We start from the raw sequence: 144,179 nt of genomic DNA, 5'->3' as shown, positions 1-144,179 counted from the left end.
AGAGATAGTGTGTGTGCGTGTGTACGTGTGTGAGTGGAAGTGAGTGAGAGCGTGAGAGATTGTGTGTGTGGGAGTGAGAGAGATTATGTGTGTGTGTGTGGGAGTGTGTCTGTGTGTGAGTGGAAGTGAGAGACATAGTGTGTGTGTGTGTGTGTGAGTGGGAGTAAGAGAGATTATGTGTGTGTATGTATGTGTGTTTGTGTGTGAGTTGACGTGAGAGACATATTGTATGTGTGTGTGTGAGTGGGTGTCAGAGAGATAGTGTGTGTGGGAGTGAGAGAGATTATGTGTGTGTGTATGTGTGTGTGTTTGTGTGTGAGTGGAAGTGAGAGAGATTATGTGTGTGTGTATGTGTGTGTGTGTGAGTGGGTGTGATAGAGTGTGTGTGTGAGTGGGAGTGAGAGAGATAGTGTGGGTGTGAGTTGGAGTGAGAGAGATAGTGTGTGTGTGTGTGTACATGTGTGGGTGGAAGTGAGTGGGAGTGAGAGAGATTGTGTGTGTGGGAGTGAGAGAGATTATGTGTGTGTGTGTGTGTGTGTCTGTGTGTGAGTGGAAGTGAGAGACATAGTGTGTGCGTGTGTTTGTGTGAGAGGGGAAGTGAGAGACATAGTGTGTGTGTGTGTGAGTGGGTGTGATAGTGTGCGTGTGTGTGAGTGGGAGTGAGAGAGATAGTGTGTGTGTGTGTGTGTGTGTGTGTGTGCACGAGTCAGATTGTGTGTGTTTGTGTGTGTGTGAGAGCGATAGTATGTGTGTGTGTGTGTGTATCTGTGGGTGAGTGGGAGTGCGTGTGTGTGTGTGTGAGAGTGGGAGTGAGAGAGATAGTGTGTGTGTTTGTGTGTGTGTGTGTGAGTGGGAGTGAGAGAGATATTGTATGTATGCGTGCATGTGTGTCTGAGGGTGAGTGATAGAGATAGTGTGTCTGTGTGAGTGGAAGTGAGATACATATTTGTATGTGTGTGTGTGAGTGGGAGCGAGATAGTGTGTGTGCGCGTGTGTGTGTGTGAGAGTGAGAATGAGATGATAGTGTGTGTGTGAGTGGGAGTGAGAGAGATAGTGTGTGTGTACATGTGTGAGTGGAAGCGAGTGGGAGTGAGAGAGATTGTGTGTGTGGGAGTGAGAGAGATTATGTGTGTGAATGTGTGTGTGTTTGTGTGAGAGTGGAAGTGAGAGACATAGTGTGTGTGTGTGAGTGGGTGTGATAGTGTGTGTGGGAGTGGGAGTGAGAGAGATAGTGTGTGTGCGTGTGTGTGTGTGTGTGCGAGTCAGATTGTGTGTATTTGTCTGTGTGTGAAAGAGAGATAGTATGTGTGTGTGTGTGTGTGTGTATGTCTGTGGGTGAATGGGAGTGTGTTTGTGTGAGTGGTAGTGAGAGACATATTGTGTGTGTGGGAGTGAAAGATATAGTATGTGTGCTTGCGTGTGTGTCTGTGACTGGGAGTGAGAGAGATTATTTGCGTGTGTGTGTGTGAGTAGAAGTGAGAGACATAGTGTGTGTGTGTGTGTGTGTGTGTGAGTGGGAGTGAGAGAGATTATGTGTGTGTGTATGTGTGTGTGTGTGTGAGTGGAAGTGAGGGACATAGTGTGTGTGTGTGTGTGTGTGAGTGGGTGTGATAGTGTGTGTGTGTGTGTGTGTGTGTGTGAGTGGGAGTGAGAGAGATAGTGTGTGTGTGTGCGAGTCAGATTGTGTGTGTTTGTGTGTGATCCAAGTAGTAACAATTGCATATATTGCAGGTAGAATTCAATGACAAGAATACTTCATGGTGCATAGTCAGCAACTGCTCATTACTTCTAGATTGCATTTACTCCTAGCAAAGGCACACTAAGCATCATTGATTGGTGTTTTGTTGGACAGCAACCCTAGCATTTTTAAAACCAAAACTCAAGTGAGTCATCTTACATTGAAGTTCCAGGTCATATATAATTGTGTGTGAGAGAGAGATAGTGTGTGTGTGGGCGAGTGGGAGTGAGAGAGATTTTGTGTGTGTGTATGTGTGTGTGTTTGTGTGTGAGTGGAAGTAAGAGACATAGTGTGTGTGTGTGTGTGTGTGTGTGTGTGTGAGTGGGAGTGAAAGAGATAGCATGTGTGTGTGTGTGTGTATGAGTGAGAGAGATAGTGTGTGTGTTTGTGTGTGTGTGAGTGTTAGTGAGAGCGATAGTGTGTGTGTTTGTGTGTGTGTGAGTGGGAGTGAGAGAGATAGTGTCTGTGTTTGTGTGTGTGTGAGTGGGAGTGAGAGAGATAGTATGTGTGTTTGTGTGTGTATGTGTGAGTGGGAGTGAGAGAGATAGTGTCTGTGTTTGTGTGTATGTTTGAGTGGGAGTGAGAGAGATAGTGTGTGTGTTTGTGTGTGTATGTGTGAGTGGGAGTGAGAGACAGTATGTGTGTTTGTTTGTGTATGTGTGAGTGGTAGTGAGAGAGATAGTGTCTGTGTTTGTGTGTGTGTGAGTGAGAGTGAGAGAGATAGGGTGTGTGTTTGTGTGTGTATGTGTGAGTGAGAGTGAGAGAGATAGTGTCTGAATGTGTGTGTGAGTGGGATTGAGAGAGATAGTATATGTGTTTGTGTGTGTGTGTGAGTGGGAGTGAGAGAGATAGTATGTGTGTTTGTGTTTGTGTGTGAGTGGGAGTGAGAGACATATTGTCTGTGAATGTGTGTGTGTGTGTGAGTGGGAGTGAGAGAGATAGTGTGTGTGTTTGTGTGTGTGTGTGTGCGTGGGAGTGAAAGAGATAGTGTCTGTGAATGTGTGTGTATGTGAGTGGGAGTGAGAGAGATAGTGTGTGTTTGTGTGTGTGTGTGAGTGGGAGTCAGAGAGATAGTGTGTGTGTTTGTGTGTGTGAGTGGGAGTGAGAGAGATAGTATGTGTGTTTGTGTGTGTGTGTGAGTGGGAGTGAGAGAGATAGTGTGTGTGTTTGTGTGTGTGTGTGTGTGAGTGGGAGTGAGAGAGATAGTATGTGTGTTTGTGTGTGTGTATGAGTGAGAGAGATAGTGTGTGTGTTTGTGTGTGTGTGTGAGTGTTAGTGAGAGAGATAGTGTGTGTGTTTGTGTGTGTGTGAGTGGGAGTGAGAGAGATAGTTTGTGTGTGTGAGTGGGAGTGAGAGAGATAGTGTCTGTGTTTGTGTGTGTGTGAGTGGGAGTGAGAGAGATAGTATGTGTGTTTGTGTGTGTATGTGTGAGTGGGAGTGAGAGAGATAGTGTCTGTGTTTGTGTGTGTGTGTGAGTGGGAGTGAGAGACATAGTATGTGTGTTTGTTTGTGTATGTGTGAGTGGTAGTGAGAGAGATAGTGTCTGTGTTTGTGTGTGTGTGAGTGGGAGTGAGAGAGATAGGGTGTGTGTTTGTGTGTGTATGTGTGAGTGAGAGTGAGAGAGATAGTGTCTGAATGTGTGTGTGAGTGGGATTGAGAGAGATAGTATGTGTGTGTGTGTGTGTGTGAGTGGGAGTGAGAGAGATAGTATGTGTGTTTGTGTGTGTGAGTGGGAGTGAGAGAGATAGTGTGTATGTTTGTGTATGTGTGCGAGTGGGAGTGAGAGAGATAGTATGTGTGTTTGTGTTTGTGTGTGAGTGGGAGTGAGAGACATATTGTCTGTGAATGTGTGTGTGTGTGAGTGGGAGTGAGAGAGATAGTGTCCGTGAATGTGTGTGTGTGCGTGCGAGTGAGAGAGATAGTGTGTGTGTTTGTGTGTGTATGTGAGTGGGAGTGAGAGAGATAGTGTGTGTGTTTGTGTGTGTATGTGAGTGGGAGTGAGAGAGATAGTATGTGTGTTTGTGTTTGTGTGTGAGTGGGAGTGAGAGAGATATTGTCTGTGAATGTGTGTGTGTGTGAGTGGGAGTGAGAGAGATAGTGTCTGTGAATGTGTGTGTGTGCGTGGGAGTGAGAGAGATAGTGTGTGTGTTTGTGTGTGTATGTGAGTGGGAGTGAGAGAGATAGTGTGTGTGTTTGTGTGTGTGTGTGTGTGCATGGGAGTGAAAGAGATAGTGTCTGTGAATGTGTGTGTATGTGAGTGGGAGTGAGAGAGATAGTGTGTGTTTGTGTGTGTGTGTGTGAGTGGGAGTCAGAGAGACTGTGTGTGTGTTTGTGTGTGTGAGTGGGAGTGAGAGAGATAGTATGTGTGTTTGTGTGTGTGTGTGAGTGGGAGTGAGAGAGATAGTGTGTGTGTTTGTGTGTGTGTGTGTGTGAGTGGGAGTGAGATAGTATGTGTGTTTGTGTGTTTGTGTGTGTGTGTGAGTGGGAGTGAGAGAGATAGTATGTGTGCTTGTGTGTGTGTGTGTGTGTGAGTGGGAGTGAAAGAGATAGTATGTGTGTGTGTGTGTGAGTGGGAGTGAGAGAGATAGTTTGTGTGTTTGTGTGTGTGTGTGTGAGTGGGAGTGAGAGAGATAGTATGTGTGTTTGTGTGTGTATGTGTGAGTGGGAGTGAGAGAGATAGTGTGTGTGTTTGTGTGTGTATGTGAGTGGGAGTGAGAGAGATAGTGTCTGTGAATGTGTGTGTGAGTGGGAGTGAGAGAGATAGTGTGTGTGTTTGTGTGTGTGTGTGAGTGGGAGTGAGAGAGATAGTGTGTGTTTGCGTGTGTGTGTGTGAGTGGGAGTGAGAGAAATTGTATTGTTGCTCAACCAGGTTGTCTATTTTCTTAATACCACAACTTCCTTATTCAGCTTAACGTTGGCCAAACCTTAACTTTCCGAAATTTTCTTATCAGCCCCTTGAGTGAGAAGAAAATGGAAATGTGCCCCCCCCTCCACCACACCCCCAGCCCCCCAAATCCCCAGAAGCAAGAAACCTTTAGGAAAACATTCCTTGTGTGCTCTGCCAAATGGCAAGAACTTTGGCTTCATTGTCTGCTCTTTGAGTCATAAAATGGTCACAGCACAGAAGGGAAAAATTAAGAGCAACACACCTACATAGGATTACACAGGATATACAACACAGAAACAGGCCATTCGACCCATCCAGTTCATGCTGGCGTTTATGCCCCACTCAAGCCTCCTCACATCTTTTCTCATCTAAATCTCCCATCGTAGCCCTCTGTTCCCTTCTCTCTCATAATCGTCTAGCTTCCCCTTAAATACATCCATATTATTCACTACAACCACTCCTTGTGGTAGGGATTTCCACATTCTCACCAATCTCTGGATAAAGAATGTTCTTCTGAATCCCCTATTGCATTTCTCGGTGACTATCTTATACTGACGGCCTCTAGTTCTGCTCTTCCCCACAAGAGGAAACATTCTCCCTGTATCCACTCGATCAAAACCTTAAAGAATTTTAAAGACCTCTATTAGGTCACCCCTCAGTCTTCTATTTGCAAGAGAAAAGAGACCCAGCCTGTCAATCCTTTTCCGATATCTAAACCCACACATTTCTGGTATCATCATTGTAAATCTTCTCTGGACCGTCTCCAGTGCCTCTGTATCCTTTTTATAATATGTTAACCGGAACAGCACACAGTACTTCTGTGTGGTCTAACCCAGGTTTGACACAAATTGGCCACACCTTTTGTGATCTTCAATTCTATTTAACACACACCTTTCAGTGATTGCTTTACGTATTTGCTTTATTCCTCTACCCAACCCAGACTTTCATCTTCCAAGTGATGTGACCTCCGTACAAAATGCCCAACCTCACATTTATCTGCATTGAACTGCATTTGCCAATTCTCTCAAAACAGTTTTAGCGTTTGGTTTGCTTTTTCTGGCTTTGTTAATCTGTGGCACACCTTTCAGTGATTGCTGTACTTGCTTTATTCCTCTACCCCACCCAGACTTTCATCTTCCAAGTGATAAGTGACCTCCGTACTTTTTCTACCAACATGCCTTACCTCACATTTATCTGCATTGAACTTCATTTGCCAATTGTTTGCTCACTCTGCGAATTTATTAATGTCTTCCTGCAGTTTGTTATGGTGCCCTCAATTTAAGAATTGTGGGCTGGATGATATGTTGGTGCCCCTGAGAGCAGCTTCTGCATCTGGGAGTCGGCAACCTCCCAACTCCTGGGCTCAATTCCAGGACTCACCCGATAAAACGACCACTGGGGTGTGTTAATTTCCAGGGCGGGTTTGAGGCCGTCATCCTGCCCAATCAGTGTTGGAGGATGGGATGTCCAGCCTCCGAGGTCATTGGCCCCGCCCTGGCACAAGGTCACGGCCAGTAGTTTAAAGAGGCTCCTGGTACAGGACAGTGTCTTCTGGGGACCCAGCAAGTGCAGGGTTGCTTCAAACTCCACAGGATAATTTGTCACTGAGCAGTTTGCAGGCTTTGAAAGTGGATGCATTTTATTTTGAGTTCTGCTGTCTCCAAGCCTTGACACTGATCAGAGGTGGCATTCTTCCTTAACCTGAACAAGTTAACCACTTATTCGTGTGGAGGAGTTGTCTGGTTGCTGCACGTTTCCCTCCAGAGATGTCTGAGCCATTGGAGCGAGGGAAGAGGCGGGGAAGAAGGGCTAAACCAGCCCATTGATGCCACGAGGACCCCGTCAGAGCTCTGCAATGTGTAGCCTCCGACCAACATGAGCAGCTACCCCTAGTAAGAGGAGAAAGTCAAGCCAGACATGTGCAGCCTGGGAGAGGGTGGCTGAAAAGGTCAGCAGTATTGGGCTGGTCAGGAGGAAATGGTTCCAATGCCAGAAAAGGCTCAATGACCTAATGAGGGTGGCCAGGGTGAATAAAGCCTCAGCATGCACCAGTGCTACAAGCTGCATTCACAAATGCAGGAGGACCGTCAGATAGGCTGGACCTCAAAGGCAGCATGATTCAACAAGGACACAGCTGTCTTTGATGATGTCATTGTGCATTCAAAGCTTTGGTCCAGTTGAAGGGTGGGTGGTTGGCAGAATGAGCATATGATGGATGAGCACAGCATCCAGGCTGGCACGCTCTCAGCTAATAATAGGTAGGCAGCATGCCATAAAATAATCTGAAACAGTTAATGAGTGCGCTGTTATAGATCTTCTCAGGAGAAGCAAGACCACAATGCCCATCTCTGTCAGGTACTTTATAGTCCTGGGAGATGGTCAGGATCAAATGTAGCACTCAGCAGACCACTCCGCAGCTGAGAAAAGGCCTCTGACTCATACGATTTTAAAATGGATAGTCTGCTCATTCAAATAAGCACTCCCAGCAGAAATAGATCTATTAACCACTAAGCTGAGACTCCGGGCTCACCTGTAGCTTTTAAACCCACCCTAACAAGCTGCCACGTAAAAAAAAGGAACAACACATGGCACGAATCTGACTCTAAAGATGTATAATAGCATTCACGCCATATCATGGCAGTCAGCTAGGTCGTTAGAGACCTTAAATACACTAATAACTGATATTTACATATCACAGGCAGGCTTAAAAGAATTTTTGAATGATACAAAACTGGTGTGATGACACCAGGAACATCACACCTGATAATACATCCCTGGATGCAGAGAACGCTCCCAATTTGGGAGCATATCATTCTGCCCTGTATCTTTGATTCCACAGTCCAAATCGCTAATGTAAATTGTGAACGACAGTGATCCCAGCACTGATCCTCGTGGAACACCATTTCTCAGCTTCTACCCCTCTGAATAATTACCCTTCATTCCCACTCTCTTGAAGCCAGCCAGCAATCCACTCTGCCACTTGTTCCCTGGCCCCATATTCTCTGACCTTATCCATTAGTCTATTATAGTGTGCCTTGCCAAAACCTGGTCCCATCCTTCCAATAATTATCCAGTTCTCTTTTGAAAGCTTCAATTGCATGTGCCAAGGTTAGATTAAATTAGAGAAGATTGCAAATAGATTTGACAGAGATATTAAAAATTATGAGGGGTCTAAACAGAGTAGATAGGGAGAAACTGTTGACAGAAGGGTCGACAACCAGAAGACTGATGATTGTACAATGTTCAGAACCATTTGCGACTCCTCAGATACTGAAGCAGTCCATGTCCAAATGCAGCAAGACCTGGACAATATCCAGGCTTGGGCTGACAAGTGGCAAGTAACATTTGCGCCACACAAGTGTCAGGCAATGAACATCTTCAACTAGAGAGAATCTAACCATCGCCCCATGATGTTCAGTGGCATTACCATCACTGAGTTTCCCACTGTTAACATCCTGGGGGTAACCATTGACCAGAAACTGAACTGGACCTGCCACATAAATACTGTGGCTACAAGAGCAGGTCAGAGGCTGGGAATTGTGTGGCGAGTAACTCACCTCCTGACTCCCAAAGCCTGTCCACCATCTACAAGGCACAAGTCAGGAGTGTGAGGAATACTCTCCACTTGCCTGGATGAGTGCAGCTCCCACAACACTCAAGAATTTTGACACTATCCGGGACAAAGCAGCCCCACTTGATTGGCACCACATCTACAAACATTCACTCCTTCTACCACTGACGCACAGTAGCAGCAGTGTGTACCATCTACAAGATACACTGCAGGAATTCACCAAGGTTCCTTAGACAGCACCTTCCAAACCCACGACCTCTGCCATCTAGAAGGACAAGGGCAGCAGACACATGAGAACACCACCACCTGGAAGTTCCCCTCCAAGTCACTCACCATCCTGATTTGGAAATATATCGCCATTCCTTCACTGTTGCTGGGTCAAAATCCTGGAACTCCCTCCCTAACAGCACTGTGGGTGTACCTACACCACATGGACTGCAGCGGTTCAAGAAGGCAGTTCACCACCACCTTCTCAAGGGATGGGCAATAAGTGCTGGTCAAGGAAGCGATGCCCTCATCCTGTGAATGAACTTAAAAAAAGACACTGGCAGTTGGTAAAAAAAACCTTCTGTGACATGAGAATTTTTTTTTTCTCACTGTGAGTGGTTAGGATCTGGACCACGATGCCTGAGAGTGTGGCAGAGACAGGTTCAATCGGGGTCTTCAAAAGGGAATTGGATCATTATCTGATGAGAAAATTTTGCAGGGCTACGGGGGAAAGGCTGGGGGAGCGGCACTCGGTGAATTGCTCTTGCCGTGATCCAGCACCGACACGACGGGCTGAATAGCCTCCTCCTGCGCTATAACCATTCTATGATTCCATGAGGGTTGAAGGGCCACTTGCAGTCTTATTTGAGGTCGCATCTTTCATAGGGGATGCTAAACGGAGGGGCATTTCCCCCAGGGTCCCGGCCAAACTCAGTCAACACATTTACATTCCTTGTTTGCGGGATCTTCCTGTGCGCCGCATTGGACCCTGACAGCGCTTTGAGAGGTCCCAGGCATGTGAAGGGTACCCACGTGAATGCGAGTCCGTTCAGGTCTCCCCATTATCACATAACCCCGGCTGCTGCTCACCCTCTAGGGACTAAGACCGAAACCAGTGTTTCGAATGCACAATCATATTCATTCCACACTCGAGGACTGACAAGTAAAGAGCCGGCAAACGGCAGCTTCCAGTTAAATAGAAAGATTGCCGGAGGGTCAGTTTTTGTTTTACAATGTCAATTGTAATGTATTGCGCCCCAATATTCAGACATTCGGGCTTTTGGTTCTGAATACTGACTGGCAAGCCTGTTAATCAATTCATCAGGAAATTAAACTGATGCATTAATATGGGCAGAAACGAGGCATGGTGGACACAATTACATTTGATAAGCATTGCTTTCGAAGCTAAAACAGCCTTAATCTCAGAGAGATTCTGTACCTGCTTGACTTGGGAGTGTTCGCCAGTCCTCTTGCTTTCCCAGGCACTGAACTCTGCTTCCGATCCTGTTCAGGCTCCCCCTCATGAATATCACTTTAATTGCATGTTCTGAATGTGATAGATGCCCAGAATGATTGTTTCACACAGAGTCAGTTCTGGGAGACACATCTTGCGCTGCAACTCAGACTAACGCACTGTTTGCCCGAAGCTTTAATTGACATAAAAACAAAAAAACTGCGGATGCTGGAAATCCAAAACAAAAACAGAATTACCTGGAAAAACTCAGCAGGTCTGGCAGCATCGGCGGAGAAGAAAAGAGTTGACGTTTCGAGTCCTCATGACCCTTCGACAGAACTTGCGTTCGAGTACGTCAACTCTTTTCTTCTCCGCCGATGCTGCCAGACCTGCTGAGTTTTTCCAGGTAATTCTGTTTTTGCTTTAATTGACATAGCCTGTTTCTCATCACTCAGAAGCAAATCTTAGTGCTTCACATTCAATGAATTGCGTTGCAGCGCATACACTGGCATGTTGTGACAGTAACGTTAAACGAAGCAGGATTCACAAGCAGCCAGGACATAGATGAGTGGAGTTTTTCTTTTTGCTTGAGGTGGGAGAACTCACTGTTTGTCTGTAAAGGTTAACGATTATGTTAATCAGTCAATGACGTTCATGATGATGTAGGCATGACATCAGGATTAGATACCAAGAGACTCTAAGGGAGCAAGATATAGAACAGATAAAAGCAAAACATTGCAGATGCTGGAAATTTGAAACAAAAACAAAAATACCTGGAAAAACTCAGCAGGTCTGACAGCATCTACGGAGAGGGACACAGTTAACGTTTCGAGTCTGTATTACTCTTCGTCACAACATAGACATATCGCACGATTCTGTAGACATAGAACAGTCTGTGTCCGGAGAAGAATGTACTTAACATGAGGTAAATCGTTCTAAATTTTCAGAAAACTTTACTACAGACTATCTCCAACTCACTCATACAGTAAGAGAAACCTCATCCAGCCAGAAGATAACACAAGTAAAGGGAAAGAAGGCAAACCATGGTGGCAGCACTGGAGGCCACAATTTAAGGAAACTGAAACCACAGGTTGCTAACCTACAGGTGAAGACCTAGGAACAACTCGACTTTGCAAATAAGAAGTTCAAAAATAAGGTGTACCTTGGTAGTGGACAGTGAGTGAACCACTTACAATGCCTACAGCCGCTGAACAGCCGCTGCTACTTCCACAGCCCTTCCGACGCATTGAGGGTCCACAGCAAGGAGAACGATGGGATCCCCGGAGGCACCAGTTTGAATGGTGCCAAACAGCTTCAGGCTTCTAAGAGAAAGCACAAAAACACCAGGTCAGTGCCCTTCTATATGCAATCGGGGACATGGCTGATGATGTCCTGGTGAGACAAGGAGTTGAGGAGACCTCAGCATCCTACAAGGAGGTTTTGAAGGCCATTGATAACTGTTTCAGCCCTAAGAAGAATCCAGTCATCCATCGGGTGAGAATCAACCAAAAGAGCCAGATGAATGTATCAATTAATTTAATAACGATGTAAACAGACTAGCCAGTATTTGTGGCTATGGAGCTTTAAAAAGTGCACTACTTCATGACTGCATTGTAGTCAATGTGCTTGATGAGGCACAATCAGACTTCCTGCAAATCAAGGAAGATTTAACATTCGAGAAGGCCAAACAGTTTACAAGGCAGGTGGAGCTGCGAAAGCAGAAGCAGGGTGCACCTCATAGAGAGGTCAAGCCTTGGGTAGGGTGATCAAGTATGTAGGTCCAAAGTCGGGAGCCTCACCCACCAAAAAGCCCACGAGAAAGCCCACCAAAACCACTGTAAGGGCTGGAAGAACCCTTCCAACTATTTTAAAATGTTCCAGATGTGGCACTGAAAAGCAGGGGGAGCAGAACGCTTTGTCTGTGGCAAGACCAGACATTTTAAACAATTCTGCAGATCTAAAGCACAATTTAAAGCAAGCTTCCAACCATTCTAAAGGACAGCAAATTGGAAATAAATACATGGAAGCTGAAGATTCCCTGGGAGAAATAAAATATCCCAAATAAGCTGGAAGCCAAGCGATACAGAACAGAATTTAAACTGGACACTGGGGCTGGGCTCACAGTCTGATTGCACAAGTTGGACTGGTTTAATGATGTGGAGATCCAGTCATCAAACATAAAGCCACAGGGGCCAGGATGCACAGACCTCAAAGTGAAGACTCGGATCACTACAACCCTTAAATATAAAGACAAAAAAATTAATGTAACCCCTTATATCTTACAGAGTCAGCAAATTTCTCTGTTCAGCAGGACAGAGTGTTCAGGACTTGGCTTTCAACAAATGATCGATGAGGTAACACTAGACAGCAGCAAAATATCCAGGAATGATTTTCCAAAGTTGTTCTGAGGAATGAAGAAAGCTCAAAAGTGAGTCTCACATCACTCTACTCCCAGACGCCAAAACTGTCTGCTTATTTACACCTAGGAGGGTACCACACCCACTGTGCTCCCATCATTGTCCTTGATTTTTTTTTCATTCATTCATGGGATGTGGGTGTCGCTGGCTGGGCCCAGCATTTATTGCCCATCCCTAATTGTCCTTGAGAAGGTGGTGGTGAGCTGCCTTCTTGAGCTGCTGCAGTCCATGTGGTGTAGGTACACCTGCAGTGCTGTTAGGGAGGGAGTTCCAGGATTTTGACCCAGCGACAGTGAAGGAACGGTAATTTATTTCCAAGTCAGGATGGTGAGTGACTTGGAGGGGAACTTCCAGGTGGTGGTGTTCCCATGTGTCTGCTGCCCTTGTCCTTCTAGATGGTAGTGGTTTTGTGTTTGGAAGGTGCTGCCAAAGGAGCCTTGGTGAGTTCCTGCAGTGCATCTTGTAGATGGTACACGCTGCTGCCACTGTGTGTCAGTGGTGGAAGGAGTGAATGTTTGTGGATGTGGTGTCAATCAAGCAGGGCTGCTTTGTCCTGGATGGTGTTGAGCTTCTCGAGTGTTGTGGGAGCTGCACTCATCCAGGCAAGTGGGAAGTATTCCACAAATTGGTTCCCTACACCCAGAGTACAGTCTGTGCCCTTGCTACCCTCAGTGCTCCCTCCAAGTGGTGTTCAACATGGAGGAGCACCGATTCATCAGCACAGGGAGGGCAGTATGTGGTAATCAGCAGGAGGTTTCCTTGCCCATGTTTGACCTGATGCCAGGGGAGGACTACCAGGGAAATTCCCTCCCAACTGTGTACCTCTGCTGGGTTTGTCCTGCCGGTGGGAGGGGACATACCCAGGGGTGGTGGTGTCTGGGACATTACCTGTAAGATATGATTCCGTCAGGATGACCAGTCTGTGAGACAGCTCCCCCAATGTTGACACTAGCCCCCAGGTGTTAGTAAGGATCGACTTTGCGGGGTTTGCCATTCCCGGTGCCTAGTTCGATGCCAGGTGGTCCGTCCGGTTTCATTCCTTTTTCAATGCAACTGAGGGCGTTTAAGAGTGGGTCTAGAGTCACACGTAGGCCAGACTGGGCACCAGGTTTCCTTCCCTAAAGGGCATTAGTGAACCAGATGGGTTTTTTCCGACAATCGACAATGGTTTTCATTAGACTTTTAATTCCAGATTTTTATTGAATTCAAGCATGCCAACGTCAACGCGATATTTTGCAAGGTGGGCATGCCTCTGTCTCCCTCGGGTGCCCGCCATTAATTAAGAGGCCAGTTAAAGGCCCTTGACACACCATTTACCACCAATTTCGGAGCAGGCGTGATGTTTTGGCCAACTCACGGGCAAAATGGGCAGGCGGGCAGGCCACAAGTATCAAAAGCTCATCCACGGGCTGGATAAGAAGGGTCAGTGGCATTTTCAATGTGAGTAGTGAGGAGTTTTGGAGATCGTGAGCTGCCGTTTGATTTTGCGACCTAGACAGCTTCATCTCTGTTCGGGGCTTCAGTCTTAGCATTTCCAGGCTTCATTTCAGGACTCATTGCTGTTTGCCAAGCCCCCGGAGGATTCAGACCGTGTGGACCCTTCCAGGTATCAGACAGCCTTCCCTTACCCTGGAAATGGGGATTGTGGTCTCCGCTGGAGGCACCTCCTCTGAGGAGGAAGAGAGGGGCAGAAGGGGGAGGAAGCCAAGGGTCCCAATGCAGCATCCAGGGGAGGGACCTGTGGGAGGAGAGATGCAGACACAAGGGGCGCAGGGCCAGCAGGAAGTCCAAGGTGGAAGGGGCTGTAGAAGACACCACTATCCTGCTGCCAGGGTTTACAGGCAGCGATGCAGCTACCTCAGTATGTCTGAGGTGCAGTGTCAAAGGAGGCTCTGTCTCTCCAGGGAGATAGTGACCTCCATCTGTCAGATGATTGGGCCTGAGATCAGCTCCGACTGTGGGGGTGGACACCCCATGTCAGTGGCTCTGAAGGTCACAGTGGCGCTCGTCTTCTATACCTCCAGCTCTCTCCAGGGCTCAGTGAGGGATCTGTGTGGAGTCTCCCAATCAGCTGTCCACAGTTGTGTTAAGCTGATGACAGATGTTCTGTTCAGGCAGGTACTGACCTTTATTCTTTATCATACAGACAAGGCCAGCCAGGCTGAGTGAGCCAGAGGCTTTGCAACGATTACTGGGTTCCCCCGTGTCCAGGGTGCTATAGACTGTACACATGTGGCCGTCAAGGTGCCAGCGGGTGAGCCCGGTGCCTTCATCAACAGGAAGGGCTTCCACTCCATGAACGTGCAGATACTGTGTGACCACAGGATGCTGATTCTACAAGTCTGTGCAAGGTACCCAGGCAGCTCCCACGATGCCTACATCCTGAGACACTCCCAGGTGCCGGGGCTCTTCAGTGCTCCAGCCCGGCTGGATGGATGGCTGCTGGGTGACAAGGGCTATCCCCTCAGAAGGTGGCTCATGATGCCTCTCCCCACCCAAGAACAGAAGCTGAACAGCGGTACAATAGGAGCCACAGCTCCACAAGGGCTGTGTTAGAGAGGACCATAGGTCTTCTGAAGATGCGCTTCCGATGCCTGGGCCGTTCAGGGGCAGCACTACAATACCCCCCAGAGTGGGTATCATTGATAGTGGTTACATGCTGAGCTCCCCACAATCTGGCACTGGCAAGGGGGGACCCACTGGAGGAAGAGGATCTTGAGGCAGCTCCACAGGCCCCAGAGGATGAACCCAGTAGTGAGTCCGAGGACGAGTACGGTCAGGAGAACACTGAGGGAGGTAGACGCTGACCTGGACAATCTCCAGGGAGGCAGGGACACCTAGAGCTTTGATCTAACGCTCCTTCAGCTAGCCTACCAATTAAGAACCACCACCACATGCCAGGGCTGCAGGCTCCACACTCGATACCTGACAGGACCAGTTCCTTGGTGAACAACATACGCTCTGTGCCTGTGCAATAAAGTTTCAGGAGACACATGTCCATCATTACAAATTGGTCTACCCCGCACCTACAGAAATGAAGCATACAGAGGCCAATAGCACAAAATCAAATCTCGCTTAATTGTAAATGTGAAACGTAGCAGAAATAAACATTAGCCAGTGTTTTTAATCACACCATGGAGAAATTTAAAGCAAAATGGGGGAACAAAATATCACTCATGATAAGTCCGTCTTTTGCTTAAGAAGCATTACATTTATGTTTCTGGGTGCTACGTCTAGGTGTTCCCCTCTCGCTGGCACCGACATTGGAGACAGCTGCTGACTGTGTCCTGTTGGCCTTGATGACCTTGGTGGTCGTCCTCTGGCCAGTGGAGTCTGTGCTGGCCCCACCTGGGAGGGAGCAGCCAGTGCCATGGCTCGCATCTCCCCAGTCGTCGCAGCCTCATCAGATGTCATGGTCACTGGCAGAGGGGCAGAGGAGCTGCTGCCCTCATCCAGAGCACCCTGAGAGGAGCCCACAGAGATGACAGGCAGCTCGTGCACCAATGTGAGGTCGCTCTGGACCTCCCTGCTCACCATTGATGGACGGGCACCGAGCTGGGATACTGGGTGCCTCATCCATCTCCCACACTGACACTGACCAGCTGATGTCAGTGTCTGTGTGAGGGCTGCAGGTCCGAGCGCAACCCCAGGAACCTCATTCTGTTCCTGGAGCTGTCTCTCCATGAGAGTCACCACTCCCTCAATGGAGGAGGCAGTGCGCTCGGCCATGAGGGTCATTGCATTGCTCATGCTCCACATGGACTCCTCCACAACGGAGACCATGGCACGCATTCCCTCATGTATCTCTGCCAGGTCCTCCTGCACACCCTGCTGGACTTCCAGCATCTGCTGCTTCAGGGACGACCCCACAGGCTCATCATCTGCCATCGACTGAGCATCATCCTGGTCCCCAGTAATCCTCTGACTGCCAGCGCCCTGGGCACTCTCTGCCCCTGCCTGCACCTCAAGTGAGTGTGAAGTGCCCTCACCAATGTGCACCGCGATACTAGACTCTGATCTAATGCCCACCGAGACGCTGGTATCTGCACTAGTGCCTGCTTGACAGAGAGGGTGTGACGCTGGTGCGTGCTCAGCATGGTGGTCCTCAGGGGTCAGGGGTGGGCCTTCAGGCTCCTCATTGCGGCCACCTGCTGATGATCCTAAAAAGGAGAACAAGGACATGTCATTAGTTAAAGTCATCACACTGTCACTGTGCATGCCAGGCACCCTGGTGAGACAATGGAGATCTGCATCATGGTGCCATCGTCTTTCCATTATCAATGGGGACTCCAGGTTTGAGGCTCACATCAATATAGAGACAACACTAGAATGGTTGCAATAGCTGACATTCTCACCTCAGTGCGCTGCACTCTTCCGTTCGTCTGACACCCCAGCCTCTCCGCAGCTGGTTGACTGAGGTGCATGGCGCCTCTCCAGCTCCAGTGCCTCCTGCTCACAGCGCACCAGGATTAGGAGGTGTGGGAGTCCCCTGCCAGTCCGCGACCTCTCAATATTGTTGTGGGATGTCTTCTCCTGAAAAGACAGAGGAGCATTGATGAGTCCCCTCTCTACCTGCAGCACCATTACAGCCTGGACAACCCCAGCTGAGGAACACCTCACAGGGCACATCCGAGTTGTGGCTCTCGAGCTGCAAGGCACTCAGTCCAAGCAGCCAGGGCTCACCCCCTTGGCCAGCTCCAGTGTCATTGACAGCTGGCACTCAGACTGTAGCACCCCTCAGGTACTTGGGGGTTGTGGGAGGTAGCCAGCTCTTAACTGCTCTGCATGCTGACCCATGCCAACACGGTACTCACCCTTTCCGATCGTAGCAGTTTGTTGAAGTGCTTCCAGGCACTGCACCCACATGTGCCGCACTCCTTGTCACGGCTGCTGACTCTGGATGCCACCTCCTCCCAGGCCTTTCTGGTGAGGTGTGGGGGCCTCCTCCTCCCGTCTCTGGGGACAGGGGTGTCCCTCCTGGCTGCCACCTCCTCCAGGAGGGCTGCGAGGCACTCATCGGGGAAACGCAGGGCCAATAGCCCCGCCGACCTGCCCTCCAACCGCAGTGGAATCCATCGAGACTTCAGGGTCCTTCCATGGCAACCCTCCAGGGGCCGCCGGGTCACCATTGGACCCAGCGGGCATCATGCCCGCGCCCCCGCCCGCCTATCGTGCTGGCTAGGCCTTAATTGGCCCGCCAGCGTGAAATAGCAGTGCCGTGCCAATCGCAGGTGGCGGTCAGCTTCCCGCCCATTCCCACTAAGCCTGCCCAGCAAGGACAAAGTTCTGCCCCTAGCTAACTTCGTACATTCTCACGTGTCTCACTTGTCGGTGCAGACTCGATGGGCCGAATGGCCTCTTCTGCACTGTGTGATTCCGTGATTCCAGACGACGTAATTGATCTTGATGAAACTGATCTACTACACCAGGAACAGACCCATTACTGCTACAAATAAATGCTGAGGAGAGGGCATACGTATACATGTGAATAAATGGTGGTGCTGGAGTTTTCAGATTAAAAAACATATCTGCTTCGCTAACATGGAATTACTGCGAGTGGCTTTTGGACCAGTTTTAAAACAGTCCAAGAAATGGCTGCTCCCTCTCCAGATTCACCAAAGATTATCCTTGGTGACATCAATCACTGTGACTTGGCTCCAATGGACACTCTGCAACTATGCCAGTTGTGTTGGCAAACCAACTCATGCAGACAAGACACTGGATCAATGTTTTTGCTCCATTCTGAACTCTTCCAATTCTTTGATTGGACCAGGAATTGGAGATTCAGATCATTATGCTCTACATCTCCTTCCTAAATAGCAACAAAAATTGAAAACAGTTAAACTTGGCAGGAAAGTGGTTAAAGATTGGGATAATGTGACCATTCGAAATAAGCAAATTTACTTTGATGACATGAATTGGGATTTTTTTTTACAGAAAAGAAAAATAAGAGCACAGATATTATAAATGATTATATCGTCTTCTGTGAATAATTTCATGCCCTAACTAAAATGATTAAGACCCATCCAAACAAGAAACTCTGGATCACAAAGGACTCAAAAGCAATAATGATGGAAAGTTGTGGACTTGTTTTCAGGCAAATAATCCCAGAGGTGAGTGGAAGTATATGTATAAAATGTCAGACTTCATATCGAGAAAGGGAAACGGCCCCTTTTTGTCTGCAAGTGATCCTCGAGATGTTGCGAATGAGTTGAACGGACTTTGTTCAGCCGTTTTGAAATGATGACTTTAAGGAACGTATGATTCTGCAGCAGGCCTCGCTTTGTGAAGGGTCTCATGTTACTGTCAACAAGTGCAGGGTACAGAAGCAATTCAAGCGCGTGTCCACGGAAATCATGTGGGCCCACATCAGACCAGTGGAAAAATTCGACAGGCATGTGATCGGCAGCTGGCAGTTTCTTTCTCTCCGGCCTTTCAGAAATCATTTGACATGCATGCTGTTCCTTGTAGCTGGAAATCAGCTGTCATTGTCTCTATTTGCTAATAAGTCATGGCCTGTCGAACTGAATAATTACTGACCCGCTGCATCGATAGTCATGAACTGTTTCGAGTGCATTGTGTCAAATTGTCTCTTAGATTTTCTTGTTCCACATATTGATCAGTTACAGTTTGTCTGTCAACCTCTCAAATTTTTGGATGATGCTGCTCTGACCTTGGTCCATTTGATCCAGCAGCACTTGGGTAGATTAAGGAGCAATGCTCGCTCTACCTCTGTTGACTTCCCTTCAGCTTTTAACACCATTCAAGCTCTTTGCAGAAAACGTGATGTCAATCCATAAGACCATAAGACATAGGACATAGGAGCAGAAATTAGGCCATTCGGCCCATCGAGTCTGCTCCGCCATTCAATCATGGCTGATAAGTTTCTCAACCCCATTCTCCCACCTTCTCCCCGTAACCTTTGATCCCCTTACCAATCAAGAACCTATCTATCTCGGTCTTAAATACACTCAATGACCTGGCCTCCACAGCCTTCTGTGGCAATGAATTCCATAGATTCACCACTCTCTGGCTAAAGAAGTTTCTCCTCATCTCTGTTCTAAAAGGTCTTCCCTTTACTCTGAGGCTGTGCCCTCGGGTCCTAGTCTCTCCTACTAATGGAAACATCTTCCCCACGTCCACTCTATCCAGGCCTTTCAGTATTCTGTAAGTTTCAATCAGATCCCCCCTCATCCTTCTAAACTCCATCGAGTATAGACCCAGAGTCCTCAAACGTTCCTCATATGTTAAGCCTTTCATTCCTGGGATCATTCTCGTGAACCTCCTCTGGACCCTCTCCAGGGCCAGCACAGCCTTCCTGAGAATTGTTCACAATCCTACTCTCCTACTTTGGATCAGTGATTTCCTTCCCAACAAGACCCAACGGGTGTTGTTTTCTGGGATTTACTCCGAGCCCATTTTAAGGAATACTGGATATCCTCAGGACTACGTACTGCTTTCATCTGCTATGTGGATGACTGCCAATCAGAGTATGGTAACTTGACCATCCTGAAGAGTGCTGATGATACGGTGCTTGTGAATCTCATAGGGAATAAAGAAGTAAACTCAATGGAGAGGTTTGTAAAGTGGTGCGAGGAAAATTCCTCTAAGTGCCAGGGAGCTCTGCTAAACCTACCTCCTCCTGCTGCAGACACGTTTCCATGCAGTAACCACCAGACTGTGAACCCAAGCCTGCTCTAGGTCTAGGTCCCACCGAAATGTGTCTCTGCGCTGGTGCAGGGTGGGGTTAAGCACTGTGATGGGTCTTCCAGGCTGCTTATTTCCAGCTCTTCAATGGAGGAGATGTCCTCTTGGCTGGAGGTGAGGATGTGGATGGAGCTGAGGGACTGACTGGCTGAGGGTGTCGGTCGCTTGGCAGAGCTCCCTGTGAACCAAAGTAGAGATAATTAGTGCACGGCAGCAGAGTCTAAAGCAGGAGAGGGAGCACTCACAGTTACATTGAGAGAGGGATGATGTGGTGCAGGATCCTCACGTGGGTGTTCACCACCGATCTCACCATCACCACAGGCACTGTCCACGTCCTCACCAGTCAGTGTGATGGCTCACTCCTCAAACTGAGTGGGGGGCCTAATGTGGGCCACTCTACCCCCTGGTCTGGAACCTCTCCCTGCTGTTGTGAACCAGCTTTTCCTGCATGAAAACAGATGGAGAGAGTGTGAGCAGGATGCGTGCCACAGCAGGTGATAAGGGTGCGTGGAATGTTTGTGTGGCAAGCGGAACCATGGACAGGATGAGGACATGAGCTCCAGAGGGTATGAGCCTGATGGGGTTGTGAGGGTGTGTGTGAGAGTTAGTGGTGTCTCTTGAAGTGTGAGATCCATGTGGATGTGTGATGGGTTTGTGAGTGCGTGAGTTGAGAGTGATGAGGTGGTTGACTTACCCTGGCGGGATGGATGAGATCACTCATCCTCTTCCTGCGCTGGATGGCTGACCTCCTCTGTGCTCCAGTGGCACTGGCCGCCAGTGCTACCACCTCCCAGGCTGGAGTGGTGACTCTGGTGGACCTCCTGCAGCCAGGGCAGGTGAAGAGAACATCACAATGACCTTCCACTGTGTCCAGCAGGCGCCCCAGAGAGGCGTCACTAAATCTGGGGGCTGCTGACTTCTTTACTTTCGGGGCCATTTGTCGCCTGGAGCAGTCCTGGTGTGAAGACATGAAGTAGGCTGTGCTCTGGTGCACTTTAAATATGGTGCCCGGAGTGAGAAAACGCTGAGGTCATGGCATGGCGGGTAAATCCGAGCCCACCCACCAGCGATCGAGCATGTTTCCAGTGAATGCATTATTATCCAGGTGGTTCAAGAAGGCAGCTCACCACCACCTTCTCAAGGGCAACTAGGGATGGGCAATAAATGCTGGCCCAGCCAGCGAAGCCCACATCCCATGAATGAATATAAGAAAACTATTTCACCATTCCACCCAGGTTGGGACAATATGGCATGAAAACCCGCCATTGCAGCCGAGGGTAAAACGACGTTTCTCCTGCCCTTTATACCAGCCTGGGGCAATCCCACCCTTGGTGTCAACGTGGATGGTAAGTTGAATTGGAGGGAACAATGTACAGATGTGGTAGCCAAGGGACATACATGATTATATTACCTCAGAAAATTAAAATCCTTTTGAGTAGATCCTACAACCATGAAACTCTCCTACACGGCTGTAGTTGAGGGTGCTATCCTTTCTGATGTCTCTCCTGGTACTGTTGTCATTGGAAAGCAGACTCTTTAAGGGTGCAGAGGTTATTGAACCAGGCAGGAAGGGTGTTTGATGGGCAGAGATTTCGTGATGAAATCTGCTCTCGAAGAATTTTGACGAAAGTAAAGTGTATCATGGGCAATGAGAATCACCCCCTGTCTCAGTATTACTGCTGGTTGCGTTCAGGGAAAAGGCTACAATGCCTCAGAAATCAGGCCAAATCAGTTCCTGAACTCACTGTGCCGCTCACTATAAGAACGTTTAAGCGGAGTTTGATGTAAGGATGAGGATATGTCCTCAGGGTGGGACTCGCTGACTGATTATTTTAATGCGTTGGTAGAGTTTTTAATACATATTTAATTCAAGTTAAATCTCTGTGATAGGACAGTTTTCTTTTCTTGTTATTATTCATTTATTTTTTTTTAACGTATGAGCGATGTACCTGAAATGAATTCCAATATGGATAATAACGTGAAATTGATTGATAGATCTTTGAAGGTGGCAGGGCATATTGAGAGAATAGTTTGCAAAGCAGATGGCATCAGGGGTTTTGTATTAGAGGTATTGAGTTTACAAGCTGTGAAAATATGTTGAACATTTCTAAAGCTCTGGTTAGACCATGACTAGAGTATTGCGTCACCTGGTCACCACACTAAGAAAGGTGTGAGGACCCTTGAGAGGGTGTAGAGGAGATTTGCCAGAATGGTTCCAGGGATGAGGGATTTGTTTTATTCCTACACAGGATGTGGGCGCCGCTGGCTGGGTCAGCATTTATTACCCATCCCTAGTTGCCCTTGAGAAGCTGGTGGCGAGCTGCCTTCTTGAACCGCTGCAGTCGTAGGCAGCGAGTTCCAGGTCCTTACCACTCTCTGTGTAAAGATAAGTTGCTCCTCACATTCCTCCTGCATCTCTTGCCCAAAACGTTAAATCTCTGTCCCCTAGTCCTTGAACCATCAGCTAATGGGAAACAGCTTTTCTTTATCTACCTTATCTAAACCTGTCATAATCTTGTACACCTCGATCAAATCTCCCCTCAATCTCCTTTGCTCCAAGGAGAACAACCCCAGCTTCTCCAGCCTAACTTTGGAGATAAAATACTCTCCACTTGCCTGGATGAGTGCAGCTCCAACAACACTCAAGAAGCTCGACACCATCCAGGACAAAGCAGCCTGCTTGATTGGCACCCCATCCACAAACATTCACTCCCTCCACCACCGATGCACAGTAGCAGTAGTGTGTACCATCAAGGAACTCACCAAGGCTCATTCAACAGCACCTTCCAAACCCATGACCTCTACCACCTAGAAGGACAAGGGCAGCAGACACATGGGAACACCACCACCTGGAAGTTCCCCTCCAAGTCACTCACCATCCTGACTTGGAAATATATCACCGTTCCTTCACTGTCGCTGAGTCAAAATCCTGGAACTCCCTCCCTAACAGCACTGTGGGTGTACCTACACCACATGGACTGCAGTGGTTCAAGAAGGCAGCTCACCACCACCTTCTCAAGGGGCAGTTAGGAATGGGCAATAAATGCTGGCCCAGCCAGCGAAACCCACAGCCCATGAATGAATAAAAACAATTTTTTTTCAATAAAAGGGGCAATATTCTTGTAGAACTAGTATCCTCCTCGGTTTCCAGCCTCCAATCCAGAGATCTACTGGGATTTGGAATTCCTAATTGGCATTTTGGGGCTTTTGAGTTTGTCTGGCGCATACTGATTGATGGGATCATTAATTGTGCATCGAACTGTTCATCATGTTTGTATAGAGGCTGGATGCTGGTCTCCCTCAGCAGCGAGTCTTTCCTTAAAGGTAAATCCCAATGGACACACTTTCCAACCCAACCAGTTTGGCCACAGGCAACAGGTCATGTTTCATTCGAGGGTCTCTAAGCAGAAAGGTTCTCTTGTTCTGTTGAAGGGTCATTCAGACTCGAAACATTAACTGTGTTCCTCTCCGCAGATGCTGCCAGACCTGCTGAGTTTTTCCAGGTATTTTTGTTTTTGTTTTGGATTTCCAGCATCCACAGGTTTTTGAGTTTACTCTTGTTGTTTGCTGGTCTGCTGCGATGATGCATCTTGGGTACTAAATGCAGTGCCTGGAATTTCCGCAGAGCTTCTCTTATTCTGTCATTACCTGTGCAAGGAATACAGTGGAAACAACAACTTACCTTTATATAGTGCCTTTAATGTAACAAAACAAGACGCTTCCCAGGAGCATTATAAAACAAATTATGACCCTGAGCCATGTAAGGAGAGATTAGGTCAGGTGACCAAAAGCTTGGTCAAAGAGGCAGGTTTTAAGGATTGTCTTAAAGGAGGGAAGTGAGGTAGAGAGGTGGAGAGGCGTAGGAACTTGGTGTGAGTTAAGACATGGGCAGCAGAGTTTTGGATGACCTCAAGCTTATGGAGGGTAGAGTGTGGGAGAGCAGCCAGGAGAGCATTGGAATGGTTGAGCCTAGTGGTAACAAAGGCATGGATGGGAGCTTCAACAGCAGATCACAGAATCACACAGTGCAGAAGGGGACCTTCGGCCCATCGAGTCTGCACCGACACGTGAGAAACACCTGACCTACCTACCTAATCCCATTTACCAGCACTTGGCCCATAGCCTTGAATGTTATGATGTGCCAAGTGCTCATCCAGGTACTTTTTAAAGGATGTGAGGCAACCCGCCTCCACCACCCTCCCAGGCAGCACATTCCAGACCGTCACCACCCTCTGGGTAAAAAAGCTTTTCCTCACATCCCCCCTAAACCTCCTGCCCCTCACCTTGAACTTATGTCCCCTCATGACTGACCCTTCAACTAAGGGGAACAGCTGCTCCCTATCCACCCTGTCCATGCCCCTCATAATCTTGTCCACCTCGATCAGGGTCACCCCTCAGTCTTCTCTGCTCCAATGAAAACAACCCAAGTCTATCCAACCTCTCTTCATAGCTTAAATGTTTCATCCCAGGCAACATCCTGGTGAATCTCCTCTGCACCCCCTCCAGTGCAATCACATCCTTCCTATAATGTGGCGACCAGAACAGCACACAGTACTCCAGCTGTGGCCTCACCAAGGGTCTATACAACTCCAATTTGACCTCCCTACTTTTGTAATCTATGCCTTGATTGATAAAGGCAAGTGTCCCATATGCCTTTTTCACCACCCCACTAACATGCCCCTCCACCTTCAGAGATCTATGGACACACACGCCAAGGTCCCTTTGTTCCTCAGAACTTCCTAGTATCATGCTGTTCATTGAATACTTCCTTGTAAAATTAGTCCTTTCAAAGTGTATCACCTCACACTTTTCAGGGTTAAATTCCATCTGCCACTTATCTGCCCATTTGACCATCCCGTCTATATCTTCCTGTAGCCCAAGACACTCAACCTCACTGTTAACCACCCGGACAATCTTTGTGTCATCCGCAAACTTACTAATCCTACCCCCCACATAGTCACCTATGTCGTTTATATAAATGACAAATAATAGGGGACCCAGCACAGATCCCTGTGGTACGCCACTGGACACAGGCTCCAGTCACTAAAGCATCCTTCTGTCATCACCCTCTGTCTCCTACAACTAAGCCAATTTTCAATCCACCTTATCAAATTACCCTGTATCCCATGTGCATTTGCCTTCTTTATAAGTCTCCCATGTGGGACCTTGTCAAAGGTTTTGCTGAAATCCATATAAACTACATCAACTGCACTACCCTCATCTACACACCTGGTCACCTCCTCAAAAAATTCAATCAAATTTGTTAGGCATGACCTCCCTCTGACAAAGCCATGCTGACTATCCCTGATCAAACCTTTCCTCTCCTTCAGAATTTTCTCCAATACTTTCCCTACCACTGACTGGCCTGTAGTTCCCTGGCTTCTCGTTACAACCCTTCTTAAATAGTGGAACCACATTAGCTGTTCTCCAGTCCTCTGGCACCTCTCCTGTCGCCAAAGAGAAATTAAAAATTTGGGTCAGAGCCCCTGCGATCTCCTCCCTTGCCTCCCTCAACAGTCTGGGACACAAATCATCCAGACCTGGAGATTTGTCCACTTTTAAGCCTGCCAACACCTCCAATACCTTGTCACTCCCTATATCAAATTGCTTAAGAACCTCGCAGTCTCTCTCCCCGAGTTTGGTACCTTCATCCTCATTCTCTTGGGTGAAGACAGATGTGAAGTATTCATTCAACACTCTAGCAATGTTATCTGGCTCCACCCATAGATTGCCCCCTTGGTCCCTTATGGGCCCTACTCTTTCCCTGGTTATCCTCTTCCCATTGATATACTTATAGAATATCTTGGGATTTTCCCCACTTTTACCAGCCAGAGCTTTCTCATATCCACTCTTTAAATAAAACATCCCACAAAAGCATTATAAAATAATTGACACTGAGACTGTCAGGACAATATATTAATTTCATAATGTTATTGGAATTTATTCTAAGGTAGGATAGTGTGGGTGTGTGGGGGGGGGGGGACTTATCTGAATTAAAGACAGCACATCTGAAGGCTTTGATGTATCAGAAAAGAAGCTAGGTTTGTAATGCTAAATAGGTAAACATGGTTGAAGTTTTACAATGTGGGGTGTAAAGGGAATACTTGCATTTCTAGATAATCCAGAGTAATTTGAATTTCAAAGGAGGTGGTGAAATGTTACACTCGGCCAGAAGAAGCCAAACAGTGTGTTTATTTTTCCCAAAGATTACTGCTAAAATTGATACTATGAAACATTTTTATTGTTAGAAAATCAGAGTTGAAAAGACCATAAGAAGTAGGAGCAGAAGTAGGCCATTCAGCCCATCAATACTGCTCTGCCATTCAAAGAGATGATGGCTGATCTGATAATCCTCAACTCCACTTTCCTGCCTTTTCCCCATAACCCTTGATTCCCTTACTGATTAAAAATCTGTCCATCTCAGCCTTGAATACACTCAACGACCCAGCCTCTACAGCCCTCTGCGTTAAAGAATTCCACAGATTCATTACCCTCTGAGAGAAGAAATTCCTCCTCATCTCTGTTTTAAATGGGCGACCCCTTACTCTGAGGTTATGCCCTCTGGTCTGAGATGGGACAATGGGATTTACATTAAAAACGGAGAAGCCAGTATAAAATAAATATATATATAAACCTGTATAATATATAAACCTATATATTATAAACCTGTATAATATAACCTATAATATGTGTAAGAGAAGGCATTCTATAATCTAACAAGTGTAAAAAGCCTCCAGCCTTTAAGCCTCAAGATGCTGTCTCCGCGAATTGAATTGAAGAAAACTCACTTTGAACTCAGCTGTTCAGGTATCGTGTTACTTTGCCTGGATCTTTTAAAATATATGTTTTATTGTTTCTTTAACAGAGGTCTAACTGGAAGATAGATTAACTATGGGAGCTAGGAGTTATCATAGTAGTAACTTGTAAACCTATGTGTGTGCTTAAAAACATTTTTTTTTATTAATAAATGTCTAATTTAGTTTTGTAAGAAACCAAAAGACTCGGTGTACTTATTACTACTGAATTTAATGCACGCATCTCAAAGTAAATACAAATTGTAAAACAATTGTGGGAGTTTCAAGTTTCCCTCTGGGATTTGAACAGCTCACCATTTACCATCTGCTGTTCCACAACAGAGACATACAAGGAGATACTAGGTCACCAAAAGCTTGGTGAAAGAAGTTGTTTTAATGAGTGCTCTAAAGGAGAAGAGAGATGTTAAGATTTGGAGAGGTTTAGGGAGGGAATCCCAGGGCTTGGGGCCCAGGCAGCTGAAGGCATGGTCGCCAATGGTGGGGTAATTAAAATCAGGGATGCTCAAGAGGCCAGAATTAGAGGAGCACAGAGATCTTGGAGGGTTGTGGAACTGGAGGAGATTATAGGGAGGAGTGAGGCCATGGAGAGATTTGAAAACAAGGATGAGAATTTCAAAATCAAGGTGTTACTTAACCAGGAGCCAATGTAGGTAAGTGAAATCAGGGGTGATCAGGGAATGGGACTTGGTGTGAGTTAAGAGACAGGCAGCAGAGTTTACTTCAAATTTACAGTGGGTAGAATGTGGGAGGTCGGCCAGAATGCGTTGGAATAGTCAATCTAGAGGTAATGAAGGCGTGAATGAGGGTTTCAGCAGCAGATGAGCTGAACCAGGAAACAAGTTGGGTGATGTTACGGAGGTCGAAATAGGCAGTCTTAGTGATGGTGTGGATATGTGGTTGGAAGCACACTGCATATAACACCAAGGTTGTGAACAGACTGGTTTAGTCTCAGGCTGTTGCCAGGAAGAGAGATGGAGTTTGGAGTGGGGACCAAAAACAATAGCTTCAGTCTTCACAATATTTAATTGGAGGAAATGTCTTCTCATCCAGAACTGGATTTTGGATAATTTAGAGACAGTTGAGGAAGTGAGAGAGAGATGGTGAGATAGAGCTGGGTGTCATCAGTGTACATGTGAAAACTAACACTGTGCTTTCGGATGGTGTCACTGAGGGGCAGCATGTAGATGAGAAATAGGAGGGGGCCAAGGATAGATCCATGGGGGGACACCAGAGGTAATGGTGCAGAAGCAGGAAGAGAAGACATTTCCAGTGATTCTCTGCCTCCGATTAGATCGATAAGAATGGAACCAGGTGAGAGCAGGTCCCACCCAGCTGGACGACAGTGGAGAGGTGTTGGGGGAGGATGGTGTGGTCAAACCGTGTCAAAGGCTGCAGACAGGTCGTGAAGGATGAGGAGGGAAAGTTTACCTGTGTCACAGTCACACAGGATGTCATTTGTGACTTTGATAAGAGACCCTTTCAGTATCAGGGGCAGAAACCTGATTGGAGGGATTCAAACATGGAGTTCTGGCAAAGATGGGAACAGATTTGGTAGGTGACAAGAACTTTGGAGAGGGAAGGGAGGTTGGAGATTTACAAAGATGGTGGGATCAAGGGTTGGCTTTTTGAAGGGAAGAGGGCAGATTTGAAGAGGAGGACGAGGTAGTACCTGAGGAGATTGAACCATTAGCATTATTATCTAAAATGGAGGCCAAGAAGAGAGGTTGGGTGACCAGCAGTTTGTTGGGAATAGGGTCAAAGGAGCAGGAGCTGAGTCTCATTGAAGGGGTGAGCTTGGAAAGGGCATGAAGGGAGACTGGAGAGAAACTAGAGAAAGAAACAAGTTCAGGGCTAGGGCAGTGGGGAGCTTTCAAGAAAGTTTGGCTAGGTGGGCTAGGGGAAGGGAGGGAAACAGCAGAGACAACTAGGAACATAGGAGCAGTAGGCCATTTGGCCCCTCGAGCCTGCTCCACCATTCATTAAGATCATGGCTGATCTGATTGTTGTCTCAACTCCACTTTCCTGTCTGTCCCCCATAACCCTTACCTCCATTGTCAGCAAAAATCTATCTAACTCAGCCTTGAATATATTCAATGACCCAGCCTCCACTGTTCTCCGGGGAAGAGAATTCCACAGACTCATGACCCTCTGAGAGAAAAACAACTCTCCTTAGTCTTAAACGGTAGACCTCTTATTCTTAAACTATGTCCCCTGATTCTAGTCTCTCCCACAAGGGGAAGCACCCTCTCAGCATCCACCCTGTCAAGTCCCCTCATGATCTTATGTTTCAATAAGATCACCTCTCAATCTTCTAAACTCCAATGGGTATAGGCCCAACCTGCTCAACTTTTCCTCACAGGACAAGCCCTTCATCCCAGCCATGAGCCAATTGAACCTTCTCTGGACTGCTTTGAACGCAATTATATCCTTTTTCAAATAAGGGTGGTGGAACACAAGAGGAAAGGAAGCAGCTGGAGGCAGGACTGGGAGGGGTGTTGGAACACGGGAGGGAAGGGGGAAGATGGAGGCAGGGCTAGGGACGGAGGGGGTGCTGGTCAGGATGCCCCAGGGCCATGAGGTAATGGCGGGGTGGACGAATCACTGGCCGGCCTGCTATGAGATTCAATGAGCTCTTCACTGATGCATAATTAATGAGCTGAAAAGTGGACTAAGTCTGCAGAACAAAAACATCCGCCCTGAGTCTTGTAGCGTAATCCAGACTAGCCCAGAGCAGAAGGGTAGATTTGATGTACAGTGAAGTCCAGGAGTTTGACACCCAATTTGAGAAAAGGTCCCGAGCTCACTGAGGAAGGCAGAGTGCAAGCATGGTCCCAAGTACGAGCAACAGCAGTTTAACGTAAGAAATAGGAACAAGCTAGCTTATAGCTGGTGCTAAAATACAGCCACTCTTTGAGCTGGGGAACTTAAAAAGTGGAAGAGAGGAGATTGTGTGAGAAAGGGTGAAGGATAGCAACCAATGACCAAGGATAGAGATGCACAGTGAGGAGCAGCCAGAGAGATGAAGGAGTCAAGGTTTCTTCCAATGTCCTTCCTTAACTAAGATAAAAGCAAAAAACTGCGGACTCAAAACGTTAACTGTGTTCCTCTCCGCAGATGCTGTCAGACCTGCTGAGTTTTTCCAGCTGTTTTTGTTTTTGTTTCCACCTCAACTATTTTGGTACCATCAGGCAATATGTGTGTAGTACATTCTCCTGCAAGTGTGCAATACTTTACAGTTTTCAGTATTAAATTTCACCTGCTACTGTTCTGCCTTCTTAATATATTGTCCAATTGTATTTCTTACTCAGCCAACTGGCTGTCTATGCCCAGAGTTTCTCTTGAATATTCACACCTCTGGTACTAAAATAATATCCTCCCAGAGGGAACTTTGTCAAGTGCCTTTTAGAAGCCTATGTCAGAAGACTTCCCGCAGCCCACATAGATTGTCACTCCCTCAAAGGAATTGAGAGAAGTTCTTCATTTTCAGAGTCCCCGGTTATTGGTATAACGCAATCATTATAGGTCATCACCAATTTCACTTCTCAATGGTTCCGTTATTTTATGCAGTGTCAAAGCAAGGTTAATGGGCCTCCTGTTGCCCATTTCTATAAACAGTCAGCACTTTAGCTTGTTTCCAATCCGCCTGAAACAGGCACTAGGCCCCTTGCCTGTTTTATGACCCCTGTGGGATGGGCAGAGTAGGAGCCAGGCCTGCCCCATGTGCAGGATAGTTCAGCAGCTGCTGCCTCGAGGGCAAGTTGCCAGTAAATCATTGCTGTGGAGTGCAGGAGCATCTCCCTCATCTTCACAGTCCCCAAAGTCCCCCCTATGTCCCCCTCCCACAGCCCCGAGATCTCTCAGCTCTTCCCACTTTGGCTTCTTGTGCACCTCTGATTTTAATTGCCCCACCATTGGCTGCTGTGCCTTCAGTTACCTGGGCTCCAAGCTCTGGAATTCCCTCCCTAAACCTCTCTACTTCTCCCTAATCCTTAAAATCTACCAAGTTTTGGACATCTGCCTAATATGAGGCACAGTGTCAAATCTTGTTTGATTAGTGCTCCTGCAGAGTGCCTTGGAACAATTTACTCTAAATGCACATTGTTTTTGTTGAATTACTTCATTGCTTTAAAATGTGTAAGCTACCTCTGGAGGCACAAAAGGCACCAGCAGGCCCTACAAGTAAGGCTAACAATTAAGGCCCGAGGCCAGCCCTCAGGCCTCCCAGCTGGGGGGCCTACTGTGGAGAACAGATCATAACTAATTTCGGCCCCTGCACCTCTGGATAGCGGGTGACAATAGTTTTGGGTTTAGTTGGAAAGCCAATGTGGCCAGTCCCTCAGCAAGAACACATGCAGCTTAAAAGGGAAGCCAACATTTAAAAATTTAAGTGATGGTATTGGGGGGAAAAACGGCCATTTGTCATGGACAATTGTCAGAAATTGGCCAAGTTTTGCCTGCCAGCATTCCATGGGTCTTTGGAACTGGACTTAAAAAAAATCCTTAAAATTAAACACAGTGAAGTAAATATACGAATCAAGAAGGCAGACAATCTGACCACACCATGGGTGTGATCTATCCAGTGAATGATTTGTCATAACCATTGAACTCCTGTGGCCAAACTATTGAAGTGCAAATAGTACTTACAAGCTAATGAGCTGTTGGCTCCAATATTGTCTGGGTGTGTACCCACATTCCTTGGAAATGCTAATCCCAAAAACGATTCATTGGAGCAAGACTCATTCACCAATCTGATGATCCAGGCTCTTCCCCAGCAAAACATCCTCGTATGTTCATGGACTATTTACGAGGACAGATGTGGGATTGTTGCAATATGTAAGAAGGTGCAATCAAAAGCATGAGGGCCGCGGGGAAATCATTGTCATGGTTGTAAGTTTCGCACCTTAAGGACCGTTTTTAGGAAAAGGGGGCAGGGCTCTTCATTGAATGGGAATGCATTCCTTTAAGTGATCGCAAGCGAGTGCAGTTCGGAAGTTAGGAAACAACATTTGAGAGTATTGACTTACCTCGATGGTGGAAGAGTACTGATGTTGATAAGTTACCGGTGGTACATTAACTGTTAAAAGAGCACCAGGGTGTACTAAGTTGTTAGTCTTGACCATTTTCTCTACCTGGACTGGCTCAGGTCAGACTATAGAGTTAAGAGTATTAGAGGAGAGCTTGCAGGTTCATCTACCTACACTACTCATGCCCAGCAACACTTAAGTGTTTGTGAAGAATGGTCACTTTGGCCAAGATAAGAGAAGGGGCTGTGCTCAGCAAATGCCAATCACAGGAGCTGTGAGGACAGGGGAAAAAACTAGTCGAGCAGAAAAACAAATTTGAAAAATGTAAACAGTTGACTTTTGACTACAAGTCTGCCTCTTTAATTTATTCTTCCATGGGATGTGGGCATTTATTGCCCATCCCTAATTGCCCTTGACAAGGTGGTGGTGAGCTGCCTTCTTGAACCACTGCAGTCCATGTGGTGTAGGTACACCCACAGTGCTGTTAGGGAGGGAGTTCCAGGATTTTGACCCAGCGACAGTGAAGGAACGGTGATATATTTCCAAGTCAGGATGGTGAGTGACTTGGAGGGGAACTTCCAGCTGGTGGTGTTCCCATGTGTCTGCTGCCCTTGTCCTTCTAGGTGGCTGTGGTGGGGAGTTTGATCTTTCCCACAAAAAAAGACAGGAGCCCAGCATAAAATGAGTTATCATTTATTCTCCAATACAAATAGTACTCTTATTTTATTGACACCACCAAAGATTTGTAAGAGCGCGGAAAGCAGTGCAGAAGTGAGCTCTGATGGATGGCATGACCTGGCGTAACCTTTACAGGCCCCAGTTTGTACATTCCACTCATACCTAGAACCAAATGTTACTCACAAATGATGTGGCAAGTCGAGTGGCTGCATTCAATTTCACTATCTCTTTGTGCTTTGTCAACATGGACATAAAGGCTTTTTGGACTCTGTGGAAATAGTCAACACAGAGATGGAGTTCAGCAACCATCTGTTAGTGAATCCAGTTCAACTTGGGTGAATGAAGCACAAACTGAACCACATATGGGGGTAGGGTTGCCAACCCTCCAGGATTGCTCTGGAGTCTTCAGGAATTGAAAATTAATCTCTTGGGAGTGACTCCAGTGGAAAAATAACGGGGCTTTGTAAAAGAATTACTTCTTGTCAGCGCTTTTGCGTATTTGTTATAAAAATATTGGTGACAGGGAAGAAAAGGCTGTTAACTTGACAATCATCCAATCAGATAGCGGAAAGTAACTTCCTGAGTGGCTGTGGTGGTGGTGCATCATGAGAATGGACGTGTTGGGCAGGGAATGTGGAGGGAGGAGGGCACGTGATGAAATTTCCAGGAATACGGCCAGCCAGAGTTGGCAACCCCGATGGAGGACAAAACCTTGGCCCTAATCCCAGACTTTAAAAACCACAAAAAAAAGAGTTCTTCCTCTGAGGAACTACAAGGCTTTAGCTTTTTTGGACGATGGTTGACTGGGGCCTGCAAGGAGGAAAATAAACGTTGGGGAGGGGGGCAGTCCCCACAATTTTCCATCCTGTGCCCAGTGCTCTGATGGCAGTTTAGGCCCAACTGGGACTGACAGAAATCTACCCTGGCATTTAACACCGGGAAAGGCCAGGGTATCTGGATCACCACTGAACTGTCCCTGAGGGTACCAAGCAGACAAGAGCCAGAGCCACGAGTTCTCTTGAACCGGAACAGATGTGCCAATGGAATGTTAGTGTGTGCTGAAGTGCGGACAGGAGTAACGTTGATACCACACAGTCAGTGAAATAGCCTACCTTAAAGTTTCTTTTTAAATTTGGGGGAAGAATTTTCACAGGGTCGTCCCTGGTCTCCAGCACTACTGAGACTGACATTCAACTCAGAAGTGGTTCTCCTGTCTCCAAAAGTGAAATTATGACAGGAGAGCACGGGATCCCTTGTGGAAATTGGACCCTTCTGTTCAAATTGCATACCCGCCACCTCTGTTGACCTGAAACGTCAACTCTCCACACATACTGCGTGACCTTTTAAGTTGGAATGCAACTGTTGACAGTGCCATTAGGGAAACCAAGAGTTAGGTTTCACAGAGGGACTGGTATTAATGCAGCAGACTTCGAAAATACGTTACCTCGGTCGGGTGTACATTAACTGCCCCGGAGGAAACCGCTCAGCTCATCAATATTTAAACAAGGTGAGTGAGGTACTGGAGCCTCATCAATATTTAAACAAGGTGAGTGAGGTACTGGAGCGACAAAAACATCAAAAAGTGGGACAACGTCAGAATCCAGTGCCATGGAGCACAAACAGATCCAGACTTGAGTCAGCTGTGCCCACTGTCAACAGGAATCCTCTCTGAGTCAGAAAGCTGCAGGTTCAAGCCCCACTGGAGACTTAGGGGAAATCTTTCCCCGTTTGGGCTCAGGCAGGCACGCCTCCAATCAGCGGTCCCAATTGGGGACGTGCCACCATTTTAAATAGGCGGGTCATTTAAGGCCCGCTCAGCGTGACATCCGCTAGTGCAGCCTCAGGGAGATCGGCACCAAAGTTAAAAACGTTAAAGAGGCGAAAACAAAATTTCCCTGACATGTGACACTGTCACTTGAGTTGGGACACGTCCATCACTTTTAGTGAAACCTTTATTAAATTTTTTAAAACCCTCATGAAACCTCATCCCACCCGTGGATGAGGTTTGATGCTTTTTCTGAAGCCCGCCAGGGCTCCCGGCCTGTCCACCAACCTTAAGGTTGGACGGACAGGTCCATTAATGAGGTTAATGACTTTTTCAATGGCCTCAGTAGGCCGTTGACAGGTCGGTGGGCGCACAGCTGATTCGGCTGCGCCCCCACCAACCTGAAAACGGAGATGACGTGGGGGGGAGGGCAGGAGGTCTGTCCGACATCATTCCATGTTGGCGAGAGGGCCCCGCCCCCCCCACTCGCCAACCGTAAGATTCTGCCCTTCATGCCAGCTTAGATTATATAAAGTGCAGCACTGTTGTCTGGCTGAGATGTTAAACCAAGGCTCCACGTGTCCTCTTGGATGGATGGCCTAGCAACTCTTCAAATCTAAAATTCTCATTGTCGTGTTCAAATCCCTCCACCTCACTCCTCCCCGTCTGTCACCTGCTCCAGCCCTCTAAGATCTCTGCATTTCTCAAATTCTGGCCATTTGCTTACCACCCCCCTTCCCCCTGCACCTGTTCCTTCCTCATGTTTCCATCCAGCTTCCCCTTAAATGACTGCAAAGCACTTTGGGATGCAATGAGGTTCTTTTTGAAATGCAGCCATTTGTTGTAATCTGTATGGGTTTTAAGAAAGCATTTGACAATGTGCCACATAAAAGGCTGGTTAACAAAATTGAGGCTCATGGAATAGGAGAGCAAGTGTCAGCTTGGATAAAAATTTAGCCTAAGGACAGAAAACAGCAAGTCTTGGTAAATGGTTATTCTCAGACTGGAGGATGGTAGGCAGTGATGTTCCTCAAGGATCAATGCTAGGACCACTACTTTGAAAAATCTTGTGTATTTGGAATATGGAGTAAGATTTCAAAAATTGCTGACGATACCAAACTTGGACGTGTGGCAAACAGTGAGGATGAGACCAAGAGGTCAGAGTCTAGCAGAATGGGAAGACAAGGGGCAGATGGAATTTAATACAGAGAAGTGAAAGTTAATGCATTTTGACAGAATAGGGAGAGACAATATAGACTGAATGGCACAATTCTAAAGAATATGCAGGGACAGAGGGACCTGGTGGATTCATAGATCCTTGAGGGTTGCAGGACATATTGAGAGAGTAGTCGCCACAGCATATGGGGTCTTGGGCCTCATAAATAGAGATATCGAGTACAGTTATGCTGGACCTTTTAAAGCTCTGGTTAGGCCACAACTAAAGCATTGTGTCCAGTTCTGGTCACCACACTTTAGGAAGGATGTGAGGGTCCTTGAGAGGGTGCAGAGGAGATTTACCAGAATGGTTCCAGGGATGGGGGATTTTAGCTACAAGGTTAGGCTGGAGAAGCTGGGGTTGTTCTCCTAGGAGTAAAGGAGATTGAGGGGAGATTTGATTGAGGTGGACAAGATAATGATAGGTTTGGATAAGGTAGATAAAGAAAAGCTGTTCCCATTGTCATACCCAGAAGACATGAAGGAAAATATATGTATATGTCTATATTGTCCTGACTGCTTTATAAAATTATTTTTAAAGAAAAACAAAGGCTTTACACTGACTAAAGCCTAACTACAGCGCACACAAAAAGAATTTCTAGTCTTCAGAAAACAGCAGGGACCTTGCTATCTCTAAAGAGGTGCCAATACCCCCTGTGACGCTGAAACCAAATTCTAAGGAAAAGCACAAAGACCCTTTACATTTCTAAGGCAGAGCTCTGGCCAACAGAAGTGATACGTCTGCGAGGACAAAGGAACCCTGAAATCTCTGTTAAACTTATTAATGGATGAAACATTAACCATCTCAAGAATCCACACCAGGAACATATATATTTATGTAAGGAAGGGGAAAGAGTTGGGAGTTATGTTACATGCCCCCCCCACACCCCCACCCCCCCCCACCACGCCGGCCCCCGAAAGCTACTAAAACCTGTAACATTGCCTTGTGGAGCTGAATGTAGGCAGTCTGCCATCCTTCAGCAACAGAACCAGAGCTCTGTCTAGGTTTAAATTGCCTGGCCCTCATTTACACTGTTTCTACTGGAACTGCTGAACTTCTGTACCAGTGCCCACTACAAACCTGATTCATCTCCACATGTTTCTCCCATTGTGGGAGTCAGCACTACTGGAAAAGTGGATTACACCACAACAGTTTCAGCCTGCTAGACTCTGTGAAGGAATACACCATTGGACTTTTGATTTTTTGATTCTATAACAATAATTCTTATTTTGTCTGTGGTCTTTGCCCTGTGCCTCTTTCCTTCCCTTATCCCTCCTTTATTGTGTGAATGTTTTTGAGTGTGTATAACATAAACTAATCCTCTGATTTTACCCTATCTCGAGTTTACTGTGAGGTTATTAATGGAGAATTGCATCACTCCAAAAAAAAACTGAAGGGTTGGGGAAAACACACCTCCACTTATAAAGGGAGAAATCAAAAATCAAAAACACCATTCTGTTTACGGACAGGTAGTGGGTGAAGAAATCAGGGTTGTTTAAATTAAACACCCTCCTGTCCATAACACCCTTAACTGATGGTAGAAGGTCTAGAGACCACAGATTTAAGGTTTTGGGCAAGAGATACAAGGGAGGGAGGGTGGGATGTGAGGAAGAATTTATTTTTTTTTTTTACACAGCGAGTGGTCGTGACCTGGAACTTGCTGCCCACAAGGCTGGTGGATGTGGAGACGATGAATGATTTCAAAAGGAAATTGGATGGACAGTTGAGAGAAATAAACTTGCAGGGCTAGGGGATAGAGTGGGGGAATGGGACTAACTGGGTTGCTCTATAGAGAGCTGGCATGGACTCTAAGGGCCAAATATTTTGTGCCATAATGACTGGCTCTATGACTCTAGGAAATCAGATAATCTGTTTTTAGTGATATTGGCCAGCACACTGACAAAAACTCCCTGGACCTTTTCAAAATAGTACCATAGCATCTTTTACGTCCACCTAAGAGGACAGACAAGGATTCAGTTTAGTGTCTTGTCTAAAAGATAGCACCTCCAACAGTGCAGCACTCTGTCAGTCTTGCGCTGGTGAGTGTCAGTTTAGATTCTGTGCTCTGTCTCTGGAGTGGAACTTAACCCTACAACTTTGTGACCCAGAGCCATAAGTTAACCTAATAAAAATCTATCACTCTCAGTCTTGAAAGTTTCAATTGCACAGCACCCACAGCCTTTTGGAGATCAAAGTTCCAGATTCCCTCAACCCTTTGTGTGAAGAACTGCTTTTAGATTTCACCTCTGAATAGCCTACTTCTAGTTTTGTGGTTATCCGGCCTTGTTCTGGACTCCCCTTCAACAGAGAAAATAAGTTTCTATCTGCTCAACAGAATCCTTTAACATTTTAAACACCTCAATGAGATCAGCCCTCATGTTTCTAAACTCAATTTAACCCTTTAAGCCCTGGCATCATTCTGATGTACTGCACCCCGCTCCTTGTCAGATATGTTCTTTCAGAGGCGTAGTGCCCAGAATCTAATGCAGAACTCCAGATGGGGTCAGACCAAGGCTCTATAAAACCAAATCAACCCTTAGTATTCCACCCCCTTGAGAGAAAGGTCAATATTCTGTTAACTTTTTAAATTGCTTTTTATACCCGTCCACTAACTTTTCGTGGTATAGAGGGACACCAAAATCTCTCTGGCTCCTCCATAGTTCCCAGTTTCCCGCCAGGTAGAAAATATTTGGATTTATCATTCTTGGATCCAAAGTGAATGATGTCATACTTACCCAAGGCTGAACTTCACCTGCCACAGTTTTGCTCATTCACAAGCCATTAATGCCCCTTTGTAACTCGCTGCTGCCCTCTACACAGGTTACCATGTCTCCGAACATAGTGTAGGTCATTCAGTGACAGGTCATTGAATCAACTGAAGCAGAAGGTAGAAATTACCCAGTATATCGGTTAATGTGTTTAGATGAAATTCTTATGCTCACATTTTTAATAAAGTCATTACCATTATTTATTTTCAATTGGTACCCCTTAATAAGGAGCAAAGAAACCTTATTGCAGCTTAATGAGCTTTCATACTCATGAAGGTATGGGAGTACTTTTCCACCGTCAGTACCAAACTTTCCTAGGTCACATGTGGGATGGAGAATTGTGTAGTAAGCTGCTCAATACTCTACTGAATGACACAAGAGCACCCCCTACTGTGATCTTTCCATTTCTCACACCAGGCTTCCCTGTATCCTTTTTGAATATGATTGCCAAAATAGGGACAGCTTTCTGCTTTGGTTTACGGGGATTAGGAAGTAATTTTTTTTCATTCATAGGACGTTGGTATTGTGCCAGTATTTACTGCCCATCCCCAATTGCCCTTGAGAAGGTGGTGGTGAGCTGCCTTCTTGAACCGCTGCAGTCCATGTGGGTAGGTACACCCACAGTGCTGTTAGGGAGGGAGTTCCAGGATTTTGACCCAGTGACAGTGAAGGAACGGTGATATATTTCCAAGTCAGGACGGTGAGTGACTTGGAGGAGAACTTCCAGGTGGTGGTGTTCTGATCTATCTGCTACCCTTGTCCTTCTAGATGGTAGAGGTCACGGGTTTGGAAGGTGCTGTCGAAGGAGCCTTGGCGAGTTGCTGCAGTTCATCTTGTAGAAGGTACACACTGCTGCTACTGTGTGTCGGTGGTGGAAGGAGTGAATGTTTGTGGATGGGGAACCAATCAAGTGGGATGCTTTGTCCTGGACAGTGCCAAGCTTTTTGACTGTTGTAGGAGCTGCATTCATCCAGGCAAGTGGGGAATATTCCATCACAGTCCTGACTTGTGCATTGTAGATGGTGGACAGGCTTTGGGGAATCAGGAGGTGAGTTACTCGCCGCAGGATTCCTAGCCTCTGACCTGCCACAATATTTATATGGCTAGTCCAGTTCAGTTTCTGGTCAATGCTAACCCCCAGAATATTGACAGTGGGGGATTCAGCGATGGTAAATGCCATTGAATGTCAAGGGACGATGGTTAGATTCTCTCTTGAAGATGGTCATTGCCTGGCATTTAAGTGATAAGTAACATTCATGCCACAGATCAGCCCAAGCCTTAATGTTGTCCAGGTTGTGTTGCATGCAGACATAGATGGCTTCACTTTCTGAGGAGTTGCAAATGGTACTGAACATTACACAATCATCTGCAAAAATCCCCACTTCTGACCTTTGCGGTGACTGCCCAAAGCTCATTTCATATAGAAGCCAGTAGAAAGAGGAGACTTCCATTTTATTAGTCTAAGCTGGATTTCAACCCAGATTCCAGGGGTGTGTGCTAAGCTATTACAACACCCAACATAGGTTGGCAGATGCCACGCCTTTCACATCACACAGTTTTGCTCTGCAAGAACTATAGCAGGGGCATCCAGCCCACTTCTAGATCCACCAGTCACCTACTATTTGGTTTCTTACAATTGAGTTCTCAGTGGCCTATTGCTTGCATGTCTTGGCCAGTTGTAGCATGCTACCATATTAGCGCTGGCCCAGCCTGAGGGTCAGAGGCCAATACTTTAGGTGGAACTTGATTAGGTCCAATCGGAGCAGGGCATTTAATAGCACAGACCTGGTCATTGCCATTGGCGATGAATTATAGAACAGCTTCGGTCATATAAGTGGCAATAAACACAAAACCAACAGCATTTCTTTTTACAGAAGCACATCTCCCTGTCCCTCAACAGTAAGAAAAAACCTGGAAGAGTAAAATTAAACAAGAGAAATTTAACTAGCAACACAGGAGCCAACAAGATGAAGCTTTAATCCTTGTTTGCAAATGTCTCCATGGCCTTGGCCCTATCTTAGTAATCTCCTCCATCTCTACAAACCTCGAGAACTCGGTGCTTCACTAATTCTGGCCTCTTGAGCATCCTGATTTTAACTGTTCAACTACTGGTGGCCATGACTTCAGATTCCTAGGCCCCAAGCAATGGAATTATCTCCCTCTTCCCACACACTGCTCTACCTCCTCTCTCTCTTTAAGACGCTCCTTAAAACCTACCTCTTTTCCCAAGCTTTTGGGCATCTGTCCCAATATCTCCTTACATGGTCTGATGTCAAATTCTTGTCTAATAATGCTCCTGTGAAGCACCTTGGAATACCCTAAAGGTGCTATATAAATACAAGCTATTGTTGTTTACCAACCATAGCCTGCAACCATCTCCCTCCTCCACCCTACTCCCAGTATACTTAGGGTATGACCCATGCCTACTCTGACGTAGCTGGAGAAAGAAAAAAAATGACATTTTCAGCAAAAAAGCTGAGTTAAAGCAGAGCTTGCAACTTGCCTTTGTAACTGAGGGTAAAAGACAGGTGAACAAGTCATAATCATTGGTAAATTGAATGTAAACAGCTAAACGAAACTGGGTAAATAGGTATATTGCAAGCCTACTGAGGAGGACTGGAGACCTGCCTCTGGAGCAGGTGACAGGTAGGCCAGTTTTGTTAAAATTTCAAGATGCCAGCTGTACTCTGTTATCCAGTCTCGAGTTCAGCCTTGATGCGCTTGCAAGGCTTTTCAGAATTTCTATCCCAACACCAGGGGGGGAACGCTACAGCCGTTCCGGCCCATCTCTGCCATAAATGCCTCACAAAGCGAGATACATGATGCACTGCCAAAGTACTCCCCTGTTGAATCATGTAACTATTTCACACCCAACACTCTTCTGTCTCAAGAGGTTTAACCCTGACCAAAAAAGAGTCATGTTAAAGTGCAGCTTTGACGTCAGCTGCCTTTGGGCTAGATTATTCGAAGGAATGACCTGATTTTTGGCTCAGTGAGTTAGTCACTTATTACAGGATGTTGAACCCTTGATTACAGTAGCAACTGGCCTTAATCACCGTCACTCTAAACAGTATGAAAAGGCAGCTTGATTATCAATTCACTGTAGTCGCCTAAGGAGCAAACGGGTCAAGATTATTGGGGTCAATTGTGTGGCTAGATTAGAACAAAGGAGGCAGACTTTTATTGCAGCTGAATCTGGGACAGGTAGAGTCTGGTTTGAGGTAACAAAGTGATTCACATGGCAGAATGTTACTGCTTCCCAGGGCAGGCTATTCCAAGTCTCTAAACCCAGAAAGGTACTTGGGATGCAAATTCTTTTACAATTCAGCCTTTTAAAAAGAGAATTCTCAGTTGCCTGGCTCAGGAATTCCATTTTCAGCAACCTTTATGGGTGGAGGATCATTTTACATTCTAAACTCCCAGCTAATCTGAGAATTCCCCATGAGGTGACTGTATGAGCAGCAGTTTCTGCTGTTATGTGAAATTCAGGCCCTAATCCTACACATTGAAGCATTTTACTTAACTCAATGAGTCCTCAGCTCTCTTAACTTTGGGCACAACATTATTTTTGGAGTTTCCTTCTTCCCCCTTTTTCAGTGCAGTCCTGTTTCTGTCCCTTAGTCCTTTATCATACACTTAAACCTGTTTTTCAAGTAAAAAAGCCCATGTTTCAGTTGGATGTTTGCCTCCGATGACTTGGGGTACCGGAATTCTTTGTAAGTTTTCTCGTTTTCATCGACGCTGCTCCAGGGCAGTTTGATCTTGGTGGCGTGGTCCACTGTGACATCATCACAGGACCCAACGTGGAGAATGCCCAGGCCATCGATAAAAAACTCTGCCAAGAGAAAACACAAGATACAGCTGTTAGCCCAGCCCCCAAGCCCAGCATCGGTAGAGTAACTCACGTTGGGGGCATGGGAAAGGTCAACTGTTGAATAGTCTCTGGGCAGTACCAGGTCCCTCAAGGGGTCAGTGTGCCAATTTTACAAGGGCTGTCCTAAAGGTTGCTTGACAGGTTCAGCCGTTCCATTTTGTGTGCGCAGGAGTTAAAATCAACCGGAAAAGGCCTTGGCCAGGATTTTACTTATGGCGGGCGGGTGCGCGTGGGGCCGATCGCCGCCCGTGATTGGCTGTGCCGCCATTTTATGCGGGCCAGCCAATTAAGGCCCTCCCAGCATAACCTGTGAGAGTGGGGGGGGGGGGGGGGAGAGAATCGGGGCCTGCGCTCTTTCACTCATGTACGCAAAAGATCGCAGAAATCTCCCTGAGGCACAGAGCTGCCTTGGGGAGACTGAATAGAGAATGAAACGTTTCAATAAATGTTGTGAAAATCGATTTGAACAGGTCCCCTTCATGTGACAGTGTCACATGAGTTGGGACATATTTGTTAAGGTGGGAAAATTCATTTATTGAATTTATAAAAGATTCAGGGAACCTCATCCCGTCCATGGATGATTCAGCCCCTTGTTTACTTTATGACTAAGCAAGTTATTTTTTTTAATACCTTGAGCTTTTTTTTTGGAAAAAAGGCTCTCAAAGTGACACTCTCCCTTTAAGAGGTGGTGAGGGGAAGGCTGTCCCTTTAAGGGGAGGGCCAGTGGGTGGCAGGGAATCAGCCAAGTTATCCACTCCTGATCAGAATCTAGTGAACTCTGCTGGAAGATGCATGTGAGTGCATGGCCAGAACAGGGCAGAATTGGCCTCAGCTGTAAGTGCCCCTGTAAAATATCCTTTTGATACTCTAAAGACAGGCAGACGTGCATGTCTCTTGCATCTTTCATGATCCCAGATGTCCCAACACATTTTACAGCCAATGAAGTATTTCAAAGTGTACTGTAGTGCCGCAGCCAATCTGTGCACAGCAAGCTCCCACTAAACAGCAACAAAAAAGGTTAAAAGCTAAATGATGACCAGGACACCAGGGAGAACTCCCCTGTTCTTCACTGAATAGTACTGTTGGGATCTTTTATGTACAGTTGAGGTAGATTGGTTTAAGATCTCATCTGATAGACAGCACCTCTCAACAGTACAGCACTCCCTTTTTTTTTATATTTGTTCATGGGTGTCGCTGGCGAGGCCAGTATTTATTGCCCATCCCTTGTGTTCAGAGGGCATTTAAGAGTCAACCAAATTGCTGTGGGTCTGAAGTCACATGTAGGCCAGACCAGGACGTTAGTGATTTTTAGGGTTTTTAATGACAATGATATTTATTTAATTGAAAATTCATCATCTGCCATGGTGGGATTTGAACCCAGGTTCCCCTCAGGGCATTAGGCCAGGTTTCTGGATTACCAGTCAAGTGACAATACCACTATGCCACTGCCTCCCCTTCCCTCCCCTGAAGTATCAGCCCGGATTATGTTTGGGCTCACATATGATGAACGGCCAATGTATGCAAGACCTCTGGAACTGTATCCCAGCACACCTGGCCACATAAGGAGACACCAGAACAGGTGACCAACAGCCTGGTCAAAGAGGTAGGTTTTAAGGAGCGTCTTAAAAGAGGTGAGACGGAGAGGTTTAGGTTAGGAATTCTGGAGTGAAGGCACAGCTGCCGATAGTGGAATGGCGAATAGCGGGGATGCTCAAGGGGCCAGAACTGGAGGAACGCCAGGACTTGGGAGGGTTGTGGAGGAGGTTACAGAGATAGGGAGCGATTTGTGAAGGGGGAGATTTTTAAAACTGAAGCATTGCTAGATCAGGAGTGAATGTCAGTCAGCAAGCGCAAGCGTGACGGGCGAATGGATTAAGACACAGGCAGCGGCTGGTTTCAATCTGCAATATCCATGTTCTATTAGCTCACTAGCTTACCTGAATGCGCCACCCTAGTCAGCCGGGGGTCAAACCCCACTCGCTGCACCTTGTCCGTGCGGGCCAGAAAGAAGTTGACCACGCCGTCTGTGACCACACAATTCGGAAAGCCCTGCAGGACGTGGTAGTGGCCCATGCGGGTGTGCAGGCAGTCGCCCTCCTCTCCTCCTTGCTCCACGCTAATTTGGTGACGGAAAGTGGTAGCAAACCCAGTTTTCTCTCGCACTGCCCCTCCAACCTGCAGTGGGACACAAGAGCTGCAGGCTAAAAGTCCAGACCGTTACAAAACTAAGCCAAAGGCCCAGTGCATAGAACGTGAAGCATGTCAACGTGAAAGAACAATGGATAGTTACAATAAAAACTCAAGTTACTATGATTAAGTTTGCCTTTTCTAGTTGAGCAGTGATGCTAGGCTGCAAACATTGCAAAATCAACACAATAAGACCAAGAAATCGTGTGTGGCCCAGCTAGGAACACGCTTGCTGAATCTGCCCTTAAACCTCAAAGGCATTATGTACCAGTGACTCTTCATTAGGATTTTTTTTTTAAAACAAAACGCCAATGCTTAAGGGTGGCATACTACAGCTGGCAACCAATTGACTATGCCGCTGGGTGGCACTATGCTCCTCTGCGCTTCCTATTTTCCACAAGCTTTGCTTTGTTCCACAGAACTTCACAGGGTGAAGAAGTGGGCATTGTGGGGGTGGGGGGAAGGAGTTGAGGGAAGCTGGGGGTGGGGGGGGCGGGGGGGGTAGGGTTGAAGAGGTGAGCTTTTAAGTGCTTTTGAAGACAGGGAGAGACACAGTGAAGGCAAAGTCGTTTTGACGGAGGTATTAGAGGCTAGGAGTGTAACTACTGAAGGAACAGGAAAGAGGCAGCAGTTGAGAGTCAGAGGCACCAAGAATATAGCTGGGATGTAGTTCTAGAGAATATATCCCAAAGCTGGTGGGCCAAAGTTGTGGAAGAGTTTGCAATGAATTTGGGCTGGGGCCATGGAAGGCAATGGAGTGTGGCACAGATTATGGGCATGCACAACTTAGTACAGGAGGGCTTAAGCAACAAAGTCTTGGATAGCTGGATGTTTTGGGTTAAGAAGGGTTGGCACAGATGCAATGGGTTGACTGGCCTCGTTGTGTGTTGTTTATGATTCTACCATTTAAAAGGCATCTGAGAAATGACTCTTGAGGTAATGAAGACATGGATTAATGTTTTGACAATGCAGGGGGACCATGAGTGACAATACCTGGAGAAGGTGAGAAAGATCAACCATGTTGAAAATAGCAGAAAGGTCAAGGGGGCAAGATGAGGCAATGAGCCACAGCTACAGCTGCATGGGGTTGTCATGGATTACCAGTCAGGAGCTGGATGATGGGACAACAATGATGTCAATAATGTCTTCAAGCACATTTGGAGCTGAAGAGCAAGTTAGAACTAGGGCTGTTGTTTGATAAAATGGGCAGGCTGAGGGTGCTTTTTTTTTTCAAACCGGGGCGATGAAGATGCTGATTTTGATAAAGGGTTATCCAGAGGACATGGGGAGGCTGCTACTGTATCATGGGAACAAAAAGCAGAGGTTGGATAATTAGGAGTTAATTTGGAGGATTGGAAAGAGTTCAAGAAAATAGTGGGCCTCATGAAGGAGTTGAGTTTAATGCAGGCTACACAATATATAGTGAGAAACTACAGCTTTTAAAAGAGGAGCGATTAGGTTGGGAGGAGTCAAGGGTAGAAAATAAAGGGGATGGAGGAGGTAGTTTAGCTAATGGTCTCAATTTTGGAACTCAACATTAATATGCTACTCTCATTTCATATAGGACGAGGATGGAGGATGTAGGGAAGCTCAGAGAATGTAGCTTATTATTGAGAGTGTTTTGGTTGCTCTTGTCCTCCAGGACCACCCTGGCCAATAGGAGAATTTAGCTCATGGTAGGTGACACTGCTGGAGGTGGTTAAGCCAGATCTGACAACAGACAACCAGCTGGTACTATAGCCTGAGGCCTGAGCTCTGGTGGGTTAACAAGGATGTCAGAAGTAGAGGCAGCAAGTTGTGGAAAAGAGGTGTAAGTGCAGATAATAGGCCAGAGAACTAGGGGCCGTTTCACCATTGGTGGAAGGAATGCTGTAGAGCATTTGAAGAAAGCAGAGAGATGCAAGGTACAGTGGTAAGAAACAAAAAGCATGAGGTCGGAGGAGGGATGGCAAAATAGCAATTTAATTAGGAATGCACTCGTAATAAGAGGCTCAATTGTTAGATGGTTGATACTATCTTTTGAAGTCCATAATCCTGAGTGTTTTGACACCTCCCTAGGGCTAAAGTGAGGGTCATCTCAGAATGACTGGACAGGGTTCTGGAAGGGGAGGAGAGCAGCCAGTCAGAGAGCTGCATCTGGAAGCCAAGGATACAGGAAAGGAAAAGCCTGAAGTTCTGTAAAAGGTTAGGAAGCAGGTTTACAAGTTGGACTTCAGGGTAGTAATCTCTGGATTACTCCCCCAGGCACATAATAGAATTGGGAAGATTAAAGACTCAATGGATAGAACTGGAGCATTTATTATTACATTTATTTACAGAGTTACACATTACAAGCATACACCTATTCCAACAAACCCAGTTTCAGTCTGTATCTGTGCACTCATCTGAATCCTCATCTAATGCCATCACCTGCATACAATTAAATACAATTAATATGCAATTAACAGATTCCTTTCTCACTTTTTAAAGAAATAAAAAGTTAATATTTGCAACCACAATTTTAAAACAAATTAGATCAAAAACCTCCATATTCTCTACAAAGCATTACATTGGGATATATCCCTCCTCTAGGACCCCTAACGATTTCTTCATATACAGGACACCAAGGTAAGGAAGCCAAAACTGTAAACTGTACTCCAGGTGTGGTCCCACCAAGCCCAGTACAATTGCAGAAAGATCTTTTCACTCTCATATGCCAATCCCTCTGCAATAAAGGCTAACATTTCATTTGCCTTCCCAATTTCTTGCTGTAACTACATGTCAACTTCCTGTGATTCATGTACAAGGATAGCCAAATCGCTCAGAATGCCAATATTTTCCATTCTCTCGTCTTTTAACCAAGGAAGGGGAGAGCAGGGAAAATAAAACAAAAACAACTTGAGAGCAACTTTTAGAAACAGGAGCGGTAAATATACAAATAAAAGTTTGTGTTGAAAGGATGCCATCCAGAGGGAATAAAAGGAAGTCAAACTGGGCAGCTATGAAAGATAAACAAAATCGGTTTATGATATTTTCAGGAAGGACAAGATAGGTAAGAAAGGACGAGAAGGAATGGGCACGTTATTGAAGGAGGATATATCTGCTTTAGGAGAGAACTTGCATTCACAGAGGTTCAGCATGAGGCTAAAAAAATCAAATACATGTTCAAAAAATAATTGTTCAATTTGTGGGTGCACTACAGACTCCCTAAGTGAGGGAGGGAAGTAGAAGGGAAAATGCGTCGACAGATCAGAGACGCGACAAGGAGTAACAAGATTGTTGTTGGAGATTTTAATTAGCTGCTCATTGATTGGGACAGGGAATTAATGGGGGTGGGGGGGGGATGCGAGGAATGGAACTCCTGCAATGTATGTGGACTCCTTCCTCAAGCAGTATGTCTATATATTTATTATGGGAAAGGGATTGATCTTGCTCTGGGTGAAATATACAAGTTAAATATGGGTAAGTAAATCGAAAAGGAGATAATTTTATGCATCAGAATGCCATGGGTAAATAGAGATTAGAAACAGGCTAAAATTGAGGAGCACATTGGAGGCCTATTGTGATAAATATAGAAAATGAGAAAACAGGTCAAGAAAGTAACCAAGGAAAGAGAGGATAAGGAGAGAACCTCAAAGCATTAAAAACAGAAAATAGTTGAATGTAAGGTAGGACCCCCGGGGGGTGGGGGGGGGGAAAAGAGTGAATTAGTTGAGGATAAGTGGAAATTGGCAGGATATTTAACAAGTCCTTCACTTCAGTATTTGTAAAAAAAAAGGATATTGGGAGGAAGGTGAATCCTAAATTAGATGAAAACAAGATGACAGACATTATGATAAAGAAGAGGAGAGTACGAGAGAAGTTTGTGAAGCTAATGGAATATATCCAAGGATCCTGAGGCAAATAGTGGAAGCCCGAGAAATGATATTTCAGGATTCTGTTGAGAGCGGATGTGTGCTGGAGGATAACCAATATAATATCCAACTTCAGAAAGGGTGACAGAACAAACCCACATCATTGCAGACCAGTTTAAAATCAGCAGTCGGCAAAAACGTATCTATAATTAAAGATAAAATGACTAAATACCTAGACGTAGAGAAAATAATTAGAAGCAGCAAACACAAATTTCCACAAGAAAGATCGTGCTCGACAAACCCAATAGATTCTTTGAGGATGTGACAGGCAGGGAACATACAGATAATGTGGTGCACGTGAACTTTCAAAAAGTCTTCAACAAGGTACCACACAGGGAGACAATTGAGAAGATGAAGAGATATGGAATTAGGGAGACAGTTAGCAAATTGGATTTATGAACTGGATAGAAGGGATGAAACAGAGAGTAGGAGTTAAGAGCAGTTTCTCAGACTAGTTTCCAGCGATTGCAGCATTAGACAGGGTTCTGTTCTGGAATCGTTTCAGTTTACTGGATACATCGGTCATTTGGAAAAATGGCTAAAGAGAGGGGTGTTCAAATACACAGACAATATAGAAATATGAGCCACAGGAAATAATTCAAAGGACTGAAGGAAGCTGCCAGGGAATATTGATAAGATTATAGAATGGGAGAAAGCTGGCTGATGTAGAAGAACAGAGATTTGGAGGTTCAGGTAGGCAAGTGGATAAGAACAAAAAAAATTAATATAGGTATTTTAAAAGCAAGAGATGCAGAATATAAAACGCAAGATGCAATGGTGAATCTATATAAATCTCAGACCACAGTTAGAGCACTGTGTGGCATTCTGGACTTTTTAAAAAAATATTCATTCATGGGATGTGGGCGTTGCTGGCTAGGCCAGCATTTATTGCCCATCCCTAATTGCCCTTGAGAAGGTGGTGGGTGAGCTGCCTTCTTGAACTGCTGCAGTCCATGTGGTGTAGGTACAGTGGGAGGGAGCTCCAGGATTTTGACCCAGCGACAGGATGGTGAATGACTTGGAGGGGAACTTCCAGGTGGTGGTGTTCCCAACTGTCTGCTGCCCTTGTCCTTCTAGATGGTAGTGGTCGTGGGTTTGGAAGGTGCTGTCGAAGGAGCCTTGATTGGGCTCTGCACAGTAGGAAGATAGCTGAAGCAATAGAGAAGGTACATCATAGATGCTGCCAAGTATGAGGGAAATGCATATTGGAAGACAGACTTTGGAAACTGGGGCTGTTTCTTTAGAACAGAGCCAATTATTTGAGGATTGATAGACACGTTTAAAAATATGAAGGGATGGGACGGAGTAAGTAGAAGCAGACAATTCTCAATGATTGAGAGGCTCTTGAATAAGGGTTATTAGAGTAAAAGCAAAAGATTTAGAACCAAGAGGAAGAGAAACATTTTTCCACAGGAGTGTGAGGCTGTGTAACTCACAACCTGAAATAATAACAGAAGCAAAGACCATGCCAACATTTAAGAATAGGTTAACTAGGGAATAGGGACATGGGATTAGGACTGCTCCTTGTGTGGAGGATTAGCACCAACACAACTGGTTAATCTGAACAGCCAGCTCCTATGTAATTCTATGCACAAGGTAAAATTGGGGAGGGCATGAGAAACAGCCTTGCCGGCGAACGAGGCTTTCAAGGTATTTAGATCTTGTTTAAAAGTGAGAATGAAAGGAGGCTGTGTATCTGAGTAAAGGCATTTACATGAAGGTTGGGGAAGCAAGGTCGAGGGAGGGCAGAACAGAAGATATTTTTGTAACGAGAGAGGATGTTCAAGAGCGAGACTTTCAAATCAGCGATGGGTATGAGAACAGAGGAAGATTGAGGCATGGATGAGCCACCACACTGATAAATGGTAGCATTGCTGGGGAACATGTTGGAAAACGTAGTCCAGCAGGGTGGTTTTTGAGGAGAGAGGAGTCGTCATTGTTGGCGAGCCAGGTTACAGGTAGCAAGGATGAGACATGTTACAGGGGCAAACCAAAAAGGAATGGACAGGCTGTGATGGGGATGGGAGGGTCAGAAGCATCAAAGGGATAGAGAGAAAGGGGTGGGAGGTTAACCTCTGAGGACCACAGCACCTGGAGAGAGGTAGAAGGGAAGCTGCCTTTCTTCAGAGATACTCAAGGGTAAATCTGATGATCTTGTGCTTCTAGTGGAGAGCCACATTTGAAAAGTTAGAAAATCAACTGGGTGCTGCATTCCTGCCACTGACTGTTACACCCTTCAGTTCTATCTCCCCACTGAGAGCTTGTTGAATTTATCCTTTAGCATCCAACAGAAAGAAAGTCATTTATTTGCAGCTCTGAGCTTTGAAATGGTTCAGAAAGCTTGGGCCATGACTTCAAACTATCCCTGTCGTGTGTGGGGACCATGTGACGTGATCACTCATACACGTTGAAACCAAGCCACGATGATCTCCAGGGAGTTGGAAAGCAAGGGAACATGAGCAAGAAAACGCCAAGTTAGGACTGTAAAAGGCATGTATAACTAGCATCAGGATTCCATTACTGGATACAGTGAGAAAAAGTCAGTAAGGTGACGACGATCTCTCTGAGAAAACTTTAATAATATTATTTAATATAAAATGACCTTAGGTGGCAAATTAAAGCAGTGCTACCCAGGCCTTTACTCTGTTCCAGTGATAGGATTCTTCCTACCCTGTCTAGTTGGTATTTTACCCACATGATTGGACCTTCCGTTAATTATGACAATAGGTATCTGTATCCAGGGAGTTTTTGTTAATGGAGCATTGGTTATTTGTGGTCCTAAACCATGTAGGTTAGAAGGGTCCCAGATGGACAGGAAATGAGAGGTCACCAGTAGATGCCACCTGGGTGACAAGACTAAGATTAGGACTTCACCAACAGTGCAATTGTGGGTGCGTGAGACACGCGGTTTTGAAAGTGGAAGTCTACTAAAGGTGTAGCGAGATAGGGTTACATGATCCAAATAACATGATATTACTATTAAAGGAAACAGAGCTCTGGACATTTTTTGCTAAGCTGCACTGTTGACAGTGCAGTCACCTTACCAAATCCAGTGTTGTTTTCTCCAAAATATTCACCAGCTTCTCAACCTTGGTGTTTGCGGTAAAAATGAAGTCATCATCGACCCAGAGCAGATATTTCGTTGTGACTTGGGAAATAGCCAGGTTCCGTCCAGCAAACCAACCCTGCAGAGATCAGAAACTCAGTTAGTTCTGAACAAACTCGTACCACATAGAAATAAGACTCTTATTACATCCCCTCTATCATGGAAAGGTTTGTTTTCAGGAGTTCCATTTCATTACACCCCCCCCACCCCCCACCAACCACCTCACTTATTTTGAATACTGGTTTAGCAATTGGTAACAGAAAGCTTGTCTGGTGGGAGTTGAAGGATATATTTTGGTTACTTGCGAGGAGTGGATCATTTTTATCCGGGGTCAGTTTGATTGATTTGATGGGCTAGTCAAGCCTCGCTCTGACTGGCTTAAATTTCTTTTGATGCATTTATCTCAAATGTCAGTTCAGCTCGGGTAGATTCACTCATAGCGATAATAAATCGCTTTGCTTTTGACAACCCTGTTCGGGGATGATGGCTGCCAGGGGAACTGGATTACAGAATATCGCTAAGGAAATAATGCACAAGGAATGAGATCATTGTCTTGGCGAAGCCAAATACGGGCACTTAATAGGAAGCAGGGTCTTGGGTCCTGCAAGATCCTGCCAGGCCAGAATCTTCAGGTCAGCGGGCAGGGGCAGGCCCTGCTCGCCACCGCGTAAAATGACACACGGTGACATTGGGCGGGTGTCCCGACATCACAGCGCGTCATTCCGATTATCAGCTCAGCGGCACGCACCGGAGTCGGCTACATACCCACCGAACTGTCAAAGGCCTATTAAGGCCATTTAAATATCAATTAAAATACTTAACGGAGCTGCCCGTCTAACCCTAAGGTTGGCGGGCGGGCGAAGAGACCAGGCGGCCTTCACATTTTTCATTAAACCTCATCCATGTGCGAGATGAGGTTTCCTGAAGTGTATATAAATTGAATAAAAATTTTCATTTAAGTTCATTAAAAGTCCCAGCTCATGTGACACTATCACATGAGGGGACATGTCGTAAAAATGATTATTTTTTCTTTATTTAAATTATTGATAATGAAACTAATCGCCCTGAGGCAGCTCCATGCCTCAGGGAGATTTCTGCGCTCTTTCACATGCTAGACCTGACTTCTCCCTCCTCCCCCCGCCCGCACAGGGAGTGCTCAGCGCTTCCTGGTGCTCGTCACGCTGGGCAGGCCATAATTGGCCTGCCCGTGTAAAATGGCAATGCCTGCCTGTGCCCGCTCCTGCTCAGCCTGCCCCACCCCCAGACGGGGAGAAAATTCTCCCCCCTAGAGACAGAAACTCATTCACTCTCTTTTGTTCTTAATATCCAATACTATCAGGATAGGGAGAATGTTAGAGCCCAGAAACTGAAAGCCCAATAAATGAGGACACATACATAATCATATGATAATCTCCAAGTGTTATCTATAACAATAACTTGCATTTATATAGCACCTTTAACGCAATAAAACATCCCAAGCCACTTCACAGGAGTGATCATCACACAATATTTGACTCGAGTCATATAAAGAGATATTAGAAGTGGTGACCAAAGGCTTGGTCAAAGTACTAGGTTTTAAGGGACATCTTAAAGGAAGAGAGAAAGGCAGGGGAGAGTCAGGGAGGGAATTCCAGAGGTGAGGACCTGAGCAGCTGAAGACATGGCCACCAATGGTGATTCAGTGAAAGTCAAGGAATGCGCAAGGAACCAGAATTGGAGGGATTTTGTGGCAGTAAACCAGCCAATCACTTTACAGGTTCAGAGATTGAATGGAACTCCTCCCTCTGGTTCAGATTGAGGATCAGGCTTAGCTTTAGCATTCAAACAATTTATTTAACAAGTCTAATTATGGATGGCATACATTTCCTACATTACAACAGTGACTAACTTCAGAAAATACTTCATTGGCTGTAAAGCTCTTTTGAGGTATAAAAAATCCAAGTCTTTCTTTTCATGGCTGTTCACAGAACTACAGATTTTGGGCTCTGGGATCACTAGTGAAACTTGAGGTAGTTAGCTGTTAAGTTGGGGCACAAAAACAGAATAGGAAATGCTGGGCTTTCCTTCTCTATTTGTATAATCCTTTAAAAGATTGTTCAAAAACAGCAGCATGTTAAGAATGAAACAAGCTGATGAACACTTGAATGCTTTCTCCCCCTCCCCAGTGATCCCCACCCAGCAACATCCCTCCTGCCATCACTAACTCTCTAGCCTGGGATCCAGCAACGATACTGGGCCCTGGGTAGGTGTAGTACTGACAGCAGCCACTCCTCCCTTGATGGCACTGCTGTTCAATAGAGCTGCTGGCCTCTGATTGGCTGACAGCTTTCAGCAGATGGGACTTATGCTCCTGGGGTCCTTGACCCTGGGGAATTCCCGCCGCTGCCCAGTTAAGTGCCTTCCCTAAAAGAGGTGACGTGGGGCTCTCCCGCTGACAGGCGAGACACCCAAATCTACATTAAATACCACCTAGTGTGTCCAGTTATGGGCACCACACTTTGGGAAGGATGTCAAAATTTTGGAAAGGGTACAGAGAGATTTACTAGAACAGTTCTGGGGGTGAGGACTTACGGTTATGTGGGTAGACAGGGGAAGCTGGGTTTATTCTGCTTATAGCACAGAAGGTTAGCAGCAGATTTGAAAGAAGTGCTTAAAATCATGAAGGGTTTAGATAGAGTGAATAAAGAGAAACAGTTTCCAATGGCTGTTAATCAGGGGATACAGATTTAAGGGGATTGGTAAAACAATAAAAAGCATCATTAGGATAAACCTTTTTATGCAACAAGTGGTTGTACGTTGACTGCACTGCCTGATAGGATGGTTGAAACAGATCTAACAGTCGCTTTCAAAAGGGAATTGGACAAATACTTGAAGGGAAATAAATTGCAGGGATATGGGGAAAAAGCAAGGGAATACAATTAACTGGATTGCTGATTGACAGAGCCAGTGCGCACTCGATGGGCTGACTGGCCTCCTCCTATGCAATGCTTTTCTATGATTCTAGGCATGTGCAGATTTAGAACACTTCTGCACAGGAATGCCTTAAAGACACCTTCCAACTTAACAGTTAAATGCCTCAGTTTCGCAAATATTATGCAAGAGTCCCACCAGTAAATGAGCTGGTGATAATTGTACCTTATCTTGAGAAAGGGAATATATTTTGACATCAGAGACTGCACAGAAAGCCATTTATACCGCCACTCCAATTTTTTAAGCTTATTTCTCAATTAATGAAAATGAAAGTTCAATAAACAAAGCCACATACATAATCTCAAAGAATTGTGCTATTTATGGGAGAAGGATGAAATGAATCACATTAAAAATTCAGAGATCCAGTTGCATGGAACAGTACTATCTGGTTCAAACATAGCTATAGAATCTAGAACAATGTAATTAATGGGTCTGTTTCTGGATGGATATGCTGCCAATTTTGGGCTCTGTTAGTATTGGATTTTGAGCTTGAGCATATATCAGGCCTGACAGTTTGTGAAGATCCCACCAGTCTTGCATTATAATTCTGGTGAAACTGAGGCACTAACTTCTCATTGCCACCATAGGGGAAACAGTGGAACGCTGTTCTTGGCTTTCTTATAATATTAATAATATGCTTCCATTGTAAACGCATATTATTCCCCTACATCTTTTTTCTTACACTTCACACCATCTCGGATCCTTCTCCTTCCTCCCATGCATCATTTCTCCCCCTAAGTCGACAGGGACGAAATGTGCCTTCCATCCTGGAACTGACCATTGGGAGTCTACGTCACTTAGCTTCTGGTATGTGCCTCCCTTGTGTAGGGACACTGAGATCAGGGAACTCAACTCGTGGGGAATCACAAGCACAAAAGGCATGCCTTGTGCTCTGTGCTACGGGTTGCTATTACCTCGATGCGTTGCACTGCAGAATCCATATAGACCTTTATTCTCCATTGTAATTTGTCAAAAACAGAAAGAGATACTGAGTTATTCATAAGTTACTCAATATCTCCCTCTGTTACAACATAGCTACCTATTATCTTGTTTGGTTCTTTCCTCATTTAGAAAAAGAGAAACCATACTACACCTTCCCAAATGGCATGAAGTATTGCTCAATGAATGCTCCTTCAATCTTTTGTGGTTTGTCGCTGTCATCTGCGATTACAATGGTGACATTGGGGTAATACTTCCTAATGCTCGATATCAGCTCCCTCAGCTTGTCATACCTCAGAAACGTTTTGGTTGCTATAGTCACCAAGGCACTGATGTTATATCCTAAAACACAGAACAGTTTGTGGTCAGCTTCCCTTTATACCTAGTGACTTATTTATACATATTGTACTCTCATCATCATGGGGCAGTAAATACTCCTGATCTGCCCCACAATCCTGAAGATAGGAACAGAAAGAGGCCATTCAGTCCCTTGGGTCTGTTCCGCCATTCAATTCAATCATGACTAATTTGGACCATCTTTTCCTATCTAGTTGTTCTATGTGTCGATTGAGGTGTTCTGAAAATGTCCCTTAAAGAGGAAGTTGCACCTACAAATATTCAGTAATAAATGCAGGAGGTTTTACATCGCATTACTCAGTTTATATTGGGAAGACCATATTAGCCATTGCTGCAGGCTGTACCAACAGTCTGGCCTCTGTTGCCCTTGGCCTTGTCATGCGCTTCCCTGCATGGTACATGTGCGATTGAGAACACTCAGTACAGAAAACCTGCATCCATCACTACCCAAATTGACTTTGCAAGTGTGTCAGCTTAGCTTGGTTGGTAGCACTCCTGCCTCTGCCGGGGCACAACATCGAAGCAGGCACACCCAGTTCAGTACTGAGCGAGTGCCGCACTGTTAGAAGTGCCCCATTTTGGGTGGGATGCTAAACAGAGGACCTGTCTGCCCTTTCAGGTGGCCATAAAAGATCCCATGGCACGAGATCAAAGAAGAGCAGGGAAGCTATCCCTGGCATCCTGGCCAATATTTACCCCTCAATCCACATCACAAAAACACATCATCAGTGTTCATATTGCTGTTTGTGGGAGCTTACTGTGCACAAATTGGCTGCCATGTTTCCCACATTACAACAGTGACCACACCACAAAAATACTTCATTGGCTGTAAAGTACTTGGGACATCCTGAAGTTAGAGTCTTTCTTTCTAAGTTAACCCCTATCCCATGATTTGGCACATAGCCACTGTGAGAGGTGCTGCCCTTCAGATGGAGTGTTAAACTGCCTGTCCAGGTCGAGCTTTAAAGAGAAGGTTGTAGGGTTTATATCCGTGAAGGATAAGATCAAATTTAAAATCCAGAGGAACTAAATGCGACATATCAGACATCATAAAATCTCCCAACATCTACTTATATAACGTATTGATGATTTGCCTCCATGGCGGTCACTTTAAATTGGTTAGTGCAAGTGCATTCTGGGTCAAAATCCTGGAACTCCCTCCCTAACAGCACTGTGGGTGTACCTACGCCACATGGACTGCAGCGGTTCAAGAAGGCAGCTCACCACCACCTTCTCAGGGGGCAATAAATGCTGGCCTTGCTGGCAATGCCCTCAATCCAAGAACAAATAAAACAAATATATTCTGAGAAATTCTCTCAGCTGTCTGTTCCACAGAAGTGGGAAAAGATGGAGGGATGTCTCTGTCATGCACACAGACGCTACTTTAGGTAAATTCAGTGGAAATAAAAATCAGGAAAAGATGTAAAACAGGCTGACTTGCTATTGCCCATTTTACACAATCGCAGAGAACCAAAATCCACCCCCATGTTGTTTTAAGTACTGCAGCAAATAGCAACGGTGTCATTAAATTTTACCGTTTTACAGCAGATTTTGCACGTCAAGTGAAATACTGCGATTTATCTTCGATCAGAAGGGGCCTACATTGTCCATTCATCCAACCTGCATTTTCTGGATACTATCGTTGGACATATTCCTGGAAGTCTGATCACATGACTTCCCACCTTTAACTGCCCAGCTCAGTCAAATAGCACTTTTCTTGCCATCTCCATGGTTTCTAGTAACTAATAAACAAAAGTGCTCAAAGAAAATGGGAAGGGGGGTGGGGAAAAGAGTGGGAAATCAATTTTACTTCAATGCCCCAATGAATTTTCTCCTGGGCTTGTGCTCCTAGTGGTATGCTAGAAATTAATCTTCAATTCCTGGAGACTCCCTGGAGGGTTGGCAACCCTATAAATCGGTAGCAAAGAGTTGATTTCTTTTCACAGGATCCCGTTTCAAAGGAAATTTGCAACATGTTTATTTAGCACAGTTGATCTACAAGATGTTTCTTTTGGTCAGCGAGTGTCTGGTGAGTACCTTGTTTTCTTGCATAAGAGCCCCCAAATCAAAGTTCTGAAATACCCACATGGTAGAGTTTCCTGCATTGACTGGGAATGTTAACTTGGCTCAGGGGTAACACTTTTTGCCTCTGATTCAGAATGGTCGTGGGCTCCAGCCCTGTAGATCAGCACTTATTCTTGCCAAACTAAAAGGTCCTATCCTCCGGACCAGGTGGAGATTAAGGATCAAAGGAGTCCTCCTGGTGTCTCGGCCAACATTCCTCCTTCAACCAGCACCACCAAACAAAACAAAAAGCAAACAGTGGTCAATCATCTTACAGCCGCTTGTGGGATCTTGCTATGCACAAAGTGGCTGCCGAACATGCCTGCGCAACGACAGTCAGTACGTTTGTCATATGAAGATTTTTGCAATGTTTCGGAGAGGCTTGATACATTGCTACACAAAGGCAACTTGCCCCTCGCCCGCAGGGATACCCGCTCCGCTGATCCCAATGCGGAGTGGGTAAAGTGGGCAGAGGGTCCACTGGCACAGGATGCTTAGCAGCTGGTTACAGAAGGACTCTGGCAGGGGCCCGTCTGCCCAGAGGGCACATTGGCACTAGATGGCTGGAGGATAACACACAGCAGCTAGTAGGGGACTGACACAGTGCGTGAGAAAGTTGGGTGGGGGGGGGCGGGGGGGAAATAAAAAGGTCTTCACAGGCCACAACAGTGAGAACAAACGTTGCAATGTTTCCTTTTTGTGCGCTTGTCTAAAATTGGCGCAGTTGCGTACGTGAAAAATCGGCATCATTCCATTAAGAAACCGTTTAACTCCATTTACGCCTTGCTGTACTTCCCACCCCTGGGACACTGAACCATTGCAGCCTCTAGAACAGAGCCAACTGAAAGAAAAAGCACAGAATTCTACTGCAGGAATTCCAGAAAACAAAAACAAAATCTCGCACACCCTTGCAAAACGACAGTAAAAATATTGGGGATCTCGGGTCATTTAAACACGGTGTTAAATGCTATACTTCACGCTCACTGCCGTTAAAGAGACAGCTCTAGTCTATGGAAGGTGCTTGTGGCTGGCTCAGTTGGTGGGATTTATATCGGAGATCTCCATTAATCCTGGATTAATAGCACTGACCTGGCTGGTCTCCGGAGCTGTATAGTTTTGGGATGGTGGCATGTCGGATTTTGATGACAAAAAAAGCCTGGTGTCCGTCTGTTTCGAGCTGCACTGGAAGATGTAAAATACACATACTGAGACCGGCAGGAGTTAACATGTTACATACTGGACGGCCATGGGAGCTGCGCTGTAGGCTCCACACCCTCATAACCAGCCAGTCCTGAAATCGCACAGTGCCCACCTCTAACACTTGTTTATCTAAATGATTTACTTATTTATTTCTTTTCTCATTTTTACCTCTGATCCTAGCTGGGGGTCGTGGGTTCCATAGCTTCCGGTCGCCCTCTAGTTCTGTAGCCAAGTAGAGATTCTTCACACGTGACCCTGTACTATTCGCAGACAGAAGAGGGGTGTCACTAGACAAGGGTCAACAGTGGGTACCTTGATGGCCCTGACCCATGCCCCCGCAACGTCAGATTCTAGAGGTGGGCAATTGAATGCCGCCTTTCCCGCATCGTCTGCAATCCATTTACTCTCCAAAGGGGAGGTCCAGTTAACCCAGCACCAGCCTGGGAGAAAGAAACCTGGAATCTTACTGAGCTCTTCGACCCAGGTGGTTTTCCCAGGGACTCTCCCGATCTGCTCCCATAATTTTGGGTGGCAGGTCGGCAAAACCCCCTGGAGAATCGGGTTCCAATTGGTTGCTTGAACAGAGTCTCAGAGGATCTTCTGTCAAAGTTAGCCCCATCCCCAAATAAGGCACCAAGGCAGCCACCTTTTCAGATTTAAGGCTGCATACCATGACACTGCTATTCCCAGCTACAACAGAGATGTTTGGGTAATTCCCCCCCGATTATCCCACCTGGAGACTGTACCGCTGTAAGTGGCAGAGTTCGATTTTACGCACATCGTTTGTATTATGGGACTACCCTGCACGGACTGCATTTTGCTGCAAGAATAATCCTGCTTTTATCGGGAGACTTTGCTGTAGTTTGATTGCTGCAGGTCACAGACACTCCAGCTGAGATTTTATACAGCCCCCCCCCCCACCCCACTGGAAGCGGGCTGGGAAGTGGGTGGAAAACCGGCTGGGATGGTGAGGGGTGCCATGTCTGCCGTCTTTCCACCACCGCTGGGATTTCACCAGCCGTAGGGTAGGTGGCAGATGACATGCCAGCCTTTGGGCAAATTCAGGACCTTAAGTGACCAACTAATGATCACTTAAGGGCCTCTTCCCACCACCACTACTTTGCCAGTGGCAAGTTGGCACCTTGCCATGTGGGGAGACCGCCAGGTATAGCCTGGCAGCTGCTTTATAGGCCCTTGATTTGGGGGTGGGGGTCATCCCTCTTTGTATGCCCCCCCAGCAGCAAGTGCCAGCTCTGCTGGAAGTGCCAGAAGACGCCCCCTCGCAACTCCCTCAGCACAGGGCCTGCTTGAGAGGCCTTGATGAGTCCTGGCCCCACTTACCTGCACTCCCGGCCTTCTCCATCAATGCCACTCCGGAGCCTGCTGCAGTCCCAGCAGTGGCCACCTGTCCCTCTAACTGGCTGGAAGCTCTTGGGGGGGTGGGAGATCCTTTCAAGGGGGTGGCCATGATTAGGGGCAATTCTAAAGCTACTACCTTGGGGGGAGAGAGGCGGGGCGGGTTGGGGGAATTAGTGCATAGTTGAAAGCCTTCTTTGAACAGTAGAAAGGTTCCTGGTATCTCAAGACTCTCCTCATAACAATAATATCCCATCCCTGGCATCCTCCTGATGAACTGAGGCTGTAGCCTTTCTCTATGCTTTCATGCCCTTTCCATCGTGAGGTACCACAAACTGTGTACAGCACTCTGACTGTGGACTAGCCACTGCCTCGTACAATTCTATCGTTTCTTCCATGTTCTTGTACTCTTGTGCAAAATTCAGTCTTCCACAACTGGCAGAGGTGCGATTGCCCCAGACTTCCTGGTCAGTGAGCGGGGACAGAGCCACCCTATAAAATCCAGGCCTCTGTATGCTGCAAGTCCTGCTCTAGCCCCACTGGCTGACATTGCAACTCGCAGGTGCACACAGCGATGTCAATACTCCATAAGCCGAAAGAGGATTTAGAAGAAATTGGCAGCAATGTGGCCCTCCAGTGTACGGCATCGCAGAACAGATTGGTTTTTGCACCTGCCATTGCCAATCTCAGTCTCTCTCTGTCAGAGAAAGGCACGGAACAAAGCCCAGGCCTATACCCTGGAGAGGTGATACTGAAAACAGATGCTGAGCCACCCTGGGCTACTCGAATGAGCTCCGATAGCAGGGCCTAACCATAGCCTGGCAGCAACCTTCTGCTCACCCTCACAACCAGTGTGGAGAATCGTAAAAGAGGGAAGATAGCGAGAGATAAGTGAAACAAAAGAAAGATCCAGCATCATTTTGTACTGAAGATCGTAGATGCAAGGAACCATTTGCCAGATCCTGGACAATTCGGGAGTAGTCAGTTCACAAACATAAAATGTCAGTTCACTAAAATGTACACAAGCATTCTTAAATTCAGTAAATGCTGAGTGACTGATACAACTCTGGTCTTCAGTCAGATAGAACCACTCTTCCCCACCAGTGTGTGACTGGATGCTTAGGATCAAGCGTGCACAGGCATACAAAATATTTGTAATATGTAGTGGCTTTGCACCTCATGTACTCTGTTTGTAGGGAGGGCACATTCCCTCGCAGAACGCCATGGATACCCAAGATGTTGACCTTGCATGGGCTTGCGTTCATTCATTAGCAGTGTAGCCCAACCTTAATGTCTTGCATACACCATCTCTCAGATTTGGCACATGACCCAGCATGCGGATGACAAAATCCCACCAAGTCAAATACAGTACATGACACAGTAAACCAGTATACTCTTCTCTGCACCCCCCGCCACCACAAAACCACCCAGTCATTTCCCTAACTTCCCTAAGCTTACAGCACATTGGGTGGGGTGGGGGGCGGGGTTGGGGAATAGTTGAAAGCCTTCTTTGAATTGTAGAAAGGATCCTGGTATCTCAATACTCTCCTCATAACGATAATTTCCCATCCCTGGCATCCTCCTGATGAACTGAGGCTGTAGCCTTTCTCTATGCTTTCATGCCCTTTCCATCGTGAGGTACCACAAACTGTGTACAGCACTCTGACTGTGGACTAGCCACTGCCTCATAAAATTCTATCGTTTCTTCCATGTTCTTGTACTCTGCGTTACTCTTTATAAAACGCAACATGCTATTGCCCCTTTTTTTTTTAAAACGAGTGTACTGATATACAAGTTAGCCTGCTCTGCCATTCAATAAGATTGTAGCTGATCCCCAACTTCAACTCCACTTTCCTGCCAAATCCCCGTATTCCATTAAGAGTCCAAAAATCTATTTATCTCAGCCTTGAATATAGTCAATGGCGCAGCATCCACAGCTCTCCCAGTAATAACTAAGTGAGTTCCACAACTTTCTGAGTGAGGAAATTCCCTATTTCAGTCCTAGATGATCGGCCCCTTATCCTGAGACTGTGCCCCCATGTTCTAGATTCCCCAGTCAGGGGAAACAATCTCAGTATCTACCCTGTCAAACCCCTTCAGCATCTTATAGCTTTCGATGAGATCGCCTCTCATTGTTCTGAACTCCGGAGAATATAGACCCAGTTTACTCAGCCTCTCATCATAGGACAACCGCACTGCCAATTTCAAGGAATTATGCCTTTGTGTTCCTACATTCTCAACAGCATTTTCCGTTGAGTGTAGACTTCCATTCCTTGGTTTTCTTACACTATTCTCCATTAAACTACATCTGCCATCTGTCTACCCATTTTTTCTAATCTGGCTGATCTCTCCTGCAGTCTTTTGCAGTCCTCAAGTGTTTAGAAAATCTTCCATTTGTATGTTGTTAGCAATGTTCTATCACGCTCCCTTAGTCCAAGTCTAAACTCATCTCAGATATATATGAGAAAATGAACCCTCCACTGACCCATCAGACATATCACTGCAATCCAATCACTCCATGGCTAAGTGGAGATGGTCGAGGCAATGGATGGGGTGAAAACAGGATATACTTGAAAGGCTGGCTATGCATCGAGTGGATAAGTTGCCTGACCCAGAGAGTTTGCATTCCAGGTTGCTAAGGGCATTGGGGATGGAGATTACAGAAAGGCTTTCCATAATCTTCCATTCTTCCCTTGATATGGCGGGAGGTGCCAGAGAATTGGAGAGTGGCAAACGTTATTCAAATAAGGACGTTCCTAGTGACTACAGGCTAGTTAGTTTAACATCAGCGGTGGGCAAGTTTTTGTAAACGATAATCAGCTAAAATAAATCAACAGGTTAACCCAAGAGGTTTGAATTAATTAAGGAGAGCCAGCACAAATTTGTAATAAGGCAGATCATATTTGACTAATCTAATTGATTTTTTGATGAAGTAATAGTGAGGGTTGATGAATAGCATGTGGTGGATGTTGCCTATGTGGATTTTAAGAAAGTGTTTGACAAAATACCACATAAAAGGCTGGTTAATGAAATTGAGCCTTACAGAATAGGAGGGTCAGTGTCAGCTTAGATAACAAGTTGGCTTAAGGAAAAAAAAAGTCATATTAAATGGTTGTTTTTCAGACTGCAGGATGGTAGACAGTAGTGTTCTGAGGGTCAGTGCTGGGACCAATGTATTCGATAATCCAAGTAATTTATATATATCAAAAATAGCAGAGTAAAATTTGCCAATGATACCAAAGCTGGAGGAGGGCAATAGCAACGATACTATGAATTGCCTGCAACAGGGCATAGATGGGCTAGCAGAATGGGAATGGCAGATGGAATTTAATATAAAGAAGTGTGAGGTGATGCATTTTGGCAGAAGGGATAGGGAGAGGCAATATAGACTGAATGGCACAATTCTAAAGAGTGTGCAGGGGCAGAGGGACCTGGGGGTGCAATGTGCATAGATCATTGAAGGTGCAGGACATATTGAAGGAGTAGTTAGCATATGGAGTCTTGAGCTTCATAAATAGAGGCATTGATTTCAAAAGCAGGGAAGTTATGCTGAACCCGTTTAAAATGTTGGTTAGGGGACAACTAGAGTATTGTGTCCAGTTCTGGTCACCACACTTTAGGAAGGGTGTGAGGGTCCTTGAGAGGGTGCAGAAGAGATTTACCAGAATGGTTCCAGGGATGGGGGGATTTTAGCTACAAGGTTAGGCTGAAGAAGCTGGGGTTGTTCTCCTTGGAGCAAAGGATATTGAGGGGAGATTTGATCGAGATGAATAAGATTATGACAGGTTTGGATAAGATAGATAAAGAAAAGTGGTTTCCCATTAGCTGATGCTCCAAGAACTAGGGGGACACAGATTTAAGGTTTTGAGCAAGAGATGTAGGGGGAAGGTGAGAAAGATTTTTTTTAAACACAGCAAGTGGTAGTGACCTGGAATTTGCAGAGCTACGGAGATAGAGCGGGGAGAATGGGACTGACTGGATTGCTCTACAGAGAGCCAGCATGGACTCAACAGGATAAATGGCCTCCTTCTGTGCCAAAATGACTGTTATGACTAAGTAATACCCAGTAATTATTTTCTTCCCATCTGTGCTGTTGCATTTCATGTCATCCCAAATCTCTGTAACAAGATTCCTGTGGTGCTTTTTAATCAAACAGCTTCTGAAAAGCCGGGTTCACCCCAGCTACTGCCTGTCCTTTATCTACCCAATCGGATCACTTCCGCAAAACAATACTCCTGAAATGTGTCAGCAGTTGGTGGATGTTTTTTTTAATTCAATCATGGGTGCCCATCCCTAATTGCCCTTGTTCAGAGGGCATTTAAGAGTGTGGCAGGAGTCACATGTAGGCCAGGCCAGGTAAGGACAGCAGGTAAGAATGGCAGATTTCCTTCCCTAAAAGACATTAGTGAACCAGATGGGTTTTTACGACAATCTTTATTGATTCAAATTTCACCACCTGCCGTGGTGGGATTCGAACCCAAGTCCCCAGAACACTGCCCTGGGCCTCTGGAATAATGGTCCAGTGACAATACCACTACGCCACCACCTCCCATCTTAACAATGCACAAAGTCAACATGGTTTTACGAAAGGGAAGTTGCGCTTGACAAATTTATTAGCGCTGTTTGAGGATGTAACTAGTTGTGTAGATAAAAGGGGAACCAGTGGGTGTAGTATACCTAGTGCAAATCTAGGACCATTCCACCCCAAGTGCGGTAGCGAGTGGGAAAAAGAACGTTTTACCTGTCGGCCACAATGGCAACATTTTACGCTGTATCGTTCCAATCCCGCCTCATTAATCATGCATTCCCACTGGCGGACGGCCTCTGACTTGCCTGCCACATCATCACGCCAGGCGCCATATTTAAAGTACAGCCGCGCACACCCCTCTCAGTGCTTCTGGCCCAGGGCTGCTGCACAGAAGACATGGCCCTGAAAGGCAAGGATAGTGCAGCCCTCCGATTCAGTGACCCATTCCTGGGACACCTTCTGGATACCGTCGATGCCCGCTGTGGTGTCCTCTATCCCCACTCTGGCCACAGGAGGCCCATCAGTCTCACCACTCCGGCTTGGGAGGTGATGGCAGAGGTGGTCAGTGCCAACGCTGCACAGAAGAGGTTGGCCATCCAGTGCAGATAGAGGGTGAATGATCTCATCCATGCAGCCAGGGTAAGGCAACCATCTCATCACTCTAAACTCACACACTCACAAGCCCATCACACACTCACTGGCATCTCACTCACTGCCAGCTCAAGGGACATCACCACTCACTGTCTCTCACACACACACCCACACATCTCCATCTGGCCTCATCTCCTCTGGAGACTGCCTCCTCATCCCTCACCATCTTGAGGCCACTTACACAGATCAACATGTGTCCCCCACACACACCCTGGGATACCCTCCCTCCCCAGTACAGCCCTCACCCTGCAGCCTCTTCCCCTGCCTGAGGCCACTTCTCCCCCTTCCCCAAGCAAGCCCCAGCCCTGCAGCTGTTGAAAAGCCACCCCCGCCTTACGGCTGGTCTGGTGGGTAGAGACCTGCCCGGGAGCCCCCCTAAAAGTGATGTGGTGCTGCCTGTGAAGCCTGGTGCTGATGACTGTGAGTGCTGCCTGAAGCAAGGTAGGCAAACAAACCTCGAAGTCCCGAGTGAAGTGCAGCTCACCAGGTGCACGTCCTGTACAACTTGTATACAGTTATGAAACACTTTGGCGTACAATCACACCGACATGCTCAGATGATCCAGTGTGAGGGGATGATTCCGGTGAGCTGGGGTTATAATGATATGCAGATGTATTACAATGAGATTCCCAGCGTTCGATAGCAGGAAACGCAGCCCGCCACTGATGGGCAGAGCGGACGACTGCAAACTGGTTTCACAACGTCCTGAAACCAATTTTTGGCCTTCTCGCCAAATTATTCACTCACGTCTGCCAAACACGCCCGCCACTAACAGGCATGGAAAATCCCGCTCTTGGTCTTCCAAAAGGCATTTGATAAGGTGCCACGTAAAAGATTAATACACAAGATGAGGCCTCATGGAATTGGGGTAATAATGGCAAGAGGATCGGTTAATGGACAGGACGCAGAGAGGGATAAACAAGGGATTTTCAAACTGGCAAACTGTAACCAGTGGAATGCCTCAAGAATGAGTACTGGGACCTCAGCTATTTACAATCTATATTAATGACAGACATAGAGACTGAGAGTAATGTATCCAAGTTTACTGACAACACAAAGCTTGGTGGGAAGGCAAGTTGTTAGGACTGACATGAGGAGAAATTTCTTCAGACAAAGGGTTGTGAATCTTTGGAATTACTGGACCACACCTGGAATACTGTGTACAGTTTTGGTCTCCATATTTAAGGAAGGATATGCTTGCATTGGAGGCGGTTCAGTAAGGATTCACTGGATTGGTCCCTGGGATGAGGGGGTTGTCCTGTGGAAAGGCTGAGCAAATTGGGCTTATATTTTGAGGAGTTTAGAAGAATGAGAGGTATCTGACAAGATTCTGAAGGGGTTTGACAGGGTAGATACTGAAAGATTGTTCCCCCTGACTGGGGAATCTAGAACATGGGGACACAGTCTCAGGATAAGGGGCCGATCATTTAGGACTGAGACGAGGAGAAATTCCTTCACTCAAAGGGCTGTGAATGTTTGGAATTGTCAACCCCAGAGGGTTGTGGATGCTCCATCATTGAATATATTTAAGGCTGAGATAGACAGATTTTTGGTTTCTAAGGGAATTGAGGGATTATCGGGAATGGGCATAAAAGTGAAGTTGAGACAGAGGATGCTAACAACTAAACGCCACCTAGCTGGCTAGGACTGACGGGTCTTAGTCCAACAGAAAGATGTCTAAAGATTCCAAAGACTTTGCATGAGCGTTGGTATGACTAACCAGTAACTTAAAGACTCCAGAACATGTTTTTTTTTATTTAATTCATGTAATCTCAACTAATCCATCTATGAGACATATTGGTCCCTCTTTTAACTCACTCAAAACCCATTCACTTCCAGAGAGTTAAAATTGGGCCCAGTGTACCCTTCTGGTGAGGTGGATTCAAGTCCACGAGCTAACATCTAATGTAGTTGGTGTGAAATTCAAAAATACTTGCTGCAGGATAGACCTCCACGGGTGTTGCCTGCTCTTCTGAATGTTTCCAGTGGTTCTGGATTTCTGGCAGCGTCCCGCTTGATACCGAATGAGGAAGCAGTCCTTGATACATTCCGAAGAGCATTACAGACATGCATTACCTTTATTCCAACTTATCTTGGGATAGTTAAAATCGGTCAAGTGTTATTGCCCTTTTGTGCACGCACATATCTCTGAACTTCCTGCAGGTTATCTTGAAGGACCCACCGCCGCCTCCCTCTCTAAGCCATCTCTACTGTTAGGTGGCTTACAAAACACACTGCGAATTAGATCACTTCTCCTTCTCATTCTTTAACTCTATCCACATGGATTCTGTCTTAATCCAAGCTGCCCTCTTGCTTTAGTGCTACAATGGAGTCCCTTATTAAATATCCAACCCAATTTTCCCCTCCCCAGCTCCCTGGAAGATGTTAAAAACCAATAGTTTATTGGTGAATTACTGTAGGGATTCTCCTGATGTCCTTCTTGGCAGAAGAAATCCCAGAAAAGTGGCAAGAACAGCACTGACTGCATCAACCATTGCCACCAGTGCCATACAAAATGAAACAAAGTCCTAATGGCAAATTCATCTGATATTAACTAATTCAATGGGCTGGGGTGTCACCCTTTGCACCTTTGTTGCTATAGATAAGTTAATCATTAAACATCGTGTCAGATTAATAGCCATCATGTCCTTGTAAACAGTGATTGTAGGAATGACTGAAATTTTCACTGATGCACTGTTGTCCTACAGCGCTGCTGTATAATCTCTTGATAGTGTCAGGAAGATTTAATAATTTTCATAATATTATTGGAATTTAGTGTAAAGTAGAGTAACAGTGGTGCATGTGGGTGTTGTAGAGTAGAGTAATAGTGGTGTGTGAGAGTGTTGTAGAGAAGAGTAATAGTGGTGTGTGTGTGAGTGTTGTAGAGTACAGTAATAGTGGTGTGTTGTAGAGTAATAGTGGTGTGTGTGTGAGCGTTGTAGAGTAGAGTAATAGTGGTGTGTGTGTGTGTGTTGTAGAGTAGAGTAATTGTGTGTGCGTGTGGGTGTTGTAGAGTAGAGTAATTGTGGTGTGTGCATGTGGTGTCTCTTAATTGAATTAAAGGCAGCTGGTCTGAAGGCTTTGATGTATCAGAAGATAAGCTAGGTTTGAAATGTTAAGTAGGTAAACATAGGTGTAAAGGGAACAGTTGCATTTTTAAATAAACCAGACTAGCTTGCATTCAAAAGGGGTGAAATGTTTCACTTAGCCAGGAGAAGTTAAGAAACAGTGTGTTTATTTTCCCCAAAGATTACTGGCAAAATTGGTACTATGATACGTTTTTATTATTAGAGAGGTAAAGTCCAAAGACATCGTGAAACAATGGGAATTTGCATTCAAAAGGGGAAAACATGTATAAAGGAGAGAAGGCTATGTGTAAGGGAAGGCATTTTAAGATCTAACACAAATGTGAAAAGCCTCCAGCATCTAAGCCTCAATGAACCAAAGCTGAGAAAAACTCATTTTGAATTTGACTGTTCAGGGTATTGTGTGTTACTTTGCTTGGTCCTTTTAAAATCTGCGGGTCTTTCTGTCGTATTAACGGAGGTGTAACTGGGAGTTAGGTTAACTAGGGGAGCTAAGAGTTGTCATAGTAGAAATTTGTAAACCTATGGTATGTGCTTAAATCATTTTTTTCTATTTAATAAAGGTTTAATTTAGTTTTGTAAGAAACCTGTAAGACTTGGTGGCTGCCTTTTTACTGAATTCAAAGCCTGCAACTCGAAATAAATACCATCTGCCTGCCATAACAATAGTGATATCATCTAGCTATTCGCCCACCATGCAGGAGTTGCTCTGATCGTTCACCCTGGAAGCCAATAAATGTGCGATAATGATCAGTAATATTAGGGCATCAAGTTTTCTCTGTGGGCACTTTGAATCTGAAAACGCACCCAATGCCACCTCAATTTTGCCCAAGCGTCCTTCAATCTCATTACAATATGCCCAAACTTAAAATGGACAGAAATCCCAGAAATAATTGGGGCCCAATGAAAGCTCACACCATATCTTACTCCCTTGAATCTTCAAACTTAAGTTTCGCATCTGTGACAGACTAATTTAAACAGCACTAATTTCTCCTCTTACCACCCAACCACAAACAGAAAGGTTTTTATGATTTGCTTCCCCAACCCCTCTGTTTTGGTGTGATTCCAGTTCTATTAACCCCACAGCAAACTTGAGATTGGAAGGGCTGAATTTTCCGTGGAGCGGGCGAGCGAGCATCCTGATGTCATCGTGCACCCACGCGATATTTCGCCCAGCGGGCACGCACAGGAGTCGGCAGCGCCCCCGTCGACAATTAACAGGCCTATTGAGGCCATTAGATAATTAAATGGAAATTTTCCTTACGGTTGGCGGGCAGGCAAATCAGCTTGGTGGCCTTTGGATTTTTTAATGAAACCTCATCCACGGGCAGGATGAGGTTTCCAACAGGAATTAAAGAAATATTTTAAATGTTGAAATGTCATTTATAGCATGTCCCTGCTCATGTGACAGAGAGGACATGTTTTTAACATTTGTAAGTTTCTTATTTTTGATTTTAAAAATCTTCAGCTCCGAGGCAGCTCTATGCCTCGGAGTTTAAATGCGCAAACTTCCATGCTCGCACCCCGGCAATGCTCAGGGTTGTAGCGCTGGCCGTTAATTGGCCAGCCAGCGTGAAATTGATGTCGGGGCCCAATTGCGGGTGGTGGTCAGCTTTGCGACCACTCCCAGGCCCACCCATCGGGCCCACCCGATGAGGTAAAAATCCTGCCCAAAGGGTTAGTTTATTTGCACGAACAAAACGCAGGAGTAGCATCATTACCTCCTTTTCAGTATCTATATTCTACTGTATGGATGCAAAGAAAGATTTACAGTGCAGAGACCATAGAGAAACAAAACATTGTTTCATGTGGGTCCCAGAGTCCAGAATCAAAGTCCAACGAGGTATCCCTTCGTGGAGGTCAGTAGGTTGAAAACCGATGCTGGAGAATTCACTTTTTCCGGTTGTGTTGACTTCACATGATATGACTGATTCATCCCTGCATGCCTGTCTTTTAGGCAGTGGTACAGAATTTCCAGCAGCATAGATGGGGCCAGGCAGGGTCAGAGCTCCTTGCCTGTGAAGCTGCTAGTCAGGTGGTAAAAAAGCAAACTGAGACTTTTGCAGTTCAGCAAGGCAATATTACTGGTTCCACAAGCCAGAGGTCCATGTCACATGGCTGCCACCCTCTCCACACCATATTTGACAATGGACATGTATCCCTCATCTGGGTCCCCAAGATTGTTCAATCTCTCAACCACTAAGAATTGAAAGGAAGGTTGCGGAGCCCTTTGTCTTAGCAGATGAGCAGACTCCCGCTAATCAGCCTGGGTTATGAAATGCAGGTGACCTTTGTATAGCTCTCTTTGAGTTTGGTCTGTGCAGTCCACAGCGAGGTTGTTAGTGGCTCTTCAGGGATAATGAGGTGAGAGTTTCCCCCGATACTGCCAGGTAGCTTCTTTTGTTTTGGGGCCACAGACAGACATAGATGCAGCCATTTTAGCTCTTTGTCCAGTTTGAAATTCTAAAAGATAGCAATGAACATACTTCTGTATATTTTCTAAAAAAGAAATTATACAGCGTGAGGTCTTATTCTTGCCCATCAGGCACAAAAACTTTAGGAACCTGCAATGGGGAGCTTTTCCAATGGATATTGCTTCCTGCTGTGCCTGAAAATCTGGTCCTAACATTAAGAGGCCCCCAAAAAAGTTCAATTTAAGAACTAGTGTTTGAGAATCAGGGCAAGGGCGCGGGTAGTTGACCAAAAGAGAATAGTGATCACAATGCCTTCACTTTCAGGCCATAGTCCGCACCATCTTTATTTGATGGGGGAACAATGGTTCTCGGGAGACAAAGGCCATCATGCAGCATGGTGCGGACACCAAGCAACCAGTTCCAGACAGGGTAGAACATAGGTGGAAAGAATCAAATATACCACAAAGAAGTACTTCATGTGGCTGGACAGCTTTACAAATGCATCTCCCAGGGTTCCCAGAGTAACTGTCCACTGCCTGCCCCATGACTTCACCTGAAAGAGACCTCAGCAACAATCAAGGTGGCAAAGCCATAGCGCAGCAAGATGTCAATAAGGAATTAACAATAGAGGCTTGTGCACAAGACACCAAACCCGAGTGTCAACCTAAGTGTTGATGGCTGCGCCATTTTTTTAAAAACTGAAAGCACATGTATGAATGCACAGTATACAGATCTCCAAACCTTACCTATTGCTATCTTATACTTGGCCACCGTTATATTTGAACCAATGATAAATATTCAGCACAATGCTCCAGCCAAATTCAGGGCATTTCTTTCCTCTTGTGTAGGGTGCGAGTGTTGCCAACTCAAGTTGGCACATTGCTGCCCACTGGTGCTTTGTTGCAGGTGTGTGGCATCTAACCTACCACTCGAGAGGTTCTCTGGTGTATACAACACATAAGCAGGGCCACAAAGAGGTTACACTGGTTACCAACCGTAGACCTCCGCCCTCTCACATCTGGCTCGGGTTAGCCGCATCTGGGTGTTGCTCGTCTGCGTTTAGTCATCTCTTTTCAGCCTGGATCAATAGGCACCCATGGGGTGGGGATGGTCATCTGTCCCATTTCTTGTGTCCCTCCTCTCCCTCGCTCCTTGCAGATCTGCAGCTCCTAGACTGAACAACTAGCTCTTTTCACTCCACAGCACCCAATTCTACAGCGATGTTGCTGAGTTAACACTCGTGCTTGTTTGTTTCTCCCAGTGTGACTTCAGCTGCTCAGCTATCTCTTGATTCCTCTGTGCAGCTGGTTATGAGTAATGTTCCTTTCCAAGAGCCGGTTTGCCACCTTTTTGGAGCTACAAACTGAAAATAATAGATCTCTGGCCCAAATGCATGTAAACTTTATTCTCCCTCCTGTCCTTTTCCCAGCAAACACCACTTACCCCACCCCCAACATGCATATTCATGAAGTTGCCCTTCCCACAGCCATCCAATCCTTGATCAAGTCCCATCACCGCACATTCACCAATGGCAACCTAATCCCTCCCTTGATAATATGCCCTCGCTCCACGAAATTCCCTGTGCTCTCACACAAAAGCAGCCCCTTCCCTTGCCCAGTACTGCTACACACCAAGGTACCTCTTACTCTTCTCTGCCACTTTTGTCTGGTCTCTTGGGCTTTCTAAAAAGTAAAACCTAAAATCGCCTACATTGTTCAACTAGCTTTTCATAACGATCAAGGCCATTTCATCCAACAATCGTACAATTCGAGCCTGCAGGATCACAAACATTTGAGCCATACGCAGTCTGATCCAATCATTACAAATCAGCTTTATCTTCACAATACACTTCCTGCAACAGGAAATGCACTAGTTAATATATTAAGTTTCATCTATATAGCATGTACCATCACACACTTTTTATAATGATTTTGTGTCGTTATTAATCATAAGCAAATTTATTCTACCACACTTAGGACTAATTTCCGGCTTTAGTTACCCCAAGCTCTCTTTTCCATTATCGAGATCGGCAAGCTTAACAGTAAATGATAAAAGCACTGAATTTGGTGCAAATAGTAACATTTTTAAACAACGTTTCTATCAAATGTAATCATTTACATTTTCCACCTCTCACACTCAGCTGTTTCCAGACGTAGGGCAATCTTAAAATGCGATCTCCAACATTCACCTCAAACAAACTGTGACAACTCCTTGCTTGAAAGAACACAAACTCTTTAACAAGGTTTGACTTTCCTTATAAAATAGCAGGTTCCCAAACTTAACACGTGCAGCACCATATGCAATCAATTATAGGTGGATAGATAGAACGACCAGTGCTCATATGTCGCCTTCAACATCCCAAGGTGCTTCACAGGAGCATCATCCAACAAATCTGACACATAGCCACATAAGGAGATATCAGGAAAGGTGACCAAAAGCTTGGTCAAAGAGGTAGGTTTTAAGGAGCATCTAAAAAGGACAGAAGAGGACAGGTTTAGGGAGGGAATTCCAGTGCTCAAGGCCTAGGCAGTTGAAGACATGTCTGAATCGTCCCATATAAAACATGCTTTTACATGTATACAGAATGTGTCTAATACAAGTATGTGTGTGTGTGAAATTTATTTCCCAGAAATCCAATTGGTGAAGGATAGAACTGGAGCCAATCTTTGCGCACCTTTCTAAGCATTTATTTAGAGATACATATTCCAAACATACACCTCCTTATTCAACAGCCACAGTTTCAGCCTATTCTTATTTATGTGAACACAAATGAACCCCAGTTAATGCCCACCGTCTACAAACAATTAATATACATGTAACAGATTTCCTTCTCTCTCTGTAGATAGAGTTTGTGTGTGCTACCAACATTTTGAAACACATTTAAAGGCCTCCATATCCTGTACAAAACATTACATTGCAAGATGCCCTTTCTCTAGGGCCGCAAAACAATTTCTTTGTACATGCATTTTTGTAAAACAGTTAATAACAACAACTGATATTTATATGGTACCTTTAATGTAATGAAACATCCAAAGGTGACTCACAGGAGCATTATAAAACAAAACATGACACTGAGCCACGTAAGGAAATATTAGGCCAAAACCTTGGTCATAGAGGTTGGTTTTAAGGAGGGTCTTAAAGGAGAAAAGTGAGGTGGAGAGGTGTCAGGAGGGAATTCCAGAGCTTGGGGCCCAGGCAGCTGAAGGCACATGAAGAAGCGATTGTAATTGGGAATGTACAAGAAGCCAGAATTAAACGAATGCAGAGACCTGAGGGCTGTGGTGTTGAAGGAGATTACAGAGATAGGGAGGGACAAGGCCAAGGAGGGATCTTAAAACAAGGATGGGAATTTTAAAACCAAAACATGCTCGAGCAGGAACCAATGTAGGTCAGCGAGCACAGGGGTGATAGGAGAACAGGACTTGCTATGAGTTAAGACACAGGCAACAGAGTTTTGGATAACCAAGTTTATGGAGGGTAGAATGTGGGAGTCCAGTCAGGAAGTACTGGAATTGTCAAGTTTAGAGGGGATGAAGGCATGACTGAGGGTTTCAGCAACAGGTGAGCTGAGACCAGGGTGAAGGCAAGCAACGTTAGAGGAGGTGGAAATAGTCAATCTTCGCAATGGCACAAATAGGTCAGAAGCTCATCTTTGGATTGAACATGGACACCAAAGTTGCAAAAAAAAAAAACTGGCTTAATCTCCAACAATTTCTAGGGATAGGGATGGAGTCGGTAGTTAGGGAATGGAGTTTGGATTCGGGGTCAAAAAACAATGGCTTCAGTCTTCCCAGTGTTTAATTGAAGGAAATCTCTGCTCATCCAGTACTGGATGTTGGATAAGCAGTCTGATAATTTACTAACAGTGGAGGAGTTGAGAGAGGTGGGGGTGAGGTAGAGCTGGGTGTCATCAGTGTACATGTGAAAACTAACACTGTGCTTTCGGATGGTGTCACTGAGGGGCAGCATGTAGATGAGAAATAGGAGGGGGCCAAGGATAGATCCTGGGGAGGACACCAGAGGTAATGGTGCAGGAGCAGGAAGAGAAGCCACTTCCAGTGATTCTCTGGATCCAATTAGATCGATAAGAATGGAACCAGGTGAGAGCAGGTCCCACCCAGCTGGACGACAGTGGAGAGGTGTTGGAGGAGGATGGTGTGGTCAAACCGTGTCAAAGGCTGCAGACAAGTCGAGAAGGATGAGGAGGGAAAGTTTACCTGTGTCACAGTCACACAGGATGTCATTTGTGACTTTGATAAGAGACTGTTTCAGTATCAGGGGCAGGAACCTGATTGGAGGGATTCAAACATGGAGTTCCGGGAAAGATGGGAATGGATTTGGGAGGTGACAACATGTTCAAGGGCTTTGGAGAGGAAAGGGGGGTTGGAGATGGGACAGTAATTTGCAAGGATGGTGAGGAGGGAGGTGGGGGAAGACCAGGAGTGGAAGTTGGGTGGTCAGCAGTTTAGTGGGAATAGGGTTGAGGGAACAGGAGGGGGTCTCATGGACAAGATGCGCTTGGAGGGGGCATGAGGAGAGATAGGAAAGAAATTAGAGAAACATTGATTTGAGGGATAGGGCAGGGTGAGTATTATTGGAAGTTTGGCCAGTGGGCTAATGGAATGGAGTGACATGGCAGAGCCACCTCAGATCACCTCAATTTGACCGACAAAGGAATCCAGGAGTTCCTCACATTTGTTGCTCAAGGTAAAGACAGACTTGTATTCGGCCATTTAATTTTAGAGATTTCCTTTCTCTCCTGTACTTGTTTCAAAACAACATCAATCCATAACCTTATCTCCCTCACACTTTCTTGTAGCATATGCATTCTCCCACAATGAACGATTATCTAAATAACATTCAATGGGTATACTACCCACCTTGTATAGAATCTTATTTAAAATATTTGACAAATAGAATCCCATGTCCACTGCCTCTGCTAGGGCCAGCATTTCAGCAGCTGAAGTACTTTTAACAACCTTTTTTATTTTCTTAGCTTCCCAATCTAAAAGGACAACATTTCCCATTTTCACCCATTTGAAATCTTATGAAACAAGCTGCACTTAAATACCCATCAGGAAGATTAGCGTGAGAAGCATCCCTAAAAAAAAAGTGACTAGTTTTGTGTTCTTTGGGTCACCTGAGGATGGGAACTTAAGTATGCATTTCTCCAGATTTAACTTCTTTAATGTTTGAATGCCCTTAAAGCATTCTCTACTTTAGGGTGTTTCATTATAGTACTTAACTCCAATATATCAAAAACTAACTGGTCTACTCTGAGTGCCCAAGCAGTTCAACTGACAAATCAATGCTCCACAATTGCTCTGTCTTTCTTTAACTATATGATCTTTCTGTGACCCACACAATAACCTGGATGGAAGTAACACTCTCTAAATAGGATTGTTGATTTAAAGTTATCTCAGGCCTATTTTGCTTAATATCTCAGCCAATATATTTTTTCAAATTCCACAAGTCTGATTCCCAATTAAGCTCTTCTTTAATCTTAACACATTCCTAAAAATCCACAATCCATTAGAGCATCGTGAAGATTCCTGAAAATTTTCCTTTATGATAGCAATGAAACATTGTGTAACTGCTTTTATTTTCACCAAAACAGATTTTGCCAGTTTATTGGTAGCCAGCAAAACTTCGTAGTCACGAGCACTTTTGCTTCTAGTTCTGTGACCTTCATTTCGTTATCTAATCGTTTAAAGCTGCAGCCTCTACTTCCACTTTTACGTCTATCTGGATTGCTACTGCAGGAATCTCCTCATACTTTCGGAGGTTCTTTCTCTGGTACGTGATCCTTTTCTGACACGGGTCACTTCTGGTCTTGTACATGTACTGCACTTATTCTCCACCCTTTCACCCCATTTTACCAATCCGTGGACCTCCCTTCCTGGCCATCATCCTGAACATTCAACCAATATTTACATTTGCCAGTAGTTTTTCCTGCTTGTCTCAGTTGTCACATTCCTCTATTCATTCGACCCCCCCATACCCACTCTGGGCAATGGGCCTGTGGATGTGATAGCTCTGTCCCAAGTCTCATGAACACTCATATTATCACGATCCAGCCCTTGATCTTCCATATTCTGTCCCTCAGGACCTTCAAAACAAAACACATGAGCATTTGAGATACAAAGTGCCTCATTTACTTCCATCAACTGCTCAGTCAAGGTTTTTGTAACTAATTCTGATTAATGGTGAGGAATGAATCTCAACAGCTTGATTGCCATATTTGGTAAGTACCGTCTTACCATCATGACCTATTATCTCAACTGGGCTTTTCCATTCCTTATGATCCTTTCTTTCATAATACACCAAAAATCCTGAATTAAATTCTGTCTTGAATGGCCTGGCATGCCTCAGTGCTCTCCACAGATTCTTGGTGATCTCAGCCTTGATGAAAGCCCTTCTTCCTTACATGTAAAGTATTCAAATGTGTGTCAATTGTAGAACCTTCTAGAGCCAGGAAGACGATCACACAGCATAGAAGGCAATTTGGGATTTTGCTCACAAGCTAATTGATAGGGACTATCCTCCAAGCATCTGGAGGGAAGTCTGTGCACGACCCACCCATTCCAGGGCGGTTGTCAACCTGCAGTTTGGTTGATCTGCTAAGATTTTATGCAGCATTTCATTGATCACCACATGATTCCTTTCACAGTGTCCATTGCTGAAAGGACTTTCAGCTGCAATGTTCATGTCCATGACATTCATGCTTCCCACATCTCTGAACTTGTAATTGGCAAATTCCCCTCCATTATCAGCCAGAAAATTAGCTGGTGGCACAAGCCTGGTCTCGATCCATTTCTCCATTATTTTGTCTATATTGACCATTTTGTCCTTACTACACATTATCGTAGAAGGACTGAATCTGCTTGCCAGGTCTAGAAAATGTAGAATGAAAATATTTCTGTCTTTACCCCAATGCCTTTAGATCCATGGAAACCACCTTGTTAAAATCACGTGGCAATGGAAGCCTTACAATAGGATGTCCTACAATACTTTTTGCAGATGTCATACTTTTCACTAATCTCTATTAGCCTGTATACTCCAACTATCCCTGCATCCTCTAGTGGGATTTTTAACCTTTTACAAGTAGCATGAACAAATTGTCTATGTAACATCATAGCAATTTGCTTTTTGATTCTTGTCACCTGATGTCACGAGTACTTTTCTAGGGCTCTCATGAGAAACATCAAGTTTTGTTAAGAGGATACGATAACATGACTGGGTGAACTGCAGATCCACTGGCTTTCCAAAAATAATTGCTTTCTCATGCTCCATCTCAAGTTTCATTTGTGCAATTTTTCACTGAAGCTTTACTCAACAGCGTAGCCCACTGCAGACTGCAGCAGTATTGATAAAATGGCTTACTCCAGCTATTTGACAAGGGATAACAACTCTCTTTGGTGACTTCAGTATGTTGTCATCACCAAACACTAAAGCAAGTAGAACTTTTATATCCCATAACCTTCCATTAATCCTCTCTACTTCATGAATCAGGATAACCTGTTGACCAATCCGTTGAAGAACTAGCACATGGTACTACACAGTTAAACAAGTCTGTGGCTAACACAATCACCACAGGGGTAAAATTCCTTGCGACAAGTACAATTCAGATTCATCATTATCTTCGTCCTCTTCCTCAGAATTCTCTTCGTCATATGTCATTTTGAGGACCCTCTCACTTTTGGCAGTTCACCGCATTCGAATCACAGCTGAAGCACCTATTCCCTGATCCTTGGGCAATCCTGGGATTCATCACCACATTATTGCTGTTACAATTCTGCCTTCTGTTGTAATAGCCAGATCTGCTAAAGGTGCTTTCGTTCTCATTCTGCCTGTCTTTAATCCTTCCGATGTATTAATGCCTGCATCTGGTATCTGGACTATTTCAAAATCTGGCAATCATTGAGTCTTCTATTCTTTGTGCCAGCACAGAAATGTCTCATTTGCTGCACTAAGGCTGAAGTAAATAACTGCTTCCCCCAGGAACTTTAAGGCAGCAGACATCTGAGCTAACAGGGTCTCCCTCTCGGAGAGCTGAACACCAGTTAGAACTAGTTGCCTGTCCATGCGAGACACCTTAGCACAATCCAGTAATTTAAAAGCTAATACCAACCCTCGGATCCCCAAATTGAATTGTCAATCTTTTGTAAAGTCTGTTAAAATCCATGACATCATCTTCTATGTAATTACCGACGATTCTCCAAAATAAATTAAATTCTGACTATTCCTCATAGGCATCTGCCAAATCATCTTTCTTGTAAATTCAATTCAAGGACTCTAATAGAATGTACAAATCTTCATCTCTATCCAACCGACAGGCATCCAGCTCACAAAATAACTTACTTCTGATAGGAAGTGACAACGCCAATGTCATACCTTGTTTCTTCTTTGGTGGAAATGTAACCTGTGTCCACATATTCACTTCATTCTTCCACTGATCATATGGTTCAGACTCAGAACACTGGAGGGTAATCAGACCCCAACAATTTACACTTTCCTTTGATCATTTCCCACAATGACCACTAGGATTTTAGCTGTCAGAAGAAAAATTTCTTAGTTTCCAACATTCACCTTTAGATAACCATTCGTTGCTACCATGTTTTTTCCAGGTGGCGAAGGATAGAACTGGTGTAATCTTTACACACTTTTATAAGCATTTTTTTTTACAGAGATACACATTCCAAACATCCACTTCCTAACCTAAGAACCAAAGCTTTGGTCTGATGGAACACAAGTAAATCCCCCATTAATGCCCACCGCCTGCACACAAGGAAACACAATTAAATACAATTAACACCACTTGCATTTCCTTGGCTCAAATTCCTTATGCATAAAGTGGTGATAAATCACAAACCAACAGGTAGGAATGTACCAATAAAACATGACGAAAGCAGCCAGATAAGCTTCCAATAAGGAACTACGAAGGACATACAAAAACAAGTCACCACGCACAAACAATGAGTAGAACCTGTCAATAAAGGAATGGAGTTTCAAACTAATCACTTCAAATATCTTTTGCAAATCCTTTTGGTCACCATTTAGGAGTCTCCACCAACCTTATTAGTGGAAATGTCATAACATAAAGTAATTGAAGCATAACCAAATTTACTAGAGGTAATGAAACTTACCGAAATAACAACTGATAACAGTATTTGTCTGCAATGATGTTTTCCAGTGGGGGACTGGTGATTATGCGAGAAGCCACAATCTGGAATCCATTTGGCTTGCTAACCCCCGTCATTGTCAGCTGAGGAGACTCAAGGCAGCAGGCTACAGATGCGCACTCATTTGTGCAGACAGCTTTCAGAAGTTTTTTTTAAGACTGACAGGAGGCTTTTCACAATGTGGGCCATGATGTGCTTTTTTTTTTACAACCTGTCTCCTCCACTCTTGTGCAACAGCGGAAAATCATTGAGAACCTTCCCCAAGGAAGCCGTTCTTGAGTGCAGTGAAAGTAGCTGGAATTGCATTTTCTTTTGGTATAAATGATCCTTCCAAAACTAGGTCAGCTATATAAGATGGCCACTAATAAATCCAACAGGAATTTCAGGAAAAACTCTTACTCAAGGGTGTCGTTTGAAAATAGGAATTTGCTTCTGCAAGGAGTAGTTTGAGGTGAATAGCATAGATACACTGAAGGGGAAGCAAGATAAGCAGATGAGGGAGAGGGGAACTGAAGGATAAGCAGATTGGGTTAGAAGTAGTAGAAAGAGAGGCAGCTAGTGTGGAGCATGAATAATAATACATACCACATGAACTTGTTTCTGGACTGTAAATTGTATAAGGTAAAGCACAGACTCTCCAACTGTTCTTGAAGTAATTTAGAAAGCAGAGACAAATCTAACACGCACCGATAACAGCTCAGATATTGTGCCTTAAAAGCATTAAAAAGAGAAAGATAGTCCCTTTATACTTGTTATCTAACCTTGATATGCTGGCCTCTCCCTGAGGGCAGGAACCAAGGACTTATAAGCCACAATGATCTTCTACTTGACCTCAAAATATGTCCACTTAAACCACTTCCCCACCTAATCAGCTCCCTTTAGGGGCAGGCCATATTAAACACAGCAGTTGTATCACAAACATGCTCCAGACTATAGTTTACTTGTAAACAATGTCACAGCAGGTAAACTATGATACTGATAATGTCACTGGTCCTACATCCTTCCCTGTGCTTCTTTTTGCATAGCATCATAAGTTAGCTCCCCCGTCATGTTAGTGTGAGATCTAGATAATGTACCTGTATCAGCCGTGTTTGGGTTGAAGACAGTGTTGGTGTAAGTGACAAACTGGAGCTGACGGTTCAGGTTGTCCACTTGAGAGCTCGAGAGAGACAGGTGCATCTCCCCTTCACCTTTGACCTTGACCCCATCGACCTCTGCCGCCACATCAAAGGTTCCCAAATTCGCTGTTAGATTGACCTAGAAAACAAGAGACCGACTGAATAAAGCGGATGCTGAGGCAAAGTGCATCTCAAAGGCCTGCATGCCGCATCACAGACTGGCACCCCGTGGGTTAACTCCTGTGATATGCCACAAGTTAAGCTCCTGGTCTTCACCGTGCCCTGGAGGAGGGGCTGAGACCCTTTCCCAGCGTCTTTTGTGAGCCTCTTGAAGATTCAAAGCAATGACAATGGAAAGCTGGGAGGCCACATCCCTTCTCAAGCCTAGAACGATGCGAGGCAGGGTACCCAAGCAAAGGGAGAAGGGTAAAAAGTAGCTGTGTTTTGAGCCTGCCTGGTAGGGGTGGGGAAGTTATGGCTGAAGTGTGAGCCACATGATATCAACTGATATTATCAAAGTTTCACATCTCAGATAGTTACATCTTGGGAAGATGTGAGCAGATAAGTCGCTTGCTTAAGATGGCTTGCAGTTCCTGGAAAAACTCAGGTCTGGCAGCATCAGCAGAGGAGAGCACAGTTGACATTTCGAGTCCTCATGACCCTTCATGAGGACTCAAAACGTCAACTGTGCTCTCCTCCGCCGATGCTGCCAGACCTGCTGAGTTTTTCTAGGTATTGCTGTTTCTGTTTTTGTTTTGGATTTCCAGCATCCGCAGTTTTTTGCTTTTATATTTAGGCTTGCAGTTCCTGTTTGCTAAAGGAATTGAGAGTGGAGATAGCAGGAGGACTTTCAATGACCTTTCAATCTTCCTTTAATATGGGAGAGGTGCGAGAGAATTGGAGTGCAGCAAATGTGACACCCTTATTCAACAAAGGGTATAAGGACAGTCCTAGTAACTACAAGCTAGTTAATTTAACATTAGTGATGAGTAAGGTTTTAGAAACAATATTCAGGGGGGAAAAAAAAATCAATAGCTACTTGGAGAGGTTTGAGTTAATTAAGGAGAGCCAGCATGGATTTGTAAAAGCCAGAGTGTTTGACTAACATAATTGAATTTTTGATGAAGTAACAGAGAAGGTTGATGAAGGGAATACAGTGGTTGTTGTCTACATGGATTTTAAGAAAAGTGTTTGACAAAGTGACACATAAAAGGCCGTTTAACAAAAGTGGGGCTCATGGAACAGGAGGGTGAGTCAACTTGGATAAAAAAATTGGCTTCAGGACAGAAAACAGCAAGTGGTGGTAGATGGTTGTTTTTCAGACTGGAGGATAGTATACAGTGCTGTTCCCCGTGCATTAGGGCCACTGTTTTTTTTATGTATATAAATTACTTGGATATTGGAGGCGTGACGAACAGTGAGGATGATATTAATCGACTGCAACAGGAGATAGACAGGTCAGTAGCATGGGCAGAACGGGCAGGTGGAATTTAATACAGAGAAGTGTGAGGTGATTCAGTTTGGCAGAAGGGATAAGAGGCAATAGAAATTTAACAGACCAGTTTCTAAAGAGTGTGGAGGGACAGAAGAGCCTGGGGGTTCATGTGCATAGATCTTTGAAGAGGGCAGGACATATTGGGAGAGTGGTTAGCAAAGCATTTGGAATCTTGGGTTTTATAGAGGCATTGAGGACAAAAGCTGGGGAGTTATGTTGAACATTTCTAAAGCCCCAATTAGGTTACAACTAGAGTATCATGTCCTGTTGTGGCCACCACACTTTAGGAAGGATGTGAGGGTCCTTGAGAGGGTGCAGAGGAGATTTACCAGAATGGTTCCAGGGATGCGGGATTTTAGCTACAAGGTTAGGCTGGAGAAGCTGGGGTTGTTCTCCTTGGAGCAAAGGAGATTGAGGGGAGATTTGATAGAGGTGGACAAGACAGGCTCAGATAAAGGTAGACAAAGAAAAGCTGTTCCCTTTGACTGATGGTACAGGGACTATGCGATCTAGATTTAAAGTTTTTGGGCAAGCGATGTGGGGGAATTTGAGCAAGACTTTTTTTAAAAAAGAGCAAACGGTAATGACCTAGAACTTGCTGCCTACAAGGCTGGTGGAAGCGGAGATGTTCAATGTCTTAAAAGGAAATTGGATGGGCACTTAAGGGAAATAAACTTGCAGGGCTATGGGGATAGAGTGGGGGGAATGGGACTGACTCGATTGCTGTACGGAGAGCTGGTATGGACTCGATGGGCTGAATGGCCTCCTGTGCCATAATAGCTTTGTGACTTAAGGGAATCATAGAGCCCCACACCTCAAAAACGTCTCATATCCATTGGGCAAGAATGAGCGATTGGCTGAATCAGTGATTTGTCTGACTAATGTCATGAGAACATAAGAAATAGAAGCAGGAGGAGACCGTTCCAGCCCCTTGAGCCTGCTCCACTATTCAATATGATCATGGCTGATCTTTTGCCTCAACTCCACTTTCCCGCCCGCTCCCCATATCCCTTGATTCCCTGACACCCCAAAAATCTGTCCATCTCATCCTTGAATATATTTGATGGAGCATCCGGGGTAGAGAATTCCAAAGATTCGGAAAAGCTACGAAATTGAACAAAGTCAATAAACTCTCAGTAAAGAAAAGCTTTGTGCTTGGTTTTGACTTCAAATGGCTTGGATTCCATTAACAAATAGAATCTTCATTTGTGAAATATCACCTCATAATTTAACTGGCTTTAGGGGCACAATTTCACACAAGTCCAGCAGTATAACTACAACATAATTTTAAAAAATACCTCCTCAGGCTGCCTTCACTACTTAACATTTGGAAAACAGTTTGCTTATTTCACAGCCTCCCTAACAGCACTGTAGGTGTACCTACACATCGACTGCAGTGGTTCAAGAAGGCAGCTCACCACCACCTTAAGGGCAATTAGGGACGGGCAATAAATGCTGGCCTAGCCAGCGAAGCCCACATCCTCTGAATGAATAAGTTTAAAAAAAAACACCTAACATGGCAATTCAAAGAAACCTATGTGGTTTGGGGTGCCTCATATACACGTGATAAGATGAGAAATAAAGGTAAACTGTTTATCTGGTTAGAACAGAACCAAGTGTTCCACGAATTCTTCACAAGCAATATAAAACTTAATGGAACTTCACTGCACAGAACTCGGTGTTGCTAGACACAACTCACTGCCACCAGTTGAAGTCAGTGCTGTTAGGGGTTAATCGCACTGAACAGCTATCAGTCTCAAATGGGTACGTGTAGGTGCAGGTGTAGTGAGGCCAGCAGGGAGTAAAGGGCAAGTGAAAATTAGTGAAGTCAAGGGTGATTTATTGCAGAAGAACGTAAAGGACGAACCAGCAATGCAACATTTTTTTTTTTATATACCTTGGGGGAAAAAATAAAGTCACCGACTGAGATTTAAGCATTGAAATTAGCATTGAGGCAATATCATTGCCATAACTTACATTTATGTAGCAACCTTTTAATGTAGTAAAACATCCCAAAGACGATTCACAACGTCTGTGAACATATTGGGACACTGAGCCGCATAAGGAGATAGGGGATCAGATTACCATAGAGGTAGGGTTTAAGGAGAGTCTTAAAAGATGAAAGTAAGGCAAAGAGGTGTAGGGAGGGAATTCCAGAGCTTGGGGTCTAGATAACTGAAGACATGGCCACTGATGGTGGCACGATTACATTAGAGGGTGCGTCATGAAACTATAATAATTTTCATATTATTAATGCGGTTTATTGCAAAGTAGATTTATGGGTGTGAATGTAGATGGTTCTGTCTGTGTGATTTAATTAAATAGAGTCAGATAGGCTGCAAGCTCGAAATTATCAAAAGTAGTTAAGGATGAAAGACATTTGAAATGCTAAAAATTATCAAAAGAAGTTAAGGGTAAAACACATTTGAAATGCTAATGGGTAAACATGGATGAGGTCTTAGCATGCAGGGTGTGAAGGAAATTTGCATCTTCAGATAGTGAAGGAATTGTTTGGGTTTCAAAGGGATGGTAGTGTGTTTACAGCTAACAAGATAAATAGGGCAAGGTTATTATGTTTATTTTTCCCGAAAGGTACTGACCATATTGGCAACATGAAAGATTTTTATATTATGGGAAAAGTACATTTCCAAAGACATATAGAACAATGGAATTTACAGATTAAAGAGGGAGAGAAATATATATAAAAGAAGGAAGGTGATGTTGTGGGGCCATACAGGAGCTAACAGGAGTGTGTGTGACAGCCTTGGGGAAGCCTCCAGCCATGTTTGCTAAAGTCTGCTGTGTCCAGTAACTAAAGTTGGAGAAAAGCCTTTAGAATTCCACTGTAGAGTGGGTGCTGTGGTAAATTTACTGGCTTGTTATTTAAATTTAAAATCTATTTGGACTGTTGCCTTAAAGGGGGGGGAGTTAGGTTAATTAGGAATTTTGGGCTTTGTTATAATATTAAGTAACTGTAGTCTTATGTGTGAGCTTGAAATCTTTTCTTTTGTTAATACATGTTTTAATTTCATTTTTAAAATCTCTAAAGCTGTTAGCGGACTCATCACTTCTGAATTCAGTGCACACGTCTCGTAATAAACACAAATTGCAAAACCATCTTGATAGCGTAGCCAAGTTTCCCTTATGGATCTGGTCCACCTGGTGCGCACTACCTGCCACATCATAACACATGCGCAAGAGGCCAGAATTAGAGGAGTGCAGAAATATTAGAGGGTTACAGGGGTAGAGGTGGTTATAGAAATAGGGAGCGACAAGGTGACAGGGGCAATTTGAACACAAGGACGAAAATTCTGGTGTTGCCAGATCAGGAGCTCATGTAGGTAAGTGAGTACAGAGGTGATGGGTGAGCAGAACCTGGTGCAAGTTTGGATAAGGGGAGCAGAAATTTAGATGAGCTCAAGTTTACAAAGGAGTGGGCTGCTCCTCTCTCTGCTCTTATCATGGAAGCACGAGCCCAAATGTAATAGAGCCCTCACATGGCCTGTTTTCAGTCAAACATATCGCCCTAATCCGTTCCTTCCACTGCCTGATTAACAGCTGGATTATCAGGAATATCGAGGATATTATTAGCAATGAAAAACAGCTCTAGCCGCTCCACATACATACCAAAAGACTCTCAGTCCCAGCTATATTTTCCCAGTTGTCCAATAATACCTGTTGATGCAGCCATCTTTGAAGGTCAGCCCACCCACGTGTATAAACAGCCTTTTCACGAATACCGGATAATTAAAACTATTTCTCAGTAAAAAAAATCTCAGTTCCTCTACTGGTTTGCTGGTAGCTTCTCTAACTCAAATTTGTTCGGCTAGAGAACCAATCTCGCCTCGTTGCCAGACTGTGATACCTTTGTAGGACAGAAAAGAGACTGCGTGCAGCACAAGTTCAAAGTACCCAAATAAAACTAATTTACACACACACAAACGGCCACAAGAGGATGTTATTACTACTGCATACAATTGTAGAACAGCACCAGGTCGATCAAAGGTCGCTCGAGACCTATACGATCAGAAGCACAAGAAACGTCCAATGGAAATTCGCATGGCATGATAGCCAAGTAGCGTCTAATGGAGCTCTGATAAGCGTGGAGATTGACACAGAGACATCAGTCAGCGTGGTTCCTGAATTGCTATACTGTCAAAAGTTGAGTCAGGATCAACCGGAGAGATGACACGTAGAATTACAAAGTTGTGGAGGAGCAAAAATACCCACAACGAGAAGTGTGTTAGTTCCAGTCACGTACAAGGAGCAATGTGCAAAATTGCCCATTGTTGTAGTGAAGGGTGAAAAACCAGCCTTACTAGGAAGAAACTGGTTAGCAGCACTCAAGTTAAATTGGAACGAGCTTTATCACATCGAAGGAAAATTCGCAACACAAGACAACAGGAGTTTCGTGAAACCAGCAAACCGATTCAAGGATATGAGACCAATGTATGAGTTCGGAGGAACACAGGCCAGTTCATTGCAGGCCTTGCCCAGCACCCTATGCTCCAAAACAGAAAGCAGAACAAGGACTGAAAAGCTCGAGACTGAGAACATTGGCCCAGATCTTCTGGTCTCCAGATCGACCCAAGATGTGCGTCGGGACCCTGCGGAAGTCCTGATGCATTGACCAGCGAGGGAATTACCTGAGAAGTTGGAACTCCGATCGGCAATTCCCCTGTTGCCCAGGATCTTCCATGAAAGTCTCCAACTCCGATCTAGAGTCCAATCTACTTAACTGAACAGTTACCCAGAAAATGTCAAGAGAGAAAAATCCTAGTCTAGCGCCTGGGTAACTACAAAACTGACCCCCCAAATCACTCATACTGACGCCCCTTCCACCCACCCCCCCCCCAACCCGACTGCTCCTTCAACCCCCAAACAACCCCCTGACCCATCACTCAACTACCCTTCCAAATCGACTATCCCCGACCTGACCACTTCTCCTGACCCGACTACCCGCTTATGCACGCCCATCCTACCCATTCACCCACTCAACCATTCGCCAGCATTCTCACTGGACATTTAAACTTATCTGATGGCAGCTAGCGCTATAAGGAGGGGGTGCGTCCTGCCTTCTCTACAAATTCTCAGGGGGACACTGCACTCCACATTTCTGAAGAAGCCGGGCTCAGAGGACCCGGCCAGGAATGTGGAGCTGTGCCAGGGTGCAGAGAAGTAGCTGGAATGGCAACCTGATGGGTGATTGCCGCTTCATGGAAGATACAGGCCAATATCTTGGCCTACAGTCTACAGTCGAACAGAGTAATTGGGCTACTCCCATAATGGTGGCGTAAAATATGTGGGGGTTATAAGGCAATTGTAAATCAGGTACTGGAACATAATCTTTTCATAATTTTAAAGGTCACCCCTCAGCCTTCTCGTTTCTAAAGTGTTCTAGCTTGTTCAATATTCCCTGATAGGCATCACCTCAGTTCTGGTTGTGACCGATTGTAAAGTCTCAGGTGGCTCTGATTTGCACCATTGGATTTGGTGGGCAGAGTGGGGCACGGGGCAGGTCTCCATGGTGCTGGAGCCCTAGTCCCTGCTTTTATATTGCAAGACAGAAAGGCAGCCAACTGATTTATTGGAGCCCGTCAGCTCCTTTAAGAGCCATGAATAGCTTATTTCCCAGCTGACGTTCTACTGGCCATTGTGTGTGTTCTGCTTCAGGGGGCCCCATTCAGGAACATTTGTGGAGATGTGCAGAAAGCAACAGAATGGCTAAATTTCCCATGGTTCAAGGAGGCATAGACTGAGTGGCCAGTTGTACCCCATTCTTCAATCATGTCACCCGTGTATTCCATGCCCTATAATATCAAACCAACGGGTGACATTCCCGATCCCAAAAAGAAAAAAAAATGAATCCCCCTTTACCCCTTCCATCATTTTCCTGCTTGAATTGCTGCCCAAACAAAAACAAACTAGGCTTGCATTTATATAGCACCTTTCACATCTTCAGGATATCCTGAAGGGCTATCCATCCAATGAAGGGTTTTTGAGGTGTAGTCATTGCTGTAATATAGAAAATGCGACAGCCAATTTGCGCACAGCAAGCTCCCACAAACAGCAACATGAGATTGACCAGATAACCTGTTGTTTGTGATGTTGGTTTTGGGGTAAATATTGGCCAGGACACCAAGGAGAACTCCCCTGCTCTTCTTCAAAATAGTGCCACGGGATCCTTTACATCTACTTGAGCAGACAGATGGGGCCTTGGTTTAATGTCTAACTTGAAAGGCAGCACTTGTGACAGCACAGCACCCCCTCAGTACCGCAGTGGAGAGTCAGCCTTGATGTTTTACACCCAATTTAAACACGAAATACTGATGACATGAGTTGGGAGCGTGGGGAGAGGGGAAAGTGCTAAGAAGAAGCAATGGTGCTGGGGAGCAGATTGATCTCACAAGCCTACAGACAGTGGACGTTATAAGATTGCTGATACAGCTTAGGTTAGTAATGGGTTAATACCACACGGGCTATTTTGCCCCTCAAATAGCATAGGTCAAGTAGGTTGCATACATATAGCCCTCTGTTATTGCATCACAGTATTCAACTGTTAAGACTTACAAAGAAACAAGTGATGGAACCTATTTTAATAAACAGTAGCCTCCGTGCAGAGTCAAATGAGAATATGTTTGACTATTTCAAGTGATTGGTTGTAAATATCTTACCCGATACAGGTTCCTAGATTGGGCTTGTAAACTTAAACCTGTAAAAAGGGAAGTGCAAAAATGTTAAGAGTAAAGTCTCATTTTGCTCCACATTCATTTCTTAAACATCTGTCCTTGGGAAGTGGGCAACGCTTGGGCTAGGCCACATTTATTGCCCATTCCTAGTTGAGGGCATTGAGAGCCAATCGTGTTGCTATGGGATTGGAGTCGTGTGTAGGCTAGACCGGGTAAGGACTGCAGCTTCCCTTCCCTGAAGGACAATCAGTGAACCAGTTGGGTTTTTCTAAACAGTCCAACAGCCTCGAGACCACTTTTCCTGATTCCAGGCCGGAAGTGACAAAAACTAATCAAATTCAAAATTCACAACCTGTTGTGGTGGGGTTCAAACTCTCAACCTCTTGGCACAAATCACAAGAAAATTACAGACAATAAAAACCACTCAACTCGTTTTATAGTCAAGTACCCGAACCACCATGAGCAGTAATCATGTTGGTATTGTGCTAAGATTTGTGGAATTCATCAAATTATTTATTTCAAAAGGATCACGAGTATAATAACAACCTGAATTATTAGGCTCGAAACATTTGCTGTGCCCAAGCAATTAGCGAGTTTGATGCTTGTTAGTATTTCTCAGTTAGTCTTTGACACTCATGAAATTTTGTATCAGATCTCCAATTTCTATTAAACTGAATTCCACCTATTTCAATAAAACACCTTATCTTATACATCCATGGCTCAGTGGTAACACTCTTGCCTCTGAGCCAGAAGTTGTAGGTTCAAATCCCACTGCAAGACTTGAGTGCAAAATCTACATTGACACTGCTGAGGGAGTGCTGCACAGTTGGAGGGGCCATCTTTCAGATAAGCTGTTAAACCTAGGTCCCCATCTGCCCTTGTATAAGATCCCATGGCACTATATTGAAGTAGAACAGGAGAGTTCTCCCTGGCATCCTGGCCAATATTTATCCTTTGACCAATATCATGGTAAACAGATGACTTGGTCATTATCATGTTTCAGTTTGTGGGAGCTTGCTGTGCACAAATTGGCTGCTGCATTTCCTACATTACAACAGTGACCATACTTCAAAAATAGTTCATTGGGCTATAGAGCACTTTGGGACAGCCTTTGATTGTGAAAGGTGCTACAACTATGCAGGTTCTTTCTTTACATTTATCACAAAAATGGGAGAAGCATACTCTGCTGCTGCTAGTCTGATTCAGCTCCAGGTGCTTTTAAATGGGAACAAAAACAAAAATATCTGGAAAAACTCAGCAGGTCTGACAGCATCTGCGGAGAGAGGTACAGTTAACGTTTCGAGTCCGAATGATTCTTCATCAGAACTAGAAGAGTCATTCGGACTCGAAACATTAATTGTATCTCTCTCCGCAGACGCGGTCAGACCTGTTGAGTTTTCCAGGTACTTTTGTTTTTGTTCTAGATTTCCAGCATCCGCAGTATTTTGCTTTTATCTTAGTTTTTAAATGGGATCTGTCTTGTATATAACTCTTCATGGCAGTCTCCAAAAGAAAGCTGTGCACTTTAACACATGCTCTATGGAATGGCACTAATCCAGTTTATTAAATAAATATAGGGATTCCTGGAAAATGGCATGAACCTTCTCTAGTTATTAGGCGTGCAAGGAACAGGAGGGGCCCATTCAGTCCTGAGCCTGTTACACAGGAACAGGAGGCCATTCAGCCTCTTGAGTCTGTTACATAGGAACAGGAGGCCATTCAGCCCTTTGAGCCTGTTACACAGGAACAGGAGGCCATTCAGCCCTTTGAGCCTGTTACACAGGAACAGGAGGCCATTCAGCCCTTTGAGCCTGTTACACAGGAACAGGAGGGGGCCATTCAGCCCCTTGAGCCTGTTACATAGGAACAGGAAGAAGCTCATTCAGCCCCTCAAGCCTGTTATACAGGAATAGGAGGGGGCCATTCAGCCCCTTTGAGCCTGTTACATAGGAACAGGAGGCCATTCAGCCCCTTGAACCCATTACACAGGAACGGGAAGAAGCCCCTTGAGCCTGTTACGTGGGAACAGAAAGAGGCACTACAGTTCTCTCGAGGCTGTTACACAGGAACAGATGGAGGCCATTCAACCCCTTGGGCAGGTTATACAGGAATAGCAGGCGGCCATTCAGCCCCTCACACATATTCCAACATTCAGTAAGAACGTGACTGATGTGCACCTTATCTCCATTCATCTACTCAGTTCCATATACTTCAATACTCCTACCCAACAAAAATCTAGCAATCACAATCCCGAAGGTTATTATACATATCTTTGTAACAGTTCGCATTAGTTCCTGACCTGGGATCACGATGGTTTTTAGAGGCCGCACTTGCAGCCCTTGCGTGGGGTACTCCAAAGGTGTGTTGGCTTTGGCAATGATCATCACATCAGCAGGGGAATGTGACCTGTGGCAGAGATCAGAGAAAGCAACAGAGCAGGAGGCATTCAGAAAAGAAAATTAACTTTATCTGTTGAATAATCCCAATCGAGGTGTAGCTGCAGACAAATTAAACACAAAAGGCCTGTTGGTGTTCGAGCGATCTAGTGTTACATCTCTACAACAAAGATGGCCGCAGCAGAGAACAACTGTGTATCTCTAAGATTACATGCACACCACTATTTGAAAGTTGTGATAACCACTTCCAATTCTCAGCTGAAACAAAAACAGAAAATGCTGGAAAAACTCAGCAGGCCTGACAGCGTCTGTGGAGAGAAAGACAGAGTTAACGTTTCGAGTCCATGTGACTCTTCTTCAGAGGAAGAGGACCCTTCTCTAAAGAAGAGTCATACAGACTCGAAACGTTAACCCTGTTTCTCTCGCCACAGACGCTGCCAGACCTGCTGAGTTTTTCCAGCATTTTCTGTTTTTGTTTCAGATTTCCAGCATCCGCAGTATTTTGCTTTTATTTCAGTTCTTCGCTGCTGGACTGCCCCTGGTGGTGGGGAAAGTTGGGATGGTGCATAGCTTGGAATGCTCCATTGCTCGGCTATCTGGATCGCTCCACCATTGGTGGCCACGCCCTCAGCTGCCAATTCTCTTAAGTTCTGTAATTCCCTCCCTAAACCTCTCCGCCTCGCTACATCTCTCTCCTTTAAAACGCTGCTTAAAACCTGCCTCTAGCTAAGCTTCTGGTCATCAGATCTAATATCCAAGTTGCTGTTATTGTGCGGCCAATATGCTCACGGCCATATAGGCTGGCAGCCCAGTCACCTCTGGATGCCCTGGGGAGAATCCTGTTTCTTGATACTTCCAAAATCAGTAGTGCGGCAGTCAATCAGAGTTAAAGAAGCGGGGGCGTCATCAGCAACAGTTTGAGAGACTGTGGTGTTGGGAGGAGCATTCCTACTTCACCCAGCAACACATTCAGTGAAATATACTTTTTGAAGGTAGCCTCCAACAGTTCCATTAAAGGATCCCCAGTTAGATCACACGTCAATTTGGCTATCCTGAACACAGCAAGCCTGGCGCTCAACAGGTCCTGAAATAGGCTTTAACTCCTTATTTATACTGGCTAGGGGCCTAGTGCCCGTCTCAGGCACAAGCCCTGGATGCCCAAGCTGGAGCCTCTGTCAATATGGCAGGTCGGAATGGGCACTTGTTGGTGTGGAACGAGCATGTGCTGGCTGCCAGCCAGGACAGATGTTTACGCACCCAATGCATGCCTGGAAAACAGGCGTAGCATCAATGAATTCTGAGGCGTTGGCACTTTCAGGACCACATACCTCTGTAGAAAATGCTGGTACTCCTGCTCCCTTCTTTTCTTCAACTCCTCCCGTTCTACTTCTTTGAAGACCTGTTCAAACTGATGGACAGAAACTTGATGGAAAAGATGCTTGGTGAATGGCAGGTTTATCATGGGCTCCTCTTTCTCACATCGGCAGCCATTCTTTGGAAGTAGCCTAAGGGTAAAGAATTCTACATTACCAAAATTTACTACTGGTGACTCAAAGGTAGGACACATCAGATTTCACATATTGGATACCTCATAACTCACATTTTGGCTACCACTATCAGCTTGCGAAACCCAAGCTACTCAAGGGCTCAAAATTAATTAGGGCAATCACTCGGAAATTTAATAATTTACATCTCTTCCACAGTTACTGTAAGAAGGTTCTGTACTGATAGATCGCGTTGGTCCAATGATTGAACATTTTACCAGTGAGACGAAATGCTGAATTTCTGAATGCTATAAGGGTCCTAAGGGAAATGAGTTTTGGGACAGATGTGACCCAGTCCGACAATAGCTTCAACCTCCCCTTGCTTTTTCTTTCCAATCACTTCAATTTTTTAAATATATTCTGGATGATTATTAGGAAAGGATGGAAAATCATTGATATTTATATCCTTTCAAGACTAAAGTAAGAGCTGCCCTAAGAGATTATACAAGACACCATAAACTGATGCATGTGGGCGTGAGATAGAGGACGAGATGGAAGAAAATCAATCACAATATTTCTTTCCTCCTTCTACCCCAGCAGTACAGGAGCCAATATATCCAGAGGAATATCTATCACGTTTTATATCCTTTCTTATAATCATCCATCCTGTTGCCAACCAGATTTATCATCCATCCTGTTGCCAACCAGATTTATCCAACTCCTTCTTGAAAGTGTTAATCATCACAGCCTTACTAGCTGTATGGGGTGGATTATACACAGAGGGCAGGATCCCCACAGCCCAGCATAAGAGTTGGGGGTGAGCCTGCCTCCACTCGCCCTGCTCTCATTTTTCGGGTGATGGCCCTTTAATTAGTATGAGGCGGGATTTCTATCCATCTCCAGGGGGATGTCCCACTTCAGAGTTGCCTGCCAATCAGACCTTATATCCTAACTCGGCCTGCTTGTGCTGTCAGCCTTAGGCAACCCAAGCCAGTTGCTCCAAATGATATCACCAGCTGTACTAGGTGTTTAAGGAAAACTAGGCAAAACAAGATGGGAAGGAATAAGCTCGCTTGCTGGACTTCCAAGGATCAAAGGGAAGATTAATTCTTTCAATGATTTGTAAGATGCAAAACTGATTTTGTTTTCTTTTAAATTAAAACATCTAGACAATAGATGATCAGAATCAAAGGTCAGTACTGTCAAGGAGGCTTTTGCTGGTGAATGAGTTACAGTGGAGCGAAGGCTCACCTGCTAAAGGTACATGGCATCTATCACTGAAGCAGGAAAGAGGGAACTCACCCAGCCACTATCTCTTTCACTTTGAAGGATATGTGGGCATATTTCTCAGAAGGCTCCCAAAGTCCATGCTCCAGAACGTTCTCTGATATCCCAGGAATTCGATACATCACATCCACAACACGGTAAGGTTTCAGCGACCAGAGACAAAGGAAGAAAACTCCCAGAGGCAAAGTCACAAGCAAAAGGCAGCAAAGGGGCTTCCTGACTGGACGCATGCTAGGAGCAAGGAAAAAAAAAGTAATTCTTTTTATATTTTTAATGAGCTATTTCTTTGAAATGTCTTTACAAGTCAATTAACAAATTCTCTGGAGTTCACCTAACAATTGAATTTTGCATTGCAATGTCACCATCGGGCAGTTATTCAGTGAAAGTTGTGTAGGTTATTGAGGGGAAATGATAAAGAGCTCCATCAGTAACTCATTTGGCCCAGGGCAGTACTAAACTACTCAGGCCAAGCAGATACCAGGATTGATTCCCATTCTGTTCACGTCTCAGTCATTAAGGGAAGAAATGTAGCGCAATTGACCTCATCACTTTTCACCATTTTGCTCACTTCTGCTAATATCTCTGTGACTCAACGTCAAGTTTGGTTTGATAGTCGCTCCTGTGAAGCGCTTTGGGATATTTTACTGCATTATATAAATGAAAATTGTAGCAGAATTCATTGCCGCTGCACCCCAGACTCTCTGTCTTAAACAGCATCCGGGAAAGGAAGAGAAGTAGAAATCGAAGGGAGCTCCGATTTAAATGAAGCTGGGATTGGTTTCCTCAGAGCAGGCAGAGAAAAGATTTGGTAGAGGGGTTCAAAATCATCTGGACAGAATAGATCAGGAGAAACTGTTCCCATTGGTGTAAGGCTCGAGAACCAGGGGGCACCGATTTAAGGGGATTGATTAGCGAAAGAACCAAAGGCAACATGAGGAAAAACTTTTTCACCCAGCGAGCAGTTAGGATCTGGAATGCACCGCCTGAGAGTGTGGCAGAGGCAGATTCAATCGAGCCTTTCAAAAGGGAATTGGATCATTATCTGAAGGGAAAACAAATTGCAGGGCTACAGGGAAAGGCAGGGGAGTGGAACTAGCTGAGCTGCTCTCACAGAGAGCTGGCATGGACACGATAGACTGAATGGCCTCCTTCTGTGCTGTAACTATTCTATGATTCTGATAAGTTCCTACCAATGCAGGATCTGAGACACAGGAGAGAATAGGCATTCCACTGCAGTACCACCTCTGACTATCTCTATTTGTTTGGCTCTTAGTGGTGATTGTTGAAATAAATATGAAAGGAGCAGACAACTAGGTAGGTAGACCAGGCTTACATTACATTCATCATGCTCACAAAAGAACATTTTCAATAAATGGTGTCTGCCCACTACATCTACAATTTATGGGTGACAGGTCTTACAAAATAAAGCACATACAGCATTAAAACCACGACTGACAAATACTCATTTTTGAAAGGAGACCTGATGCTTGGATCATGAACTTTGTCGAGTACAGGTGTACGAACGCACAACTGAGGAAACCACAAGTATGCTGCTCAAGCAGCTCCTAACCAGTATAACCCGAGTGCCTGGGTCAATCAAGCTGTGGCAAGTGCATTTCACCCAGAAATTGCATATTGCACACCTGGAATTGGTAAGCAGTCCACTAGTTCGCTGATGATTGCGCAATGTTCAGCACCATTCGTAACTCCTCAGGTACTAATTAGTCCATGCCCGTGTGTGGCAAGACCTAGCCAACATTCAGGTTTGAGCTCATAATTGGCAAGTAACATTTGTGCCACACAAGTGCCAGGTAATGACCTCATCTCCAACAAGAGAATCTAGCCATCACCCCTTGACATTCAATGGCATTACCATTGCTGTACCTTTTTTAAAAAAATATTCGTTCATGGGATGTGGGCATCGCTAGCTGGGCCAGCATTTATTACCCATCCCTAATTGCCCTTGAGAAGATGGTGGTGAGTTGCCTTCTTGAACCGCTGCAGTCCCTGAGATGTAGGTTAGGGAGGGAGTTCCAGGATTTTGACCCAGTGACAGTGAAGGAATGGGAATATATTTCCAAGTCAGGATGGTGAGTGGCTTGGAGGTGAACTTCCAGGTGGTGGTGTTCCCATGTGTCTGCTGCCCTTGTCCTTTGAGATGGTAGAGGTCATGGGTTTGGAAGGTGCTGCCGAAGGAGCCTTGGTGAGTTTCTGTGCTGCATCTTGTAGATGGTACACACTGCTGCCACTGTGCGTCGGTGGTGCAGGGAGTGAATGTTTGCGGGTTGTGACAGGGTGTCAATCAAGTGGGCTGCTTTGTCCTGGATGGTGTGGAGCTTCTTGAGTGTTGTTGGAGCTGCACTCATCCAGGCAAGTGGAGAGTATTCCATCACACTCCTGACTTGTGCCTTGTTGATGGTGGACAGGCTTTGGGGAGTCAGGAGGTGAGTTACTCGCTGCAGGATTCCTAGCCTCTGACCTACTCTTGTAGTCACAGTATTTATATGGCTGGTCCAGTACAATTTCTGGTCAATGGTAACCCAAGGATGTTGATAGTGGGGGATTCAGTGATGGTAATGCCGTTGAATATCAAGGGGCAATGGTTAGGTTCTCTCTTTTTGGAGATGGTCATTGTCTGGCACTTGTGTGGTGCAAATGTTACTTGCCACTTATCAGCCCAAACCTGGATATTGTCCAGGTCTTGCTGCAATTGGACATGGACTGCTTCAGTATCTGAGGAGTCATGAATGGTGCTCAACACTCTGCAATCATCAGCGAACATCCCCACTTCTGACCTTATGATGGAAGGAAGGTCATTGATGAAGCAGCTGAAGATGGTTGGACCTAGGACACCACCCTGAGGAACTCCTGCAGTGATGTCCTGGAGCTGAGATGATTGACCTCCAACAACCACAACCATCTTCCTTTGTGCTGGGGGTGACTCCAACCAGTGGAGTGTTTCTACCCCCCCTCCCCCCTCCGATTCACATTGACTCCAGTTTTGCTAATGTTTCTTGAAGTTATACTCGGTCAAATGCTGCCTTGATATCAAGGGCAGTCACTCCCCCCCCCAACTATTAACATCCTGGGGGTTACCATTGACCAGAAACTGAACTGGACTAGCCATATAAATATTGTGGCTACAAGAGCAGGTCAGAGGCTAGGAATCCTGCAGCGAGTAACTCACCCCCTGACTCCCCAAAGCCTGTCCACCATCTACAAGGCACAAGTCAGGAGTATGATGGAATACTCCCCACTTGCCTGGATAAGTGCAGCTCCAACAACACTCAGGAAGCTTGACACCATCCAAGAGAGCAGCTCACTTGATTGGAACCCCTTCCAGCACCTTCAACATTCATTCCCTCCACCTCCTGTGCACAGTGGCAGCAGTGTGTGTACCATCTACAAGATGCACTGCAGCAACTCACAAAGCCTCCTTCAACAGCACCTCAGCTCCTACGTTATGGATTAATATAACCAGGTCTTCAATCCTTGGTGGATAGTTCCACTCAGCCCACCACTACACTTGTCTGAACTAGTTCATCGTCTTCCTTAGTCCACTAGTGTTGCCACTTAACTGAGAGATGAGAGAAAAACCTTCCAAACTTTCCCATGCTGTCTCTTAGAGGCTTTGTGATGAAGCCCATAGGGATAACTAAATTATATCTCCTTTTCTCCCTCCCTCACCCAAAGGCTCTGACTGCTGCTATATTCATTAGTAATAAATAGCCCCACAGTTACCAGCAACCCTTTGGTTACTTGACCAAGTGTCCAGATTTTGTGTGTCAGCCTACACAATGAGCAATCCACAACTGCAGCACAATTAATTGCACAATGATGGTTGGGCCTCAAGCAATGTTTTGTATTCATTTTTAATTGTTAAGCTTCAAATGTTCAAAAAAAAGAGAATCAGGGCATTTTAGCTAACAGCTGTCAAAACAGGTTTACAAATGCGATACTGTGGGGAAGGACTGGCAGTTCTTGAAGCAGCTTTATCTGGTTTCGCATTCAGGGTCACGTGACAAATTTGCATCCTAAATTATCACTGATTCATCAGTGCCAGTCAAATTAGATTTCCTAGTTTGTCGGTCCTCCAGCAGACCAGGCACCAGATGGTGGTCTGGCTATTCAGAATTGGAGCCAAGGGAATAAACTGCAATATCCCATTCTGCCTCATGCAGTGTAGTTCCTGCTGACAGGGAGGGCAAAGATGATTTTTAAGTGGTAGCTGGGATGCATGCAAGGGGTCATTCAGCACAGGGATTGAACGTGGGCTCTGTTCAATATGGTAGAGGGCGAGGGTTGCCAAATCTGTTGGGACTTGTGCCTGGAAATGACATGAGCTACCAACCTCCAACCACCTTGCCCCCATTCTCCAATCATTGGTCCCCCACCACAATGGCATCCAGCCTTCCCAAATTAATTGGAAAGCAAGCAGATGGTTAATTATCTGATTAGATGATGCGTGATGTGACAGTCAGTCAACCAGCCTTTTTATTCCATCACCAATATTATTATTAAATGTTAAAAAAAATAATAAAATATATGTCTCTTTCTCTTCAGGGTTGCTCACAGCAGTATCTTAGAGATTAATCTTCAATTTCTGCAGACTGCAGGACAATCCTGGAGGATTGGCAACTAGGCCGCAAAAAAAAAAACTGACAATATTCTGAAAAATAAAAAAAAAATTTATTTTTTAAACTAAATGTTAAATAAAAAAAATTTCCATTTCCTCAGCAGCCTATAGATTGGCAGCTCAGTAGAAAGGGGAATAGGCCATTGGTCCCTTCAAGCCTGCTCCGCCATTCAACAAGATCGGGTCTGATTGTGGCCTTGACACCAGTTTCTTGTCTGGCCCCCATAACCCTCAACTCGCTTGCCAATCAAAAATTTAACATTGTGGAAGAGAATTCCAAAGACCAACAACCCTTAGAGAAGAAATTCCTCCTCAACTCCATCTTAAATGGAAGGACCCCTTATTTTTCAACTGTGCCCCCCTAGTTCTAGATTCCCTCACAAGGAGAAACATTAGCTCACTATCCAACCTGTCAAGCCTGCTCAGAATATTATATGCTTCACTAAGATCACCTCTCATTCTTCTGAAATCCAATGGATACAGGCCCAACCTGATCAAACTTTCCTCATAAGCCAACCCCTTCATCTCAGGAATCAGCCGAGTGAACCTTTTTTGAATTGCTTCCAATGTAAGTCTCTCTCTCGTTAAGTAAGGAGACCAAAACTGTACACAGTGCTCCAGGCGTGGTCTCACCAATATCCTGTACAATTGTAGCAAGACTTCCCTACTTTTGTACTCCGTCCCCCTTTAAATAAAGACCAACATTCCATTTGCCTTCCTAATTACTTGCTGTACCTGTATACTATCTTTGTGTGATTCATGTAGAAGGACACCCACCCTGTACTGCAGCATTCTGCAGTCTCTCTCCATTTAAGTAATATTCTGCTTTTCTATTCTTCCTTCCACAACCTCACATTTCCTCACATTACACTCTATCTACCAAATTTTTGACAACTTACTTAACCTATCTATATCCCTTTGCAGACCCTTTGCATCCTCCTCACAATTTGCTTTCCTATCTACATTTGTATCATCAGCAAATTTGTGTACCATACAGTTGGTCCATTCATCCAAGTCATTACTATGGATAACAAACAGTTGAAGCCCCAGCACTGATCCCTGTGGCACTCCATTAGTTACAGTTTGCCAACCTGAAAATGACCCATTTATCCTGACCCTGCTTCCTGCTAGTTAGCCAACCCTCTATCCATGCTAACATATTACCCCCAGCACCATGAGTTCTTATCTTGTGCAGAGTAACCTTTTATGTTGCACCTTATTAAATGTCTCTTGGAAATCCAGATATGCTACATCTACTCACCCCCCTTTATCCAGTCTGCTCATTACATCCTCAAGGAATTCCAATCAATTTGTCAATCACTATTTCGCTTTCAACCATGCTGACTCCGCCTGATTGTATTATTATTTTCTAAATGTCCTACTACCTATTTAATCCAATGACAGATATTAGACTAACTGACCAATAGTTTCCTGCTTTTGACTCCCTCCTTTCTTGGTGGTGTTGCTTTTATGATTTTCCAATCCACTGGGGCCTTTCCAGAATTTAGGAAATTTGGAAGACTCCAACCAACCAGCATCTGCTGTGCGCTAGAACCAGCCACACTGATTTTAAGGGCGGGGGCACCAGAGTTTTCAGTGTGTGAATGATCCCATGACTGGAACTTGGCCTGGGGAACATTCCCACCCATTGGACCTGCAAGCCAATCAAGGGCAACCAGAAAATCTAGATTCAACCAGTAAGTATGACAACTTAGATGGCACCCGGGAACTTGGCAGCTAGCTAAATGAGAGAGAAGGGCAAAAAAAGGGAGAAACTGGAATTGGGGGCGGGGGGAGGAACCCAGCTGTATTCTGATAAATCTGACATGCAAGCACAGCGCCTAACAGCTTTAAAATGGGAGTTCCTGCAACGGTTCCGTTGTTAAGTGCACTTGTACCCGGTTCAATCCCTGGTCCATGCTGAAATGGTGGTTCTCAGCTTAGTCAGCAGATAGAATAGTACAATTGGCCTCAGGTTCACAGCCTCCACCCGTCACAGCCCAGTTACTACTGTTGGAATTGATAGACAAGTGCAGGGTCGAGCGAGGCACTAATGTCTTCAGGGTTCGGCTATTCTACCAACATTCAGAGCCTGAAATTGCAGAGTGGGCAAGGGCACAAAGCAGGTGGCAATGCACAATATACTAACCCAGAACTGGCACCCACCTCCGCTGGGAAATTACAATTGGAGGGCAGAGGCTGTTGCACAGATAAATCCTCTTCCCTATCACCACATTTGGGAGAGGCTTTGGGGGAGTATCTAGAGGCACACTTGGGCTAGTACAATACTAATAGACCCAGTGGGACCAGTGTAAGGAAGGCCTCAATAAAAATGGCCCTTACTGCTGCTTCAGACAATGTTTGGCAACTTTTCTTTCCTTTATCTGTTCCTTCATGAGCCCTTTTTGGGTCTTGACTGTCTCTTCTCAGGTCAGAGTGCTGCTCCAAGTTCCATTGGTAGAATTGGTAACCAGTGTCTCTGATGCACTCCTACAGGTGCACACCATCCACCTCTCTTACAGAAATGACCTATTCGCTGAAATATAGGCCAGGATCAATGTGTGTATCCGCAAACAGCCAGGATGCCAGCTCTGGTGGTGGACAGGGTTTACTCCCCAACTTCAGAGCCTCGTTGCCTGAACTATAGGAAGGATGTGATTGCACTGGAGGGGGTGCAGAGGAGATTCACTAGGATGTTGCCTGGGATGAAACATTTAAGTTATGAAGAGAGGTTGGATAGACTTGGGTTGTTTTCGTTGGAGCAGAGAAGACTAAGGGGTGACCTGATCGAGGTGTACAAGATTATGAGGGGCATGGTCAGGGTGGATAGGGAGCAGCTGTTCCCCTTAGTTGAAGGGTTAGTCACAAGGGGACATAAGTTCAAGGTGAGGGGCAGGAGGTTTGGGGGGAATGTGAGGAAAAGCTTTGTTTACTCAGAGGGTGGTGATGGTCTGGAATGCACTGCCTGGGAGGGTGGTGGAGGCGGGTTGCCTCACATCTTTTAAAAAGTACCTAGATGAGCACTTGGCACATAACATTCAAGGCTATGGGCCAAGTGCTGGTAAATGGGATTAGGTAGGTAGGTCAGGTGTTTTTATGTGTCGGTGCAGACTCGATGGGCTGAAGGGCCTCTTCTGCTCTGTGATTCTGTAACTCATGAAGAATGGCTGGGATGAGGTACCAGAGTGCAATGTTGGTTTCACCTGGGGTTGGCTTCACTGGATTGGCTGCTGCTACTATTAAGTTCCACCAATTGGCTTCATCAAGGATTGACTTCATCTGGTGTCGGCTTCAATTCATATTGGCTTCAACCAGTGTTATTGTCATGTACAGTTGATGATACCTCCTGTTGGCTTCATCTGGAGCTAGCTATACTTCCTGTTAGTTTCACCTCATGTTAGTTACCTTGAACATTGGCTTCCCTTGATATCAGTTACACGTAGCACTGACTGCAACTACTGTTCACTTCAATTAGTTTTGGCTTCACCTTGTGCTAGTTTCACCGGCATTTGGTTTCTCCTATCGTAGGCTTCATTAGTTTCACCTAGAGTCAGATTCACCTGGCATTAGCTCCAACCAGCATCGTCACCACATCCTGGTGACCTTACAAAGCACTGGCTTCACCCAGAGTTAGCTTTACCTAATGATAGTTTCAGTTACCTCTAACATTACCTATTGTCATATTCACCCGGTGTCACCCTCCACAAACTTGGCGTCTTTCAAAACTCTGCTGTATGCATCCCAACTCTCACCAAGCCCCCTTCACCCATCACCCGTGCTCGCTGACCTACACTGGTTCTTGGTTAAGCAATACCTTAAAATTCTCATCTTTGTTTTCAAAACGCTCCATGTCCTTGCCCCTCCCTATCTCAGTGATCTCCTCCAGCTCCGCACCCCTCTGAGATCTCTGCACTCCTGTAATTCTGGTCGCTTGAGCATCACCAATTTTGATTGCTCCAACATTGGCAGCCGTGCCTTCATCTGCCTAGACCCTAAGCTTTCGAATTTTGACCAAGCTTTTGGACATCTGCCCTAATACCTCATGTGGCTAGGTGTCACATTTTGATGCATCACACCCACGTGAAGCACTTTGGGACGTTTTATGTTAAAGGCACTATATAAATGCAAGATGGCTTCGCCCAGCATTAGCTCACTTACACTTAGCCAAGTCCCAACCTAAATTTATCTAGTGGTGATTTTCCCTGGTATTAGCTTCATGTGGTCTGAACTTCAAACAGTGATATCTCCCAATGGGGAACTTTATATTGCCCATTTAATCAATTATTAATTTTCTCACAGCCGCCACAGTTGTTTTGCATTTGTGGAATTTGTGTACATAATCTGAACACCTCCCTGAAATAGGTTTTATGAAATCACTCCTAGCCGCCTGTTGCTTTTTCCGAAGGAGAATGTAACAAGGAATGGAATGAGAAAAGGTAATCAAATGAACTCCATTGGCTGGACAAAACTGTCCTCCCGTTTGATATACTTTTGTGATACCCTTGATTCATCTCCATTACGAACAGTCACTGACTTGTAATCATCGCCACTTCACCACAGTGAAGTCCGGTGGACTCACTTTCGGGATGTCCTCAAAACATCCCTGAAGAGATCAAACATACATGTCACTTCCCAGGCTTGTGACTGACTAAAATGGAGAAGATTCACTCAGGAGGAGGACACTGAACACACCAAGTGGCTTCGTCGGGAACATGCAGAGGTAAAGTCGAGGCGTCGGAGGGAGTGCACAAGCCTCCTGTTATGACGTGGCAGATGGTGTGTGCTGAGTGGATCAAATTCACGAGGGAAACGATCACATGGTCACAACGGTTTTGCAATTTGTATTTATTTCCAGATGCGTGCCCTGAATTCAGTAGTAATGAGTACAACACCAAGACTCTCGAGATTTTTCACAAAATAAATTAAACATTTATTAACAAAAGAAAAGATTTCAAACACATACATAGGTCTACAAATTACTACTATAATAACTCCTAAAACCCCTAACTAATCTGGCTCCCAGTTACACCCCTGTTAAGGCAACAGTAAAAAAAAATTAACAGATCCAGGCAAGTCAACACATACTCTGGACAGCAGGATTCAAAGTGGCTTTTCCCAGCTTCAGTTTCTGTAGACAGCAGCTTAATACACAAATACTGGAGGCTTTTCACACTTCTAGTAGATCTTACAATGCCTTTCTCCCTGATACACAGCCTCATTATTCTTTATACATGTTTCCCCCTTTTAATGCAAATTACATTGTTCCCATATGTCAGTGGAACTTTACCTTTCTCATGATATAAATATTTTCATGGTGCTAATATTATCAGTAACCTTTGGGAAAAATAAACACAATGCTTGGCCTAGCTTCTCTGGCTAGGTATAACATCCTACTATCTCTTTGAAATTCAAACTTCCCTGATTTATCTAAAAATGCAAATTCTCCTCACCTCACATTCTAAAACCACAGCCATGTTTACGTATTTAGCATTTCAATCCTACTTTCTTTTGATGAGTCAAAGCCTCCAGACCAGCTGTCTCCAACTCAATTAAATCCCACACACACAGACAAACTATCCAAACCCCACTATTAACCTATCTCCACAATAAATCACAATAATGTTATGAGAATTATTATACATTCGTAACATCTCCAAACAACCCATCTACCCAAACCCTCAAGCACCACCTGCCCCCACATGTGGCAGAGTCTGCAGATCACGTATTGGATTTATCAGCCATCTCAGAACCCATTGTATCAGAATGGAAGCAAGTCATCCTCAATCCCGAGGAACTGCCTGGGATGGAAGAGAAAATACAGCTCAAAACATCCCCTCCGCACACAACCCGCATTTGGAAGGAGACTGTCTATGACAGCATTGTTGGTTGTCATTTCACACCCTCCATTGCACAGTTACAATTTACAGCTCCTCCATACCAATTTCTTGGTTCTTGTGTCACGAATGTTGAACTGGTTTTAAAATGCCCCTTTAACTTCAAGTAAAACAGAAAAAAGAGGGGTTGCAAATTCCTGGTAAACACCTCAGTTCAGAGAAATGCCTATGTGATCTCAGGCTGCCATGGGGAGAGAAACTCAAATAGAAGCCCATTGAGATGTTGAGTGGCAGTTTTTAAAATCACCTTTCACAAGAGCCCGCAGGACAGAACAAAAGCTGCTACTGCAGAGAAGCAGGAAAAACTGGAACAAGCCAGGTGCTTTTAAAAATTCAGTTTCTGTTCAAAAGAAAGGAAACAAAAGAGCTCGAGGATTTAGGGAACGGGATTCATCAAAAAGTGTGCCTTGCTGGTGATAATCGGATCCAGAAAACACAGGCAGAGTGGAACAATTATCAAAAGGACATTGGAAGTTTTGACCAGGCATGTTGGGGAGAGGTGAACCTTTGCTGGACAGCTGCAAGTGACTTTGAGACCTTCTTTCAATACTACATATATGTTAGAAGCATGGTGTAGAGTAAAAACTTTTTGGAAGGCATATTTTGGTTACATTAGTTAACAAGTAATATACCTTTTCTAATTTGATATATCAGTTGCCTGTTAATTGGGGGGGGCGGTGGGAGCAGGGGAAAGAAGAGAGGCAGCATCCAGTGTACCAGCTTCCAGACCCTGGAACTGTCCCTCTGGGCATGCAGGAGCTGATGGCCACCATTAGGTCAGCCATTCCACTGGTCAGCGAGGCCAGAGATCTAGGGCCCAGTGGAATGGTGACAGGGGAACTCATGCTGCCCAAGAACCTTGCTTCCGAGGCAAGCAGTGCCCCCCAGATCTCTAACTGGCACTCTCACAGCACCAGCCAGGAGGTGGTAACACAAACTGTCCGGGAACAAGTTCCTGAGATACATCCAACAGCAACTCCCTTCTCAGGAGCAAGCAGTTATGGTCACACAACACATTGGGTCTCATGATCTTTTATAGCTGCAGATGAGCAGCCAATTCTGATTGGAGACATTCCTGGAGGTTCAAGTCATGTGATACCTGGTCATATTACAATTGCAGCCATTTACAAATGCTACTGCACTCACTTTATAAAAATAAGGAACCATACAGTTATGGTTTTGTTCAGTTTCTTTCTTTGTAAACCTGTAGCAACTGGAGACGTTTTGACATTTGTACAAGTCAGCCCAAGTCAGCCTGTAGTTCAACTGCTTTCACAAGGACCTCCCACCTAGGCTTCCTTGCTTTACTCCAAAGAGGAGTCATTAAGCCGAAATCCTTTCCGCAGTAATCGTTTGAGATTAGGATCAAAAAACGTGAAAAGGTGCAGCTTTAAATATTTGGCTGCTTTCCCACTGTGGCCCAACTTTGGATCGATTCCTTTTTTCTTCAAAATGATTTCTAATTTGCCTGAAAATGCAGTAGTTATCAGAAAATGGAAGGGAAGATCAGCTTCCCAGTATCAGACCATTTAATTTCATAAACCAGTTAGAAGTTTAACATTTGTTTGAAACCAGATGTCTCAAAAATCACACAACTTCTGAAGAACTTCCGCAGTTCTCCCCTTCACAAGGGAAAAAGAACTTGCCCTCTTTCCTTCTTTGCAATTTAGGAAAATACATTCCATGACACCCTGTGCTGGCAATGCTGCTGCATTTGAGAGTGCTTCATGAAATATTACCATCAGGTAATGTGGGAACTAACTCCAAAAGAAGAGATTCCTGATCCTCCCCCTTTGAATGCTTCCCATACTGTCTGCACATTTTTCTTCCTTCCCTCCAGCCCCCCTACCCAACCACATCCAAAGCAAAACATGCCTTTAATGCAGACCAGCATTGCTTTACCACAAGCTGAAAGGAGAAACCTTTTTATGTTAGCATATGAAGTAGTGGTTCTTTGTACCCAATTTCTCCAAAGTCTAAAAATACACTGAACGATCCTGTCCTTTATAGTGCAAGTTGAGAACTTCTTGTTATACACTTTCAGAATAAGGCACTCCGCGTCCAAACTCCAAGCTTTCATGTGGTCTTTAACACAGTTGTAAAATACGTGATACTTGCAGCCAGTCTGAATAATTTTACCATTCAGTTGTTTCAGCTTCTGGTAAACTGATAACCATTTCCCAAAAGTGACAGATATATCAGCTATGTAGGACTAAACACACATACACAAAGGTCATTTTCCACTCTAAAGTGTTTGAAATCCGTGCAGCAATGGTATCATTTGTCCTATTATTATGGTATAAATCAAGTTAGCCATGGTTAATCCATTCAGTGCTAGGACAACTACAGGTGAGGGGGGGATCTATTTCCCTATTTCAAGCATCTGTTCCGACTGAGAAAAATAATGTGCTAATTGAAGATCATTCATTAAAAGTTCCTGCGATTTCAGAACTAAAGCATTCTCAGTGTTGCTTTTGATCATTTCAAAACATTATGTGTGCAGTTTCCTCAACCTAGTAGAAACTTTGGAAGGAATTTATTACTACAGCCTTGACTGAAATAACTCAAAAGTGCTGAAGCACTCCAGGGTAAACATCTGGTTCCGGCGCATTTCCTGGGGTTTTGCTGTGGCGTGTCCTTCGATGTTAAAGGATGTAACATGAAGGGTTTGCTCCCCACGTTTATGTCTTGCACATTCTACATGCATGACAATAGCTTTTCTCCCTTCATAGTTAATGGAAATCATCATCTTCTTAGGCAGTTCCTTCTGGATCGAGGATGACTTGCTTCCACCCTGGTTTATGGGTTCTGAGGTGGCTGATTAGTCCAACGTGCGATCTGCAGACTCTGCCACATGTGAGGCAGGTGCTACTTGAAGGATTGGGCTGATGAGTTGATGGGAGGTTTGAGCTCTCCTTCCGGTGCCTCGACTTCACCTCTGACGAACTCTCTCAATGTGTTTGGTGCCTTCCCGAGTGAACCTTCTCCATTTTGGGCGGTCACAAGCCAGGAAGTCCCATGAGTCGATGGGGGAGCTTTGCGGACATCCCTATTAAATGGTAGTGGCTGATAACACAACATATGTTCAGCCACAAATTCATCAATTTTGCAAAGCCAATTTTTATACACGGGAATGTTCCTTACTCCAATCTTCATTTTAAGTGCAATAGTTTTTTTTTAAGCAGTACCTTCAGAGCTACTAAGTTGTGAAGGGGCACCATGAATTCACCATTAAAGACTGCATTAGTGAAGTTGCCATTGCTCGGAAACAGGTTTAATTTCTATGAGAGGGTGAAATTTCACTGACTTTATGATAGCATTGCCATTATGCACTGTGCGTTCACCGTGCTGGTACTGCAAATGTCATATCAATGAAACAATGAAGAGATTTTCCTCCATGGTTGCTTAGCTTGCTTTCAACAGCATCAGTGTCCAGAAGATCAATCTTAATATTATAGGTTGCCAATGTGCAAAAAAACCTAAGGCAACCTTATAAAAGCAGACAGTAATTGCTCTGCAGTACTCTCACTGCAGGGAGATAATTTTTATTCCGGTCCAGAAATTGCAGATACTTCTGGCTCCGGTCCCTACAAAGACCCATTCGCAATATAGATCCTCCTGTCACCACATCAGACCCAGATTTCCTCTCCATCCTTCTGTGTGCTGGAACTGATCCAGCCACCCGCACTTGGCACAAGCACTCAGTGCACTCAGCCACCCGTGCACAGCTGGCTGTGTCCACTCTGCATACCCCAGCATGGCTGGCCATATCCACAGGGCAAGCCTAGATACTGGCACATCACAATACGGCCATGAACACACCTGGCACACCTATGCATGTGCACTTGGCACATCCAGGCGCACAGTCAGTGTGCCCAGGCACCAGTTCCAGCTCGAGCAGAGCCCCCCGCCACCTCTCAACCTAATAAACTTTCCATTCCCAGTGGCAAAGCTCAGGATACAAACCTTCGATGTCGGGAGACTCTGGTCGATACGGGGAGGGTTGGTAATCCTAGGATAGGAGAAAGGGAGACCAACATGGGCACCTACGGGAAACAACGTGATGAAATCCACGATACCAAGGGTCAGGGGAGCAAGCTATTGTCTGCACTAACATAGAATCAAAGGAGGCTTACGACACAGAAAGAGGTCACTCGGCCCATCATGTCTGTGTGGGCTGGAAAACGAGCCACCCAGCCCCATCCCACTTTCCAGCATTCAGTCCATAGCCCTGCAGCAAACGGCATTTGAGGTGCATACCCAGACACCTTTTAAATGGGTTGAGGGTTTCTGCTTCAACTATCCTTTCAGGCAGTGAGTTCCAGACCCCCACAACCCTCTGGTTGAAAATACTTTTCCTCATCTCCCCTCTAATCTTTCTACCGATCACTTTAAATCTATTCCCCCTAGTCACTGACCTCTCTGCTAAAGTAAATCAGTCCTTCCCATCCACTCTATCCAGGCCCCTCACAATCTTGTACATCTAAATTAAATCTCCCCTCAGCCTCCTCTGTTCCAAGGAGGACAATCCCAGCCTATCCAATCTCTCCTCATAGCTGCAATTTTCCCAACCTGGGTGGCAACATCCTCGTAAATCTCCTCTCTACCCTCTCTAATGCGATTACATCCTTTCTATAATGAGGTGACTTTGATTTCAAAGCCTGTATTCTTTTTTTGAGACCGTCCCTAACTGAAAGAGAAACTACAACTTCAGGTTCCTGGAAAAGGTGAGTCATAATGTTGGGTTCCTGGCTGCGACAGATTTCTGGGAGATTAGACTGTGACCTCAGGCTGCTAAGGAAGCAGAAGCATATTGCGAGATTTGTGCGTTTTTCCCCAGAGATCAAATTTCAGCCAAATATACAGACAGGTTGAAAAGGTGTGTGAGAGACAGCTGAGAAGTATGAAACCTGAAGACAGGGGCAGAATTGTTCGCTTGGCGTGAGGGCGCATGCCCAACATACTCGAGTGTAAAATAGAACGCGATGACATCCGGTAAACATGTCGGGAAGATATAATAATTCTCATAATGCTATTGGAATTTATTGTTAAGTAGAGTAATAGTGGAGCCTGTATCTACATGTGTGTGTGCGTGAGTGTGTGAGAGTGCATGCATGTGTGCGTGAGATTTAATTGAATTAAAGGCAGCGGGCATGGAGGCTTTGATGATTTAGGAGATAAGCTAGGTTTGAAATGTTAAGTAGGTGGACACCGGGGTAAAGGCAACATTTGCATTTTTAAATAAACCAGGCTAGATTGTTTTCAAAGGAGGGGTGAAATGTGTCACCTAGCCAGGTAAAGTTCAGAAACAGAGGGGGTTATTTTCCCCTCATTGGGTGGGCCTCGGGACCGACCGCAATTTCACGCCGGCTGGCCAATTAACAGCCAGCCAGTGCGAAAGGTACACTAAGAGCCTCAGCACTGCTGGGGTGGGGGGGGAGGGAGGACCGCGAGCGCTGAAGCGGCGCATGCATGGGGGAGCACACGCTGACAGCTCCCTGAAGGCACAGAGCTGACTCAGGGACCTGACGGATTTTAAATACAAAAATAAACTTTTTACATGAGATAAACATGCCCCCAAATGTGATTCAGTCGCATGAAGAGGGGCGTGTAAAAAAGGATGTTAAATTTTTAAAACTTTCTTCTTAGTAAGCGTTAGAAACCTCACTCCGTCCATGGATCAGGTTTCGTTAAAAATGCAAAGGCCGCCAGGCCTATTCGCCCACCTGCCAACTGAACGGTTGAGCGGGCAGCGAAAAATGCCACTTAATTACTTAAGAGCCTTAATAGGCTTCTTAATCGTCAGCGGGCGTGCTGCCGCCTCTCGCGCACACCCGCCAACCAGAAGGTGAGTGTCCCAACATCATCATGCACTAATGCACTATTTCATTCCAGTTCATGTCAGGGGTGCGCCTGCTCACGGGATAAAAAATTCTGCCCAGTCTATTTTTTCCCCAAAGATTACTGATAAAACTTGTACTATGAGAGATTTTTATTATCAGAGAGGTAAAGTCCAAAGACATAGTGAAACAATGGGAATTTGCATTTAAAGGGGAAAATAGGTATAAAGGAGAGAAGGCAGTGTGTAAGGGTAGGCATTCTAAGATCTAAACAAGCGTGAAAAGCCTCCAGCATCTAAGCCTCAAGCTGCTGTCTACAAAGAACGGAAGTTAAGGAAACTCACTGAATTGGATTGTTCAGGGTACCATGTTTCTTTGCCTGGGCCTTTTAAAATCTGTGTGTCTTACTGTTGCCTTAACAAAAGTACAATTGGGAGTTAGATTAATTAAGAGGTTTAGAAGTTATCATAGCAGTAATTTGTAAATCTATGTATGTATTAAAAATCATTTCTTCTATTAATAAAGGTTTAATTTAGTTTTGTAAGAAACCTATAAGAGTTGGTGGTCTTATTACTACTCAATTCAAGGCACGCACCTTGAAACGTATACGAATTGCAAAACGAGTTGTGGCAGTTGTTTCAAGTTTCCCTTTAGGATTTGAACATCTCAGTATTTACCATCAGCTGTGCCATAACAGAGCACCCTGATGTCATCATGCACTCGCAGGGTATTACGGTCAGCGGGTGCATGCTAAACTCGGAAGCGCACCCTCTGACAATTAAGAGGACTATTAAGCCCATTAACAGCGCAATTAACTGGAATTTTTCACTGCCCGTCCAATGTTATGGTTGGCGAGTGGGCGAATCGGCCTTTGCGTTTTTCAGGAAACCTCATCCAAGGGCAGGATGAGGTTTGTCAGTAAATTTAAAAAAAAAACTGCACAGAATTTTTATAATGTCTATGCTCAGGTGACTGCTTGTGTTGCATGGACATTTTTTTTTTAAACTGGATCTAAAAATCTTTATTTGATGCTTTTGCAGTCTTCAGCTCCCTGAGGCAGCCCTTTGCCTTCAGGGAGCAGCGAGTGTTCCCCTGCGCCCGCGCTGACTTCAGCGCTCTATGTCCTCCCGCCCCCAACCCAGGCAACGCTGATCATATCAGCGTGCTTCACGCTGGCTGGCCGCTAATTGGCTTGCCGACATAAAATGGTGGTTGGGGGCCGATCGTGGGTGGCCTGCCATTTCCCAGCCGCTCCCAAGCCCGCCCCACTGATCTCAAAATTCTGGCCTGGGTGTAGCAGCGGGGATAGTGAAATAGAGTTACTGCCTGTGCTTCAGTTACTTTACCAGAGCTGGCCATGCAGTATACTGAGGTGCTACTGCACAGTCAGACGAAGGTGACTCTGGAGAGTTCCACACAGCATCAGGGCTGTCGTGAGCTGCGTTCAGGAGGTTCTGCAGAGCTGAGCCCTTTTGATGACGGCCGTCTCTGTGGAACTTGGATGGAATAAAGCTGCTGTCGGAGGCGACTCAATGGCCAAATCCCTGGAAGAAGAAAAAGAGCTGAACTCTACCTGAGGAATACAGAGTTTTGACGGGCTTTGTGGCTACACATGATGCCATATGTACAAAGGGGACCGTCGTTCCGGCTATCTGAAGTGTATCTGATGGTTACTCTTGAATATAATTTGCCTGTTAGTTCATGTTTAACTTATATTAATTTTGGTTTCATTGTTAAAGCTATAAAAAGTGAAATCTTGTCCATTGGTCTCTTCCATTCGGGTCGTTTGGGAAGTTCGGTTCTTTTACTTTAAATCGGTCTCCACAGGGATCATAACAACATAGTATTAGGAGAGAGAGTCAGCTGGTTCCTGTCCACTTAGACTTCATTGTAATAAAATAGAAGATCACACTTTTTAAACAAAAAATTGAAGGGATAGAACCATAGAAAAGTTAGAACCATAGAAAAGTTACAGCACAGAAAGAGGCCATTTGGCCCATCTTGTCCATGCCAGCCAAAGGACGCCCAGGTGTCCTTTATAATCCCGCCTTCCTGCACCCAGCCCATAGCCCTGCAGCTTAACAGAACCATAGAAAAATGTTGATGTTGGTACCACTGGCAAAGCCGGTTGTTGCCCAGCCCTAATTGCCCCTTGAGAAGGTGGTGGTGAGCTGCCTTCTTGAACCGCTGCAGTCCATGTGGTGTAGGTACACCCATAGTGCTGTTAGGGGGTTTCATATCATTATTTGGGAATATAGGGAAGTTCTCCCCGGTGTCCTGCCCAATATTTATCCCTCGACCATCACCAAACAAAAAAAAAACACCTCCAAAAAGACGTAATTATCAGGTCATTAACTCGTTGATTTTTTTTTTGGGGGGGGGGGGTCTTGCAGTGTGAAAACTGACTGCCTCATTTGTTAACTGCCTCATTACAGTGGCCACGTTTTAAAAGAATGTTAATGTCTGAAGTGCTTTGGGGCGTCTGGAGATTGCAAAAGGCAAGTTTTTCATTCATAGATCAAATTCCTGAACAGCAATCTAACGGCTGAGCCACAGTTGCTCATGGGTGTCACTGATTGCACGCAGCACCTTCAAAAAGCAGCAGTGCCATAAAACTAGATGACCCAATCTCACTGCTATCTTCCTGTGCTGCCAAAGTTAAATGAATGACCAGCTCTGTGGACACATCATATATGTTCAGAAGGCTCCCTGGCTGATAATAAAGCTTTTGCTGCCTAAAACATCTGCTGCAAAAATAAAAAATGCTATGCAATTATGACCTTAATAATCAGAGAGAGAGCAGTGTGGGCAAATGACCATTACTGCAGGTCTTCAGGTGGGAGAAGAGTTCCACAATTGCCACTTTTTTTTCTTAAGTAACTTGGCACTCTATGACACATCTTCCATCTCAGTGTTTTAATCGTCCATCCACTCCTACTCCATCACAAGCAGTGAAGTTCTCCCCAATATCCTGGACAAAATTTATGCCTCAACTGACATCACAGATACAAATTATCTGATCATTGTCATATTGCTGTCTGTGGCATATTGCTGTGCACTAATTGGCAGCAGTGTTTCCTACACTTCCAAAAGTAATTGACTAGCTGTAAAGCACTTTTGGAGATCCAGCAGTCAGGAAAAGTGCTGTAGAAATGCAAATCTCATCCTCAAAATTAATTGATGCTGTTTGTTGCCTTGCAATAGTGGATAAGGACAGCTGATGAGGGCTCTAACCGCACAGCATCAGCCCCAGAGAATGTGGAAGCTCAGCTACCTCCATTGCTTAGGTTCTCCTGCACAGTGCCCATGCCACTCAGATTCAGAAGGATCATTCTCCTGCTGCTCAAAAATTGACACCAACAAAGAGGTTTGGAAAACGAAGCAGCTTCCTGATATTGGTTCCTCATCTACCACCAAACTGGGTAAAGCTGCCTTCAATGCCTACTAATATCTTTGACCCATAGCTGCAGTGGCAACTGTCCTCAGAGATGGTGCCATGGTTACAGAGACCCGACTTAGAGAGGCACTGCTGCAGATGCCACTAGTGCTGCCACATGTCCATCGAAAGGCTGCAAGGCAGGCAGACATTGCTCAATGTCACCTGTCAGGTGGGAGATGGCAGTGACAAACTGTTCACTGGGCTCCTCCAGATGACTCGTGCTATCTTCTCTAAAATGGTCAGAGCTGCCAGCGATGATCAATACATGAAGTGTTTCCAGCATCCACTGATTCCACCCAGGCCAGCCAGGGCCTCCATGCCTGCGCCCCGCCAGGGCCTCCACCTCTTGCAGCTGAGGAGAGCGTTTAAAAGCCTGGGTCTAAATGCTCTTAGTCATTTGCAGGAAGAAGCAAGGTACATTTATCCTGCTCCTCCTCATCACTCCTGCCCCATTCCTGTAAGTGACTTCTGACTTGCCCTGTATTTTATCCTCCTCCTCCATAAAAATACATCCAACATGGTGTGTCGCTCTGTGCCTGACGTTTGAGATGGCAATTGTGCAGGGAACTCTGGTACTGAGTGTCCTTCTGCTGTATCCCTGACATCCCCTTGTTTGATAAAGGGACTTGAATCAATACATAAATAGCATGTGCTCACCCACATTCATTGATAACGTTGTGCCCAAGTTATGTTGCAGTTATACATGTCAAGGAAAGTTAATAATTATCAGCAGAGAAAAAGTAACGGAGAAACTTAAAATGTAACAAGTCCCCAGGACCTGATGGCCAAAATACTACAGTCTAAAAAGGTAACTGCAGAAGTAATGTATGCACTGGTTTCGATTTTCCAAAATTCCCTAGATTCTCGAATAGTCCCAGCGGATTAGAAGTTAGCAAATGTAACACTGCTATTCAAGAAAGGGAGAGAGAAAACAGGAAACTATAGGCCTGACATCAGTTGTCAGAAAAATGCTGGAATCTATTATTAAGGAAGTCTTAACAATGCAATTAGAAAATCTTAGCATTATCAGGCAGAGCCAACATGGTTTTACAAAAGGGAGATTGTGTTTGGCCATTTTATTTGCAATTTTTGACTATGTAACTAGTCTGGTAGATTATATATGATTTATGGTGCAGAATCTGCCATTCGGCCCATCCAGTCCATGCCAGTGTTTATACTCCATTCAAGCCTCCTCTCATCTTTCCTCACCTAAATCTCCCATCTTAGCCCTCTATTCCCTTTGCCCTCATATACTTGTCTAGCTTCCCCTTAAATACATCCATATTATTCACCTGAACCACTCCCTGTGATAGTGAGTTCCACATTCTCACCACTCTCTGGGTAAAGAAGTTTCTTCTGAATTCTGTATTGCATTTCTTGGTGACTATCTTATACTGACGGCCTCTAGTTCTGCTCTTCCCCACAAGAGGAAACATTCTCCCTGTATCCACTCGATCAAAACCTTTCAGAATTTTAAGGACCTCTATTAGGTCACCCCTCAGTCTTGTTTTCAAGAGAAAAAAAAGAGACCCAGCCTGTCAATCCTTTCCTGATATGTAAACTCAAACATTTCTGGGATCATCCTTGTAAATCTTCTCTGCACCCTCTCCAGTGCATCTAAATCCTTTTTATAATATGGCAACCAGAACTGCACACAAGACTCTGTGTGGTCTAACCAAGGTTCAATAGAGGTTTAACATAACTTCCCTGCTTTTTAATTCTATGCTTCCAGAAATAAAACCTAGTGTGTGATTTGCTTCTTTTATGGCCTTGCTAACCTGTGGCGCAACTTTTAGTGATTGGTGTATTTGTACTCTGAGATACCTTTGCTCCTCTACCCCCATCTAGACTCACACCTTCCAAGTAAGAAGTGACTTCTCTACTCTTCCTACAAAAATGTACTACCTCACATTCATCTGTGTTGAACTTCATTTGTCAATTATTTGCCCACTCTCCTGTAATTTGTTGCAGCTTTCCTCAGAATTGACTATCTCCCCCAATTTGGTGTCATCTGCAAATTTAGAATTGTATATTTGCTTCCACAGTCCAAATCGTTAATGTAAATTGTGAACAGCAGCAATCCCAGTACTGATCCTTGGGGATCACCACTTCCCACCTTTCACCACTCTGAATAAGTAGCCTTCACTCCCACTCTCTGTCTTGAAGCGAGCCAACAATCCATTCTGCCACTTGCCCCCTGACTCCACATTCTCTGACCTTATCCATTAGTCTGTTATAGTGCACCTTATCGAAGGGCTTTTGAAAATCCAGATAAACTACATCTACAACATAACCATTGTTTACTCTGTTACCTCCTCAAAAATTTCAAAAAGGTTAATCAAGCAAGCTGACTATTTGTTGTTATATCTCTAATTTCCAGATGTTCTTCTATTCTCTCCTTTAGTAAGGATTCCATTAATTTCTCTACCATTGATGTTAAGCTGACTGGTCTATAATTCCCTGGGCATGTTCTGTGCCCCTTCTTAAATATAGGAATTGCATCAACTATCTGCCAGTCCTCTGACACTACACCTTTTTCTAAAAAAATTAAATAGTAATGCCTCTGCTATCTCTTCCCTAGATTCTTTTAAAATACATGGATGCAGTCCATCTGGACCAGGAGCCTCTTGGGAGTCTATTCAATACATCCTTTGTTTAAAAATTGTATTTCAATCGTAAATTCTAGCTGTTCTATTTCCCTGGTAAATACCAAAGCAAAATAATTATTTAATATTTCTGATATTTCTCTCTTGATACCTGTGCTATTATCCTGTCTATCCCTTAATGATCATATTCCCATCACAGCCTTCCATTTTTTATTGATGTGCCTGTAAAACATTTTACTATTTTGTTTTATATACCTTGATAATTTAATTTCATGGCTCCTCTTTGCCTTCCCAATTGTTTTTTTGACTTCTCTCCAAATCTCTTTCTATTCTCTCTCAGGCTCTACTCTGCTGCCTGTGTACTTAATGTATGCCTCTTTCCTAACTCTCATCTGTTCCCTTATGTCTTTATTCACCCATGGAGTCTTGCTAGTATATAATTTGTTCTTTCCTTTTAATGGAAAATATTTTTCCTGCACTCTTTAGAGCATTGTTTTAAATGTTGTTCTAAATCATTGCTTGCCAATATTGTTGTCCATTTTATTTTCCCAAGTTCTATTCTCAGCCCCTCAAAATCAGCTTTTCGCCAATCTTAAGTTGGCTTTTATCTTATGCCTTTCTCCATCTTCACCTAAAAGCATATTATATTATGGTCACTCCCTACTTTTACTTCTCTTATTTGCTCTGGTTCATTCCCCATTACTCGATCCAATAGCCAAATACTCTGTCTAGTAGTACTCCATCAAGCTAGACTTCACACTGCTTACTTCATGTGTAAGCAAAACCTCCTGGATTCATACTAGCTGGAATTCGAAATAACTTAAGTCAAGCCCTGTTGACTAGGGAACCAGTTCTAACTAGCCACCTAACTAACAAATGACGCAACTGCCTCTAACTGGCAAGTTGTTTACCACTGACCAAGGATGAAAGAAACTACAAACTAAAGTTAAATTTTAAATATAAACCTTGACTAGATTTTAGAAATAGGTCAAACTTAAATTCCCTCACTCAAATTCTGAGTTAATTGAGTCCTCTGTCTAGCAGTACTCCATCAAACTAGACTTTGCGCTACTGAAGAGAAGCCAGTACATGGCATGTACTTGGATTTCCACAAGGCATTCCACGAGGGTGACAGTGTAAAATGGGCAAATTTGAATTAACTGCGCGTTATACCTTTCTTTCGATTCTCCACTCCAATGGTTCGGAAGATTGGGGTGGTGTATAAAGGGGCAGCTAATTCGATACCGCACATTTTCTTCTATCACTCAATGTTAAATTGCCCTATTTGAAATTCCTTTCTTAGCTGTCCGAGCAGTGTGAACTGGTCGTTCATGCATTTCCTTCTTGATGAACTGCTTCCTGTTAATCCAGATGTGCAAATATTCAAAGAAAAACATTCCTCAGTCCAAAACCCATTAATCTGACAGCCAACCAATGTTGAAACACATGACTAAGTTATGGCTCATCAGAGTAAATCTCCCTTCCATGGCCCACCCTCATATCTCATTATTTAGCACCCACCTCTTCCCTGCTTCAAAGTCTTTATGTCTTTCTTGCTTTGTGGGCTCCCTCTTTGTTCCTTCATCTACTGACATTGCCAGCCTCACTATCTTCTCTGACCTCAAATGGAACATCCACATTGTATGCAGCTTCAGCAATGGAGGCAAAAAAATCCCTCTTTTGTGCCTAAGATTTCCTTTCCTTTCAACAGCCCTTAACTCTCTAGACAGTCCAATTCTGAGGAAAGCATTAAAACTGTTCCCATATCTGAAAGAAGATCTACTATTACCTGTCTCTAAGCCTTGTACAGGGCTAAAGGAACAGCCATCTGATGTGTTCCTTCTCTAGCCTCCAATCTCTATTACTACGGTGTACAGTTTTGGTCTCCTTACTTAAGAAAGGATATAATTGCATGAGAAGGTTCAATCAACTGATTCCTGGGTTAGCTTTTGAGAAAGGGTTAGACAGGCTGGACCTATATCCATTGGAGTTTAGAAGAATGAAATGTGATCATATTGGAACACAAGATCCTGCGGGGACTTGACAGGGTGGATGTTGTCCCTTGTGGGGGAGTCTAGAATTAAGGGATAGAGTTTAAAAATTAGGGGTTGCCCTTTTAAGACAGAGATGAGGAGAAATTTTCTCTCTCAGAAGGCTATTAGTCTATGGAATTCTCTTCCCCAGAGGGCAATGGAGACAAGGTCATTGAATTAATTCAGGGGTGAGTTAGATAGATTTTTGATTGACAAGGGAGTTGAGGGTTATGGCAGGCAGGGGGCAGACGGGGATGTGCAGTTGATGTTACAATCAGATCGGCCATGATCTTATTGAATGGCGGAGCAGGCTCGAGAGGCTGAATGGCTACTCCTGCTCCTAATTCTTGTGTTCTCCCTTCTTTTGTGTGTCTCTGTCTCTCCATCTTGTCCACACCAGTACGGTCAGTGCTTCTGTAAACTTCCCCCTTGTTCTGCTTCAGCTCCAAATACCCCATCCTACACACAATTACATTTGCAATACAGAAACAGGCCACTTGGACTAAGAGGTCTATGTTAGTATTTATGCTCCACACAAGCCTCCTCCCATCCCTCCTTCATCTAACGCCAACTTATTTCCCGTCTCTCTGTACCCTCAGTGTTAAAATCATGTCACATCGTACCATCTTCATCTCTAATTCTTTCCCAGGACTGCAATCCGTGGAAGTCTTCACCTTCCTGCAGTCTCCATTTCCAACTACCATGTACTGTTGTTTTAAAAATCCAAGCTTGGTCCTCCCAACCACTACTACCTCATCATCTATCCTAACTCTTATTGATCCTTGGCACTGGCCTTGGCCCTTTCACTGATGCTTTTCAACAGGCCAAAAATTGTTTTAAAGTCCCTGCTTACCCCAAGAACAAAGGAACATATTGTTCAACAACGAACAAGTGGATCACACATTTTACTGATGTATCCCAATTCGTATTACTCATTGTCTATTCAGTGTGCAGGCTGCGCGCAGAAACAGGAACAGAAAGCAGCATTATGCAAATCGGATGTGAAGAATTGATAACGCGCAGATTCCATATTTGGATGATTTTGAGGTTCTTGCTGGCTAAGTGTTTTCAAATCATAGCATGGTTAGAGCACAGAAAGCAGCCATTCAGCCCGCCATCTCTATGCAAGAGCAAATCAGTTAGTCCCACTCCCTGCCCTTTCCCTGTAGCCTTGCAATTTCTTTCCCCTCTTCAGATGAATTATCCAATTCCCTTTTGAAAGACACTATTAAATCTAACACACTCCCAGGCAGCACATGCCAGATCCTAACCACTTGACACCCTCTTTTATTCCATCTCATTTTTGTCATGCACGTCCTTGCTTGTCGGTGAGCTAGACATGTCTCCTCGTAAATAATGTGATTGGATTTCTTGCAAGCTGTCATTTCCCTTTAAATCACAAGAGGGTTTAGTGCTTCAGTTTCAATCCTTTTTTTTTTAAAAAAAAAGAACCTCATGTCACCCACTCTTTTAAACTAATAACAGCCTCTACTGTATACTCAAGCTCATTAATTAGACAGATGAATTGCGGGGTGCTTTCTTCCTTACGCAGACTCTCGTTTTGACTCCGAATAATGGGAAAATGAGGAAACTTCTCTTGACACAAGAACTTCTGAGCCTCCTTTCTACCATTCAGTAAGAAACTGGCTGATCGTCTTTCACAATTCCACTTTCTTGCTCGATCCCCACATCCCTTGATGTCCAAAACAATCTTATTCTCAAATATACTCATTGACTGAGCATCCAGAGACCTCTGCATTGGAGAATTCAAAAGATTTTGCAGCAAATTTCTCCACACCTCTGTCTCTTATCCTGAGACTAATTACCCCTAGTTTTAGACCCTCCCAGCCAGGGGAAACAGCCTCTTAGCATCTACTCTGTCAAGCCCTCTCAAAACTTTATATGTTTCAACCTGTGCGTCACTGGGCTGTCCTGTCTCTGGAAAACTGTAGGTTTCTCCTCTTGTCCTCTCAATAAATCAGGGAAATTCCAGACCTGCTACAAAGCAGGTTTGTTCCATTTCAGGAAAGTAAAGAGTACAGTAAAAAAAAAGAAAAATCAAACAGTAAAGAGGAAAGTCTGAGCCTAAAAGTCCTTCAATTTACAGCAGTGTAATTAGTATTCAGATTATAAGTCTCTTTTAATCATGAACTATATTATCATACACTATATTAATGTGCAGATTGGATAGTGGATCTTTGACATCACTGCGAGTTTTCTCCCCACATAATGCTATTAGGGTCTGTAGCTCTGAAGAAGGGTCATACAGACTCGAAACGTTAACTTTATTTTTTCCTCTCCCCACAGACGCGGCCAGACCTGCTGAGTTTTTCCAGCGTTTTCTGTTTTTGTTTCAGATTTCCAGCATCTGCAGTATTTTGCTTTTATACTGCTATGTGTTCTTGGTTACATCACCATTTTTGCCATACAGAAAAGATTTCACTGTGGCGACACCCGTTTAACGTATGGAAAATATCGTGAACTGAGCTTAACAAGTCGAGCGAATGGGACACTTTCCCACTTTCAGGTTCCCACTGTCAGTATCAAACACTCCCAGGTCAGGTGCAGCATAGCTGTGAAGCTGATCCCTTACGATGCGTCTTAGCTCATTTCACCAAGAGCCCCCAACCCTCAGCAAACAGTGCAAGCTTACATGCCATCAATCCTCAGCAGATCCAAACCCAGGTCCTAGAAATGAGAAAAGAGCTTGCGAGAGCACTGCACCAACCAACCCCATCACGATGGAGAAAGGTTTCTTCGTTACCGTGTGCGTAACTAATTCATGAACCCAATTCTACGGTGAGTGTTTTCGATTCCATCACACACCATGTTTTATAAAACCACAGACTGAGATTTTGGGAAGTTCATGAATACAGAATATATCCCAGCACGGAGGTGGATTGACTAAGGCACAGACGGCACAGACATGAGTCAGTTCTTTAGGTCCTATCTATAAACACTGGGGTGTATGTTGCTGGAAGAATAACAGTGAGTTACTGATACAAACCATTCTTAATGTGCCAATCAGCCAGCAAGTTCAAGGGAACAAGAGATATGTTGTAAGTCGCAAATCTCCAGAATTTGTTGGCCAATTTACACCCCTCTGTCTTCTGCCTCACACAAGTGGCATCTTGCTCTTAGCCTCTGTCATTTTTAAGAACTTTGCTGGAATTGTACATCGATTGCCCTTTAAACCCACTGCAGAAAATCAAGTCTGGTAATTAACAGCGTAAGTAACTCTTTAACAAAGCAATAATTGTCCATGCAATGCCAAACAACCTCTCTGGCCAGGAAAGGCACAATTTAAACAAAAACAGAATTACCTGGAAAAACTCAGCAGGTCTGGCAGCATCGGCGGAGAAGAAAAGAGTTGACGTTTCGAGTCCTCATGACTCTTCGACCGAACAGTTTAAACAGTTCAATCTCATTCCTGTATATAGTAAATTGTTCTTAGAAGTGCAAGAAATTTCTCTGTCATCCCTCTGCCTCTTTGTCAATCTTCAATTCTCATTAGTTAAGGAGATAGACTGCTGGTCCTGTCATTCACTGAGGTTCCAGATGACCCCTTGCCTTTGCCACACTATTATTAACTCACACTTAAAAGCAAGCTGTGCCACAAACATTTTCAAGCTGAAGGGTGCAAATAAAAAGAAAGTCCACCTATTGAGATACCCCACTGCAGCAGGAGTGAGCCATCTGTCCAAGAAGGTTAATACCATGTTTGAAAACAGAGGTATATTTTATCAATTTTAATCTAGGTTATTATATGCAGAGGGCATTTTGGTACCCGATAAATGAGAAAATTTGACCTTTTGTAAAGTGGCTTTCACCTCTCTCTAGAAGATTCTGTTCACCATCTTGAAAATCCCATGAAGTAGGAATTGAGTTAGAAATTCCAATCAGGTGCAGCCTCAACAACTTGACATTTTAACATTTAAAAATATAACTGTTAACTTCGACATCGAACTATAACTGCTTCCCCAGCCATACGGATTTTAAAAATTTAAAATAATTTGACATGGAACGCATTTAAAATTCTGGTTCACTGACACTTCATTCCCCAATAATGCACAGAAATGTTATTAATACAAGTTTGCAGCCTACCATTAATACAGCAGTCCTAACCATTTCAACTGCTGAATTTTCAATGCTATTTTTTTAAAAATAGTTTTACTGCCAGTCAATCATAGGGCTGAGATTGTGACTTGCCTTGTGGCTAATGATCAACATATAGTCTTGCAGTGTTTACTAAGGTTGCTTCTAGGGGAGCTGACTGAACAGGTTAGAATCATAGGCTCAGAGAATGGTTACAGCACAAAAAGAGGCCATTCCGCCCATCCACCTGTGCTGGCTCTCTGCAAGAGCAATGCAGCTAATCTCACACCCCCACTCTTTCCACAATGCTCTCCAATATTTATTCCCTTCAGATGCTTATCTAATTCCATTTTGAAAGCCACAATTGAATCTGCCTCCAACACCCAACTAATACAAGTTAGAGACCATTGGCTAACAACATTTTTTGGATATTTCCTATGGCCAGCTGAGTAGTATAAATATATTTTATATGTGGATAAAAAATATGTAGTACTGTATGAATAAGAACAGCACTAAAGGGTGCACAGAATGAGAAGAGGCAATTCTACTGAAGCTCACCCCTTTCACTGCCCACGTAGAACCTGCCCAATCCATAGATAAAAACAAAAAATAAAAACAAAAAAAACTGCGGATGCTGGAAATCCAAAACAAAAACAGAATTACCTGGAAAAACTCAGCAGGTCTGGTTCTGTTGAAGGATCATGAGGACTCGAAACGTCAACTCTTTTCTTCTCCGCCGATGCTGCCAGACCTGCTGAGTTTTTCCAGGTAATTCTGTTTTTGTTTTGGCTGCCCAATCCATTTATCACCTGTTGGAGAATTTTATATAAATACTATATGACCCACAAATGCAATGAAGAAAAACTGCAGCAATTATATTCATCATATCTCCCACTATTCAACCTTGACCAGAAAATTTCTGCAGAAGCCTCTAGCAGCACAGAAACCATTGCACTTCCTGGACTAACTTATCTCAACCTCTCTGTGCCAAGAACCTTCAACACAATTCCCAACAAGGATTTTATCTGAAATCAGATTTCCAGTATCCAAAAGGTTTTATCCAGCTCCTTTTTTAAAGGAAGCAATCAGCTTTGACTATATACAAACTATTTCGGTGGATTTCACTGCACCTAATCAATGCTAACTTCTCAAATATTTTCCTTTTATTTATTACATTGTCTCTCATCTCACTTTTAGCTAATTCAGGCTTTGCCTCGTCCCCAATAACCTTTTTTGTGAACACCAAAGTGAATGACTTGTTCGGTCTCCTTGTTAATTCCCATTTATCCTCAGCTAATTCACTCTCCCCTCCCCTCAGGGATCCCACCTCACGTTCAACAATTCTCTGACTAATATCTATAGATTGCTTCACCGTTCTTTTTAATATTTGAGATTCTATCCTCATCTATTCTCCATACTTTCCTTGAGCCTTTCTTAACTTCTTTATTTTCTGATTCCCTTATTTTTAACCTTATTGTTACACGATTACACCTATATATGCCGTTTTACTGAAGTTTAGTTTGTTTCTAATTTCTTTATTCATCAATGGAATTTTAAGCATGAAATAACCACCTTTTCAAACACAAAAACGAACTTATCTACAATGTTGTTCTCCCATTTTTACCAAATCCCCCTGTTGATTTACAGCCTGAAGTGCCAATTTTGCTTTCAAACCTAGCCAACTCACTTCTCATCCTTGTCAAATCCACCCGCCCTATTCCAGTCTGGTCCCTTTGCTTTCTTATTAACTTGCTCCCTTTCTGTTTGGATATTAAACCTTATAGCTGTTACTCTCAAGGTGCTCACCCACATTTAACACACAATACTGATAACCCAGAACTAAACCTCTTGCCTCGCAAGCTTGAGGAAGGAGCCCAACACATTCCTGCCCTTCCGGCTCCCCCATTTACTCACTTCCCATCCCAATCAACAGCAGGTAATTAAAAATCTCCGTTAACAACAATTTTGTTATTCCTACTCACCTCCCTGATCAATTTACATATTTTCCCTCAGTTAGGAAGTCTGTGGTACAATCCACTAATTGAACAATTTTTTTTTGTATTTCATTTCTAACCTTACTCTGAACCTTTTTGGAACATGGCTCTCTCAGACACCAGGCATGCCCCCTCCTTCGTCAAAGTTCCAGTGTCAGTCATGGCTCAGTGGACAGCATTCTAGCCTTAGAAGGTTCTGGGTTTAAATCCCATTCCAGACATTTGAGTACAAAAACCTAGGATGCAACTCCAATGCAGTACCAAGGAAACACTGCACTGTTGGAGGTGCCATCATTCAGATGAGTCTCTCTGCTTTCTGAAGTGGATGTAAAAGATCCCAAAGCATTATTTTGAATAGCAGGGGAGTTCTCCCTGGTGTCCCTGGCCAATACCTTCCTCAACCAACATCAGGTTTAGTTCTCATTTGCAATGCAGACAAACCACACGATTCATCAAAACCAGTACAGGGATCAACATCACAAAAATAGATCGCTGTTTGTGGCAGCTTGTTGAGCACAAACATGACTCTGTGTTTCCTACATTACAACAGCGACTACACTTCCAAAGTACTTCATTAGCTGTAAATGCTTTGAGGCATCTCAAGGTCAAAAAAGGTGCTATATAAATGCAAGCCTCTCCTCCTTTCACCACGCGTCCTCGCTTACCCATTCTGTCCCTCCTAAAAGCATTACTGAACTAATGCATTTCTCTTCCAACCCTTCCTCATTTGCAGACGACTCTGTTCAGAAAATATAAGTTTAATGGCACTATGACATAATCAAAATCTAAGCCTTAACTGAACATCCTGAATGACCCTTTTAGTGAATGCTGTGTTCATAAGGCAAGGGTGTAAATATTGGGGGCAGGGGTGAAATACTTTCCCATTTCAGTGTCAGTGACAAGAACTCAGAGGTCAGATATGACGTAGTTAGGTGTTGCGTTAAAATTCCTTCTGATCTGTTCCAACAATGTATCAAAGTCTCAGCCTCCAGCCACCACACTTTAGGAAGGGTGTGAGGGTCCTTGAGAGGGTGCAGAGGAGATTTACCAGAATGGTTCCAGGGATGAAGGGATTTTAGCTCCAAGGTTAGGTTGGAGAAGCTGGGGTTGTTCTCCTTGGAGTAAAGGAGATTGAGGGGAGATTTGATAGAGGTGTACAAGATTATGACAGGTTTGGATGAGGTAGATAAAGAAAAGCTGTTTCCATTAGCTGATGGAACAATGACTAGGGGACATGGATTTAAGGTTCTGGGCAAGAGAGGTAAGGGAGATTTTTTTTTTTTTACACAGCGAGTGGTAATGACCTGGAATTCACTGCCTACAAGGGTGGTGGAAGCAGAGACAATGAACGATTTCAAAAGGAAATTAGATGGGCACCTGAGGGAAATAAAGTTGCAGGGTTATTACTCCAACAGCAGATGTTGCCCCCTCGTGCTGTCTGCTCAGCAACAAGCACTCAAAAGAAAAATATGCAGAGAAAAGAACACAAAGCAGAAGATTCCTAATCATTTCTAGCTTGTCTCCATACTCTAATACGCACCAAGTCCCATTCACCTGTCACTCCTGTGCTCACTGACCTACATTAGCCCCTAGTCCAGTTCGCCTTGCTTTTAAAATTCTCATCCTTGTTTTCAAATCCATCCATGGCGTTACTCCTCCCTATGTCCACAAACTCCTCCAGCCCTCCAAAATCTCTGCACTCCTCCAATTCCAGCATCTTGAGCATCCCTGATTAATTACTCCACCATTGCTAACTATGCTTTCAGCTACCAAGGCCCTTTTGGAATTCCCTCCCTAAATCAATCTACCTCTTTCCTCCTTTTAGGATACTATGATGGTCATGAAAGGCGCTATATAAATGCATTTTTTAAAAAAAACCTACCTTATGTGATCTGGTGTCAAATTCTGTGTGATAACTCCTGTGAAGCACGTTGACGCGTTTAAGGTGCTGTATAAATGCAAGTTACGTTGAAAAGAGTTTTTTTTTGCCCCCTCCCCTCTGGAAGCACTTCACCGTTTACAGCCTTTGCAGTTCTGACCAATGTTACATTCCAGCAAAGAGCTTAATGAAAATCACAAGCATCTCTTTAACTTCCCATTCTCAATATGCTGCCATCATGTTACCACGTGATGATATTGCAGACCACACAGTCTATCAGCATCCACCACCCCCCCCCCCCAATCAAACTCATTACTAATTTAAATATTGACATATCTGAGCTATGCAAGGGTTTAAAATGATCGTCGCTCTTTCTACATAAGCAATAAATGCACAACGTTGTGGAACGCGATCCGCTCCACTGAAGCTTAAATATATATATATATATCAATCACACACTCCGGCGTTACAATCTCACAATAGATCAGCAATCACATAAGGAACATTCTGCGTTTGGGGTGAAGGCTGTGGACCGATTTGCACTTACCCTCCCAGTATCACTGAATGAAACGTCCAATGCTGGGATTACCCACCCCCCTCCCCCCCATTATAATGGTTGCAAAGCCACACACACACACAAAATACAGTCAATTTTTTTTTTAAAAATTCTATTGTCCCACCGTACAAATCATTTTGCAAGAAAAATATCAACGGGAAAAGGGGGACGGATTTCAAAAGGTTTCTTTGGTCTCAAGGATGGCATTTAAAAAATGAAAAGGAACAGAGGTGACAGACTGCTGTTTACAAACAGCTGGCAAATACAATCGCTCTGGACTTGTCCTACCTGTTAAGCATTTAAATGCATGTCTTTCCCCCCCTCTCTCTCATTAAATGGACGGATGCATTCCACATTCTGATTTCTCCACAGCTTCCCAATCTTTCCCGGTCAATGATCGTGCGGCTGCTGCCGAGAGCTCGAATTCACTCCCTCCAGTGGGATGGCTGCAGAATAGCAGAGAAACCGGAGGGGAGGGGAGAGGGGAAGAGAGAGAGCAATGCACTCACGTCGCCTAATAATGCAGGAGCGGAGAACCAAAACCCAGTTAATTCCTTAAGTCTTATTAATTAGTAAGTAACTTTAATAAGCGCTAATTATCCAAGAACAGCACAGTGATTTTTTTTGTCAATATTCATGTCTTTTTTCATTCTAATTGGAATTCAGCTATCAGGTCAATCTGCTCCCCACATCATGAAAGGGTTTTGATAGAGTCCATTGGATGAAACTACTTCCAGTCGCCAGAGGGCACAGATTAAAGGCAATTAACAAGGGAACCAGAAGAGAGGCCAGCCACAGATGAGGATCCTGACAGTGGAGTCACTCTTTGCTCTGTCCTTGCAATGGGACCGTATGGTGACTGTGCATCTCTACAACCCCCACATCCCTGTCGCCGATGTGCTCCCCTTCCTCGCCAGGTACCTCAACAAGTTTGGGACCTGCACCGAGGTTAAAGACGCCTCCGGGATTTGGACCAGCAAACGCCAGGTTGAGGTCACGCTCGTTGGATGGGAAAGGAGCCATCCTCCACCCTCCCTCCAGCTTCGCAACCAGGGGAAGCCGCGGCTACCTTGTCTAAGCCGGGCAGCCCAAAGTTTGTCACTCCTGCGAAAATCTGGTCATGTGGTGGCCAACTGCAGAGCTGTCCTCTGCAAGAATTGCAAGCAAAGAGGGCACCAGACAAAGGACTGCAGACAGATGAAGTGCTGCAACCTGTGTGGCAAGGCAGGGGAGGGGGTCGGGGAGGGGAGGAGCGGCCGCAGGGGAGGGGGGAGCATCCTCCACCCACCAAGACCCCCAGCGAGCACAATGGGACAAAGGAGGACATAGGGAGAGACAAGACGAAGGAAAACATTGAGGCAGCAGATGGCCAAACAACTGCACTGCTCCCTGAACATCCCGCTCCTCAGCAGACTGGATCAATGGAAGAGGAACCGGCAGACAATCAACCAGGGGAGTGGAGGACCAACAGCAGAAAGGACGCCACGTCCAGACTCCTGAAGGAAAGAGTAAAGGATGCTAAGCTACACGTGGTCTTCAGCAACACTGCAGACGGAGCGCAGCGTAGATACACCTGGTCACGGCCAGACGGGTCCATCCATTCCAGGATAGACTTCCTGTTTGTGTCCCGTGCATTCGCAGTCAGATCCACTGACGTCAAGCCGGTGTTCTTCTCTGACCACTGCCTCCTACTGGCCAACTGTCATTTAGAGGAAGACCAGAGGGTTGGCAGGGGAACATGGAAGCTGAACGTGCAACTGCTGACCCCAGAGAACACTGAGGAACTTAAGAGGGATTTACAAAGGTTGGAGAACTGTGAAACCCCTCTTTGAGTCCCTGACACACTGTGGGAAGTGATCAAGGAGAACATCAAGAGGTTTCTCATCCTCAAAGGTGCTCAGAAAGCTAGACAGGAACAGAGAGAAATGTCCAGACTCCAGAAAAATATGTAGAACCTGCTCCGGCTGCAGTCGATGGGGGTTGATGTCAAGGAGGAACTCCAAGAGGTGAAGAGCCAGCAAGCCTCGCCCTTTGCCTCGGAGGCCTCCAAGATCATCTTCCGTTCCAGAGTCCGCTCCATGGAGCAGGATGAGACGTGCTCACGTTTCTTCTTCCAAAAGGTACACAGAGAGAGCTCTGTGATCAGCAGCCTGAAGGAAGAAGACAGCTCAGTAAAGTCATCGCAGTCTGACATTCTGAGGATCAGCACATCCTTTTATGCTGGATTGTATGATGTGAAGCCCACAGACAGCACGGCCTCCCAGTCCTTCCTGTCCTCTATCATGGAAGTCTTAGACAACAGCACTTGGGAGAGTCTGGACAAACTGCTAACTCCTGACGAACTGACTAAAGCCCTTGAGTCCTTTGAGAAGAGTAAAACTCCTGGAAGCAACGGTTTACCAGCTGGGTTGTACTCGGCTCTGTGAGACTGGATCGGCCCAAACCTGCTAGAAGTGTACGAGAGTATGCTTCTGGCTGGCAGCATGTCAGAATCCTTGAGGAAAAGCATCATCACCCTCATCTACAAGCACAAGGGGGAAAGGGAGAAAATTAGAAATTGGCAATCCATTTCACTGTTGAATATGGACAGTAAGATTCTGTCCAAGGTCATCGCCAATCGGGTCAAGTCCACTCTGGAATTGGTGATCCACCCTGATCAGACCTGCGCTGTGCCCGGCAGGAAGATCTCTGACAGCCTTGCACTACTCAGGGATACAATTGCCTATGTGTAGGACAGGGGTGTGGACATCTGCCTCATCAGCCTGGATCAGGAGAAGGCCTTTGATAGAATATCGCACACCTACATGGTGGATGTGCTCTCCAAAATGGGGTTTGGGGAGGGAGTTCGCAACTGGATCCAACTGCTCTACACTAACATCAGTAGCGCAGTCTCAATCAATGGGTCGGAATCAGATAGCTTTCCTATTAAATCTGGAGTCAGGCAGGGCTGCCCTCTCTCCCCTGTCCTGTTTTTTTTTGCATAAAACTCTTTACTGAATCCATCAGGAAAGATCTGGGCATAAGAGGATTGACGATCCCAGGCAGTGGAGGCACTCAGGTCAAAGCCTCCCTGTACATGGACGATGTCGCCGTCTTCTGCTCGGATCCGCTGTCGGTGCACAGACTGATCCACATCTGTGACCAGTTTGAACTGGCCTTGGGAGCCAAGGTAAATCGTGGGAAGAGCGAGGCTCTGTTCTTTGGGAACTGGGCTGACCGATCCTTTGTCCCCTTCACCATCAGGGCTGACGGCCTGAAGGTGCTGGGGATATGGTTCGGAGGGACTGGGGCACGCGTTAGAAACTGGAAGGAGCGAGTGTCTATGGTGAAAAGAAAACTGGGCATGTGGGAGCGACGCTCCCTCTCCATTGCGGGTAAGAACCTGGTTATCAGGTGTGAGGCACTCTCGCTGTTGCTGTACGTGGCGCAGGTCTGGCCCATTCCTCACTCCTGCGTGATGGCGATCACCCGAGCCAGCTTCCGCTTTATCTGGAGATCGAAAATGGATCGTGTTTGCAGGGATGCGATGTACAAGCCTCTAGATAAAGGGGGATAAAACGTGCCCAACGTCGCCCTCATCCTGATGGCCACCTTTGTGTGCGGCTGCATCAAGCTGTGCATAGACCCTCGGTACACAAACACCAAGTGTCACTACGTGCTGAGGTTCTACCTGTCCCGGGTGTTGTGAAAGATGGGTCTGGCCACGCTGCCGTGGAACGCTCCAAGTAGTTGGACCGTGCCGTACCACCTGTCCTTCGTGGGAAAATTTATGCAGAGAAACGCCTTTGACCACAAGTCCATCAGGCAGTGGTTGGAACATAACATCCTGGAGGTCCTGAGGGAAAAGGAGATGGTGGATGGTTCCCCGAGCAGACTGTCAAAGTCATTTGGCAGAATGCCTCATCGCCAGAACTTTCCAACAAGCACCGAGATGTAGCTTGGCTGGTGGTGAGAAAGGCCCTCCCTGTCAGATCCTTCCAACACACCAGGAGTCTCACCCCCTCTGCACATTGCCCTCGAGGTGGCTGTGGTGGGGAAGAGACCGTTGTTCACCTCCTTGTGGATTGTGCCTTTGCAGAGAAGGTCTGGAGAGAGATGCAGCGGTTTCTGTCGAGGTTCATCCCGAGCAGTTCTGTGACACAGGACTCTGTTCCCAGGGATACACACCGAGACAAACATCAACTGCAGCTGGAGGATCATCAACTCCATGAAAGACGCTCTTTGGTCTGCCCGAAACTTGTTGGTCTTCCAGTGCAAAGAGTTGTCCCCGACTGAGTGTTGCAGACTGGCACATTCCAAGGTCCAGGACTATGTGCTGAGGGACGCACTAAAGCTTGGGGCAGCCAACGCAAAGGCGCAATGGGGAAAGGTCACTGTCTAAGACCTTTCTGCTGTAGTACACCGAGGGGCTGGGAATTGTATGGACCCACAAGGAATTTATGTAGTGAATACTAAATGTATCATAATTGTATTGAAGCACCTCAGAGTGCAACATGATCTATGTAGATAACTTGAATCCCACTGCACCGTCTGACTGTCTGTAATGACAATATTGAGATGTCTATAATGTTCATTGATTGTATTGAAGCACCTCATGATCAATGTGGAAAAGTTGAATCTGATTGCACTTTTTTGTGATGGCCATTTAGAAATGTTTTGTAATGTTCTTTCAGATATTTTAAGAATAAAGTTGGCAATGGAACCAGAAAAAGATGAGGAGAATTTTGATTTTTTTATAAGCAGAGAGTTGCAATGATCTGGAAAGTGCTGCCTGAAAGGATGGTGCAAGCCAATGGTGCTCTGAGCTACGAACCCAGCATAGGACCGTCACAGTTAAGCTCAGTCCTAAGCTTTCTCCAATCCCCATACAAGTGCAGACACTTTCTGTGCGGTGAGTCGATGTAACGCCAACAGAAGTTTAGCAGCGGCAGATGCTGTAAAGATAGAGACAGCGGGAATTGTTGATGGCCTGCGTGTGAGAGGCTCAAGGGAAATTGGGCTCTGCCTCACTGAAAAGCATCGGCGGTGAGGTGAGGTCCAGGCGCCTGTCTTGCCTTCCAGTGGCAGTTCACAGGCTGCCGCGTCGAGTCGAGGTGATAGAGAAGCAAAGCAATTGTGGATGGACCGTCAACTCGGGACAAACCTGAGGCCCAGTTCCGAGACTGATGCCATTTCTGGCACCATGCACAGAGCAATTTTGCTTTCTGAGCCCTGGTGATTCGTGGAGTCTTTCGAGAGCTAAGAAGTCCGCAAAGTCTGACGGCTTTCGGGGAAGAGAGACAGTAGTGCTTCGCACTTGTTAAAACTGCTGTCTACCCTTGGGTGCGTGGTGCCTGTACAACCATTTTTCTTGCCTTTTAATTGGTCCCTTGATTTGTTAAGTCTTTTTGGTTGTGCTCAAAAGCGTTACAGCCATTTTCAGCAGAACTTCCAATTATCAGTGGTCCTAAGCACTGTTGTGGCTTCCTTTGGGAGTATTCTAACTGGTGCTGTAGATGCTGTTTCCTCCAGGGTTGTGAACTGTGATTAAATATATGCCTGGAGGTTCAATCACCCTCCATCCAGCCATTAGTCAGCCAACACATCCATTCTTGTGATTTACTGCCTTCCTACATCATGACCCAATTTTTTTTTACTCACGGGATGTGAAGACAGCATTTATTGCCCATCCCTAGTTGCCCTTGTTAAGAGGGCATTTAAGAGTCACCCATATTGTTGTGGTCCTGGACATGTAGTCCAGGCAGCAGATTTCGTTCCCTAAAGGGCATTCATGAACTAGATGGGTTTTTACAACAAACATCAATGGTTTCATGGTTATCATCAGACTTTTTAATTCCAGATTTTTATTGAATTCAAATTTCACCACCTGCATTACCCTGGAATGCTTATCCTGTGATAATATCACTATGCCACCACCTCTCCAGTTAATTGGGCAATGCTTGGCTACCAGTCAAACAGCCTTTTCCCTCCATTTTCAATACTTATCTATCTGGTAATATTCAAATAAATTGACAAAAAGTACTATCTTTTTTAACATCCAGATGATTGTTCTTCAATTCCTGGAGACTCCAGGCCAATTGTGGAGGGTTGGCAACCACAGTGACCTCCAATGTCCACAAGCTTTGCCTGCCTGGATTCAACATGTTGGAGAATCAGCAGGACAGGCAGTATCACATGGGATGTCAAGACAGAAGCAAAATACTGCAGATGCTGGAACTCTGAAATAAAAATAGAAAATGCAGCAGGTCAGGCCATATCCATGGAGAGAGAGACAGAGTTCAACTTTCACGTTGATAATCATTCATCAGATATTCTGAAGAAAGGCCATTGATGACCTGAAGCATTAACTTTTGTTTTTCTTGCTGTGGAACATCAAGAACCTTGGGTCCTGCTCACAAAGGGAATGTCCCACTGTGCTGGCTGCAGCATCAGGACTAGGCATTCTTACCCTCCTCCTCCACTATGCCACTCCCTCCCCACCTTTACAGCCACATAACCTTCTGGGAGAGGAAGAGAAAAGGAGAGAAAAAGAATTGGGTCACTAAGAGAAAAAAGAAGTCGGAAAATTCCTCCCTGACCTCCTTAGGCTATTGAATCCAGTCCAGGAGATCACACAGAGCAAGTGTTATCTATAAAGACACTGACCTTCGATTAGATGCAACCTCTGTCCCAGTCAAGAACCCTCTTGAAGAACCCAGTTCCGTCTTGAAGATAATGTAGAGATTCAGCAGCTGGCAATGTATTCCAGATGCTCGCTACTGTCTGGGGAAAGAAGAGCCATCTTACACCCAGTCTATTCCTACTCTTACACGGTTTAAGCTTTGTAAAAGGAGAGGGCTGCCTTTCACGGTGAGTGAACGACAGTGCCACCCTGCTGCCCCACTCAAATGACCCATGCAGAGGCAGAAAGAAGGCAAGGCAAGGTGGTCAACACCAGATGAGAGGCAGAAACAACAGCAGCAGGGGCAGCTTATGACCCAGCAGACAGGAGATAACAGACCTCCTGCACTCCAAGAAGTATTGAATGACACCCACTAGCCAACCATATCACTTCATTCCCCTACAGGTGTAACACCCAGAAAGGGCACCAGATTAGGTCAGAGGAGCTGCGCAGCACACACAGCTACAAAAGGGATGCAGGGTTTCAATTATTAATTTACAGGACAGCAAGCGCAGCGAGGTCAGTAGGTTCTTTGTCGGCCTTTCTACTTTGTGCAGAATGCTCATTTTTTCTGGGGTGGATTTCTGCCTCAGGAGATGAAATGCGCTTGTGTGGCAGATGTGGTCAAGCTGAAGAAAAACTGGCTTGTAATATTGGAACATGGAATGGACTGGGATAGGAAGTTGCCATTTTCTTTTTCATCTATGATGCAGTGCATTCTGGGAAAGACAGCATGACGCTGCTCTACACTTAGCCTCTGCAATCCGTTTGGTGCTCTCCACAAAAGGCAAGGACTTAGTGGGGCAGTGCGGTCCTTTGACGATTTGACATTTGAATTCACCCCGGAGTGATTATTTGAAAAATCTTTTTTTGTGCTGGTTGTCATGCAGGGTCTGATGTGAAACAAATTTGTTTTACAGTGAACTTGAGTCTCCGCCGCAAACTAATTCAACTCTGCCTCCAAAGCAACAGTGGCTAAACTTCGAAATGACTTCATTGGCTGTGAAAACGCTTTGCGATGTCCTGAGAGGTATGGTCTAAATGCAAATTCTTTCCTTCCTTAAATGCCAACCTCGTGCAGAGAGGCCTCCAGAATGGCTAAAATGGAAAATGGTAGATTTTGCACTGGAACAGTGGAATTGGGAGCTGGTGTGGGGAGCTTTATTCCACAGGATAGAATTCCCACGGCATGGATCAGAAAATCGGAATCGCTGTGCCTGCAGTTTCCTGACACACTCTTGCAGTGGACTCATTGTGGCCCACATGGATCAGAGCCCATCAGAGAAACTTGATTATACACAGTCAATTTTAAATTTCCATCTTGTTTATAATCAGATATATTCCCTTTTAAGAAGGATTTAGTTCTGCCTCAACAGGCCAATTGATTTAAGTGAGTTAAAATGTAATGTAAGTTAAACACGAAAAAATAATAAATGATGGTTATCGCAAACTAGGGAGTGGTCTTTCTCTACTGGCAAGACTGCAGTTCCGAAATGCCTAAACAGTTATTAACAGAGCGATGTCTGTCAGTACGTGATACCACATTGTTGCCAGTGAAGATTTCAAAGAAGGATGACCCACTTCTTTGGCTGTTACAGGCCACCAAGGCAACCTAGAAGTACTAGTATACTGAAAGAGAAAGCAAGACAGACAGAGAGCGAGGAAGAGAGAGAGAGAAAGGGACAGAGAGAGACTGAGGGAAGAACAGACAAGGTCATGAGGACTCGAAAGTCAACTCTTTTCTTCTTCGCCGATGCTGCCAGACCTGCTGAGTTTCTCCAGGTAATTCTGTTTTTGTTTTGGATTTCCAGCATCCGCAGTTTTTTTGTTTTTATAAATAAACAGAAGGCACAGGAAAAATAGAGAAAGATAGCAAGGGGGAGAGAGACAGAAGAAGGGTGATGGAGAGAGAGATAGAGACAGCAAAACAGAGACAGATGGAGAGAGAGAAAACAGAAAACTGAATGAATAACAAAATTGAAAAGAAAACAGGGTATAGAAGTCTGTCAAGACAAAGGTTGAACATGGGGATAATACACACATAGACAAAAAATACAACATAAAAAGAGATATTTTAGGTGCAGATAGGCCCTTGAGGTAAGCAGTGGAATTGCATTTTGCCTCAACGCGTATATTATCAGTGCACAGAGAGGGGACTTTCCTTGATTTTCTGCTACCCCATCATTTAAAAGGCCCCTTGTTTAACTTGTCTCATGGACAGGGAGAACAGAAGATGGGATTAACTGGGCATTTTTCCAGCTGTGACTCAGTTGGCAACACACTCACCTCTAAGTCTGAAGGTTGTGGGTTCAACTCCCGCTCCAGAAACTTCAGCACAGAAGTCTAGGCTAACACTCCGGTGCATTACTGTGGGAGTGCTGCACTGTCAGATGAATAATGGTCTGTATCTCGTGATTCCAATAATCCGAACACTAAGTTTGCAGCTACTGAGAACTGCAACTTTTGGGGAGACAACAGGGCCAGATTTTGTGGCACCTATTTGGGTGGGAGGAGAAAATGGTGGCCAGAATGTGAATCTGAAAGTCCCTCTCCTATTTCTGTCTCTGGCTATATTCAGTGGTGCAGGAATGAATGGTGGGAGGAGGGGGTGGTGGGAACCCCACATGCTGCTGTTTAGAAGTTTCCAGCAACATCCTAGAAGTGGAGAGAGATGGAAGAGTGGAAAAGATTCTACTCTACAGGACTTGTTCACATATTTGTTCAAAGGAATGTGAACTTGTTAATCTTGACAGATTTATGAGCTTCTGAAGAGGATAATCATTATCAAGTGCCTATTCAAGAATTTTTTTTATTTTGACAGCTTTCCAAAGACTTCCAAATATAACAGGGGGCAACAAAATGTTTACTCAACTTTTGGACTCTTTCCACCTTCAATTCATGGTTCACATCTCCACACATGAGTTCTGTTCACAATGGATACTCGGTGAGTTGGTTGCGGGGGTGTGAGGTGGGGATAGGGGTCAGGAGAGGTAAGGGGGTGGGGGGATCCATGGGGTGGTTGGATGTGAGGGGTTGGGAAGTGAAGGTTAAGGGGGCTTTACTCTGATCTGCAGATCTGGGCCGATATCGCCATGAAGGCAAGCCTTTTAACCAGGTTGTCTCAGCCTCGGCCCTCCGCAGGCTCTGCCCTGGCAGGCTCGACTCCTGGATGTCCCCACCTCCACCAGATGAAAATCCCGCTGCCTGGCACTGACAGGATGGAGGCAGAATAATGATGTCGTAAAAATTCCCGACCCTCTGTTCCCACCTCAGTGGTGAAAATCCAGCCCTTATGTTTGAATCCGGAAGTTGTTATTCACCAGAAATGGCATTGGGGGGAGCCCACACTGATGGTCCCACCGGGACCTGTCAGAGTGTAAACTTGCGTTTACTTTTTTCTATTCATTCATAGGATGTGAGCATCCCTGGCTAGGCCAGCATTTATTGCCCATCCCGAATTACCCTTGTTCAGAGGGCATTTAAGAGTCAACCACGTTGCTGTGGGTCTGGAGTCACATGTAGGCCAGACCAGGTGTGGATGGCAGATTTCCTTCCCTCTAGTGAATCAGGTGGGTTTTTACAACAATCGGCAATGGTTTCATGGTCATCATTAGACTTTTAATTCCAGATTTTTATTGAACTCAAATTCTACCATCTGTGGTGGCGGGATTCGAACCTGGGTCCCCTGGGTCGCTGGATTACTAGTCCAGTGAAAATACCTTGCTTATTTACACTGATTTAATTATGGCTGTTTCTAGCAGGCGTAAAGCCTCCTCAGGAATGCAGCATTTCAAATCAGCAAGAGGGTCAAAACACTCCCACACCCTGACACCCCGCCTCACAGCCCCAGCCCCTCAGTCCCGCCAGTGTCGGAGAAGACCTGGGGATAGTGGGCGAGCGAAACTGGGTTGCCCAGGTTTTGAGCAGAACCGGGTTGGGGGGGGTGGGGGGGAGTCAGGGGTGGTGCAATGGGAGAAGCTAGAATTAAAAGTAGGATAAAGAAAATATTTAAAACACTCAAAAACCCTTACCTATCACTGAACTACCTCAAGGCACTTGCCTTCAGCTCAGGATGGCAAAGGGGCCATGGCTTCACTGGATTTGGGCCCTCACCGCTAGGCCTCTCCACTCACCTCACTGACAGATACACCCTGCAGCTGAGAGAACAGGTTCCCGCTGCAGCCTATGAAAATGTAGTTTTAAACGCAGTCAGTGGCATATGCCTCTTCTTTATCACTGACCACAAGCTCTGGGCCATTAAACCAAGGCTCTGTCTGCCCTCTCAGGGGTCGACATAAAAGATCCCGTGGTGCAAATTTGAAGAGCAGGCGAGTTATCCCCCAGCATCCTGTGCTCAATATTTATTACTAAAAACAGATCATTAACACATAGCTGTTTGTGGGAGCTTGCTGTGCACAAATTGGCTGCCATGTTTCCTATGTCACGACATGCCCACTCTTCAAACAGTACTCCATTGGCTGTGAGGCAGTTTGGGACATCATGAAAGGCACTATGAAAATGTAAGTCTGCCTCTCTCTTTGGTCATGAGCAGAGGTGTGCTGAGACTGCATCTTAAAATGGCCAAGTTTGAAAATCGCCATTTCCCATTGCCATTTGTGCTGAGGTGAGACAGGGGACAGTTCATGGTCGGGTGGAAAGGGCAGCCCATGTTGGGCAATGCGCTTGAAATGGTGGGCTGGCGCAGCAGTAAAACTGAAACCAAGCTAAAGGGCACAACTCTGGATCCAATGTAAAGGAATAAGCAATTGTCCAGAGTCAAGAGATGGAAATGAGCCAAGAACCAGGACTTGTCACTTCAAGTGGTCAACTTGGAACGTTTCAAAGTTGCTTCTGGACGTTGCAGGATTGTTCTTTGCTCCAACTCTTAAAAGCGCATACTATCCCACCTTCGCACCCAAAATGCATGTTAATGGAATTTGAGACAAGGATGGGCCCCACCACCACCCCTCCCCCACTCCCAAAATTACCACTCCAGTGAGGCGGGTGCCAAGGAGCAGGAGAAGCCTTGTGCCCAATTAGCACAGTACATCAGAAAACACACATGAGCTGCATGAACAACAATGCCCATTTTCTATTCCTAGCACCTCAATAATGGCCTTTTGGCAGGCGCCCTTGGAATAATACCCAACAACAGTCCCGTGCCTTTAGGAAGAGAGAAGGTAACTGGCAAAGGAAAAAGACAAAATGAAGTGAAGTTGTGATTTGGTGACATCAAGCTTGGGTTTTATTAGAGCCTAAAACGAGTTGACAATTGTGACAAACTCCCCTGGTGTTGTTATTATGAGGATGTGCTTTTTTAAAAAGGTACAATTTCTAATTTTTCATTTTCCGGCTGGATTTAAAAAAAGACTAAAACCCCCTAAAGACAATGGAGACTGCCCGGACAGCAGCAATATACAGCTTGCATTCCACCAAGTGGAATGGGAAAAAGAGACACTCAACCCCCTGGGGAGTGTGAAAGACCCCTCCCCTGTTGGCTTTGCGCTATCCTGAAATTTTTTAATGTTTCTGAGACGAGACATCAAAATGGAATTACGTACTCTAAAACAATGACTGCAGCAGACATGGGCTAATAGAATTCCTCTGGAATATACAGCCAGCAGGGTACATTAAGGGGCTGTTTAAGGATTAGAAGGGGTCATCTGTCATATGGATGACATCCTGATCCATGGATCTACTACATCAGAGCATGATGCCTAAGTGGGAGCAGTGTTGCAATGCTTGCAAGAAGCAGGACTAACTTTTAATAGTAAATGTGAGTTCTCACAAGCAACCGTTCAATTTCTGGTACACATCATTCACGCATCGAGGCTGATCCTTCACCTTGCAATATCACGGAGCTTCAACGATTGATGTGAATGGTCAATCAAATAGGGAAGATCTTACCTATTCTGGCCCATGTAAATGAACTGCTGCGACAATTGCTTAGGCAAAACTAAGCATTGTGTTGGGAACAAAATCAACAAGTTTTGTTCAAAAGGATAAAAGAGATGCTCATTTCACTTGGCATATTAGCTCACTTTGATCCCAAACTGCCTATGATAGTTGCCACAGATGAACCATAGTTTGAGCGAGGAGCAGTACTCTTTCAAGTTCAGAGAGACGGTAAACGGAGACCAGTGTACTACTCATCTCGATCACTGACTGAAATGGAGCAAAGATACGCCATCATTGAAAAAGAAGCATTAGCAGCTACATGGGCCTGTGAGAATTTTTCTGACTACATCTTAGGCCTAAAGTTTGCCATTGAGACAGACCTCAAGCCATTGGTTATGTTATTAACTACTAAAGAATTAGCAAAGATGCCGCCAAGAGTCCAGAGATTTCATTTGAGATTGACGAGATTCGATGCCACAACTGAATATGTCCAAGGAAAACGACAAACTACAGTGGACACATTGTCATGCATTCATGATCAGAGATTGGTCATACCAAGAGTCCTCAGACTTGAGATCCTTCAGACAACATACCTGGGGCAGCTGGGCATTACACAAGTGTTGTGCTAGAGCGCAAAATTCTGCTTGGCAACCAGGGATCGCAAAATCATTAGAAGAAATGATTTCAAACTGCATCACCCGTGCAATCCATTGCCAGGAACAGAGAACCATTGATGGTATCTTCATTTCCATCCAGACTGTAGGAACATCTTGGAATGGATCTTTTGAGCTCAAAGGGAAGACGTTCCTCATAGTTGTCGACTATTACGCTAGAAGGGTTGAGGTGCAGTATCTACATGGTCCCACCTTGGAACCTGTCATTACATTACCAAAAGAAATGTTGCCATGCTTGGCATTCCAGACAGAATCATTTCAGACAATGCCCTACAGTTTGCCAATGAATGTTTTAAGCAGTTCGCAGAAGCCTATGGATTTGTCCACACGCCTAGCTCGCCCAGGTACCCGCAAGCTAATAGGGAGGCTGAACGAGGAGTAAGGACAGTAAAGACTTTGTTGGAAAAAAATTATATCAATTTGGCACTGTTAAGCTACTGTTCCACACCACTCCAAAATGGTCCGGCTCTGTCCAAACTTCTAATGGGAAGACGACTGTGGACTCAACTTCCCGTTCTTCTGCACATGCTTATGCCATGCCTCAAAGCAGCAGATATAGAGAGAGTAAGGGAGAAGGAGGATGAGTATCATGCAAATCAAACGAAAAACTATAATCAATGCAATAGAGTGCATAACTTACCAGAAATCCAGGCAGGGAATTCAGTATGGATTTGTGCCCAAAATCACAAAGGCTAGGTTTTGGAAAAAACACTACATCCACAATCTTATCTCATAGAGACTAGGGGGGAGATGTGGTGTACAGGGTTAATGTTAAATATATAAATAAACAGTCTACATCATCAGTGATGTAAGGTCACATGACCAAAGAGTATGTTTATGCTGAGGGCAAGTTCTATGTGAAGCCTCGTGCTGAGCCTTGCCCTGTATGTAGTTAGGATGTTTAATAAAAATTATTATTTACTAACAGCTTTGCCTCCAGCAGTCTCTATGGATCCTAACCGAGGATAACCGATGCTAAAACCCACACTGATGATAACAGAGGCTCCACTGTGTGAGATTTCCAGAAGTGTATTTTTGACTTCAACTTGCAAGCAATACAAAAGCATTCACTGAGCCAGGAGGACTTTGCTTGGTAGATGTGGCCAGACATCCTTCTGTGGGCCATTCAAACCAGAAATGGGACTATGTGAGGAATCAGGATGTGATCAATATTCATGATCTGATGTCTACTCCATATTCACTGGGCCTGCAACAGGACAGTGGCACTCCAGGCATTCCAAATGTGTTGTCAAGATGACTTCAGTGAAGTCAGTTGGAGTGGTGATCTGTTGGCAGGTCTCCCCTTCAATATCACTGCATTTCTCACTGTCTAGACCTGTGTAGACCATAACCAAGAACAGGGATTTCTGTCAGCATTCTAGGGGAAGGAGTTCCATTGCAACCTCTGTAGAACAGAATTGGAAGTGTGTTCTTTATAAACAGGCCAATGATGTCAGTACAGCTGGTGCACCAAGGAAATCTTCCCTTTTGTTTACTTCTGCTGAACCAACTCAGATGGTGTAGGAGTTGATATGGTAGATACTATATTCCCCAGTGGGAGAGTCCAAAACAAGAGGACATAGCCTTGCAATTAGAGCCAGGCCATTTGGGGTGATGTCAGGAAGAGCTTCTTCACACAAAGGACAATTGAAACCTGAAGCTCTCCCTGAAATGCTATTGAGGCTGGGGGTCAATTGAAAAATTTAAACTTGAGATTTATAGGTTTGTGTCAGGCAAGGGTAATAAGAGTTATGGAACTTGGGGGGTGGGGGGTTGATGGAGTTAAAATACAGGTCAGCCATGATTTGGTTGAATAGGAGAACAGTGTTGAGGAGTTGAATGACCTATGTTGTATATTGGTTTTGACTGGCTAACGAACGGTTACGGAGACATAGGTATTTTTAAACAATAACTGATTTTTTGTATGAATTTAACTATTTACAGATATACCAGACTACAGGTATTATTACTCAGTCTAAGCAATGAGCCTTCACCTTCTAGACTCCTAGTCAAGTGACTCTCTTTTACATCATCATGTGGGTGGTACTGTTTCTCCAGTCCCACATATTAACTCTTTCATCCCTGCACACCCTAATACTATGTCTCCCCTCAAGTCTTTGCCCATATATATTTACATTTATCTTTACATACTACCTCTTCTACCCCCAAGTCTCTGACTTTGTAGGTTTAAGTGGTCTGGAGGTTTAATGACTCCCCCTGATCGTGTTCCTGTGAGGCCTGGAAGATCGGTAGCCTCCCTTTGGACCTCTTTGTTTTGACTTGCCTGGTCTTTGGTAAGAGTTGCAGTATCTGGTGCATCGTCAGTTTGACTCTCAATATCTGGTTCTTCCAAATGTGTAATGGAAGTTTCTCCTTGAGGAATGAGGATAAGATTTCTCCTGTTCCTTCTCAACTTGCCTTCTGGGGTATGTATCAAGTAAGACTGTTGTTGATCACTATCCCTTTGGATGATGTTGCCTTCTCTTGCCTTGGTCTCTTATCTATCCTTGTCTCCTTTGTTCGGGCTGGGCATGTTTGTGGTACGACACCTCCTATTGTAAGTGGAAGCTTGTTGTCTTCTGTAGGACTGTTCACAGTCCTGAAACTTCTGATAGTTCCAGATTGCTAACCCTGGGATTAATTTCTTGGGCAACAAGGAAAGCTGAGTGCAAAGCTTTCTGCCCATCAGCAGTTCAGATGGTGCAAATCCACATTGCAACAGAGTAGACCTGTGTTGTAAGGGTGGCCAAGTCACTACTGTTGATGGAGTTGATCTGCAGACACTTCCTGGGTGGAAACATTAAGTTTATTTACAATATACTCAGCAGCAACTACACATGTGCTTTCAACTCCAACTCTGTCTCTGCACTGTCTGCTGGAGGTAGCCTGTGCTACTCTCCAATTGGTTACTACAGATCATGTGATCTCTCCTTAACAAGTATTATTCTTAAAGGTGCATTACACACTAAAGGAAACCATAATTACTACAACCTGTATGTTAAAAGTGCCATTGGAAAACCCTCCTTCTTCAAGAGGATTTTTTTTAGTACAGATACCCCTTTCTACCTTGCCGTTGGATTGAGGATGCCTCAGGGAACAGGTGAGGTTTTGGAACCTGTAGTTCTTAGAGAAATGAGTGAGGTAGTCATGAGCAAATTTTGGGCTGCTGCCGTGGTCCAGAATACCAATGTGTTGTGAAGACTTCTTTCAATGACCTAATGACCGACTCTGTGGTCATTGTGTGTAAATGCTTCACCTTGATCCGCCTGGTGAAGTAGTCAACAATGAGGAGGAAGGATTTGCCATTGGACATAAATAGATCCATTCCCAGATGTTCCCGTGGTCTGGTAGGGAATTGGGTGGGGATAAGGAGCTCCTTCTGGACTGGCTTTTGTAGCAGGCACACCTGGTAGTGTGGCATCATCTCTTCAATTGCTCTTGATGTTCCCGGCCACCACACTGTAGACTGGGCTCCTGCTCTGCATTTTGTGATGCCCATGTGACCCTGATAGATTCGTTGCAGAATCTCTGGTTGGAGCGAGACAGGAATGACCAGCCCCTCATTGTACGCCAGTAGATCATCAATTATGAAGTATTTCCATTGCTCAAAGTATATTTTGATGACCATCCCACTGTGACCAACCTTGCACGCAGTACTGATGGATGTGGAT

The 144,179-nt window shown here is 44.9% G+C and overlaps 1 protein-coding gene across 1 annotated transcript; it reads right to left on the bottom strand.

Moving 5' to 3' along the window:
* Positions 1 to 39,531: 39,531 nt before the first annotated feature.
* Positions 39,532 to 127,634, bottom strand: b4galnt1b (beta-1,4-N-acetyl-galactosaminyl transferase 1b). The gene is made up of 10 exons (XM_041180350.1): positions 127,564 to 127,634; positions 94,319 to 94,534; positions 92,861 to 93,037; positions 91,436 to 91,542; positions 89,122 to 89,159; positions 80,911 to 81,091; positions 55,151 to 55,338; positions 51,026 to 51,166; positions 43,839 to 44,076; positions 39,532 to 41,862 (listed from the first exon to the last, which is right to left on the bottom strand). The coding sequence occupies exons 1-10, from the start codon at positions 127,572 to 127,574 to the stop codon at positions 41,645 to 41,647; spliced, it is 1,515 nt and encodes a 504-aa protein (XP_041036284.1). The 5' UTR covers positions 127,575 to 127,634; the 3' UTR covers positions 39,532 to 41,644.
* Positions 127,635 to 144,179: the final 16,545 nt, after the last annotated feature.

This window comes from Carcharodon carcharias, chromosome X (genome assembly GCF_017639515.1).
Source record: "Carcharodon carcharias isolate sCarCar2 chromosome X, sCarCar2.pri, whole genome shotgun sequence".
Taxonomy (NCBI): Eukaryota; Metazoa; Chordata; class Chondrichthyes; order Lamniformes; family Lamnidae; genus Carcharodon; species Carcharodon carcharias.
The sequence above is the reverse complement of the archived record's forward strand: the minus strand, read 5'-3'. Positions and strand labels throughout refer to the sequence as shown.

What these genes read in the sequence shown, in the direction of transcription:
- b4galnt1b (XM_041180350.1), bottom strand. An exon ending in AATCTAGGAACCTGTATCGG is followed by an intron (nt 81,092 to 89,121) that starts GTAAGATATTTA and finishes CTTGTTTTCTAG; the next exon opens with GTCAATCTAACAGCGAATTT. An exon ending in AGAAAACAACACTGGATTTG is followed by an intron (nt 44,077 to 51,025) that starts GTAAGGTGACTG and finishes GTCCCACTGCAG; the next exon opens with GTTGGAGGGGCAGTGCGAGA.